This window comes from Phalacrocorax carbo, chromosome 11 (genome assembly GCF_963921805.1).
Source record: "Phalacrocorax carbo chromosome 11, bPhaCar2.1, whole genome shotgun sequence".
Taxonomy (NCBI): Eukaryota; Metazoa; Chordata; class Aves; order Suliformes; family Phalacrocoracidae; genus Phalacrocorax; species Phalacrocorax carbo.
This window is the reverse complement of record NC_087523.1, coordinates 20,804,802-20,948,980: the sequence shown is the minus strand read 5'-3', so window position 1 is coordinate 20,948,980 and position 144,179 is coordinate 20,804,802. Positions and strand designations below refer to the sequence as shown.

The 144,179-nt window shown below is 43.2% G+C and overlaps 2 protein-coding genes across 6 annotated transcripts; one reads left to right on the top strand and one right to left on the bottom strand.

The window, feature by feature from the left end:
* Nucleotides 1–15,862: 15,862 nt before the first annotated feature.
* Nucleotides 15,863–23,772, bottom strand: SERTM2 (serine rich and transmembrane domain containing 2). The gene is made up of 2 exons (XM_064463374.1): nucleotides 23,241–23,772; nucleotides 15,863–19,893 (listed from the first exon to the last, which is right to left on the bottom strand). Exon 2 carries the CDS (start codon nucleotides 19,297–19,299, stop codon nucleotides 19,021–19,023), a length of 279 nt encoding a protein of 92 aa, XP_064319444.1. The 5' UTR covers nucleotides 19,300–19,893; nucleotides 23,241–23,772; the 3' UTR covers nucleotides 15,863–19,020.
* A 15,004-nt stretch (nucleotides 23,773–38,776) lies between these two features.
* On the top strand, nucleotides 38,777–143,850 carry DCX (doublecortin). 5 transcript variants are annotated; one of them, XM_064463369.1, is made up of 8 exons: nucleotides 38,777–40,183; nucleotides 55,918–56,114; nucleotides 57,660–58,050; nucleotides 68,406–68,746; nucleotides 114,786–114,888; nucleotides 119,071–119,208; nucleotides 129,256–129,353; nucleotides 131,914–143,850. In XM_064463369.1, the coding sequence occupies exons 3-8, from the start codon at nucleotides 57,687–57,689 to the stop codon at nucleotides 131,968–131,970; spliced, it is 1,101 nt and encodes a 366-aa protein (XP_064319439.1). In that variant the 5' UTR covers nucleotides 38,777–40,183; nucleotides 55,918–56,114; nucleotides 57,660–57,686; the 3' UTR covers nucleotides 131,971–143,850. The 5 variants fall into 5 exon arrangements, 4 of the variants coding, with proteins under 4 accessions (XP_064319439.1, XP_064319442.1, XP_064319443.1 ...); XR_010374844.1 differs by lacking the exon at nucleotides 38,777–40,183 and having other exon boundaries at nucleotides 55,864–56,114; nucleotides 131,914–136,777; nucleotides 137,459–143,850; XM_064463372.1 differs by lacking the exon at nucleotides 38,777–40,183 and having other exon boundaries at nucleotides 55,864–56,114; nucleotides 119,071–119,193.
* Nucleotides 143,851–144,179: the final 329 nt, after the last annotated feature.

Below are 144,179 nucleotides of genomic sequence, written 5' to 3'. Positions count from 1 at the left end.
GGAGAATAGGAACCAGAGCAGTGGCAGCAATGGGTCCAGCGACCATCAGGCAAATACAAGGTAACAAGTCATTTCCAAGGTCAATCCAGGAAACTCAAAAGCAGTTCAGGAGTAGAACTAGCAGCAAGGACACCTACAATTCACCTCTCTCCTCCCAGCAGGAGAGAGATGTGGACCTGTTGGAGCAGGCCCAGGGATGATGATCAGGGGACTGGAGCACCTCCACTGTGTGGGCAGGCTGGGAGAGTTGGGGTTGTTCAGCCTGGAGAAGAGAAGGTTCCAGGGAGACCCCATTGCAGCCAGGACTTAAAGGGGGCCTACAGGAAAGATGGGGAGGTACTGTTCATCAGGGAGTGTAGTGATAGGACAAGGGGTAATGGTTTTAATCTGGAAGAGGAAGATTTAGATTAGACATCAAGAAATTTCTTACTGTAAGTGTGGTGAGACACCGGAAGAGGTTGCCCAGAGAGGCGGTAGATGCCCCCTCCATGGAAGTGTGCAAGGCCAGGCTCAATGGGGCTTTGAGCAACCTGATCTAGTAAAAGGTGCCCCTGCCCAGGGTAGGGGGCTAGAACTAGATGATCTTTAAAGTCCCTTCCAAACCATTCTATGACTCTACTTAAAGCCTGAGCTTAAAAGAAGTCACCATTAGAGGGTGTGTGTGTAAGCCTCAGCTGAGGCTGCTCAGGGCAATTAAGACCTATTAGTGAAGTTGGGGCCCTGACAACAGATGGATAGGAAGGTGGGCTTTGGGATGAAAGGGAGGATGCCAAATTGTTCAGGTGTGTCAGAGATGAGGGTCAGCACATGTGTAAATCTTTGTAAGAAAAGGTAGGCACAGGATAATTAACTGATTGTATTTTTTTTTGTGATGAGGAGGATAGAATTTAAATATATTGGAATGTTTTCCTGTTTATACAATTATTTTATATTATGTTAATTACAGTTGTTTAGGAAATTACTGTTCATTTGTAACTAAAGCGCTGTAACTTACCACATGCATGCTCTTACTTTGCCAAAATTGAAAAATAAACTCACCATCGTGGTAAGTCCACACATTCATTCTGCAGTTAGAACAAGTTTGCAGTGGTTGCCATTGTACCTCAGCTGTGGCCTTGCTTTCAGCCGTCCACTCATATCTTAGAGTTCCTATAAGGTAAGGCACTCTCAAGAAAACATTCCATGCATGAGCAGCAACTTGCTCACACTCTCACTGTTTGCTCCCTCAAATTTCAGCAGAATAAAATGTGTACTTAGAAAAATTAAGACACTTTGAATAATACTAGTCTTCCTAACCCTCAAGTGAGAGGGGAACTTGAGTACAGTCTGCATAGTACCACGAGTTAAACTCCTGTATCTAGGTTTGCTCCGACTGTTAATGTTTGCATACAGAAAAACTTACTCTTCCAGTCAATGGGTGGCCACCTGGCAGTGTTTTTTAAACTCTGCTTAGTTATTCCTGTCAGTGCTTCAGGGTTAAATTAAATGTTGGGCGTTTTAGGAGAATGACATGTTAGGTAACAATAAACCGATGCAGCTCAAGAGAAAACCAGATTCACTGACCTTTTCTTACTCTTAAGAACTCATTTCTGTGTGATCAAAGGACTGCTCAAAGGGAGGAAAGCATACTACTCTTCTTCCAAAGTGTGAAAGGCCTGACTGCATAAGGGCATGGTACTTCAAGTTTCGAGGACAGCTGACCATGCTCAGCAGTTTGCAAAAACAGACTTAATGTTACTAGCATGTCTTTCAGTTTTCTTAATCAAAAATGTCCAGGAGTGAGTGGGCACCTGTCAACAGGGAGTCCTTAAAATGAATCTCTTTTATCATTCCTTGTGGAAGATGTTATATACAGTCTTGTTTGAAATAAGGGTTAAAACAGCTCTTACTAAATAAAGTATGTTCAGGATCATGGCACATCAGGTTTTGCATTTGATTCTTTTGCTTTATTGTATCAGTGCTGAATTTTACTTCTACAGGACCCTGTTTTGCTCATTTGCTTCCTAGAATGAAGAGAATTCAGTAATTGCTAGAATGATTTTTGTGGTATGGAGCAGGTCTGTGGGATTTCAGTTTGGTATTTTCCATGTGTCACTGAAAGTCAGTTTCCTCTGCAGCTTGTACTCCCAGCATCATGCTGTATAGGGACTAGAAGAACAAAATACTCACAGGTAACATTGCAGTGACTTAAATTTGCATTGGAGTTTTCACTGGAGGATACATTCCACTTGCACATTGAATAAGTCTTGTTAGGGTGATTTCAGACTAAAGAGAAAAGGGAAAGCCATCCATAATAGGACTCAAGCCTATGCTAACTTGTACGGGCTATTTCAATTAGAAGTTGTTTATGGCTTAAGTAGAATTTTGTCCATGAGTGCTTATGCTCTGGTCCTTGAGAACTATAGATCATTTGCAGAATGAGATACTTGGAGCTGATCCCTTGCAGTTTTAAGGCAGTTAAAGATCATGTAATCCAGACTTCGTGCTATGCCTTGTTTTGGGCCATTCACTGCTACCCTTGCTACAGTGCTTCTACAGGTACTCATACAACCACATAGTGATCTGGTTCAGAGAACTGATCTGCCAGGAAAGTGATTTGTTTGCAGTTAGACCTGTTTCTTGAGTTGCACAAGCACCTCTCCTGGCACAAGGAAGGAGACAGAATTGTGGCACCTTGGATTTAGATTGGCTTAAATGCTGGGGAATTGCACCGATGTCTACCTCTTCATTGTGATTAGTAGCTGTGATCACATTCCCTGAGCCATGCAGCTCAGGTGGTTGAGTGCCCATTGCCTTTGGGGCAAACCTTGTGTGAACCTGTCCCTGCTTGGGCCAGAGAGTCTCTTTTTGCAGTGCCAGTTGTTTCTCTCCAAGATATGTGTGTGTGGTATTATCAGGGACGTGCAAGAAATATGGGCTCAGTCTGACATAATGTAGTGTAAGACCACAGAGAGAGGCTAAGAAAGGGCTAAAACGGAAGATACGTTCTTGTGAGAGCTTGCTCCCATCTATGCTGTACGTGGCATAATTTATATTTTGTTATTTTCTTCCCATGACAACATCTGGGCAGGAAACTGAAGATGGCATGAGCACAAGCTGGTTTTTAAAGTCAAATGATGTATGCCTCTTGCCTTCTCCTTAGCCTTTATTTGAAGTGTTTTTTCATGGCTTGGTTTTGAGCACTGTCGTTTTGTATTCAGCTCAGCTTGCCACAGTTTGCCCTGAAAGCTCCATAATTATATTATTCTGAAGTAAGAAAATGCATGAAAATAAACTAGTCGGTTCACATCTTGGTTTCTGAAAACTACACACTGCCCTCAGTTTGCTCTTGAAGTCTAAAGATTAACTCACAATAACTCAGTAAAACTGTGTTTTATTGTTGCAATAAAACCCTGATGATCCCTCAAATGTGTGGGCTGCAGACAATGTATCAAACAATGAAGCAATCATTTAAAAATATATACCAACAGAGAGGCAGGTAAACCTGTAAGCCTACAAAGTCAGATTTTCTTTGAAGAAAAAAAACCCCAATGACTAGCTAGTTAAAATGCTACTCTGTCTTTCCTTGTATTTTGTGCAAATTGATTCCCCATTTGGCTTGTGATAGAATGGTGCAGTGCATGACATGAGGCACAAGAGGGCAATTGGACTTCTCCACTATAAATTTACATTATGTTTCAGTACTTTTTATATGTTTATGAATGTGCTAAATAAGTAAAGGTAGTCTTACTTCTATTTCTAGTTGGCTTTGTATAAATTTGAACTGAGAAAATGTTCACTTCCTTTTCTTCTCTCATTTAGATGTAGTGCTGTACTTATGACGGATGGCATTTCTGTTACCGTAGGGAACTATGAAAATTGGAGAATATTTTGGGGAATGATTCCTTCATATTACTGTGATTCAGAGATGCTTGGTCTGGGAAAATAACAGGAATGTTTGTCAGGCAAATTGAAATAATATACTATGAAATATTTCATGACAGCATTTCTACATCCTTTGAACTGTCTCTTTGTAGGCTTGTTGTTTGGCAGTGGGGCTTGTCAGGTGGCCCACAGATATACAAATGCTGAGACTGACTGCAGACAGGGAAGGGGTTGTTAGATCGCCTCTTCCTCAGCACTGACTAGCAGAAGACAAGCGCTGAAGCAGCACGGAGGAACTACTTCCACTGACTAAATATTTCACACTTCAAGTGGAAGAGGGGGAGGCTGTGGCTTAGCATGAATGAGTATTGTATCAGTCCATGATCTGACAACTCTCATGGATTTTGCTGAATTTTGCAATATTTGATGGTGTGTGTCTTGAAGCCCCAGGTTCCAGACTTACATAATTGTGATTTTTTAAGGCCTTATGCTTCTGAAGAGGAGACAGAAAATGACTCACTGAATCTTACAGCCCTGAAGACTGACACATAAATAATATTTATTACATAACTATGTATCTTTTTATGACTCCTATTTTGTTTTGTATTTAAACAGTGTCATGATTCTTTGAGACCTGATGTCTGGAAGCTCAGAGCTTACTAATTTATGAAAGTAAAGTGCTGCTGGTTTTTGCCCTGCCCATGAAGCAGGAGGTCACCTCTACACTGGGATATAGCACATACTGTTTTCAATCCTTGTTACAAGGAGTGTGGCTCAACTGATTTGTACCAGCTGTTGAACTGGATCTTTATTGATGCTTGATGCCTCTGCTAGATTTCTGTCAGGGGTAAAATGCTTGCATTAAAGAACCAGAAAATGGTCTTCATACCAAATAAAATTTCTCAAAGCTGGTAATTTCCAGTAAGTGTTGGGTATATTAGGGAGATTGTAAAGGAAATAATTTGAAGAATGGTTGCAAAACAGGCTGGTATGCAGGCGTAGGAGGGAGTGTGATCTCTGTTGCAAGGAATGTTATCCTGGCTGTGAAGGCTCCATGTGGTGATGTCTCCTGGCAACTGGTCCCTTCAGCTCCCCAGGGACTCTCTGCCTGTGACAGCCTGGCACTACTCCTTGCGCTCTGTGGAAAACACACGCCACTATTCCTGCCTACTAGCCACCAGCAAACACCTCCACAGCAGTCCACTGTGTGAACGCCCTGCCGTTTCATATTCCTGCATAATCCCTCTGACAACCAAATCTATTAAAAATTCATTTTCATCCAAGCAAATCAGACTCCCTGAAATCAATTGAGCCTTGTTCTCTGAAGGCAGCTTGTGCTGGTGCACATGTAATCAAATCCTGAGGTGGCCTTGCATACATTTTTACAAGCACTGAGATAGACTTCATGTTTCAATTATTCTTTTTGATGTGCATTTTTGAAGAAAATTAGAATATTATGCTCAATTAAACCAACAGTTTTAGATCTTTAGGAAGGAACTCTAAGTGAGCAGAGCTCCTCCCTTTTCCCAGCCAGTCCCGACTATACAAGTGCATACAAATATCTCTCTCTGCCATGCAGCATAAAAATAGGTAAGGAGGTGACCTGTGAACCCAGCCTAAATCCAGCCTTTCTCCATTTGCCTATTGTTTTCCAACAGCTGGCTCTCAGCAGCACTAGTTTATGTTGGCATTTTGAATTGCTCTTCAGAAGTCTACAGGGACACCTAAGTCAGTCCATTAATGAAGTAGAGGGATTTTGGAAGTATGTAGACTAGCTGAATGTACTCTACAGTTCATGAAAAGCTACTCTAATTCTTCCTGAAAAGAAAACAGAAGAGCACAGATGTTGGGCAAACACGATCAGTGGCGTTCATACCAGTAGAGGGCTGCCCGCATACACTGCATCGAGGGGATCAAAAGGCATCAGGCTCTGTTTTGCTCAGTTTTTCAGCACAGTATTAGCATCTTTACATTTATAATGCCTCTTTTTTCTTCTCAAGCTGACTCTCAAAACCAAAGTAAAATAGTGAAAGCACGTGAGATTCACTTCCCAGCTGATCAACAGAGATAGCCAACACAGATCTGCACAAGGCCTAAAAAATCTAATGATGTTTCATGCACGGAGCCTGCCCGTTTCCAGCAAGCCATGTTCAGAGGAACTGTACCCTCTGCATCATTCCCAAGCCTTTGCGACAGCAGCGGGGGTGCTAATAACAGTGACAGAGTCGTGATTTAGTTATCTCTCCTTGTTTGTACTAATAAGATGATAGTCAGTTTATTAATTACAAGCAGTCTAGTTTCCATTAGACATTAGGGATCAAATAGCCATTAGGTACTCGCCAAAACCACTAAGCTCGGCTTGGAGATTCTTTAACAGCTCTGTTTGGGCCACCATTTTTTTTGGCTGCATGTTCATATAGCAGTGAATCAGACCAAGAAGAATCAATACCAGAAACATCTTTGCATGCATTTCCTGTTTATGGCCTTCTTTTTACCACCAGAAATACTAGAAATATTTTATGCAGAGGCAAACCAGAAGCTTAATATTATGCAGTGAATTTCACAACGATGTGAAGATAAAAAATTGTGGGTTTTCTTTTTTAATGTCCTAGTGTCTTAATATCTATGCAGAAAGACATATAAGAGAGATATATAATCATGCTTACAATTGGAAAACTGTTTTGAGTGTGTGTGCCTGTGCACTTTACAAATATATACTCTTATTTAGGTATCAGCATATAATGATGAATCTTCCCTCAGGATTTATTGCATCATAATTCCAGGATAACATTCATCTTTTTAAAATAACTAATCTTACTAGAACATGCTCAGAAATACTAGACCAGATTAATCCCAGGTGTAATTTAACTGCTTAGACCTAAAACAGAGCTCAGTGTTACACTTGGGAGAGCCACTACTGCTGCACGCACTAATGTCAAAACAAGACTGTTTTACATTACTTTGTCCCTAGAGAAAACTTTGCTGAACTCACAATAGTCCTGTTTGCTTCATCCTGTAGCATACTTATGCATGGCTACCTGTACTTTCATCTGCAGTAACACTGCCTTTTCCTTCCCCTGATGAAACTAAGAGACGTTCAGATACTGAATGTGACTGTTCATTTACATAAGGCTTTGTGTACCAATGTTTCCTGTTAGCGGCACACTACCAAGCACTGTTCTTGTCACTGTGCCATATTAAGATGGTGATTCATGGTTAAAGACATCAGTCTGAATGAAGGGCCTTGGTTTTTGTTTGTCTGATTTTTCAGTGTGTCACAGATTGGGCTGACAGCTGAGGGTAGACTGAGGTCTTTAATCCATCCAAAAGCAATGTATAACATACTTGGCAGACGTACAGATGTGTCAGCTTTCCTTTGCCTTGCTTGGGAGGTAGATCTATGAAGGCTGAGAAAATTCTTCATGCTTCACAGCACAGTCCATTTCTAATCCTTTTGGTAATGGCTCTGAGTTTTCGGTGGACATATGGGCAGTTGGCCATTGGAAATTGGACTGAGGACACTTGCAGGCTGCTGAGCAACCACTGTATGGAACAGCATCAGGTTGCTATCAGACAGCGTTGAACTTGACCCAATCCCTTTGCCATGGGGCAAATAATGTTCCTTTTCTGTCCCTTATCAAAAGGATATAATTGGCTGGCAGTGCCCACAGTTGATATGATGACACTTCTGGCATAACTAGTAAAATAAATTAATTTTTCTGAATGTAATGAGATTTGATATTGAAGAAATTATTTATGTTTAAGATCAAAAGGAAATGTCTGCTGAAGCAGACAGTGTCCCATTTCCCTCCAGGGCCTTAGATTTCTGCCATGATAGGCAAAATCATTCCCTTTGGTTTCTCTGAACCTGGAATTTTATTTTTTATTTTGTGAGGCAGTGACTTGGTGAGGATTCAAGTGGATTTTTGTTGATTCTGAGACTGGTATTACACAAGGTACTGCTGGGATATATTCCCGGTCCCTTACTGTTTTCTGTTTATGAACAACCTACCCCAAGGTGCTAATTAGCTAGAAATATTGCATATACACAGAGTACTGTTTTGTTCCTCCATAAAAATACATTTGTGGTTAAGATGAATTTAACTGCTTGGCTTAATTGTGAGCATCCCGGGTTTCTGAAATCAGGAAGGTAATAGCAAAAATTTGTGAGACGGGTATTTTTCCTCTAAAAACTAATTACGCCATTTGATTAGTTCTTAATAACGCCCATCCTCATTAATGATTTGTTAGATGCAATGAACCCATTTAAATGTTTTTATTTATTTTCCACAAAGTCTGGCCACATATTGCTTGTACTCAGTAAGATCTGCCTTTGGTGGTTTGTACATCTGTTCTATGGCTGTAATCAGCTATTTCTTGGCCTACGTACTGTGTAGGCTGGAAGAAATTCTTTGGTGCGCCTTACTTTGACATACAGATATGATTTGTACCGTGCCAAGTGTTTCTTTTCTAACTTGAGTTCAGGGATGCCTGAACAAGAGACATGGGGCGAAGCATGGCTGGCTGTAATCTGTTGCTTCTGAGACTAGGCAATGCAAATGCCACTGATCTTACATTTTCTTTGGGGCATTTTGGTTTTCTCAGAGGAAGAAGGTTCATGTCAGACTTCTTAGATGGATAAAGTCTTGAGGATACTTGTGGGTACTAAAGAATAATGATACATCAGTTTTAAATTGAACACTGTGCTTCAGAAGTGGCTGCAATAGGAGGAATCAGCATGATCTCCATGGGTTTGTGTAACAAAAATGAACACCAATTACAGTGCACTTTTTCTACTGGGACTTAGCCCATCATTTTGTCTAATTATGGTATGAATCCCGCAATGGAGAAAACTCATCTTCTGTAAAGAACTAATTCCCTGTAGAAATGCTAAAATTCTTAAAGAACTCTAATTATCATACATTTCTCAAAAGATAAAGAGAGCCAGAGAGCCTGTGCCAGCCACTTACCACAGAAGAAAAAGCAGAAAAAGATGAAGGACTACTCTGAGAGACAAAGAGGGAATGTGAAGTAGTTTGTATAAACTCCTCTCATCCTTCATCTAGGCACTTACTAAATATAATGACTCACCTATGCCTAAAAGCGTTACTGTCAATAGAGAGTTGATAGATTTACTGATATATCCTCAAGGAATAATGTTGGACGGGAGAGGCTTGGGAAGAAGATGGCTGAAAACAAGTTCTGCTGTAGTCCTAAGAGGTTCTGAAGCACTCCAAACTAGCCTGGGTACCCAGACTACTCAGGCATGCAGTTAGCTTTGTGTATTGTAGTTTCTGTCACGAGGCATGTTATATCATGAAACTGATTGCCCGTGACCGAAAAGGGGAAAAACTGTGATTTCCTCACTCCCAGTCCTATTCTTCGGACCAAGTTCTAACATCGATTTGATTGGATTTCTGCAAACCTGAGATGGTTCATTAAGCTGCAAAGCACTGCTGAGGGGTGTTCAGAAGACTGCTGAATGGCAAAAAAGTCAGCAGAGAGAAGAGCTGCAAGGCTTCTTCAGCACAACAGTGGGTGGTTGTAGATGAGAATGACAAAGAATAGGCTACAGTCGCTTGGGGATGAGAACCACGTAAACACATGTCACTAGGCATTAGTTTATTTTGCCTGATGCTCTATTATGAGTTTTAAACCTGCAGTATTAAATAAAGAGGCAGTGTTTAATGCTGAAATTGCCTAAAACATGCCTTCCCCAGCTGTCTGGTGAAATTGAGTCCAAACTCTTATTTTCATTCAATTGAATGGTCTCGCATACTTTATAACACTGAATGAGCGATCTTTCAGACTCACGCACAAGAATAAACAGCCTTCCCAAGAGGAGGACTGCATGTTGCATTTATTTACAGATTGATCTACTAAAAAGACAAAACCAAATGGTGAGTACTGCTGAAAGATGATACCTTGGGAAGTGAAAACCCGGTATAGCTGGATCTAATCACGAGAGAGATGACAGCTCTCACAGCTTCCTGGCCATGCTGTGTTTGTCTTTCCTTGAAGAAAACAACTGAGAGAATTTATACACCCATAAAACCAAAATCCCCAGAAAACAGCAAAAATCTAGTAACTCACAGGTCTTCCTGCCTCAGTAATGCTGACATCAAACCATGTCATAAGGGTCCAGGGAAAGCTGGTTGGTTTCTCCTCATTCTACCTTTAAATTACATTCAGAGAGAATGTAAATTTAATTATATGAAGATTTTCTTTAGATAATTTCTTGCTCTGAGTTTCCTGTGTTCTTTCTGAAGTGGTTGACACAGTGATATGCAAAGGTAAATGGCAGGAGAAGCACGTGGAACATGCACAGAGACAAAGTGGGTACCATTCAGCTGCATTTGCTGTACCTGACCTCAGTGCAAGGAGCTGCATGTTGAAAGAGACTTTTTCAAAGCAGGTTATGCTTACAAAAACTAGTCTCATAGTCTGTCTGCTTTCCAAAGTCTTTGGCTGGCAGTACAGCATTGACTCTTTAATTTAGTTTGGCTATTGCTGGTTTCTCAGAGACTGTTGCCTGCTGTGAGAGAGGTCATATTGCTCTAAAGTATGAAATGAGAAATGGCTAGCCTCTGCAATCACACCATCCGTTCCCATCTGATCTGAGTCTGTTTTAACCCTGTAGAGGAGACATATGAAGGTTTGTGCTGTTAATTGTGGTTAATATGTCAAGTGTTAAAATCCAAGCACTGGACCAAAAAGATCAGCTCTACCAGTAAGAGAGCAATTGGTTCTGCCAATGTGTATTGGGTTTGTGTGGCAAGGTTTTGGTAGCAGGAGGGTTACTGCTGCCAGAAACTTCCCCATGTGTGACAGAGCCAACGCCGGCCGGCTCCGAGATGGACCCGCCACTGGCCAAGGCCGAGCCCATCAGTGATGGGAGTAGTGCCTCTGGGATAAAATGTTTAAGAATGGCAAAAAACTGCTGCGCAACAGCAGCCCGAGAGAGGAGTGAGAATATGTGAGAGGAACAGCCCTGCAGACACCAAGGTCAGGGAAGAAGGAAGGGGAGAGGTGCTCCAGGCACCGGAGCAGAGATTCCCCTGCAGCCCATGGAGGTTGAGCAGGTGGATGCTTGAAGTAAATTGTGACTCTGTGGGAATCCCATGCTGGAGCAGTTAGAACTGCAGCCCATGGGAAGGACCCATGTTTGAGAACCTCGTGGAGGACTGTCTTCTGTGGGAGGGACCCCACACTGAGGCAGGGGAAGAGTGTGAGGAGGAAGGAGCAGCAGACCCAACAACATGTGATGAACTGACCACAACCCCTATTCCCCTGCACCATTGGGGGGAGGAGGTAGAGAAATCAGGAGTGAAGTTGAGCCTGGGAAGAAGGGAGGGATGGGAGGGGAAGGTGGTTTAAGATTCAGTTCTTATTTTTCATTACCCTCTTCTGATTTGATTGGTAATAAATTATTTTCCCCAAGTCAAGTCTGTTTTGCCATGAGAGTAATTGGTGAGTGATCTCTCTGATTTGGTCCTCCCATAGGGTCTGCTTTTCTTTCCCTTTTTGTCTGATGTGCAACTGGTCTCCAGATTTGTCTTTTTACTTTAGATGAACATCCCTAGCACTTTGCTGTGGTTCATTCCTGTGATTTACTGTGCGACTCTTCTGCCTGTTCTTGGATTCAGAGCTGCATCATGAGTAAGACATACAGTAGGAGAGAGCTACAGTCACACATCTACCCACAACAGACCTTCCTTTGCCTTGCATGCCCGTTGAATGGATTACTCGTCTCTGTGACATGGGTACTTGTGTCCCTGCATAAACTGGACATTTTAACCTAGAGTTTTAACTGTCAGTATCTTACTATGTCCCCTGCTCCTGAGGTGTGAGTAATTCCTGTGATCTCAAGTTTCCTCAGCAGGAAAAAAAAAAGAGGCAATGATGCTGAACTAATCAGTATTCATAAAATGTAAAGGCTTATTCGAGCCTTTAAGTGGCAGGAGTGATAACCAAATTTAAAGGTGTCGTCTACAAGCATTATGTCTAACTGTGACTTGCTCATGGATATGGAAGGCAGCTTTTCAGAGAAAGGCCTTGAAGATGGCATCTGGTCCGTCCTACTACCTCAAAGCATGATAAACTCTTCCTAATCTCTTTTTTATTGCTGTTGTCCAGCGTGGGCACTGAAGCTGCTGAATTTCCACTAAAGCAATATCCATTTGGAGATGTTTTAAGAATTCTAAGCCAGGCAAAATTTATTGGAAAAGTAGAAATAGAACAAAATCTCACCCAGGCTAAGTATATACTCAGTCTGTCAGCATATCTTTCCCAAATTGCTTTGCAGCAATTTTTTATTCGGCCTCATGCCAGCTAAGCTGGTGCTGAGAAGTCTGAGTGTGGAGGTAAGCAGGACAGTGGGGCAATGTATGTCTGGTAGTGAATTGAGGGGTAGTTTCTAGCAAAAGTCAAACAAAGGAAAAGCAGCCTCAGCATTCTCATCCCAGTGGTTTCTTTCTCAGGAAAAAAGATGTGCATATGGAGAATGTTGCCGTGCTGCAGTTATCTGTCAGCTGTCCCTTCCAGTGTGGGTTATGCTCTGTAACAATAAACAGCTTTGCAATTCAGGGTGTAACATAGCACAACGTTAGCCAAAACCAAGTGCATTCAGAACTCTCCTCTTTCCTCTATTTTGTTGGATGCATTCAACAACAGCAAGTCACATTTCTTCCCCGCTAGGTGCCAACATGAAATAAATGCAAACTGGTGCGGCGTTATCACCTGTACTCCACATGCTGAGAGTCAGCGCCAAAAGGGCTGTTCAAAGCTTTTCCAAGCTGTGGAAGCATGAACAGCAGCAAACCCCCGTCGGTTTGATTCTGACGTGACAAGCTGTATGATTTGTCAGTGAGTGTATTGCAGCAGCCCCGCGCTGGCCCAGAGATGAGCTTCCTGGCGTATTATGTGCTAGTCATGCCACGGCTATTTGCACAGGTTCCCAGCAGCCTAAAGATTATGGAGTAACATTATTAAAAATGCTGTACATTAACTGCTATGAACATAAATTAGTTTTAAAATAGGATTGCTAAGGACATTATAAAAAGTGCTGTACATTAACTGCTGTGAACACGAATTAGTTTAAACTAGGATTGCTAAGGCATAAGGAGTGAAGGGGACATCTTCCTTGTAAATTTTGTTTCAGCAGGTGGCATCCAGGTTTGTCTCTTTCAAGGTAATAATACAGGCTTCCATAGCCTGAAAAAATCCACCCTCAGCCACTCTGTGCACCACAGCACTGGAAACACCCACTTGTGGGTTCTGGGCCAAAGGCAGGATTCTGATATTGGAAGATGTTTAAGGGACGTGGGAAGAAGAGTGGGGAGGTACTGGAGGATGCCAAAGCCTGTGATACACTCAAATCCAGCTCGTGGGTTTGTGTTGTTCTGTAACAAGGGCCCCAGTTCAGCACCTGGTTGCCCACAGTTCAATGGGTAGCCCAAGCCCAGTTTGCTTCTGAATCTCCCTTGCATTTTAAGGAAGAGCGTGTCTGCCTGGTGTTTGCTCACATGTGTCGGGTACATAGAAGTACCCCAGGCAGGTGCCACTTGATCCTTCAGTGTTGCTGGTAGGTATGTGTTTTTTCAGAATACTACATGAGTAAACATCAGCCAGTAGCTGGCGTTGTACAAGCGTTTCAGGACTTGAAGAGGAACTAGACAACAGCCCAGATTAAATAAGATAAATTTCTTGCTTGCAGAGAAGAACAGATTTTAAGTGTTAAAGAATGTTGCTGAGCTCTCGTTTCACTTGCAGGTGCCTGTTGTTGTATCTTAATTGATTGCTATAAAATGGGACTGTAGGAGTCGGACTATGACCATGAAGACAGAATTAATGCAGAGAGAGTCAGTTTAGGCAGTCTGTGGCTATTAGCTTGATCAAATTATACTTTGAAAATGGGTTAATAAATCTAGAGGAGAAGGAAGGGAGGAGAAGGTATTCTGAATTATTAATCATTTGCTTCCCAGTTGGCAAGTTTACATAGACATGAAATTCAGGTGGGAGTATAGGGAGAGGGTTATTTATTAATTACGTATGAATTGGGCAGACCTTTCTCTCTTGTATCCAGATCTCCTTTCACAACGTAGCATTGCCTACAGCTAGACAACTTCTTTTTGCCTTCAGTTGAAGACATCCTAGAGTACCTTTGAAAAATCTACTCCATCAAAAGTCAAATTCATTTTAGGATTATTTTTCACGCATAACATCAACTGTCCTAAATGATACTTTAACTGTTCTCTCTTATGAAGCGACTGAGGAGGAAATTTTCTTATACTGCATTCCAGAGAGCTAGTGTGCAAGGAACCAACTTATCATTGTGATTTTTTAGGCTTTGTTTTGATATCTGTGCCCCCAGAATGAACACCAGGAAACTGCTCTTATTTGTGCTGGAACTTCACAACCTTCTGTAAAAGCCTGAGGATGGTGAAGATCTTGGAGGGCTTTATGGGGTTAGGCTTTTTGTAGATGGAATGTATAACATGCAGTTCATTTTGTGAAAAATTGTGAAATCTGTGTCAAGAACAGTAACTGAAAATAATATCTTCCCCAGTCCACAAGGATGTAGTTTTAAATCTTCTCATGTAGCTTTAGCATTTGTTTATACAATTACATATTTGGATGCTTTTTACTTAACATTCTGTGTAGTCTTTTTTAAGCCCGCTGCATCTATCAAGCAGACTTCACCATCTCTAGGTTTATTTTTCCATCGAAATGGCAACAACTAAGTTGACAGCTGATGTACCAAGAAAATACCATTTGGGATTTTTCCCCTTTTCAGATATATTTGCATCTGAATTTTTAGTCATGCATGTCATTGTAAGACTGCACATTTTTTGCAGGACACATGAATAAACAGGACTGTGAACAAACTTTCTGTCCGTACCAGAATTAAGCTGAAGCGTGGGCACACCACAAAGATATATCTGCTTTGAAAAAAAAAATACATTCATCCCACAATCTCACCTACCTTGCTACCTGGTCTGTAGCAAATAAGTTGACTTGTAGCATTTACCGTCAGCAGAAGGTAAACAGCAGGAGTTGTCATCTGCATCTTTCCTGGTCTACTAACCTGCTTTAAAGCTATAGCTGTCTATCTGCACTAGGACCTTACCTCCTAAGTAGTTACCACAATAGTGACTGCAGGGCAAGGACGTATTTCTTTTCCTAGAGAAGGCAAAGCATACACGTAAGTTTTCATTAATGCTGGCAGTTAAGTGGATGTCTGACCTCACATAATATTTGGGTTTCAAACATTTTTTTTCAAGTAAAATCAAAAAAGGTCATTTGGGGAGCTCAAGGTTGATCCTCTGTTGAGTTACACTGTTTGCAAAATTATGTTCTTATCTGCAGCTCTGTGAGGATATGAAACTATATGCTTATGTTGATATATTCTGTAACAGAGGATGAACATATTCTACATATCAACACTTTCTGCTCAATATTTAAGGGTTTGTTAGTGCAGAAAATTCATGGACGTGGATGGAAATCACGTGGATGAGATTGCCCAAGCATAAATCCTGTAGAATATATATGGTTTGGGGAGTTACACCATACTCGGGTCCTGACACCTCCTAGACTAAATACCCTGGGAGATTTGGGAGCGATGGTGGTTTTCTGATGACCGTAGGCTTACTCTGACCTCACAGCCCCACCCGCAAGGAACAGCAATGCATAGTCATTTTGCTGCTCCTTCAGAACAACGGGTGGCTCTCTTCCCCTGCAGGTAGGGAATGGAGGGGGTGACGCATTTACTAAATAGTCATATTTGTTTCCAGTGTGCAAGATGGGAGTAAAGATGGGAGCAAACTGTCCTGGTTCAAGGAATACTTACACAGACTGGTAGGGCATCTTCTTACACAGATGCCCCCTGAAGCCAACAATTAATTTGAAATGAGTGGCACCACCTGAGCCTGTTTCTGTCTATGAGCTGGTCTCTCAGATCCACATGTGGGAACAGTACAGAGCAGTCAATGACTCAGCATTGGCAGTAGTATGTCTCTTTATTTTTGTAAAAAGACGCAATTTTCTGTAGCAGATGGACAAGTGGGAAGGAAACAGACTGCTGGAGGGGAAGGGTATGGATGTGACGCCTGCAGTTCTCCAAGATCCAGCAAATCCATGCAAAAGTTCCAATAACCACTCCTTATAGCCAAAGAATGCCACAGTCCACTAATGCCCACTCAGCAAACACAGGACAACGCATCCCAGCAGTCTCTTTTCTCAGAGACTGGACAGGTCTCAGGTCTTAGACAATACAAATGAGAATGAAAAGGGAGAAAGACATTCTATTTCTCGAGGGGAAAGGCTTTAAAATTTGCTGGCGTTTTACAGACAAATGAGGCACTCTAAGTGCCTCTGGGATTATGGATGTATCAAGTGGGACAGATACTTTGTGTGAAATGAAGCTTTAGAAAGGAAAACTTGTCATTTTTGTGTTAGAAGATAGGGCTGCCTTCATTAGCAGTATTAGATAGAAATACACAGTCCGCTCAAAAATATGATGTGATATAATGTAATGATATATAAAGTGATTGCTCTTTTACTTACAGTATATTTACTGAATAGATTTTAAAGGGTTGTGAGACTTTTCTGAATTAACATTCCTTAATATGAAGGAAAGAAATGGAGTCTTGACACCTACGTCTGGGGGGCTTTTCAGCTGAGAACCAGGGAATCAGAATTTGGGTCCCAACTCAGATTCTGATACTGTCTTTTTCCATTAGTAGGTCTGATATTTTATGTCAGTATCTGAATCTGTCCCACAGCTTCTTGGAAATAAGGCTTTTCCACAGGTAATTGTTCTGGAAGGCTAATGTGGTTTAGTTGCTGATTTAGTATGTTAGAACATTTATTGTCTAATCTGTAGCTTTAAAATGGCACATCGAGAAAATTGGGAGGCTGTAGAGGGCAGGCCAGATGTTGAGCTTGGGCTAGGCTGCCTCGTGATGGCTGAATGAATGACACATACCAAGCCAACTTGATCTGCACAGATTTTTGTTAAATTTAAATGTCATTGACTATCTCAGTAGCCGTCTGTCGTAGTTGGATTAATGTCCAAATCATCACACAGAATATGGGCTCTTGTGCAGTACTGAGAGTTGCACTTCTTGAGGAGCCAATCTTTAGATGGGGTGTAAAGCCACCATCCTACCTGGTGATATCTGTGTGCTGTCCCCACGGCAGAAGGTTTGAGGGCAACCTGCCTCCTGCCTTCTTTTCCAGGTAAACACGGCCAAGCATGGCATAGGGAGATATTGCTGAGAGTGTATCTGCTGTATTCCCTTACACAGTCACTGTGCTGTTTCACAGTTTAAAGCTGCTTACATGGGGGTTAATGGAGTATAAAAGGTTCTATTCAATATAAGCAAGCAATTTTAAAATAGTTTTGTACTAAATACATGAGTGATAAAAACACTAGTCCTGCTCGTGGGCCAACTGCATCCAGTATGGACCTTGCTTGTCATGCTGCTCCCCCCCCCCCACAATCAGCTCTAAAGGCCATATTCCTAGTCCAAACAGCTCACCCATATGCAGACCTTTAAAGGTAAATAAAGAACCTGTTGTACACAAAGCATATGAGAAGCAGTTTCTTGTTACTCTCACAAGTCCATGGAGTCAGTGTCATCTCTAATTTTAGCACTGCTTTTGTATGGGGAATTTACACTTTCCAAGCCCTTGGAGAGAGGAGAACTGGAGTGTATATAAATGTGGAAAGCACCAGGGGTTTTATCACTAAGCTAGAATTAGACTGTAATAAAGAAGATAAGCTGGGTAAAATTCATGCCCTTTAGAGATGTAGCTGGAACAATCTCACTCAGGGTTTTTCTGTAGGAGGCAGTGGCTCTCCCAGAAGTGATGTGCCATATTTCGTTCCACCTTTCCCACCCACAGAAGCAAAGTCTATCTTTGTACATCATTCACAGGTAAGAGGATTAGGTTAGATTGTTGTTTCATTTTTTTTTCCTTGCAGTTCCAAATGATCTGCCAGGATATTTGAATGCAGTCCTATGTTTCAGTGCTCAGTGAGTTTGCTTTCCATCTGCACGTTCCCCACTAGTCTATGTCCAAAGCTGTTCACACTATTCATTATTGCAGTGCCAGGCCCTGGTGTTTCTTCATCTTGCTTTGGAGGAAAACAAATGAAAAAGCTTTGGAAGAACTGGTGTCTTTTGAGAAAGAAAACCCAACATCGATATGACAGGAAATGTTATTGTGAGTCTAAGTCTGTTAGGAGAACAATGTCTGTTTGACTCACAAACTTTACACTGCATTTTAATTACTGAGTGATACTGGGAAGGCTGAAAGGCATGAAGATGTTTGTATTCAGCTCAGTTAATGTAATGGAGACAAAGAAAGAGAGGTAGAGTGTCTCTTAACATTTTTGCTTTCCTGCTGCTCATTCCCTGCTGATGCTTTCTTTTTATTTTAAACCTTTGTTAAATTTTATCGTGACTTTCTTTCCTCTTTTAAAAGTTCTGTCTCTGATATCTGGAATGCAGCTATCCACAGTATGGTTTTTAAGGTCAGAAACCAATAGTTCCAGCAGGTGATGAAATGTTTGTATGCTTCTGAAACTCCATTGGGTAAATCTGCCATTCAAGTGGAAAAAAAGTAGTTTAAGTTTTTCCTTCTTGAATGGGAAAAATGCCTGAGAATTTCCAAACCACTGATAATTTTTGTATGTGCCCCATGGGCTCTTCCAGCTTACGCCACTTAACTTTGTTGACTCAACTCTGTTCACAAGCAAGGAATTTCAGGGTAGAGAGATAGGTCAGCAAATACAGACTCCAGCACACATTCTGGTATGTGTCTCTCTGGATTTTTGGCTGTCATTATTGTGGCTTTTACCATTTTCTGCAAGGGCTTTTAGAGGGATATGAGTCTTTCCTGACAGCAGTAGGTTTCTGTAATGTAAATTTTATTGAGGGTGTTGCATACATGTTGCCTGTAGTGTCAACAGCCAGTGGGTCCCAGCCAGTCAGTCTGAGTTGCGTGACACTCTCCAGATGCTCTGTGCGGCTGTTGATGGTTGTGCAATAAGTTGTAGGGCTCAATAGGCAGGCAGAGATTCTTTCCACCAGCATTTTTGCCGAACACAATGTGTTTCACGAGCACAGAGCACTCTTTGCTTTGGGGTCTCTAAGCAGTAGGAATCCTGCTGTGCATTTCCACATCTGTGAACTGCTGGACATTCTCAGTGCTCTCTGGAGACGTGGTGATTGGGGAAATGACATGCTTCAGGCGCAAGAGCATGGAGAAAAGCAATATGAGAAGGATCGCCAGAAGTGTTAGGAACAATCCCACATACACATAGAGGCTGGAATATTTATCTGCTGTTGTGTCTACTTCTGTAGCCAGAGTTGGCAAGTGGACACGGCCAGTCAGGTTTCCATGGAATTTGAAATAAATCTCAGTCATTGCTTTCTGTCAGCTTTGGTCCATTTTCCCTATTTACCTTCAGATTTCCTGTCTTCCCTCACCAGACTCACAAAAGAGGTCAAAGGAGGAAGCTTAGGACAGGTAGCACAATGGCTTCAGCAAGAAATGCTCCATCCTCTTGGTCTCAAGACTGCTGGTTCACACAGTTAAGCAGACTGCATGAGACAGGCCTTTGCAAATCATTTTGCAAGCTGCTATTTCAATGACAACAAGCATTAGACTTGTGTTTTACACTGCCATCTGGCTTTTACTTTGTCCTGAAAATGCTTTGGTCCTTCTTTTGGTGAGTCACCTCCTTTGGTAGGTAAAAAGCTTTGGTCCTTCTCTCAAACTGAGCTGTAAAGCTTTGCACAGCTTTGGTCTTTGCAAGTGTTTTCCAAACAAACCGAGCCAGCTTTCTGCCAGCTTCTCCCACAGCAGGTGGTTTTATCCCTGTGTGAGCTGGGGAAGGTTGCTTTCTGCTTTGCCAGGCTGCTGGGGGATCTCTTCTTTCCTAATCCAGGGCTATTGATGCTTGCTTAAAGAGTATGGAGTTTTGAATTTCTTATTAGGAACAGTCAAAAAGTCACCTTTCTAAAACAAAAAAAAAAAAAAAAGAAAGAGAGAAAGAGAGAGAAATGAAACCAGGTACCAAAATAGCCTAGCCTATATGTGGTATCTTTAGAACAAATAGATAAAGAAACCCTTGTCATGCTCCTGTGAGACACCCTGAGATCAGAGAAGCACTGAATATTTGACTTTAGAGAAAGACCATGCAAATCCAATTGTTAAGGTCTCCTCCAGTAACACTCACTACTTATGGGTAAGAGAAGGCCCCCGGTCTATGGAATTAGATGCCACAGAGGAAGGGAACATATGAGTCCAGCCGGTGTCTTCCACCTTGTGTCTCATTTATTGTTGACCAGGACCTCTGTTTCTGAGGCAGGATGAACCTGGCAGGCATCCAGAGTCCTACCTGTCCCTCTGGGGCAACTCTGCCGCAGGATATGACACTTTGTTCACCTCCTGGGAGCAGAACTTACTAGAAATGGAGGGAATCTTAATGTTCTAGTATTTTCAATTCTTCCAGTTGGGACCAGAAAACGTAAATGCCAAAATTTCACTGTAAATGGTGCATCCAAAAGCATCATGTTCTGCTTTGATAAGACCAGAATTTTGGTTTTACATGAAGCAAAAATGATAGCACTGAAACAAAGTGATGCAGTCATTTATAATGTTCACTACATATACAACTACATGAGATGTAAATAGAGTAATTTAATATGTTATATATACTATAGTAGTTGGATTAAAATGAAACATTAGGTCAAGATGATAGAAGCTCTGACGCTTTTAGATAAAGGTTTCACCTAAAAGACATACTGCTGCAAAATGTTTTGACTTTCATGAGCCTTTAGCCTGTAAAATGTAGCTGTTTTATTGACAATGTTTGGTATGTTCTCCCCATGCACCAATGGGAACACCACCTTGCTGTTCTTCAGAGAGAGGTGGCTGAAATCTGGAGGCCTGAGTCATCAGGAAGCTGATATTCAGGCTTTCATTACAAGCAAGACAGACCTACTTTGGCTCACATGATGGGGAAACATCTGATGTGCTGAGTTTTTGGGGAAGGGATGCTGGGGATTGTCTACGCCTTCCCTCCTAGCCCCTGGAATACCTTCTTCAGTACCAAAGCATTTGAGACAACAGCGATCCAGTTTAGGGAATATTGGGCCAATTCTTGCTTAGTAATAGGCTGGCTAAGCTGGGCCAAATTGCTGATTGAAAAAATTGCCTGGGGGTTTGACTTCTGCAGTGCCTGTGAGGGTAGTGGATTCTGAGCTGTGCTTCGTGTAGGAGGGTATGGGCAAGCATGGCAGAAAAGGGCTGCTCAGTGTTTTTCCAGGGGCTGACCCAACCCCTTTGGAGCCAGTTATTCTGGCCGCAGGTTTGATGCTGATGCAGAAGCATGGGACATGAAAGTGAGGGTTGTGTTGCAGCCAGGCATGTTTTTCTCTCAATTATAGGGTAATAACTGTGATTTTCACACTTTGAACATATAAACAGAAATTCTTCACCCATGAAGATGTTCATAGGTTACACAGCAGGTGGGAGATAGAGGGTGTGAAGGTTACTGGCCATATTAAACCTCGGTTCTTACAAGATGATTTCTCTGATGATAATGAAATGCAATCAGTCCGGAATCTGATACTTGTGTGAGTCAAAGCACAGAGCAATGTCTTTGCCCATCAATCTGATATCTTACTGAGAGCAAAAGCCAGAGCTAGTTTCTCTCCTTAAGGAGCAGAGAGCCTAATGGCTTTAAATACTTCATAAAATTAGATTGCAGAATACTAACGACATTAGTCTGAAGTTCAATAATTAACTACAAACCAAGACATTGAATTAACAAAGCTCAGCTGGGCATATATTGATAAAAGGAGCAGATTAGTAGTAAAAAATATTGCAATAGGGAGTTGGCACAGCTCTGGTTTTTTTTAGTGTGTGCTGTAGAATTGTCAGGAGCAATCAACTATTCAGACTATTGAAAGCTGTGAAATTAACTATATCTTTTCCAGAAATGAGCCAGAAATAATTCAGTAGCTCCAGGCAACCCCGAAGATTTTTGCTTTTCAATCTTCCACTTATGTCACTGAGCACGTCTTTTTGGATAATAGTAGATGCAGCTTTGCACGCACCCCTTTAAGAAATAGAAGCTTGAAGACTAGTGACCAAGGTCATGTGAAAATAAGTGGTACACAAAGGTTCTGAAAAAAATAAAAGTGTACAAAGCATTTATACAAAATATGTGTAACTTAATTTGACTTGGATTACAGGAGGCAAAACCTCACTGCTTACCCTGAGAAGCCCCCAAGTCCATGGATAGAGATAGTAGGTAGAAGTTTGCTCTAGAGCAGAGCAGCATAACTACAGCCCACATTCCCTGTGCTCTAAGTTGTTGATCAAGGCTTAGTCATTCTTCTCTGGCTGGCCAGTACTCCCATTTCTGAGAGGTGCCAAGCACCATTAATGTTCACAGGTGCTCAGTGGGTACAGAGTGATTCCAAGCAGACACTTCTTTTTTTATCAGTTTGTGGTTGGTTTTAAGCAAAGATTAAAAAAAACCCCAAACCAACATACTTCATTTAATAAAAATAAGTAATGAAAATAGAAGTCTCATACAACCATCAGAAAGGCTTCTTCTCAGAGTGTGTCACTGAGGCAGGAAATTTATGAGCCAAAACTTCATGGGTGCTGAGATGACCACCCTCCCACTGCAGCTATCAGGGTTTGGGGAGCTTCAGTTTTGGGGAGTATTTGTGAAGCCTGCATGGCCCTACTCTGCACCTTCTGTCACAGAGGAGCGGAGAGGAAGCAAGGTTTTCCCCAAAGCAGTGCAGACAGATAGTATAAATTGATCTTGCAAATGCAGTTGCCGTCTTGCCTACTTGCTTCCTGTTACTCCCGTCTTCTGTTTAAGTGCCACTTGCCAGCAAGGCATCTCTGAAAGTGTAAGCAACTTTTCAGAGTTCTCTTTTGCTTTTCCACCTGGTACTCTAACTACGACAAAGAAGTAAGTGGGTCAAAATAGAACAATTACTTGTGTAGCTTCTCCAAGGCTACTAATTAAAACTGCACTGAACTGGCTGGCAAGTCCAGAAAGGTTTGAACACAGACATTACCAGGTGTATTCTGTCTAGGTGACTTCTAGAGGAAAAAATCAGCACTGAAGAAGTGCAAACAAAATGTTAAAGTATCAATTCCCTCCATGGTTTGCATTTTCTCCAGGGAGGATCTGAGGGAGAGGGAAGGGGTGGGAGGGGGATCTCTTCTGTCAGTGGCGGACGGTGGTTTTTGTTCTCATGCTGAAGTGCAAGGTAGTATGTCAGTGTCTCAGCTGTGGTAGTGCATAGGAAGAGAACAGAATAAAGCATAGTTACCTTTCAGAGCAGGCAGGAGTGTTGGGACTAGGCATTAGAGCAGCTGGTTCAGACCATGAGCTTGCTGGTGATATATCTAGGAACATCTCCTCCCAGGTAGTGGGATTTGTGCAGAAAAGATTTGCTGTCTTATTGCTGGAGTCAGGATACTGTCTTTTCAGCAACAGGCATGCCAAGTGCACTTTCTTCTCTGCTCTTGAATTCACATGGTTCGCTGACAGGGATGGCTCTTACTCCCGGTCTTGAGATGTCAACTGACAGTCTAACTGAGCAGCATCACTGCTGATGCCCTTCCTTTGCAGGCAATAGCGGAAGGGGGCAAGGAGCTTTCTCTTCATGAGCTTCACTGCTTGGATGGAAACAGTCAGTCCCCTCCCTCAGCAGCGGTAGGTAACAGTTAGAGCGGAGAGGATCAGTAGTGCTCCGGAGCTGCTGCATCTCAGCAGCGAGAAAGGAGGGAAGGGAGGGAGGCTGTGAGCTCAGCTCGGCAGCAAGCAAGGAGGGAAGGGAGGGAGGCTGTGAGCTCAGCTCGCAGCAAAGTTTGTGCAAGGTTCTTCTTAACCCTTTCGTGCTTGCAAGTGGTAAACAAGACTGAGCTGCCCACTAATTATGGAGTAAGACATGAGCCAGGGGGACAGATTACCAGTTTCTCTCTCATTTTCTGGAAGGTGCAAAGGTTTTTTGCTTTGTGCCTCTTGGGAGGGGTTACCTGGTGAGGGCTGCCAGCTGGGTTCCTGTCCGGAACCATGGACAAGTGTCACTCTTCAGCTGAGACCCTCAGGATAGTCCCCCAGCATTGGTTTTTGGTTTTTTTATTTTGCATTGGAGCTTTTGATGTATTTTTGCCCCTGTGCTTACTGTTTGCTGGTTTGGGAAGGGCTGTGTGGCTGGTTTAGTTTACAGGTCCTCTCTCCTCTGAGTAGTTTGAAACTCTGCATGAATAAGCATAACTTCAACTTTGCGGTATTGTGGGCAAAAATTATTTTCAGCAATTTATCAGTGTGCAAAGAACAAATCTACCTACAAGGTGCCACAGAAATAGGGCAGAAGGAGCCAAGCTGGGGTGAGAATGCAAACTATCCTGATCCCTCTGATTACCACACCTTTTGACCTGCATTTCTTAGCTCCCCCCGGCTGACAAAGTAAGGATGATCTTACTTCCAGTTACAACACAAATGAGGGTAAACCGTATCAATGAATTGCTATAATTTCAGTTGTGTGCGTGTTTCAGAAGGGTGATGGGGAACAAGATTTCCTTTGCTTTACTCAGGGTGGCTCGCTCTGTTGGGGACTGATGCCAGTTTGGGATGCATTGCAGCAAGCCCCAAGGTTTCACCACCAGTGGAGCACAGCTGGAGGTGACCAGGCCAGCACATAGACAGCATAGCTGCAGTTTGCAGCTCTAAGCACTGGGCTGTGTACAGCTGCGTGCAGCTGTATTTTACATGTCCACATCCCTTGTGCCCCAGTGGGCGGGTTGACTGGAGGCACCTCATGGGGTGAACCTGATCCACAGGCCCACACTGGCCACTTGGCTTGTGGTAGTTCCCAGTGCCCGCAGGTTTTCTTTCATGGCCTATGCTTGGGGCACTGGGAGCAAGGTTCCCCTCTGGAAAGTGAGTCCCACACAGAGGTTTGGAAAAGACGAGTACATTCTCCCTCTGCAGCTCTCTGTGTGACAAAATAGAGACATTTAATCTCAAAACTGTCTCCTCAGAATAGCTTTCCCTCTCTGGTCCCCCGTGGCCACAGCCTGAGTGGAGGGGCCAAAGGGTAATGAAACCCAGAGCTGCACAACTCTTTCATCCTCCAGGGGTGGAGGCCTGATTTATAAATCCATCTCTCCAAGGGCTTTGGTCTCTGGAGCTCACAAGCACAGTGTATCATTGCAATGCAGCACTATTTAGATAAATAAAACAGTTCCTGGAAAAAACACAATTCCCCCATGCTTCTGTGGTGGGATGAACCCTCTGAAAACAAAGACTTATCAGGTAGCTTTTACTGCTGATTTTATTTCATATTTCCTTTGTTGTACTATCATGTGCAGTGCCCATTATTGCAGTCTATGCCACGATTCCCTTCTAGATGCATAGTATAATGCTAAACCAGAAGGAAAGCTATGTGTATTTTTCCCTGGAATCTGTACAATTACTGTTTTACCAACAAACTACCTGACAGCACCTCCACACTGGGCACACGTCCTCTTATTTAAGAAGAAACAAGTGAGAGCTCTATTTAACCAGGAATTATGTTGCTGGTTGAGTTATGAGATCCAGAAGAGACAGGCATGTGTTGAGATCCTGCGACCCTGCTTTCTATATCATGCAAATGAGCAGAGCTGAAAAGAAAGGCGCTCTCTCCCTGTCCATGCAATCCAGCTTCTCTGCTCAGCTTTTTTTCCCTTTGTTGGTTTTGCAGTAAATTATCTCTCCCTTTTGTAGGACCAAGCTGCTGTTTGCTGGATGGGTACGCTTAGATTTCTTGTTTCCTTTGTAGCAGGGTATAATAAAGACAGATGAATTTTAGATAATGCCACAATTTATACCAGCTGAGGCTGATGAATGCTTGACTGAATGATTACTGAATTCCTGAATTGTTGAGAAGTATGTAAGGCTTTCTCTCTATGTAAATTTTTTGGCCAATCAATGACAAATTTATGCTACATAAAATGAAGGTATACAAATTCCCTTGGAAATACACAGAGATATGAGCCCAGTTAAAGTAATTTTTGAAGCAGTCATTAAGAATCTGGGGGCTTGTTATGTTCTTTCCTTTGCATTATTTGACCTGCATCTCAAGCTTTGTATCAGGTCATTGTACACCTCTTTCTCATAATGGTCCCACACCAGTCTGGGAGAGAAATCTGGATATAACAAAGAGCAAATAAGATCTCTGAATGATTGTTAGTGAGTATAATCTGTATGTTCCTATAGGGATTCTTCTGTTACCCAAATTCAGGAATCCTAGGAACATAGTAAATGCGTACTTTGGGTCTTTAAAAATTGCTTTCAGTGCAGCTGCAGTGAATGGAGAAAGGGCTGTGCACTCCTCTCTCCCATGTCCCTTTCATAGCAGACACATCCCAGAATGGTTTATTTAAGCCCTCAGCTGTAAAGAGCTTCCATCATTTGGGGCTGTTTGTTTGTGGGAGGGCTAGGACCAAGCAGAGATCTCTTTTGCTAAAGGAGATGTTGTATATTGAACTCAGAAGAGAGCCACAACTTGCTAGGTGCCTTTGCACATGTCAAAGATGACAGAGAAAACAGAAGCAGTGGCTGAGTTTTCAGTATTAAGGGCAGAAATTGTGTTAAATTAGAGCAGACTTTTAACTCAGAGCTGTTAATCTGAAGCATATTCTGTGTTTGGACATATTTTCCACCTGTTGTTTAGAGGTTACAGTTAATACCAACTTACCACCTCTCCATTACCATCCTTCCCTTTCCTCCTGTTAAAACAATTTCTCTCCTTTGCCTACGTGGTTAATCCCTGCCTGGATGAGAGTTTGGCTGACTAAGCTGTTGTGCTGAGCCGAGGCAGCTTGGCTTGCCTGGAGTTTCACTAGCTTTCAAAGGGCTTAGGGGGAGTTTACCCACTTCTCCCGTGAGAGCACTGATAGAAACCTGCACCAGATGGCTTAGAAATCAACTCAGCACTGTGAACTTCTAGTAGTATTCATTACTTATGGCAATAATAATCATACTTCGCACTTCTGTATTTCAAGCACTTCACAGTTACACAGTCCCTCAGTGAGGTACAGGCAGACAGCGTTGGAGAGGAAGAACTGCCAAGCATCCGATTTTTAACAGCTTCTGTGGGTGTTATAGGCTTTGTAGCTGTGCAGTGTAGCTACCCATGGGACACCTCCTTGAAGAGGCGCCCAGCCCCTCTTTAGCCTCTGGACACACTCCTGAGGTGTCCAGCTGATATTGGACATGTTACTTGGGAAAAGACCAGTCCTTTACTTTTCCTGCCTTCCCCACCCTGCCCTGGCCATCCACAGAGGTACTAGAAGGCCTCTTGCTGCCATGAGGAGAATGAGATAACTGGAACTGCCTAAGGTGGTTGCTTGGGGAGTTGTTCTTCCAAAGATCGGGATAGTTCCTAGTTTCTACCTAGAACTGCACAAGCGCTATGAACAAGAGGGTAAATCACTATGGAAGAGATGCTGAAGCAAGTGACAGCACTTAGTACTGTCTGTCTTGGCAGAGTGGAACCGGTTGTAAATATGTTTTTGTCTTAAAATGTTTTGTCTTTATAGCCACAGCACTGAGTGGCAGATGATCTATACCACAAAAAGGCTTGTGGAACACATCAAAAATAATGTTTCAGTAGGTTTTGAATCATGAGTCTCTAATGAGTGTTTGGACTTTCAAATATTTATTGCTCATGCAGATTTGTATTAAATAGGTCTGGTGGCACCAGCTTTAAAGGAGAAATACCAAAGTCCATGAGATGGCAACCCTGAAAGCAAAGAAAGTTGCTTGGAGCTTGTTTCTTGCTTAGGCCACTAAGGGCCCCCAAAAATGTACTGGTTTCTCTCTGTCTCATTTTTTTCGTGAAAAGGGAAAAATTATTAGTACCTTGCTCCCCATAAACATTCTGTCAATACCAACTGCTATGCAAATGCTTGTGGTCATGTGCCCACTGCTCCGGCAGAGCCAAGTGCCTTTCCCTCTGTGCATTCCCACGCAATCTTATTTTGTCCGGTACAGTCTGTCTGAAAATGCTCATGTGTTTGGACTAAAAGAGTTTTGTTGCTTTGAAAGGCTTTGGGCTGTTTTGACAATTTGTCTTTGTTTTGAACTTCCTACATCAAAAATACTGCAATGCTTCAGTTTATTTATAGAAACTTATTTTCCCATAGATAACAAGTAATTCAGCCTAGTCTGATGGTACTGCTAATTTTTAGGAACATTTCTGATCTGATCTACCGTTGTCATTGAAGGGCTACCTTGTCCTGGACAGAATTCTGCCTGAAACAGTCCTAAGCTTCATTTTTATGACTGAGCTTGTAAAGAAGGCATTGCAGATCTCCAAAATAGTGTTAACACCACTCACAGAGGAGAATTCCAGTGTTCTAGGTATATCAATAAGAGCTAGCTCAGGTAGGGCCAGCTGGCAGTGAGCAGGGTCATATGGATAACCCTTGGAGCAAGGGGTATCTAAAAAACAGGTTCCACCTGGATCCAAACTGCAAGTACATGTCAGCCACCCTCTGTCAAGGTCCCACACAGGTCCTTGTGGGCCTTGGCAAAAATTAGTTGAACAATGAGTCAGGGGTAGAACTTAAAACAGATCCTGTGTTCTCCAGCCCATGGTTTGGAATATTATTATTTCCTCTGAAGTAGGACAGTTCTTGCAGCAGTGCCTATTTTTAGGGAGTTCAGCACAATTTCTAGACCCAAGAGCTTCAGGTAAGTCTGGGCAAGCTTTCAGATGTGCTGATCATCTGTTTCTGGCTGGCCAGTTGCTAAGATACAACCTGAGAGGTGCTTGCGTGACAGTGAGCCACTCTGTTTTAGTCACTTAAAATGGGTGCTTGTTTTTTAACACTCACAATCAAGCTTGTCTTGCAGCCCATCTGCACTGCTTACCAGATGATCTTAACATGACTGATGACAATGCACAATAACTACTAACTACTGGGCCTGATTTTAGCAAGAAGATAGCAGAATGGCATCCAGGAGACTGGGTTGTTTCTCTGCGTGATGGACAAATAGCCCACGTGGACAGTGCAACATTTGCTGCGAGTTGGGTCACTCACGGAATTTTCTTCCTCCTGCCTGCACAGCAGGGCTGGTGCCCCAGGGGAGGCTTGGCATGGACCTCAGTATCAAAACCAACACCTGAAGCATGTATAGACATGAAATGTGCATGTTTTATGCTCTATCTGTTTTTTTCTGAAACTCTGGACTTTCTTAATGGAGCCGGAATATCTACCGGTTAATTGTTTTTATTCCCACCTCTTTTCCCCACTGCCTGGCTCCATGCTCTGGCTGTGGACAGCATTGCCTTCAGTGTTACTTAATATTGGTCCATGGGCGAGTGGGTGAGTCACTGGACACACTGTCACCACAAAGCCCATCTCAGCCCACCCAGGGCTGGGCCTCTCTGTGTGCAGAGAGCCCTTTGACTCCTGTGGGCTTCACAGAGATTCCTGCCTACAGGAACAGCTTGTAGGGTTAAGGCTTAGATGTGATTCCCTGAAAAGCACTTTTCACAGCACAGATGATGTGAGGAAGGTCTCAGATACACATGTTAAAACATGTGCCTCTCCTCCTGTTACAGTCAAAGGTACTACCTGAACTTGCCAGGCAGCACTGTGATTACAATGCTGATCAGTAAAGGTTTTTTCTTCAGAGTTCAAATCCTGAACAAAAACATCCTAAAGCTGGAGTTCACTGTTATGCAGGATGGTATTTTGGTGTGAGCCCAGAGCTCACAGACTCAAGTATTCACTAGCTCATTACTGGCAGGTACCCATGAGGCATAACTTCAGGAATCTTTAAAATATGAACAGATATTCCCTGAATTCTAACCAAATCGTCCCAGCCAGACCATTGAAGCTGAATTCACAGTGGGTAAAGTATGGGGAATGCTAGCTGCAAAACAGTTAAACCCCTCTCTGAAGTCTCCGATGTCACATTATTTGCATGATTCACAGTTAACAGATGGGCTCATGCCTATATTGAGGGGGGACCAGTTCTCCAATTGCTATCATTAAATAATAATTATGACAGTTTATACTGAAAGGAAAACAATTTTTGTGATGACCCCATTACATCACTTTTTATTTCTTTGGTTTGTTTGTTTCAATTCCAGTCTTAAAGAAGAAAATCCCTTTTCTCAGTTCTCATTTACAAAATATGCAGCTGAGAAAACTCTGCCCACCCACACACTTAGACATTTCATATATCAGCATTTCCATCCAGGGCTGGATGAACTCTTTCTAAACCCATTTGGAGGAAACATGGTTGAAATCTTTACAGCAGGAGAGTGAAAAACAGTTGTAGATGCAAACATTGCCATCTCTGCTCTGCCACCAGTTTTCACTCCAATTTTGGAAAAAACCTCCGTTTGGATGTATCTGTTCTACACAGGAAAGCACAGCACAGGAATCCTGAGCTGCTGCCAATTGTACTAAAAGAGTTTTCATGGTAAAAAAATCTTCAAGTGATACAAAAGTCCATGCTGCTGTACCTGACTAGCATCACACTGGATTAAATCTTCCAAGGGTTCAGATTATCCCGTAGCCATCTGCTTCAGAGCTTCTGACACCTTCCTCAATACAGCCTTGCTCAAGCAAGGTACTTGATGTACGATGGGTCTGAAAGAGTGTGTTGAATCAGTGCTGCTCTGCCCCATTGTCTTTGGGTGGCCGTCTGTGGTTACCTGTACAACACAGAAAAATCCATCTCACAGCTAAGATGTTCTTGATGGCCTCTGTCTGCGTGGGGATTCTGGTGCAGAGGGACATAGTGCCTCCTGGGACAAATATCAACATCGCAGGTGTGTCTGGGAATAAGCCCTCATTTGTATTTAACCTCTGGGTGGGCATGAGAACCCATTGATGCTTCTCACTGAAATACCAAGGGACATCAGAGTGGGAAAAACAGCTGTGCTTTCTTCCTTTGCATAATAAACCAGCCATTCAGGTATTTCCCTTTAATCCACTTCCCAGGAGTGACCCTTCCCCATAGCAGGGATCGCTCTCTTGCCATGACTCCCTAATCACTGCTCTTGCTTCTGCCCCAAAGCATTTGTGCCTTAACATCTGCCACTTCCTGCCAAAGAGCCCCATAATTCTGTGCTGTGACAGACCCTGTGCCTTGCCCTGGCCCTGTGCAATGGTGTCCCACTTCGTTCTGCCGCAGCGAGGGAGCAGGGGAAGAGTTATGTCACATAAAACCCAATTTTGAAATCGTTTGTGATTCACTAGATGAAAAGATACTACACTATTGTCACTCATCTCAGGTACAATATTTACCAGTGAATTCCAAGGAGAGATGGGTCTTGAGCCCTAGTTCCAAACGTGAATCCCCAATTGGCACTTTTAGAGTGCTGAAGAGGAGGAGAGCAGACAGTATGAAGACAAATGAAGAACAACTGCATAGTGTCTGTGTTTGAGTTCCCGTTCTGTTTCACTGGAGGCTTCTTTATACAACCTTTAGTATTTACTGCTTTCCACCAACAGTGGAGACAGGATGTCAGCCTAGGCAGACTCAGTCTGAGCCGCGACAGCAGTTGCTATACATTTATGGTAAAGCCAGTGGTATTTCCATTTGATGCCTTTGTTTGTCTAATAGCAGTCACAAGTTCCCTCTTCCCCAGCCTCTGGGTCAGTAACAGAACAAGCTGACTGGCCAGTTCCTCTTAATTATTGTTCATTTTTGGTGAAGCAAAGAATAAATGTCACTGTGTGACTGTGCTTAACTAATGTGCCTGATTATTAATAGCCAGTTTTGGTCCCCCTCCCAGCCTATGTGCTACAAAATAAATTTCCCTTCTGTCTTCTGGATCAAGTTGTCTGGGAAGTCACTGTTCTGTGACGAGACTGGACAAAAAGCTTATTGAATATCCCTTTCTTTTTATCAGAAGACTGATCTCTCTTTTTATTTTTAGCATGTCATCAACAAAAGTTGCTTTATTGCTGCACTTTGCATAGATGAAGACATGTTTTCAATGCAGACAAAGAGCTCTACCCAGAAAAATTCACCACATGGTTCTCCTGCATGACACACATGAAGTCCACTGCTTGGTTGCCAGGTCCTTTTTTTCTCAGACCTCAAATGCACATCCCACCCTGCCTTGCTCTGTGCAACCTCGCTTAGTTCTCACTGAAAGCAGGAGGTTTTATCCATGCACCAGATTGACTTTGCCAGCTTCTCCCAGCTTCTTAAACCCCAGACTTCTCTAGTGCCTAGGCTTCAGCTCCAAACACTGACCATTTTGCCACATAGATCTTGTACTGAAATCAGATGATGCTCTTTTGAAGAGAGAGAGGCTTCTTGTCCGGTAAAGCAGTAGGAAGCCTCCTTGCTGGGCAGTAGTGGCCAAATGAGATGTGCATTGCTACAGGAGAGGATACTGAAAGGAGACACCTTACAGATGCCATGCTATTGCTGAAGAGTAGCCTTTTCTCTGGCAGGTCCCTGTTGTTACTTAAACAGCAGTTCCATGTACCCAGATTAAAGGACACAGAAACATTCTGGGCCAGGTCCCCTCTCCATACAGATGTGTGATCCCCACTGGAGATGCAAAGGCATTTGCCCCTTCCCTGGCAATGGCTTTAGGAAATGTTAAATCCGTGTCAGTGTCTGTTCAGTGCTAGTGCTGCTCTCTGTAAAGCTTTCAGATGCTCTATTTCCACTTCTGGAAGAGATAGTAATTTGTAATCTTACCTGCTAATGCCAACAAAATCCCTGTTTCTGTTTCCTAGGATTTTAGTCCCGTGCAATAGGGGGGAGAAGGCACGTTATCTGCTTCTGCACACAGTTTATTGTCAACATTTCTTCCTGCTTCAGTGCTACTTCTAAAGACAGGCTCAAAATAATCAAGAAAAAGAGTAGCAAATATGGGAATAATGCAATGAGCTGCTGGTCTCTTTCTGAAGCTGTAACAGGAACATGTGCAGTGTGTGTGTGATGTTCTGGGACTCTCAGCAGGGGTCGGTCCTGCAAAGATTATCCTGGGAATAAATGTATGCGTTTAAATAGAGTGATAATGAAGAGATTAGACCTCTAAGGCCCACTGCTTTAAAATGAGGAAATCTCGATTTCCATGAGCTTGGAGCAGACCCAAAATCATCGGCTGTAAAATTTTTCACCACTCTGTAGAAATTTCTGTATGTGGACCCCACCAGACTGCAGTGAGTGCTCTGCCTAGTTTAATGCAAACGGTTGAGTTAATCATACAGGTAACTGAAGAGTTCTTTCACATATTGCCCAGATGCAAAGCCTCTGTACTGATGATTGAAGCTTGTGATGGCAATGCTCTGCTGGGCTGCACTACAGTCACTCGTTGGTGGAGCCATGCTTTCCCCAGGCACTTTTCCACCATTTGTGTGCTCACTTCCCAGAGCTGGGCTCCTCGGAGAAGCTGTTTGTGAATGTGATGTTGGCATTCGTCACTGCCGTTGCAGCTGGCTCCATACCAAATCTGTGTACCGAGAGTGCAGTCCTGAGTCCTGAAGCAAACTTTGATGCACAGTAACATCACCAACAGGGGCTATGGCTACCCTTCTTTAGCATCCCCTCCGCAGTTAGGCTGATGTTAAAATAGGGACTAGTTATTTGAGTAATAACTTAGTCACCAATGTTTGATGTGCTCCTGGTCCTTTGGTTGTTTGCAAAAGCTGAATTGCTAAGTTTCTGGAGGCTAAGAGATGGCTTGCAGCACCTGAAGGTGCTATGATCCCTTGGGGCCTGAATTAGCCTCTCAATTAACGTCATGTAAGTGGCAGACCCTCTGGAATTCACCATATCAGTGCCGGATGTTACCACCGCCAAAGCTCTGAGCCTGCAGCCAGGAGTGGGCTGGTGTAACATACTGACAAGTTCTTTTTGCTCAGCACAAAGCAGAGATTGGCCTGTTATGTTTCACAGGACCTGGCTTTGTAGCTTAAAATATAGCAGCTCATGCTTGTAACAGTGGAGAAGCCTTGTTCAAAACCTGCTGGCAGTCAAGATAAATTGTAAAAACATAGAATCATTAAGGTTGGAAAAGACCTTTAAGATCATCAACTCCAACCGTCAAACCAACACCCCCAGGCCTCCTAAGCCATGTCCCCAAGTGCCACATCTACATGTTTTTTGAACACCCCCAGGGATGGTGACTCCCCCACCTCTCTGGGCAGCCTGTTCCAGTGCCTGACCACTCTTGCAGTAAAGACATTTTTCCTAATATCCAATCTAAACCTCCCCTGATGTAGCTTGAAGCAGTTTCCTCTCGTCCTGTCACTGGTGACTTGGGAGCAGAGACCAACCCCCCCCTCACTCCAGCCCCGCTCAGGCAGCTGCAGAGAGCGAGAAGGGCTCCCCTCAGCCTCCTCTTCTCCAGGCTAAACCCTCCCAGATCCCTCAGCTGCTCCCCAGCACACTTGTGCTCCAGACCCTTCACCAGCTTCTTCTCTGGAGGCCAGTGCTCTTACAAGAATGGGGACACCTTTTACAAGGTCTAGAATTTGGTTGGCTCCTCAGGTCTGAGCTACCCCTCACTGTTCTAGCAGTATTTGTTCCTGCAAATACAGTCCCTTGCCCACCCACTTCAATTTCTTTCATATTCCTTATAACTCTTTCTGTACACTGTCCGTTCTTGTCCTTCCCAAGCCATCCTCCCCCACTCCCAGCCCACCTCGGGCTCACACAAAGCTTGTGGGAGCAAAGCCAATTCTTTGCAATGTTCATATTTCAGTGAGTGGGTTGTATTGGACAGGGCTGCAGTGGAAAAGCAGCAGTGGGCAGCTGTTTCCCATTTATTCACATGTAACCTCCAGAGCGCTGTCAGCAGAATATTAAACAAGGTTTTTGCATCTGCTTTTTTGGTTGGTTGGGTATCGGCCAACTGCTCCTGAATTCTGAGATTGACTAAGTGTCTGCATATCTCATTAGCAGGGTTGGCTAACCTTTATCGCTCACTGCCACAGCAAAACCTCAGCAGCTCTTAGCTCCTTTGCAGAACATAATCGTCTGCAAGTGTTCGATTCTGGTGACTTCTATTGCCAAGGCACAGCATGGGCTCTCTTCTGTTTCGTGAGGACTGAAGGAAAGCTCCAGGCTGTACTAGGCTGAAGAAAGCTGGTTACTCTTAGGAAAATAAATGTGCCTTTTCTCTGGGAAAAAGAAAAAGATTTAGCTTGCCTCTCTGCTAGGTTTGAAATCGCAGCACAGAATTGAGGACAGTACAGACATTTACTGACTGATTCACACTTGCCGGCCCAGAGTGACATCCACGTATTCATGGTTGTATTCCAGGCAAAACCCCAAGGATATCCCAAGAGGTCATAATTTGTGGTGGGCTGCAGCTCCTTGAAGCCTCCTCCCACCAGTCAGTTCATTCTCAGCTCTCTCACCTGCTGTATGTTCTGGTGAGCAGAGGCTATTCCATGAGCTTGGCTAGCAGTAAGAAAAAGCACGTGGAAAAAACTAGAAGGGAAAGATGCAGTCTTACAAGTCCCACAATGAGACCGGCTCCTTCTCTCTGCACTTGGTTGTGTGTCCACCCAGCAGCGACTTGGGTGAACATATTCCCTTCTCACCAAAAGCAGAGTTGTGAGGAAAGGAAATAGCTCTTCTCCCTGTCACAGTAAAGGCTTTTCCTGGCAGTACATTTACAAGTACTTCACCCGGTCTACTTTTAAATAATGCACTTGCCACCACTTAAGAGGAAATAGCAAAGGTGAAGTGTGTTTTCTGTGCTGGCAGTGATTTTGCCTTGGAAGCTTTCTCTGATCAGTCTTTCTGTCCGTTTTGGTGATATAGCTTAAATTCCAGTGGGAGTGAGTAAAGTTCAGCCACCAAAGAAGAACATCTGAACACCCTGCAGTGTAATCAACTCTGCTAATTTAAATATAAGTTCTCTGAAGGGAATTTAAATCTCTAAATCTTCCTCAACCAGCTGATCTCCTTTAAAGGAGGAGGAAGATTTATATCACTACTTTTGCTAGCCATAAAATGTCTCTTGCCTTTTCATATTTTGAGATATTGCATTTTCAGTGGCTATAATTCCACAAGCTACCTTCATGTTGTGTAAAATGTACATACAGTTTGCAGTGCGTAACCTGTGATATAGGAGCTGTCTTGTCCCATCAGATATTTCCCGTAGGCAGGAAAATATTTTTTAAAAGAAATGAAGACAATAGAAATTTCTTTCCTGCTCTTTGTCACAGAAAAGCACAATCTCAGACCTAATGGTAAGACAAGGTCCACAAATTAATAACTCTTTTCAAAGGAAACCGTCATTAATGAAACTTGGCACCTCAGTCTCTACATTCACACATTCCTGTGTGCAGAAATCAGGACTGTGACTTTTGAGACACGTCCTGTTCTTTCTGATAGTGGGACATTGAGGTCTTTCTCGGATCTACTGACAGCTGATGATTCTGGTTTTTGCCCCGCTTGTGACTGTCACAGCACATCAGATTCATTGCCAGCTGAGGTAAGACTTGTTTTATGAGTCTGACAAGAAATGTTAAAGTGTCTGAGGTACTTCAGATAATCCATCTGGGAAGGAGGGTAAGTTCCTTGCACAGGAAACAGGCTAGCCTGTCAGAGAGAACTACAGAGAAGCAACTGAAGAGAAAGCACACGTACAGAAGAATTCCAGTGCCACTCCTCCAAGCAGCAAAAGCAGTGTTTCAGTTGCCCCAGCCTGGTCTTGCTGAGGTCTCAATACATTGAAATACCTCCCAAAACTCCTGATGACCTGAGCACCATTTTAATTTCTTGAGGTACTGCCGAAGCTTCCTTGCTTTCTGCTGCAATCCTCAAGTGAACCAGTGCGCCAGAGAGAATGAAGCAGTTAAATTATTATCCCTAGTGACAATGCTTGGCAGTAAGAACAGAAGCCCATTTAAATGCCTTTCTGTTTGTCTGTGTCCAAAGTCACAAGATTTAACTTAGCGGTTACATGGTTTACTCTACCCCTGGCTTGCACCCGCAATGCTTTAGCAGCACAAAGTGGTACAAGGCCAAGCCAAAGCCATTTCAGAGGAAAGGTTTGTCCAAAATGATGCAACAATCCTCAACTCATTTGAGTAAAATAGAGATAAACTGGGATTAAATTTAATTGGTATGCTGATTATTGCCCGCTAAAGCTAATGATGTGGGAGATGTGTGCTCCGTGGTTTGACTGGTACAGGAATCTGAACTGAGCTGATTTAAAATCTGGATACAAGATCTGGAGCTCATTGCATGAGCTGGTAATAGTAAAGGTAATAAACTCAGACATAAGAGCTGAGCTGCTGATGCTAGGGATTTGTAACTCTGTGTTACTAGGTGTCTATGCAGCATAAAAATATGAGGCTTAGAATATCTGGGCATGGGTGAAAGAGAATGCAACTTTCCCAAAAAGCACCATAGAGTTGGTCATTGGGTATCAAAGGTGTGGTTGGTGGTTCATGATCCATTTCCCTATAATGGGATGAAGGAGGCTGGGACATATGCTAAGAGACAAAAGGTAATGTTGGGGTATCCATCATTTTCATCTTTTATCTACTTAGCACTGCTGTTTCTCCCAGAAATCTGTTGGGTGCTGCCAATTTTCATGCAGCTATGGTTTAAAAGGTTTGGATATATTTTTTGATCCCACTGTTTTTGAACTCTGTATTGCTGCTAGGCTGGTGCAGATCATCTTGCCTACAATAGTCTTCAGCACCCTTCATCTTCCCATGCTGATTTAAACTGGAAGTTTGGATGCCTTCTAGGTAATCTTGCCAATATCCTCTAAGGGCATAACATTTTATCCTTAAATGGTTCCTATACTCGGTGGTGTGTTGAAGATGAGGCCCATCTCCCCAGGGAAGTGGCTGACTCGGCCATGTTGGACACCTTTAAGAGTCGTCTGGACAGGGTGCTGGGCCGTCTTGTTTAGACTGTGCTCTTCCCAGAAAGGTTGGACTAGATGATCCCTGAGGTCCCTTCCAACCTGAGATTCTGTGATTCTGTGATTTCTCTCCTAGCACTTAGTTTTCTCTCAGTTAAACACTTGTGAAACTGGCTTAATTCTTTGCTCTCCCATCTTTATGTCTGATGTGGCTTTAATACACATGATGGTGGCTGACTGTCTTTGTTCTGGGGACAAAAGTGGCCTTCAGTGTTCTGTTTTCACTTGAATACTTTGATTTACACATTTATTTCTATATGCCAATATATATGCCATGTCATGGAAAAGCTGGTGCCTGGCAACACAAACCATCACAAATGATCACAACATCTCACCTTTCCTTAATGGCCTTGGCCTAACATCTCCAGGTAAGGGATGCAACTGGCAAGCTGACATTGCCCTCAGGAAATGCTCTGTCCCTCCTCTGGTTCCCCCCTTCTTTCACTTGGAAAATCTTTGATAATTACATCAGTGCAAAGGCAAGTGATCTGTTGTTATAATTCATTTGATAATTCAGCCTAAGCCCCACGTTCCTCTTTGCACAAATGAAATTTGCTCTGTTCACCAAAGATCAGCTCCTCAGCTACCTGCTTACTCACAGAGCCCCTTCCTTCATTAGATGACTGAAACCAGCGAAGCGTGACCTTCTTCCCAGCACAGATGACCTCAGGGAAACAAAAAAGGTGCTTTTCATTAGAGAGGTCCTGGAGATCCTGCCATAAAGAAGAGAGATATATTGATTTCTGGAAGAAGATATAAAGCTATAAGAACTCCTTGGTCACTTACTGGAGGCAGCATCTCCTGTTCTCAGACAGGGGCAGCAGAGAGAGATTCCTCTCTGCTCAGCTGTTACACTGGGGCTCCTTATCCTGGCTTCTTACAGTTTTTCCATCCCTCACCTATGCTTCTTTTTTTTTAGCAGGTTTTGCCTGAAAGAACTGGATGAAATTTTAATAAATATCTTCTTGGACAAGAAATGCATTCAGGTTTGGCCTGGAAACCACATTCTTTTCCCCAGGAGCTGGAAGAGTTGTTCTTTAAGTGCCTATAGACACTTTTTCCCAGAGCAACTGCAGCCAGGGTGCCACCTCAAACAAAACCCATGGACATGATGCTTTCTGCTGTTGACGTCTTTAGATTAAGCTTGGATATTTTCCCATTAGAAATCATAGTGGTGTAATGGCTATTGGCTCTACATCTTTACTGAAGTGTTACACTAAGGATCCAACTAAGGACTTGAGGATCTCACAGTTCCTTTTGGCCCTCGCAACTACCAATCTATTTGAAGATAAATCCTCCATACCCAAGACCTCAGGTCTGTGCTACCAGAGGACTGTGTGCCTTCTTTTGTACCCGGATTGTGATAGGCATTCTCTTGCCTAGCAGGGAGGTGGTGCAGCCTCAAACCACTCCCAATCACTGCAACAGTGCCCAGTGCAGAGCACTGCCGTGAAAGCTGTGCCAGTTGGAGAGTTGAAAGCAGGAGCAGAAAAGGAAAGAGATCATACACGAAATGCTGAAAGAGAAAAGCACCCATACCCTTTGCTTGCTGCAGCAGACATTTCTTTGCCAGGACCCCCTTGGAGGCTACTGGAGAGATCTCTGCTGAGTTGCACTAATGACCTATACAATGGAATAAAACAACTTTCAGGAGATTTTACTCTCCCATCTGTAAGGGCTCCAGCCTCCATCATACTGATGCCCTTCAGTAACATTCCCTGCAAAACAGCTGCCTCTTAGCCACCACTCTCCCTTCCTCAGAGGCAGGTGATGTCAAACTGCATTATGCAGCCATGAATCTCCAAATCTCTCTGGGACTGCAGCAGATAAAAGCAATCATCTCTGTAATTAATATGTTTGATGAGTAATAGATAATAAGTTAAAATCCATGAGATGCAAGTAATGGCAGAACTAGCTGAGGATGACAGTGAGAGAGTGGTGGAGAACAAGAACCAAGCAGGGAACTCGGCTGGGGTAGCAACTGCTGTAGCTGTTTTAGTGCAGATTCACTGAGACTCTTCAGCAGAAAGTGCAACTTAAATAACTTAAACTTAAAACCAAGGCCCCAAAAAACTGGTAGCTGACATAAAAGGGACCTGATGCAGCACCGGCAACTACCAAGAAGTTATTAGGACAGCAGGATGAGAGAAATGGCTAGAAATGTGCTTTGTCTTGGCCAGTCCTGAAATGCTATCTCCAGTTGAGTTCGTAATTCCTCTGAGGGCTTTGCTTGTTTCTGTTATCTACTTTTTCCTTTGAGAGTGGACTGATCCTCAAATTTATCACCTGTAGTCATGCTTTCTCCAGGGGATGAAGAGCCAAAGTAGGAAGGACGTGCAAAGGTGCAATAAGAATTACAACGCAAAGCCATCATCTTGCCCTTTTTCCTTTGAAACACTCCTGATCCTCATTTTTATCTGCCTCTGAACTCAAAGTGCATTTGGATTCATAATAGCTGTGAGTTTTCACTGAAGGTTTCCTTTTGCTGTATCCAGAAGCTCCCCAGCTTCCTCAACCACATGATCAGGTTCATGAGCGAGACATTTGAATGCCAAGGCTCTTTTTTCCTTGCCACCCATCTTTTTGTCCAAGTTAGTTGCTGGGGTGCAGAGAGTAGAACAACATTCTATTTCCATTTACATCTGTGAAATCCCTGCAGTGATAAAAGGTTTGTTCAGGTCTCACTGAGCATACGATCTGGCTGATATTTAATCCACAGCAATAATAATTTCATTACATTTGAGATTTCTGTCACTGAAAAAGAATAGATTGGTGTGCTAGAAGCCCAAAATATCAACCACATCTTCACTGCATATCCCATTATGTTGTTTTATTTGGTGTCGATATTAATTTTTAAAGAGCAATAGCCATCAATAGGCAGTAATAAACAGGAGTATCCAGTGACAACCACTTTGTATAGTGGATGCTAGTTGAAAGTTTCTAAATAACCTCTACAAGTCATTGTTTCTGGATACTGTCAAGGATCTCAGGGCTCCAGAACATTTAGCAAGCTATTTAGACAATAAATACTACACAAGAAGTATTTATGAATTTATAAAAGAGTAAAATAGTTTTTTGTAGCTGACAGTGCAGATTCACTGAGACTCTTCAGCAGAAAGTGGAACTAAAAACCAAGACCCTGAAAGCTGGTAGCTGACATAAAAGGGGCCTGATGCAGCATCAGCAACTGCCAAAACTTTACAGCGTGGAGCAACCACCAGCCCTCTGGGGCTGACAAACAGCCTGGGGGTAGGTTATTGCCCAAGTGTTACTGCTCAGGTTTTACAGCAGCTTCAGAAGCAGCTGTCTCGCTGGGTCTGTGATGCACAAAACCAGACAAACCCTGATCTGGCCTAGCTTCCTAGTTTGTGGCTGGCTAAATCAGTGGTAGCTGGTGGCCTCCTGATTAGCTGGTGAAATAATATTTTCTCCCTAGAATCAGCCCAAACCAGCACATTTTAATTTGGGGGGGAAAGGGCAAAACTCTTTGTCATGTTTCACCTTAAAAACAGCTTGCCTATCCTTTACAGGGAAAGCTTTGTTCTCCCCTGCTTCCAGAGAAAGGGATCCCCGCTCTGCAGCACAGCAATATCACATTAGGTCTCCACGGGCATGACTCTCACATGCAGTTTCCTAAACAGTAGAACACTTTTCTTTAAGGAGCCTGAGGGAACAAGGAAGAAAAAAATGGAGGAGGCAGAGTAGTGGGAGATGCTCGCTAGGGACCTTGACTTTTCAAGAGGAGAGTGCCACAGGGTGATTGATGTCTTCACATCAACAAAAGACAAACACAGCTGCCCTGACTTGTATATTCAGATTTTGACTGTAACCCCTTGCAGTACAGAAAGCTCAAACTTTGAGAGCCCACAATAGTGGAATAGAGAAAAAGGCTTCTTGTATTGTGGGCTATTACAAATCTCATATACTGTTGAAGTGTTACAATTTCTCTACCGTAGCCTTACCAAACCACTATCAGAAATACTAGGGGAAGGAAATCATCCTACCCAATTTCCTTTAAGTACTCTGAATGGCCACACCTGGGTTTTGCTTTGAACAAATCCTTGCCAGCAAGCCTCTATTTAAAAGGTATGTAAAGTCTTACTGGAGGGCAGGTTATTTAGTAAGTTCTGGTAGCTATTTTTTTTCTCTGTTAAATTTGCTAGGCCTGGGTAATTTGAGGCTTTGTTCTGTATGTGGTAGGTAGTGTTTCTTTTATGTTGGAGCTAGGGGGAGGACAAAAAAAATGGGGAGATTGGGGTTTTTTTTCTACCTTTGTTTCTAGAAAGTGTCTGTGGTTAGAGAGCAAGTGTTTCTATGCTGATAAGCTAGTTGTAGTACTGGCTTTTAATCTGAAAAAGAAAAAAGCTTTAGGCTATGAAAATATCTGGTTTCACCTGAGTGCTTTTTGTACTGTAGTAGCAGAGTAAGGTAAGGAAAGCCTTTGTGATGGCTTGTGCTGAAGACACCAAGCAGAGGCTTCAGGAAGCCTGTGTGCTGAGCATTGCACACTCTGGGCTCCCTTAACAGGGGAGACAAGCTTTCTGTCTGCAAGTATGACAGAACTGTGTTGTGATGCTCCTGTTGTGGTTTTGGTGTTCAGGTCATGGCATTGTCTCTGTTCAGGGCCTTCCTGCCTCAGTGCAGGGGGTTAAGCACTTTCCTGGATCCCTTTCTCTAACCTTGCTCTCTAGTTCGCTCACCTTTTCCCTTATTTCTAGTCTGCTTGCTAGCACGAAGATAATCTTGTTTCCAGCATCTGCTTGCTCTTAGTTAGACCTCAATTGCAGGTTCTTTAAGAGTAGTTCTCACTTGTGTTTTTCTTATATCTTCCTTTCCTTGCTCTCCCTTCTGCCTATGCTGTACATGTGCTCATTGCTTTAACTCACCTCTTTCACAGCATCAGAGCTATGCTGGCAATGGGCCATCTAGTGCTCCAGATGGCTGGCACTTGCTGCCTCTGTCACAGGCTGAGGTAATGAGCTAGTTATTCCAGAAACAAATCCAATGCTATTTACTTCAGGGAATAGTTATACTAGAATGAGTTCTTGCCTGCTTCATTTCTGAAGGATGTGTTTCCTGCTACTTAAAACATCTTCCTCTAACATCACTCTGAATCTGCTCCAGGGCTTCCTGACTGAGGTATGGAGCAGACCGTTCTCTAATGAAGGTGTAGTAGCACCTCTCCACCTTGGTGTTGTTAGTCTGATGATGACTGTCACTTTAGGCTGGCTCACCCCTAGTTTTATCTACTCCATGGCTGTTTTTTCCAGTGGATGTGCAGAACATAAGTGAACCAAAAGCTCTTTTGCCAGCCTGTATGATACAGCCTCTCCTAACTGTGAGTAACTTACTGGTGGTTGTTTGGAATGGTATTACTTGACTCATATTATGCTCTTTGTTTCAGTGCTCTAGAAATCTTATCCCCTTAGATCCAGGGCCTTAAGTCCTCTATGTCATTATTTGGCTCATGGATCCCATTGTATATACTCTGGACACTTTGCAAACACCAGGGTCTTTACAATAGGGCAGCCAAACCAACAAATACTTTGCTTCTGCTGTGGCTAAAACTTGTTTGGGCCAGCTGTAGGGAAAAGTTTGCTTACCCTGGAACCAGTTATTATTGATGGGAAAATGAGTGGAAGCATGTGGCAAGCTCAGTGTATGAGGGGAGTCTAGAAAATTGTGCCACTTCTGGGATGTCTATATTCAGCTGGATTGTGGCTAAACTGGAGAGCAGAGTTTTGGTAGGGAGTAGCAAAGTTGAAACTGTGATGGGTAATTGCTTTGTATTAACAAGTACAGTCTGGGTTAGAGCTATCTACATCCCTTTGGGGCAAAGAGATATAAAGGTATTTGGGAAACAAGACTGAGAGAAGAGTTATTATGCGAATAAGAATCTCAGAAGTAATTTTGCTGTGAGAGCCCCTAAAGAAGCATAAGAAAAAGCTAACCTGTCCTCTCTGTTGAGGAGCAGTAACTTGAAGTTAGGATGGGAAGCTCAAGAGATTGAGGAAAGGACTGTTGCTTGTGGCAGCTGCTTATAAGCTATCGTGTGCTTGTCCTGGGACTCGTCCAGCTCCTATCACTCTAGCAGAAACACAGATATGCCACCTTCCATGCCATGCAGCTAGTGAGCTAGCATCCACCCCTGCCACAGCACAGGCTTGCTCCTGTCTGAGACTCACATGACCTAACATAACCCCTGCTTTGTAATAAATCCAATGTGCGTAGAGACATACTGACATCCACAATGCACTAAATCCTACAGTGGATTAGAAATATATTTATAGGAGCAAGCTGAATATTAATAAGCAGTCCCTCTCTGAAATTTAAATGTCTCCTAAAATTACTAGTTCTTCAGCCAACATAAATTAACATAAAACTGCTGCTAATCTCTGTCCTGGGTGAAGGGATGGAAAGCAGCCCTCCAACACAGCAACTCCAGATCCTAATTAAAAGCACCAGCTCTGTCAGTAGTTCAATGAATGGGACCTCCTATCTCCTACCCTACTAATCAGCTAGATGTTGCTGTAATCTTCTCCCTTGCTAGGCAGCTCACTTTTATCCCCTTTAATGACTCCAAAATGGTCACTTCAAGTAGTCCTTCCATATGCATTTGTCCTGCTAGTTATCACCCTGTGTAGGGATATTTTTCAATTTTATCCTTTCTCAAGAAAACTCATGTTGGTGAAGCATGTGCCTGGGTTTATTAGGGGTTTGTTCAAGAGCTGGGAAGACTGAGCAGTCTCCATGGATTCAGATCTAAACTCTCCCCTTTATAACTGCAGCAGCACAGGCTGAAGAATAGACTGGGCTCTCATCTTGAACAGCCATTCCTCATGTGCTCTGTGTAGGCCAGGCTGGTAAGGTGTAGTCAGCAAGCATCTTGAGCTGGCCCCTCTCAGTACGGAGCTGAGCTATTGAATGAAACATGGATGAACAGCATGTGGGTTATGGCTTGTCTGAATTTGTGCTCTAGCTTCAGTCCTTGGGGTGCTGATGTCCCTGGGTGCCCTGGGGTTGTGGGCAAGCATTGCTCCCTCAAAAGAGGCAGTATGTGAACTCTGCAGGGAACATCTGATCTGCTGCCTAACAGCCTCTGAAGATCCAGGAAGACTCTGAATGCTTAAAGCAATACTGAAAATGTGGTATTAGGTGTTTAAGGGTTGCATGCAGAAAATGAGCTGTTGAAGGGAGAGGGAAATGTGCCTGAACAGGAATTCACAGCATAAAGTAGTTGTCCTGGAGCTAGCCAAAAGGAAATCCTGGGCATGGGGACTTGTAGAAAATGGGCTGTGTGCATGTGGTTGTATGCTGCCTGAAATGCCAATGTGTGTGTATTCAAAGCTGTGCTTTGGACAGCGCTGCTCAAAGGAAACCACTTGCATAAAATCTTCATCAAGGGTGTGGAAGTAAAAAGGGAGACTCTGGCAGTGCTAAGGCACAGCAGTCGGTGACCACATGCATGTGGTGTGAACTTCCTATGTGCTAGTGTTGAGAAGCTAGTAAGAATTTTATGGAATGAGTTAAAGGCAATGGAATGGGTTGTTCAGGGAATACCATGGAGGTCTGTTCTGCAGAGTGGTTGGCTGGAGTCTAAAACACCCATGATATTCTCTTTAGGCTCTGAGCTCCTTCAAAGATTTGATTGCAGTGACATGGAATGTCTTCTCTGACCCTTTTGCTGCTTTGAGGCAAGAAAGCAGATGCTTTTGGCTGTGCATGCTGCTGGCCTGCATGGCTCAGTGTTACAGAGAGAAACTCTTATTGGGTTGCCATCTGCTGGCACTGTATTTAACTGCTTCCTACTGGGGGTAGCAAAGAGAAGGACATCTACAAAAGGGGGTCAAGTAAGCCTGAAGTGAAAGTGCCTGGCAACTTCTTCTCTTCACGTGCTTTACAAGTCCTTCAACCAATTGTCTGTACTGGCTTAGTAGACCTTCCATTAAAGGGAAGAAAGCTGTGTTGTCGTGTAGGAAGCCTAGTGTCTGTTCTAACTTGAAATGGTTTCTTACTGTCATCACCCAATGGGCCACAAGAAAAAAAACAATTGTGCTTAGTCTGTTGTGGTGGGTTGACCCTGGCTGGATGCCAGCTGCCCACCAGGCTGCTCTACCACTCTCTTCCTCAGCTGGGTAGGGGGAGAAAAATACAACTAAAGGCTTGTGGGTTGAGATAAGGACAGGGGGAGATCACTCACCAATTACTGTCATGGGCAAAATAGACTTGACTTGGGGAAAGTAATCTATTACCAATCAAATCAGAAGAGGGTAATGAAAAATAAAACCTGAATCTTAAACCACCTTCCCCCCCACCCCTCCCTTCTTCCCAGGCTCAACTTTACTCCTGATTTCTCTACCTCCTTCCCCCCAGTGGTGCAGGGGAATGGGGTTTGCGGTTAGTTCATCACATGTTGTCTCTGATGCTCCTTCCTCCTCACACTCTTCCCCTGCTCTAGCTTGGGGTCCCTCCACAAGCTTCTCAAATGTGGGCCTTACCACAGGGTGCAGTCTTTCAGGAGCAGACTGCTCCTGTGTTGGTCCCCCACAGGGTCACAAGTCCTGCCAGCAAACCTCTTCCAGTGTTGGCTTTCCACTGGGTTCCAGCCTGCTTTGGGCATCCACCTCGTCCAGTGTGGGGTCCTCCATGGGCTGCAGGTGGATCTCTGCTCCACCATTAACCTCCATGGGCTGCAGGGGCACAGCCTGCCTCACCATGGTCTTCCCCGTGGGCTGCAGGGGAATCTCTGCTCTGGCACCTGGAGCACCTCCTCCCTCTCCTCCTTCCCTGGCCTTGGTGTCTGCAGGGCTGTTTCTCTCACGTATTCTCACTCCTCTCTCTTAGCTGCTGTTGCGCAGCAGTTTTCCCCCCTTCTTAAACATGTTATCCAGAGTTGCTGATGGGCTCAGCCTTGGCCAGCGGTGGGTCCATCTTGGAGCCAGCCAGCGTTGGCTCTGTTGGATGTGGGGGAGCTCCTGGCAGCTTCTCACAGAAGGCATCTCTGCAGCCCCCCACTACCAAACCTTGCCACGCCAACCCAATACATCTAAGCTGAAACTTGTAGGAAGAATAACCAAATTATAGGAGTTGGGTTGATAAGAGGAAGTTGAAACACAAGACTATGAGCTACCAGTTTGTTTGAATTAAATCCATTATCATTAAATACTAAATGTTTAGCTCAGTTTTACCTGAATTTCTGATCACAAGTGATCATTTCTGGCAGGATGCAGTGTGATGCTGAACAGACACTGCATATTATGTTGATGAATAGCCATTACGCAGTTGTCAGTTCTGTAGCTGGGTAAGGGCAAGGCTTATGCTGCTGCTCACTGGGTTGGAGGCAGTGGGCATGCTTCAGAGCTTGCGGTGTCCTCGCACATCACCAAGCCAAAAAAGCCAGGATCTTTCCTAGCTTCCTGCTGCCATGCCCAGGAGGTGGAAGGAGAGGTGATTCATTTCTTTCTTGCCATAGCAGTTCCTACAAATGATGGACTAGCTGTTGTTCCTGCAAGTCCTTGCTGAGATTGAATGGCCCACAGCTCAGCAGCGCTGCCACTAGAGCACAGTGACTGCAGCCTTCCTCTCCTTTCTAGGGACCCAACAGCACGGCTGTGAGCAGCGAACTCCAAACCGAGCAGCACCCGGACAGGAATCAGTTTCCACTCCTGATGCTCAGTTTTACCACAGGGTGGCATCGTTGTTGCCTTCCAGACACCTATGGCACCGGGAAGCGGCACCCTGCGGATGAGGGTTGGAGGGAGGTCCTCACACAGCGATTGCTCGAGTGGGCGCTCTGCAGGTCTGTGCTGCTTTGCAAGGCGCAGTGGACGTCCCCTTTTGTGCACTGAACTTGCGCATCTTCTGTGCCTCGGATTTCCTGGTACATCTGCCAACCTCGCGGGGAGCCGATGTGTATGGGTGTTACTACATCTATGAGAGCGGTGTGTGTGCGATGTGGATTGTGATTAGTGCTGCGGGAAGTACTATAGACCTCACTCTACAGGTCCCCCTTTCACACATCTGTGGACAAGGCACGGAAGGAGGCCTAAAGTGGATATCCCAAAGTGAAGCGAGCGTGCTATAAAGAAGAGAGTGAGAGAATCTCTGGTGTGACCAGCCTGGAGATGACTGGGCTAGTGTGGGCTAAAAGTCAGACAGGCACTGCCTTTCATAATTCTCTTTCAGGGTTATGTCTCCAGGCTTAGCCCACAAACTGGCGATTTGGGCCAGTCAGCAGTGCAGAGGGCTGGATCGTTGCAGGGTGACCACAATGAAACAAGTCATGACTCTGCCCAGGAGACGTGCAAAGGCTATTCGAGTTGTGGTGTGGGCCTTGAATTAATCTTGAGTAAGAGGTATTTGAGCAGAGTGTTCCATGTGCTTTCAGGGTTAATAACTGTAAGGATCAAACTGAAAATACTTTTTGGGTTGCTTAGTGAGTGGAAGTCACCTAATTCAAAAAGAGTTTGGATTTCTAATTTGAAACAGAATAAAACTTTAACTCAGAGCAGTAGAGTGCTTCATGGGTACAAAGAACAAAATAATGGCCTGTTAGTATTTACGGCTGTACCCTGTATCCATAGTGGGGCTGCAGTCTGCTCATCTGCCTTTCTCTGGTGGTTAGAATAAAGCAGGAGATGGATAAAAGTAGTGGCAGTAGCAATTATATAGTAATATAGCATTATCCCATGGCATGAAGGTGGGATGGTAATGTTCTGCTGGGACTTAACAGGGTACACACAGCTCCGGGGGCATAAGACTATCGCGGCAGGAGGGCCTTTGCCTTTGTAGTTTAGCTGATGCTAATGGAGAAAAGGACTGGGGTTATAGCTCACAGGGCCCTTGGTAAAGCCATTCTGCTACTGATATTCTTTTTATTCAGCTAGGCAGGACTGGACCTGATTTTTTTTTTTTGACTACCACAGCATTCCATTAATTGATTTTTCTGACTTGAGCCATGTGCCCCCATGCATCCCATGTAAAGACCACCCTCAAATTCAGAATGCAGGGAGAGCAGGGTCCCATTACACACTCAACAGTAAGTGGCTCTAGGGCTTGTTTCTCTGGAGTTTGAGGTCCCAGAAACATACTTATTCCCTTGTGGCTTGCAAGTAGCTGCTTTTTGGTTCTAGCTCTGTGGTTACCAATAACTGCTTAGAACTGAGTTTAAAATGGAAACCTGCTTTATCTGATGCCTGAGCTCCTATTCTTGCTCAATTTGTGTGTTTATGTAGCTGGTATTGGTAGCCCTTATGAGAGCTCATTGAGTCAGAAGTGTAGTTGACAGCACCTTCACATGACACCAGGAGTTTCTTCTGAACTGGTTCATGATCCAGACTTTGGAATACTAGTCCTGATGTTCTGGTATGGTTCTTATTCTCCTGTTCAATTGTACTGTGGTTCACAAAGTTTTCCAGGCTGGGAATTTCATCTAATGAGGAAGAACAAATAATCTATAAGCAGCGTGTAATAATATTTTATCTTACATTGGGGGGGCTTCCTAATGAACAGAGCCTGTGTAATCTGATGATAAAATATCATCAGAATCGGCACTGGATTTTCTGGTGTCGGCTTCTAGCCCAATAGCTCCCAAATCATCTAGTGCTGCCCTGCGATGTTAAACAATGGCCTAGTTTTCAGTGTGCTGCAGATGTTCAAAAGAAAAGGGAACTACTTTTTTTCCTAAAAAGGTCAGCACCAAAGCACTGATAGTCATTGTCTCCCTGCTGGATGAGATGCTTCCCTCCAGTGAAGTCTGTTCAGGGACTTTAATGGAGCAGGAGGATGCCCCGTGCTTGTCTCTTGATGGTCATGCTGTAGACAAGGAGGAGAACTTCTTCCTGAAGCCATCTCTCACTTGTCAGCACAGCTCTGGTATGCACGGAGGGAACAGGGAAAGAGCAGCAGAAGTTCAGATCAGAGTTTCAGTACTTGAAATAGAGCTATTTAGAAGGTAGAGTGTCTCAGTGTTTCATCCTGTAGTCTTTGCTCTAAAGATAAAACATACACGTAGCTCTGTGTAGGTTCTCAGGAGGTATCTAAAATCCCTGGATGCATCAATAGCTGCTAGGGACAGGGCTTTGCATGCCAGAATGTGTTTGGAACCTGCTTCCTTCCTGTGCTCCCAGTGCTCAAGGGTGCCTTGTACTAGAAACAGGGTGTTGCTGCCTGCTACATACAAGACCCAGCTTTTCAAAGCCTGGTAGTAATTTTGGGAGAAGAAGAATCAGATTTGGTTTAGTGTATGATAGTTTTCAGTGTGGGGTCTGGTTGCTGGAGAAAGGGGACTGAAGAGGTCAGAGCTGACCTTGTTATAGCATGTTTTATTGTCTTTCCATTCTGCCCGACTGAGATGAGCCTGTGTCTTTCTAGCATGTGAGACTGCAGCTATGCAAGCAAGAAATCTCAGTTCATTCATGTTTAAACAATGGTCTTTCAGTGTGCTTGTGTATTGTAATTTGCATGAGTCTTTGAGCAGATAAGTTTTTCTTTTAATCTAGGTAAATGAGTTTTTAAATTGCTGTATCTACCTTTAAATTTCAATACAGATGCAAAGCAATGATTATCAGTGTTAATTATAGATAAATATGTGTGCCTGAAGAACAGTAGCAAAATAGCTGAGCGGTAGCTGCAGCCATGAAAAAAAGAAATCACCATTTATTATTGTTCTCTGTGAATTTTTAGGATAAAACTGATTTGAACCATCCCCTAAAAACAATAACACCAGCATAAAAGCAATATTTCCCCACTCTATCTTCTTTCCTGGAGAGTGTAAAAAATTCTTTGAGCTGCCTCTCTCAGCTGTTACTGCTGGTAGAAAGAGGTGAGCAAGCTGAATGACAATTATTCCTACTATGTAGCTGAGAGCTCAAAGCTTCTACTCAACAGCTGAGCTCAGCCAGAATCCACGCTCTAAATACTGATTACTCATCTCCTGCCAAGAGACAGGTTTCCTTAGAGCCTTATAGCTACCCTGGAAGTTTTCCAGCACCCGTGCCGTACTGCCAGAGGCCAGATGTGTTGGCACAAACACAGGCTGTGCCAGGGTGTGAGCCTTCTACCAGTAAGGTGGGATGTGCTCCAGAGATAGTGTGGACCTGTTTGAGTCTACCTATGGGCAATGTGTTGGGGTGCATGGACCTCTCAGATGCTTGTAACATTGAGGTTCATAATGAAACCGATAGTCTGAGAGCTCCAGGTTGGGGCAATTTGCCACCTTGTGACCTCTAGTTTTTGTCCTAAGGCCACTGAAGGCATCTTTTTTTGTCTTCTATTTAAAATGCTGATTTTGTAGGTCATATGCATTCACTATGTGATAATGAGAAGGTATTTGCCTAGGACACTCGTGGCAAATCCTGCTGCCTCTGCTGGGCTTGGTCTGGGATGGCATTGACTGAGTGTACTGAGTGGAAGTCTCATATGAAAACAACTTCTGGTCTATTGTTGTGATCTGTAAGCTTGTAAGATGGGCTGTCTGGAGATCCTTTGCAAATAGTCCTCCAGTGGCACCTGACTTCACAGTCACTGCCTTCAGAGTGACAGAAAGGATCTATGTTTGAAAGGAAACATCTTGCATTTTCAACTTGAATGTGATGTGATTCCCTGTGATGGCTTTGATGGGATTTTCCTTTCCATTGTTTAATATTTGGAAGTCCTTCAAACCAATGTTACATTCAGCAGGCATTTTGAGAAAGGCTGGCAGTCATGTATTCAGTTAGAATTACTGTATAAAATGAAATTACCAATAAATTATTAACTACTTGGTTATGGTCTCCTAACTACTACGATGCAGCACATGGACAACCTTAGAGAAAGGAAACATCTGGATTTTCTTGTGGTTCTGTTTGTCATGACCTTGGCTGGGACTTGCAGACTGTGAATCATATGTAATTTGGTCAGCAAAAATGTACTAACAACCTCTGTGAGGGTTCTGCATGTTCTCCAGGGTACAGGCAGATGTTTCCATGGCTTTCTGCAAGCTTTGCGAATTGCTGTTAAGTGAAAATGCTGCCACAGAACTGCCACCAGAATTTGGCTTGTGGAACTCACTGAGTCTGGCAGGATTTACCCAAGATATCATGGGGTGTGCACGGGGGTGGGGGTGCTTCATTTTCTGCTATCAGGGAATTTGTTTTCAGCCGGGAAGGATTTAGTGATTGTAGTGATTTGCTTGTAGGAGGGGCTGAGCCAGAAGAAACCTAGTGCAAAAGGTATTTTTCTCTTGGATGACTGTTGTGCATTATAATGCTTTCTCATATCTGGATGTGTTGGGAATGTCTTGAGTGAGTTCATTGAATAACTCATTATGAGCTGCATTGTTTCCAGATGCTTACAAGAGGCTTATTAGCACAGGAAATGGCCTTTTCACTTGCAGCCTGCTTCCTGTTGATCCACCAGAGGATGTAAAGGCCTTTTTCTCCCAAATTTCAGCAGGGCTTATCTGAAGCCAAAGTCATCTGTTGAGATTGAGGGGATCTGCTAAGGGTGCACAAATGCACTGACTCACCCAGCCTCTGGGGTCTGGAGGCTGGCTCTGGAGGAATGACAGGTCTCACCCAAGAAATGCTGGTGCTGTGGAGCACAGGTGAGGAGCCCCACATTGGCTGGCTGCTAGAGGTGGCCTTGGAGCCCAGTCTCTGCTTCCACCCTCTCCTTCTCCAGACTGAAGACTTTGTCCTTGCTGCTCCCTGGGGTTTTGAGTGATTCAGGCTGTACAAGGGTCCAGCCCTCTGACTTCAGGGTCTGAACAGCCTCTGCAGATGGTTACAAGGCTTGGAGTAGTGAAACTATGCTCTGGAGGTATTCCTCCACCCTTCTCTCCCCAGCAGCTGAGCTGACTTTGGCTTACTAGCATTGGTATTTAAAAGACTTTCAGATGTGTGTGGTCCCTGTAAAAATAAATCTCCAAAGGAAACAAATGTTATGTGGTGAAAGTCTGCCAAGTCCCCGTTGCTTATTAGCTCATAGTATTATGTAGAGACTTAACTCTATAGCCTGATATAGATAATTCTTCGACGAACTGTCAGCTCTTTTGAAGATTCAGGTTTAAAGCCTGTTGCTCTGTAGGGTCAAGACTGAGCCATTGGCTTTGTGGCTTTCAGTTTCGAGTGCCTTGACACATTTGGCAGAGCCCTGAAATAGTGATTTGTCATTTCAGAGGGTTTTGGTGTGTAAGTTCACATCAAGCGAAGCTTTCAAAGCAGCGATCAGGGATGACATTTTCAAACCAGACCAGAACAACAGAGGTTAAAATAAGAAATGTAATTAAACATGTGCATCTAAATAGACGGACTTGAAAATGTTGATCCAAGACTTCTTTCAAAAGCAGTGATCACTTGATTTAATTTTTTCCAGAATTGCCATCTGTGGTGCAGCCAGATTCAGCTACTTATCACCCTGACTTATATCCTGATGGGGGAACATGCTGTACTATCAGATGCAATTTTTTATAGAAGTTAGGATGATGTATAGCAAAGCAACTGGGCGTTGACATAGAGAGTACTTAAGACTGCAAATCCTAATGATGCTAGAAACTGGATTTTCTAGGTATTTGTGAAAAAGTTAGCACAAAGCAGCCACAAAATCCCTTTTACCTCCAGTCTGTCCCTTTCCAAAGTATCACAGTTGCTCAGCAATGTCAACAAACATGTCTTTATACAGATTTAGTTACACAGGCAAAAGTCTAAATGTTAGCTTCCTGGAGGAAAGATGATTCACCTGATTTAAATCAGATAATTTAATCTGAAGAGCTAAATTTATCTTTCCTTTATAGCTAAATGAAATTATTGATGGGAAGGGTAACTTTTTTCCACTTCTCAATCACTCATGCTGCCTAAAATGGTTTAGGTTATGGTGTCTCAGAGGGTGAGTCTCTCCTGATGTAAATAGCTTTTGACTAGCATTAACTCAAGGCTGGTGAAGAAGCTTCTGTGCCAGACCAACAGAAATGAAGTCAGGAGCAGGACCTTGCATTCCTCAAGAAAGCTGTTTGTTTTCTATGCCTTATTGCATAGCCCAGCCAATGTCTGTAGCACGAGCTGATCCTGTTCTTGTTTGTAGAGAAGCAAATATGGTGTGTTTCCACTGAGGACATGTGAAATTGTTCTGGCTCCAGGGCTCTTCACCTCTGATGCTCTGGCTGCTGAGATCCTTTTTGCCTTGTGGCAGGATTAGAGGAGCACAACTGTACTGAAGGTGATTTGGGCACATTTTAGGAACAACTTGAGGTTTACCCAAGATGAACATTACCATCATCGTCTATAGAAACCTTATCCTTCAGTCAGGAACAAATACCAGGTCTCTTGCTGGAGTAATTCTGCTTTTAAAAGGAAGTGCCCATGCTCCAAAAAGCTTCTGGCAGTGTCCCAAGCAGGTATGTCCATATAGACATGCTTCACCTTCTCACTAGCAGGTATGGTCTCAGATGTAGAAAGAATTTAAAAGCCATCTGTTTGTTAATGCTGCTTGAGACCCTTTGCTGTCCTCAGAATGCTCCATACAAGTCAAACTGGGGAGGTAAGTTGTACAATCCTACTGACCTCATGGGTTTGCATCACCCTGCCAGGTTACGCTGGGGAGGCATCCGCATCCTTAGACAGCATCCCCAGCAGTCTGCCTCTTCTCTGTCAAAGCTCTGTGCACCACTGAAGACTGAATTTGGTTTCTGTTTCTCTATTCTTTCTGTTACTGTACTTAGCACATGCATTATTTATCTTTGGTACATTTTAAGGTATAAATAAAGTTATATTACAGCAATATTGTGGTATAGGGAAGAATTGTTAATGATGGACAGATGAAGCACACAGTGATGAATAGCTGGGTTTTATCTAATTTGGAATAGGATCTAATGGGATGAGAAGGCCTAAAGTCCCACCTACCCCTTGCATCTGCATACAGAGACTTACTGAAATATGCCTGGAGAGCACAGACCCTGCTCTTTCCTGTGGTCCTCTCAAGTGCTAATTCTTGAGGAAGGAAGAGATCTATGGTCTCCTCCGTAGTGATCCCACCAAGCACATAAGGGAGCAGGGAACAGCTTTAGTGGAGGATGCATGGAAGCCTTTGAATAAAAGGATGGTTTCAGGGAATACGAAACTTTTTACAGATGTCATGTATGAAAGTTGCTGGCAAAAATGAGCTTTCAGTGGGTTTGGTCAGCATTGCCTGGATTAATATGTACAGGGCAGACAAAGCTGGAATAAATACAAAGCTCGAATAAAGACTAACTTTTTCTGTGTAAATGTGATACTGCTGTGATGTGCCAAAATGACAAAATTTGATGTTTTCATTCAAAACAGACACAGTGTTGTTAGGAAAGATTCCCTTTTACGGATGGGAAGACCCTCCCATTTCCAAATCCTGTTCTTTTCTAAAATAAAGATGGAACCAGCACCAGTGGAGTTAGTGGTGCTGCTTTTCTAAGTGCAGGACAGAAATCTCCATCCTGAAAGCAGGTGAAAGATTTTGCTGTCAAAGTGAAAGAGCCCAGTACAATTTTGTAACAGCTGAGTCCTCCTGCAATGGAATTGGAAAATAAACTTCTCATAGTTTGGGATATGAGCCAGGCTGAATCTGTTGGGTTAAGCTTGTGTCGAATGACTCCATCCTGAACCCCTTGGGGATTTGAATGAACTGGGATTCAGAGCTCTGGCTTATGTCCAATGTTAATGGAGAAAAATTATTCAGGGACGCTGCATGCTGAACCACCAAATGAATTCTCCCTTTCTGCTTGCCAGTGTAAACCATGAATGCTGTGTAAAACCAGTATAGGAGCAGGACTGTGCCCAGTTCCACTGGTCAACTTTTTTCTTAGTTGCTTTTCTAGTGCGGAGTCGTGCCAGTATTGTAGTGCTCTGTGGGACTGTAGCCATGACCTCCCTGTAATGTTGGTACATCAGTCCGATTATGCTCTTTTATTTGGTGGGGCCAGATGCTTCCTTGGTGAAGCTAGAGCCAAGGGGAAATTTGCAGCCTTCAGAACATCACCCCAAAACTTGCCCCTGTAAACTTTTTGTTTACCCAGCTGTTAACCTATTCCAGCCCTGGATGAACACACCCTTTTTTCCCTCAAACACAGAAGAATACGAGACGGCAATTGATGAGATTAAAAACCACTGAGGCAAAGTTACCGTGAAGGGATCGAACAAGGCACTAGGACCTAGGAGGCGTCTCATCCACCCTGGCAGGAATTTCTTGCTTGGAGCTCAGACAACAAAGGCAGAGTGAGCCTGGTTTTCTTTCTCTCAGCATCTCCACCCTGCGTGCTGAAAACCGGTGAGTAGAGCTTTTCTGAGTGACTTGCATGCAGAAAAGTAACAGATGTTGGATAGAAAGGAGGAATCTTTCTCTTGGTACCTTACAGCATCTGCAGTTCATTTTAAAATCAGAACCCCTTGCATCCTCTGATTCATTCCCGAAGTTGCTTGGATGTTTCATTGTTCACTGCGTGACACCAGACTGAATTTACCCCAGCTGGCATCGTGGTGAAAATGTTTCCAACTTGGGGCTTCTGTGCAGATTGTCTGCATTGTTACCTTCTGCATTATTGCAGTCTGCGGACAATGATTTTTCTTGCACAGGTCACGTTGACATTGTAAAATACAGGGAAGGAGCTTCGTTCTGGCAAATGTAAGGGGTGGGGAAGAGATAGCAACAGCTTTTCCTGGATTTATACCTGGCTGCCAAGTGCTGGTGTAAATCCCCTTTCTGCCCTGTGTTAACATGCAAGCAACATATGTGAGTTGCATGTTCCTGGTTGTGCTGGGGGAGTGGAAGGGTCTTTCTGTTGCGGGGTTGGGGGTTCCTCCTCCTTTTGTGTTGGGGTTTGGTGCAGGAGGAAGGTTGTTCTTGAGCATAAACTAGAGACTGTGTAGCGATCACTGCTTGCTGGGTGTCAGCTCGAGTCTCAGTTTTCTGTGCCAGTGGCTTGCGCTGGGAGCCCCCCGCTCTCAGAACAATGAAAGGTGAGCTAGCAGGGGCGGCGTGTCCCTCGGGCAGGGGCACTTCCAGCAATTACATCACTTAAGGCTGGAAGGGGTGGTGGTGGAAATATCCCCTTTATTTTCTCCTCCTCATTAAACGGGAGCAGAAATGCAATTCAGAGGAGACTCAGGCTGAAAAGAGCTTATCGAAGCCTTGTTTCAATGACAGGTTTTTCTTTCCAGTCATTTCTTCTTAGAGATGTAGGCTGGTCCTGGGAATTGATTGATGGGCTAGGAGGGGGCTGCGGATAGGGGGAAGGGTGGGCTGGATCTCATTGCTAACCCTTATTGAACAGGCTGTCACAAAGAAACTGCTTATTCCCCTGTGACCATTCTTTCATAAATGCCAGTTTATTCTAATGTTAAACATTCAGATGCTCTGGTTCCTTCCGTGATTCGACAGATTGAAGGGCTGACTTACTGGGATCTCCTTGTTTTCTGTTGTCAAAGGAAACCTCACAAGGCTCAGAGGTTTAATTCGTTGCCAACTGGTGTTTGGATGAGTTTTGGGGGGCTGAGTTGCGATTGCCATGTATCCCTTTGGCCCCAAGTCCCAATTTACTGCACTTTGAAAACTCCCAGGTGCAGGAGCAGACAGCTCTCTAGAAACGTGTTCCCTGCCCCCAGTAGTTGGATCCTTTTCAAAATGCGAGGACCACTCCTACCCTCAGTCCCCAGAATCGATACAAATCTGGGTCGGCGCTTCCCAAATACATCTGTCCGTCTCCAGACACAGCTCTTGCATTAGTGTCGTTTTTTTTCCTCTCTGGATTGTGGCTCCGCTTGGCTCTAACCTGTCCCTTTGCACTCCTTCTCTCCCCATCTCCTTCCTGCTCAGCTTCAGATCTTTAGGGTTCACCAAACTATGGAACTTGATTTTGGACACTTTGACGAAAGAGACAAGGCGTCCAGAAACATGCGAGGCTCACGTATGAATGGGTTGCCCAGCCCCACTCACAGTGCTCACTGTAGCTTCTACAGAACCAGGACCTTACAGGCACTGAGTAACGAGAAGAAAGCCAAGAAGGTGCGTTTCTATCGCAACGGGGACCGCTACTTCAAGGGGATTGTATACGCCGTGTCCTCTGACCGCTTCCGAAGTTTTGATGCTCTCCTGGCTGACCTGACCCGGTCCCTGTCCGACAACATTAATCTGCCTCAGGGAGTCCGTTACATTTACACCATCGATGGGTCGCGGAAGATTGGGAGCATGGATGAGCTGGAGGAAGGTAACTAGCATTGCTGTCTGGTGCAGAGGAGGCGGGGTAGGAAGGGGGCTGCACCACTTGGGTCTGCCGTTAAGGTCACATTTCCTCGGGCGTGCGGGGGGGATACTTCTGCCCCTCTGTGCTGAACCTGCCTGTTTGCCTTCCCCTCTGGAGAGGCATGGGAGAGGGTGGCAGCGCAGGGGCTGGCAGCCCCCGGGGTGTCCCCCAGCTCGCTCGGGTGCAGATGCACCAGAGGGGTGTGTCTTACTCTTGGCTAGACGTGGCTGTGTCCATCACTTGGGGGGGCTATCTGAGGGTGTCCCCATGTCTGTCCGGGCTGGGGGGGGGGGGCGGTCCCAAATGGGTGCAGGGGGTGGCTGAGGAGTGATGTGGGTTTCCCACTGGGGTGAATGGGTATGAATGGAAAAACAAGGGGTGCTGGGGGATTCATGTAGTGTGCGTAATGGGGGTGGGAGGGATTTATGCACTCTGTGTATGGGGGTGTTTTGAGGGGTTTGTGCACAATGTGTGCGTACAGGGGTGTGGTCAGGGCTGTGCAGGGACTTGAGTGTGTGGCGTGGGGTGTTGGGGAGGGATGCAGTGTGTGTATGGTGGATGTGTGGAAGGTGGGGGTTTAGGCATTTTTACAGTGTTTGGGGAGTCTGTGGAGGGTGTGTTGAGCTCACACTGTGTTTAGAGGGGGAAGTTAATGAACAAGGTGTGTGTATGGAGAAGGGTGTTTGAGGGGGTTGCACCAGGTGAAATTTGGGGTTTTATACATGTGTGTGGAAGAAGGTGTAAGGAGGGTTAATTGCAGAAGAGGTGTTGGGATTCCTTGAGGGGTCTCATGCAGAGGATGTGTGTTGGGGTTCATGCTTGGGGGGGTGGAGGTGTGTGTGTAAAGGGGTGTGCTGGGGGGGTTCTTGCATAGTGCTGTGTGTAGAGGGGGTGTTGGGAGTTAATGTGCTGTGTGTAAATATGGTTCACACAGGGTCTGTATGGAAGGGAGGTGTATCGAGATATTCAGATGGGGGGTGTGTGTGTAAGGGGGATTGTTTCTGGGGAGTGTTTCTGCAGGGCCTGTGTGGTGTGGGTGGGTTGCTGTGTTAGGTCTGCGGGGGAGTTTGGGGAGTCATCCCCTGTGTGGCAGGTCTGAGCGTGCAGGGCATGCTCAGGGCAGGTCGGAGTATATCCCTGTATCTAGAGAGGGTGTTGGTGTGCCTGTTCCTCTGAGTGTCACTTAGGCTGTGGGATGAAGGATGAGTCAAAAATCAGCCCTTCCGTCTGGAAGGGGTGATCTGGGGGCAGGCTTATTCCTGTGGAGCTCAACTGCCAGCCTTGTCTGTGCCTGGGGAGCTCCCTCTGCAGCAGTGGGTTGCTGCCATGGGTGCTGCCTTTCTCAGGGAGTGTCAGGAGGCCCCCCAGGATGCAATTGCTACATGGCCAGTCCTGCCTCCTTGCCCAAGGCATGGCCATGGGCAAGCTCTGCTGGTGGCAAAGCCTAAGTGGGGCGCACAGAGGACACCCACAGCCACCCGGCTTTTCTCTTCCCTGAGCAATTCAGATATTCTTTGTTTGGGACCTGGTATATCCCAAATACTCTGTTGCAAGAGGGGAGTTGCTCTTCCGTGTTCCTTGACGTTTTCCTCCAAGCAGATGACCTAGCTGATTTGGTGACTTCAGAAAATCCACAAGGCTTTTACTTTTAATAAAAGACAATGGATGTGAGTGTGCGAGCCACTGAACTGCAGGGGCAGCCTCAGAAGTGAGTCATTGTGTGACCTTGACTAAAGCATCTCTCCCCAGAATTTCCTTATCTGTCAAGTGGGATACTCATTTCCCCAAAATACTTAGTGGGGACGAGCACACAGAATAAATATGGTTTCCATAGAGGAGTTTTACTGGGAAGAAATTGCTGCCTTTCAGAGATGATGCAGTCCTAGTGGAGTTATTCTCAGCCCAGTTACAGCTGTCAAATGGAGGTGTGGTCTCCCTTAATTTTAGAGATTCTGCCATGTTTCATTCTGATCTCTTAATATGGCCACAGCCTTTCTCTAATGGCAGCTCTATTCTGCTTGTCCTAGGTTTTATGTAAAGCTTCAGGAATAACTCCACAGGAGAAAATGTGGTTCTTTATTCTTCGTTTACACTCTTCCTGCTTTTTGTCTGTGAAGTTAAGAAATCTTTAGTTGTTATACCTGCTTTACACTGGGTTTTGCTGCAGGTTAGAAGGTACCTAGTTCTTGAAAATATTTTTTACTGGTTAAGGTACAGGCAGGAGATGCTGTCATTCGGGTTCTGTCTTTGCTCTGCCAAAGTGATATCTGGAAACAGCACTGAAGAAGGGGCACTAAAACAAAAATAGGATTGTCTGCATGGCTTTGTCCTCAGCAGAGCATCAGCTAGGAAAATGCAATGTGAGCAGAGGGGAAACAAAGAAATCCAGTTATTGAAAATGCAGAAGTAGATCTGCATGCGGTTGTTGACAGTTGAATGGTAATATTTCCTTATTTCTAGGCATGACCTATGCATCTGCTGTACAAAAGCAATCTGGGAAAGATGTTACTTTTGATTTATAATACCACAGTTGTAACCAACCTTGTGGTAAACTATGCTATTATTTTGGGTGTTTGTATAACTGTGTATTAGGTAGGTGCGTGGAAAAACAGAACTTCAGGGTAATTATGCTGTGACATAGAAGAACAGTACATGCGCAAACAGTGTATGTTTGCCATATAAATTAGCTTTCTGGTTGGAGACTGAGGGTGACTAAACCAGTTCCAGTTGCTATAATGTGATTAATTTATTATTGTAATTTCCAATAAACAAGTAGAACCGAGGAAAATAAGTCATCAGAGAGGCTCATCTCAGTTTGATTGCAGAAGGTGGTGAATTACTGGTAATATTTCACATCATGTTCTATGTACTTGATCACTTTCTGCATCACTTAAAAATGTGCTTCTTTGGTGTAGCCTGAAGGTATTTCTGGAGGGTAGAGGATGATATTGCACAATACCGATAGCCTTGAGGCAGACATTTCAGGTGAAAGAAATCCACTTGGTGTGCTGCTGATTAAACAGGACTTGGAAATAACCCTTTTGGTCTCCAGACCCAGACCTCGTCTCTTTACTTCACTGGCATTCAGGGTTGTTCTCATAAGGTTCTGGATGGATGTTTTACTTCCTAGTCTGTCCAAGATGGAACAAGTGAAGCCTTTCTTACTCTTTGATCACATCCCTCCTAGCTGCCAGTTGAGATGTCTTTTGGTCCTTTCCTGCGCTAAACCCTAATGCCTCACATTTTGGAAGCCCACCAGGGTTCTGGCTCAGAGGTGCTTTTTGCTGCCTGCCAAGTTCTTCGTCTCCTGCCACTGCCTGCTTTTTCCATACTGTCTCCTGTACCCGAGTTCTCTATGTCAATGTCTCCCAAGACCTTCTCTCAAAATCTGCCTGACTGATCATTTTTTCTCCCTCCCGTCACTCATTGTGGCTATCTTCCATCACTGTAGTCATTGTCTTAATCTTGACTCCCGATTTTCAGCATTCGGTTTTAATGTATTTGTAAATAATGCACATGCTGCCATTGATTAGGACTTATTCCTCAATATAATGTTGGTTTAATGCAGTGCAGCATCCTATTAGTGCACTGTTACAGCTGATCCTGACTACAGGTAAATTGCTGACAGCATCTCCCACTTGTGTACTCTTGGCTGAGTCAGGAGTGGATATTGGGCCCAAGTGCTTCTATCATGGTGGTTTTAGTCAATAAGTGAATCCTTTGGAACAGAGCACCTGGTGATCTTTATTCCTTTTCATATTATAATTGGTTCTAGTGACCAAAGCTGCCTTTATAGATTACTGGTGAGCCACTCTTGTAACAGTCAATCCTGTGCCTTGTGCTGTGAGAACTTGAATACGAAAGATACTAAAAAAATCATGTGCCCTCTTTTCCGGCTCTGCTAAGCGGTTAGTAGAGCGGCTCACATTGTCATCCAAGTTTCTACTAAAATCTAGTTGCCTGTGACATCTGGACAAGGTGGCTTGTTCCTTGGTTCATTTTGAGCCTCTGGGTTCTTGTAGACCCAGTGTGATGAGATGGCAATTTGTCCCCGCCTCAACTCTGCCCTTTCCTTGAATGGAGGGCTGGATAAAGCTGGAAGCTGATGTTACACATTGACTTCAGCAGCAAAGATGGCTTAAGAAAAACTGTTCTTGGCCACATGTTCCAAACTCAGGTTGCAACTTGCTGTCCCCATTGTCCTACAAATGAGTTCTTTGTGGGACAAAAGATCTTAGTCCACTCCATAATTTTGCTGCTTTCCTATGTGGCTCCACTAGTAGTTTCTTGACAAAGTGAAAGGGACAGTGAGGTGCGACTCGAGTAAGGGAAAGGCACAAGGCAGACTCCTGGCTGCTGAAGCCACTGCAGCTCTGGGTTAACCTCAGCACTGGTGGAGACTGGTTTGTTTCCTGTGGAGGGGGAACTGACATTTCCCCAAAAGCCGAATTCTCCACTTGTAAAGATTAGACGTTTGTCACAATGTATCTCGACGTGCTGACCAAATGGGGCATCCTCTTGTGCAAGGCACTGTTTAATGTGTGAGAAGAGAGAGCTTCTGCCCAGGGAGATTATGGTCTGAACATGTGGAAGTGGAAGAAGGTGTTACTACTGATGAGGAACTGAGATGCAGAAAAGCAGTCTGACTAGTCTGTCCAAAGTCCATAGATGAGACAAAGATGGAAGTCAGAGCTCTGAGCTTTCTTGTTCAAGTGCTGTCATTTCTTTACTGAGCTGTTTTTCAGGGTCTGGTCAGTGGTTTGGAGGTACTTGCTTCTTTCAGTTTTTATTTTAAGTGGCCTGTGGGCCTTCTCTAGTCAGTGGCTGATTTCGTGTGAATTAAGCATCCTTTGCTGTGTATGGTCAGGGTCAGAAATACATATGAAAATATACCCATGAAATGCAAATATAGCATGGGTTAGACATGGTCAGTAAAGGAAGAAATGCAGACGTAGATTATAACTAAAAGTCGAGACTCAGCACTTAGTTGAAGCTGTAGAGGTCTTCCCTTCCGAGCTCCTGGTATGCTCAGGCTGTTTGGCACGGCACAGCCCTCCTTGCATTGTGGTCAGAGGGCCCATCTGAGGGAGGATTTTTTTGCCCTTGTCCTGTGCTGGGCTACTTCTCTGAAATTTGTTCTTGCCTCAGATTAAGCACTAGAAAAAGCTGAATAGGATTTTGTTTTGCTCTGTGGGGTTTCATTGCAAATGTTCTTGGGCTGTGTGAGATATTCCAGAAAGTGTTTCCAAGCTTTTTGTATCCAGTCATGCCCTGGGGAATCTTTTCCAAAATCTTGTCCAGGAGTATTTAAAGTAATCATAGGAGGGGCTCCACCCTGGAGCTGTACGGGGCCTGGAGTGTGCTGGGACTGAGGGGTTTATAACAAGTATATTGAAGTCTCCACCCAATGTGTGCGTGTTCCAGTTTGTCTGGAAAACTGAAATTCATGTAGTCCAATACTGAAGTCTTGGTAACCTGTGGCATTCTTTTCCATGGCTGTTGTACTGACAGCTTGGCTACTTACATCCTATGTAACAAAACTGATCCTTGTGGTTCTGTTTTATTTGCTTGCTCATCCTGGCTGTCACACTAGGACTGGTGTGCTCCCATAAATTCTTTATGGGCATTGTGTGGTTTTAAAGACGATGGTAATCATGCATTTCTTCACTTTTCCAACAGAACAAGAGGTGCTTCTCTCTCATGGGAGAGCTCACTGTGGAAGATCCAAAGGAAGGAAGCTCTTCCAGAGTTCATTTTGCCATGGTGGGCTAGGTCTTGAGGCAGAAGATGATTCTTTTTAATGCATAAAGTAGCAGTTCATGCATCTGAAACTTAAGGCCTACTTTAGTGACATGTAGTGAACTCTGCAAGGTGTTAAGTCCACTTAATTCCTATTGAAGTCATAGTAAATCCCACGAAACATGGAAGCTGGGCACAGTAGCACAATCTCAACTTTAAGACAGTGGAGCTAACAAACAAAATAATTGACTGCAGCCCACAGAGACTGTTTTTGGAATAACTGTTAGCAGTTACACTTTAAAAATGGCCTTAATCCAGCTTTCCTGATTTTTCTTGCAAGACTTCCGCCTGCAGTTCATTATACTTGAAAACTTGCTGGTGCGTGCTGAGGAAGGATAACTTTTTCTGAAAGTGCAGCCTGACATTTTTAGTGCTGTCACAAGGAGCTGCTCTAAGAGGCTTGAAGGATTAGCGCTCATCTTGAGCTTAGAGGTTCTCTAAGAAACCTTCTCGAAGGCAAATCTTATCTTTGCTGAGATCATCCCTTCTTTAGGAGCTGAATAATCAGCTTGTGCTTCTATCAAATTGGTAGCACAATAATGTGTAATGCACTTGTAGCCAGAGTAATGTGGTGTGATACAAGCCATAGCTTCAAATGGCAAATATGCTCATCGTGACTTCAGGTCAAAGGTCTACAGGCAGTCCATCTCTTGCTAAGGGCAGGATAAAAGGAATAAACAAATACCTTGGCTGGTTTGGTGGCACAACAGAAATTGTGGCACATCTGCAGCCTACTGGCATGATGAGAAGTGCACATCATTCTGCAGGGCTTTGGCTTTGCAGTGCAGGAAGGGCATCTTGCACTGACCCTGCACTGTACTGAAAAAATGCTGTCCTCAGCACCATTGGTGTCATGCCCATAGTGTGATGTTCAGCAGCAGGTTGGATCTTGTCAGGATGATGCTTCCCACCCCCGATGCAGAAGTGTGTCTCTTCGGGGCTGCCACTTGGGGTTTTGTTTGTTTGAAAAAATTACATGGCTGTTCATCATTCTTCTCATGGCTTATAGCTGGATTTCTGCACGTGTACGCAGCTGCGTGCTGTCTAAAGACGTGTTCCTGAAAATATTTGTGCACAGATTCTTATGCTTAGTGCTGGGGAGCAATATACTTCTTGGAGTTGTTTCTTTTGCTTTTGACAAAGTCTTGTATCCTCTTCCTTTCCTTGTTTTGCTGTGCGTGTCTTCTGCAACCGTGCAGTGATTATCAGTTATTTCTTTGATGGGCACAGTTGATACCTTGACCTCTCATTATAGGCTTAGCAGAGAAACCAAGAAGTCACTCCTTTTTCTATGGCAGCACTATTTGCCATAAGATTTCTCTCTTTTGTGATCTTCTGGCCACAGTATGCATGTTCAAAGCTGGAAAGTTCACAGGTCTTCAGCCCGCACTTGCCTGATCCTGCTACTTCCTCATGATAAGCTTTGGGTAAAATTCGGCTGTGGAAAGTGAAATAGCATGTGTTCCTGGCTGGCAAATAAGAGATGTGCTTCACTGAAGAACTTGAATGCTAATTTTGCTATTATTTGAAGGCCACGAACTGAGTTTGGAAATATGTCAGTTGAAGTAATTTTTAAATAAAGTTAAAGCTTCAGGTTACATCTTGAGGTCAGAGAAGGAGGAAAGAAAATCTCCTCTTCCCTGGAGTTACACTGCTATAACTGTAGGAATGATGATGATAAGAGCTGCTGTTCTGAAGTGTCACTCCAAGTGAATTTCTGTCCAGTTTTAGAATTCAATAAAATATTTGCCAGGGTTGGGTTAAATGAAACTGAGTGAGAAAGGGCAGATTACATCTTCCGCTTGTGACTGTGAGCATAATTTGAAAGGCCAGTCTATACATAGGCACAGGTACCCAACGCCACACATGTGGAAACAAAGCCTAGGAGAAGAGTATTGCCTTTGTGCCACTATTGCCTTCAGTGCATGCTGTTGTAAATACACTAGACAGCTATTGTGTGCAGTGAGGAATTTCAAATGATTCAGCTGGAACTAAGTAGTAGTACTCGACCAAACAGACCAATGATCTCTTCTGCTTACTTTAAAACATTGAACTTATTGATGGAAAATATGCTGCAAGACCTCACGTGTTTACAGAGCACAGTGCAAACATACACTTTATTTCAATGTGGCATCTTCTATCCCAAAGCATTACATAAACACAGCTGAAAGTCAAGCCTTGTACCACTTTAGTGGCAGGTATTACTACTTCTGTTTTTCAGGTAGGGAAGCAGAGGTGCAGGTGAGGTCAGGAGCTTCCACAGGGAGGCCTGGGGCAGAGGAGAGAATAGTATTCAAATCACTTATTCCTAGTATTGTATTTAAACATACAATCCCTTTTCTCAAAGGATAATGCTATAGTTCTGTGGAGCCCGCTGACAAAGGCTCTGCTGCCCAGGGATTATGGGCTTGGGAGGGCTCAGGTTCTGAGGAGGGCTAATTCCCCATGAGCATTTCAAACTCCCCTTGCTGCACTTCGCACTCAGTTGGGAAACTGGAGAGGAGCGTGGGCCCTCTCTGCACCAGGTTCTGCTTGGCTGAAGCAGATGAATAAACCACAGCTTATCACTTATTAATAAGAAAGATTTGAAGTATTCAATGCTTCTGGAAAACAATAAATATCTCCAATGGGAATTCTTTATAATGAATCTTGTTCTGTGGGGTATCTTTATGCTTCTGTTGAGTCAGATTGAAGAAATGTAAGAAATTGAGGAGTTTCAGCTATGGGTACTACCTGGTCAGTTATTTAGAGGTTTTGCTGACAGCATACGTGCCTCAAATATAGATTTGTAGTGTTTGTTCAAGCCAACAGAACCTCCTGGTGGGATTATTGTGTTAGTTTGGGGTACAGTAGTTGATAAAATGCCCGACTGATGGTGTTTGTGAACCTTGTTAGTGCTCTTCTGCAGTTAGTGCTATCTGCAGTTGGTGATGTTAGCACCACGAGTACACATTGATTTCTGGTAAACTGGGGTTAAAACAAGTTAGTTTTCTGCATCTTTTCTATGGCTGCTTGTGAAATCAAACACTTAGCAGTGGTCCTACCATGTGTTCTATGAAATGATCATTGCAGTACCACCATCAAAAATGTTATCATTCTGCTGACTGAATTGCTATATGAACACTATACTAGGTACGTTGCATGCCTGGACCATAAAATTCTGTGGAAATCAATGGGCTGTTTGGAAATCCATATTTACACCTTTGCAAATTGGATGTCAAATCCTGCCCTAGAGATCCTGTAACAGAAAGCCAGATGTCAGATAGGCTTCTCAAAGTTGTCCAGGCAATGGAATTTGCAGGAGGGAACAGATAAGGAAATGCAGCCAGTCTGTTTATAAGAAGAAGGATTTTTTTGTTATTCAAAATAGTTAAATCTATAGTTTGATTTCAAACCTGTCATGATTGAAGAACTTCTTTCTGTAAGATCAGCCCAATAAAACACTGAAAGAAACTCCATATGATCCTACAGGTACCCATGTTACGCCTTCAGTTCCTATTAAAATTTTATCTAATGGTAAGACAAAAGCTTTTTCCTCTAGCAATGACTGACTTTTCAGTGCGTCCTCAGCAGCCTGAGTCATTTCAGACTAGACAGCTACATTCCTTTAGGGATACTGTTTTACAGTCTCATTCTAGTAATAACTCTTCTAGCATCCATCAGATTTGCAGGCACAAAAGAAGATCCTATAAATCCTTCAAGGTGCTCTTAAAACCTCAGATAGGATTCTGCAAATTACAGATGAAACTTGAAACTAATTTTGGATGGGATAGGGAAGGGCTCTTTTGTGAATTACTAACAAGGCTGTGTAGCCCTTCTCCTCCAGGTCTAAATTTGGATTTAATATATTTTTGGTTGATTCCAGGCATATAAAAGCAAGCAGTGGTATTTGGTGTAGTGTTTTGTCTCAGCTGCCTCTAGGTCTGTCCTCTAATAAACAACTGACACTATAACGAAGCCTATTTGTTGTGCCTGCTAGATTTATCAAAGCCGCTTTTGGTAGACACTATTCAGTACTAGAGTTTGATTGTTTTTCAGGCATGACACGAAAGGTACTTTGTGGATGAATGTTGATATTCTTTTAGCAGGGGACGACAGTAGCTAGGTCTGTAAAGATGGAGAGGAAGCTGGCAAATTCACAAAATGAGTTAAGTTCTTACATGAATTTGGTGTTTAGGGGCTTTTAGACAGCTTAGATACACCTTCAGGTACCTAAATACCTTTATAACTCGCAATCTTTTTTAACCCCTGGTTCATGTGACTGAGTGGTGTAGTATGCGTTTGATGCAAGCTATGACTGACTAACTTGCTTTGGGAAAGTACTAGCCGTATTTTAAATAAGCCTAACTATAAAATTAAGATAAGATAAAATGTTTTAATAACAAGCTGTCATGGAAGTGCTAATGAAAACAATGATCAATGATTTATGTGATTAACAGGGGAAAATGCATAGTGTCTGCTTTTCAGCAGTCTTGTGGTAATAACTGTAGAATTAGACTGGTGTTCATTTCTTTCAAAAGGGGAGAGTTACGTCTGCTCATCTGACAACTTCTTCAAGAAGGTGGAATACACCAAGAACGTCAATCCCAACTGGTCTGTCAATGTGAAGACATCTGCCAACCAGAAAGCACCTCAGTCTCTGGCCAGCAGCAACAGCGCCCAGGCAAAGGAGAACAAAGATTTTGTGCGTCCCAAGCTGGTAACCATCATCCGCAGCGGGGTGAAGCCCCGGAAGGCAGTCCGTGTGCTCTTGAACAAGAAGACTGCCCATTCATTTGAGCAGGTTCTCACTGATATCACTGAAGCTATAAAACTGGAGACAGGAGTGGTCAAAAAGCTATATACCTTGGATGGGAAGCAGGTAGGAGATTTTACAGATGTTTTGACTTTTTCTTTCTCTTATCTTGAGGCTTTGCTGACTCAGAACAAATTTTGAAGCCTAAAATTAACCTGAGATGATCACTGCCATCTGTTCTCTTAGAAGTCAGACTTCTCATACCAGTGGTTAAGTTACTAAGTTTTCACTGATATTAATATCAAGTAAAGAATGTAGCCAACCGTCTGAGTGAAACAGATGCTCCGTCCTGCACGCCAGCGTGCAGTGCGTGTCTTCTGGACTAGCTAAATAAATAACATAGGGAGTTCGGCTCACAGCCACCAGTTGATTTGGCTCTGAAGTAATTGCAAGAACTCTCAGGCTTTGGATTCACTAAGTGAAAATGTGTTGCTTGACTTTCCTTGCCCTCAGATGAAGGCTTGCTAAGATAAAGTAATTGATCCAAGCATGCTCTTCTTGTCTAGCTCAGTAATTAGCAGGAAAAGCATGGAATTGTTTTGTATTTTCTTGACTAAATGTATGAAGTGATAACATGCAGAAAGGGATTTGGGCCAAAAATACTTAGTGGGTCATCATAATGTGCTTTATGTCTACATTTTCCTGGAACTGAAGGAAACATCTGTCTCTCGTTAGCAGCTACACAGTAATAAGCTATTCTATATTGCTGTATCTATGAAAACCCTTAAAGGAATGTGGAGGATAACTTTGGTAACTGGGAAGAGCTAAGTTCTTAAAGGAAAATTCTAAGCTTGATTTAACAGTTCTGTGGCATCTATAACTGAGGGGTGATCTTATTTTTGTCGCTGTTTTTCTTGCTCCAGATTCTGGAGTGAGACAGCACAGCTCTTGAGTGGGGGTTGGATGCTGGCTATTCTAGGGACCGATGCTATTGTTTTGCTCTCCTTTCTATCTCTGGGGAAAAGTATTCAAATACTGGCTTTTGAAATACCATGCTAACTCTAGGCAATGTGTCCAACTAACATGCAGGCTTTACATAGGAAAATGTTCATCTTTCCATCCCCAAATACAGGCTCATATTGTCCTGCACAGTCCAGGTGCTGTGTCTGAGAGCTGAAAGTAGCATGTCACTCTAATCTGGCTCATATTCTTGTTTTGTCCCAACCTCTGTATCCTGCACATTAGTTAGTGGCTGCTCCTAGCTTCAGATATACAAAAATCTCATCTGTCTGTCAAAGCTTTTCACTTGTCTCAATTCAGCACTTTTTCTTCATAAGATGTATAGTTTATATCTGAGTGACTTTCCAGTTAGACTGTCCATAGATATAGTAGCATGCTGTAAATAAGCAGTGATATAGGGAGTGATGTACTGGAAACCTTGGAAGTGGCTGAGGGAAGAGGACGGAGAGAATCAAATGATCTGTCATCACTGAGGATATCATACATGGGCACAGTACCATGCATTTTGAATCACAGCAGCTTTACAAAGGGCTTAATAGATGGATCTGGCCTGAAAGCAGTTGCCTACTCATGCTGACACAGAGTCCTGTTGCTCTCAGTTGTGAATGAGGGTCTTAATCTGAACCTGTAAAACGCCTCAGTTCTTTGAGAACAGCCAGCATTGTGGAGGCGAGGTGTTGCTTTGGATGGTGTGCAGAAATAGGGATGCCCCATGAGCTTCCATCAAACTATTCTGTTCTCCACCTTTAAGCTAGTTACAGGAGTAAGTAGTGCTTCCCCTTCCACCTCTGACGGTGGAGCCAGACCAAATCAGCCCATAAACTGAGCTGAGCTTGTGGCCTGGTGACTGGACCAGCCTGTGAAATTGTGTTAATTCCTAAGTGGGGATTTAGGAAATGCTGTTTGCTTTTAAGTTACAGATTGTCTAGAGTAGGGCTGCTGTGGGGTAGGCGGCAATCTGTTGTTGGAGTGGCTGCCTGGCATGGGGCTACAGCCAAGCAAGAGGCAGAGAGATCTATGTAATTTAGCAATTCCTACTGCAAACTGTCCATAGCAGACACCGCACCTGACTCCTCTCGGATCAAAGAATAAAAGGCAACCACCTTGCCCTCATGTCAGGCTCTGATAGCTGTACAGTGACAGGTGCCTTAACTCTGTGCTGTTGACTGGGGCAACCTGACAACTTCACTATCAGTTTTTCTTGCAGAAATGTGATTTCAGTAAAGTCTGAGTAAAGATACTGCATTTAACTTGTTTTGCTGGCTTTATAATTCACAATTTTGAGACATGATATTTCGTCGTGTGTTAGCCACACCACTGGGCGTTTCACTGTATGCAAATGAACATTGCAGTTTTCGAAGAGTGAGATTTTGTGATTTGACAATAATGGAATGTTTGATATTTGTTTGTGGCATCAATTACTGTTGAAGCTTTCTGAAGAGCAAACCTGGTTCACAAAGACTTTGTTTTTATTGGCAGGTTTCCTTCTAATGTTTGCTTTTTTTAAGCTAATTTTTATTTGAAATTGTCTACCGATGTGCGTTCTTAATGTGAAAGCCAGAGCTAGAAGCTTCTGCTGTGGGTGTAGTGTTTGCTGTTAGGGTTTCCATGACATACTGCTCCACAAAATCTGACCTTCTGACATGATATTAGAGGGTTTTGCGTGTCTGATTCTGACATTAGAAAGAGATTCTTGAATGCCTAATTCTCACAAAGAGTACTTTATTTTCAGGAGAAAATATTCATGCAAAAACGCAAGCTGCTCAAAGCTGAAATACTGACAAGAATCCTGACAGTCTGTCTCTTTGAGTGTCATCAGAGGCACGTTACTCCCTCTGTTGTGAAATGATAAAATTTACAAAAGGAATGTACAAAGGAAAATCATCCTTCCTCAGTTCATGAGCTGTAACTTAATGAGGGGAGATGATTATTTTATTTATAGGCATTTCCATGGTGCTCATCAGTAGAGTAATCAAGATGCTTTAGAACTACAGACAGTGGTGGCAATAATGGAGTGGTATGTAAATAATTACATTTCTATGTGCTGCAGACCTGCTGCATTTGGAGTGAGAAAGCAGTTAATTGAAAGCTGGATGGGGTGTGTTTGAATGAACATAATGCTCAGAACAACAGTGAGGTTATGGGTTTTTTTAAGGAAAATTTGTTTCTTTTTATGTCTTGGATTGTCTCTAGAAAAAATGGCCCTTTTGAAACTGCTAAATTAGCATCTAGTGTTTAAGTAGCTTATTTAACTTGGTCTTGCACATATTTCTAATGCCTTGTGCCTTGTCTGTCTGTACTCAAGCTCCTTCCCTCTTTGGAGCATGTCACCACCTCTTGATGGACACCCCAGAACTCAAAAGGGGTTTAACATTGTTGACTAAAAATGAGTTGTGAAAAAATCATAACGCAGATTTAACTGTTGAACTTTCATGGCCGCATACGTCAAAGAATTTGGTACATTAAACAAATCCTACAGTAGATCAAATTCAGCACTTAGTTTCATGACTACACATCTCAACACATCAGCAGTTGTAATATGTATAATTAATATATACATATGCAGGAATGAATTTGTCTGATCTGTGGATCATGTTGGAAAACAGTTGTTTTGGTAGATTCTTTCTCCTTTTTTTTTTAAACTATTAGTTATATCCAGTGTCCCAAATAAGCCTGGATTCCTGGGAGCACTGGCTACTTTATAAACACATGATAACAGTTTCTGCCTCATGTGGTTAATAAACCAAATTAGAAAACAGAATATGAGACTGTGGATGAAGTTGCATTCAGATATTTTGAATGCAATAGTCTGAGCTAGACTTTGCAAATGTTGTATAGAATAACTGCCCTGTTTGTGCTTAAGCTTCTTTCTCACCATGATGTGCAATAAGTAGGTGGTTTTTTCTGGAAAGGAGGCTATTTTATCACTGACACCCAGTGCCCATCTTCTGATTTCTGCACCTTGCTTTGCAAGTGGTGTCTGTCTGCGTTCATTCCTGCTTTTAAGTAGTGATCTGTAAAAGCTAATGTCTTCTGTACATACTGAAGTTCTCTTCCTGTGCTGTCTTGTGTTCCAAAGTCTGTGAGTTGTTCAGCAAGTACATGAAGAGATGTAGTAACAAAAATCAGTCCCTTTTTTTGTGATTGGCTGAGTGGGTCATACTCTGGAGTGACCAGAAATTCATCAGGCATGTTCAGTTGTGCTTTGGTGTTGATATATTTTCTGTGGTACTCTGGTATGGAATTCCTTTTGCTTCTTCTCCAGCTCATGTATTGCTATGCCTTAATTAACTAAATACCCCATTCTGTGACCCATCAGTTAATATCACCAAATAAGCAGAATAACAGCAGCTCAGAGAGGGGAGAGCTTGTATGCTTCAGTTCCACATAAATATAGATATTCTGGTCAACAAGCAGGGAACTGAAAGTGTGTTTAGTGATAGAAACATACAATGATCTCTTCTGGACTTTGAAATCTTCAAGGATGGGGAGAAGCCACACATGTGCTATTCATTGGCTTTTACCTAGCCCAGACAAAGCGCTTCTGTTCCATCTGAGCGTTAGCTGTCTCATCAGATGAAATTACATACATTTTCATATGTCAGGGCATTTGTGACTGCTCCCGAAAGAATTTCTAGCCTTAATAAAATGGTCCCCTCTAGCAGTCTTTTGCTTTGATAAGGATTTCATGTGGCAGGTGATGAGTGAGGTTCATCTTTCTGTTTGCAAAGCTGATGTGAATGCCTAGGAGGCCAGCCTGCCTCTTCTGTCTAGAGAAGAAGTTGCCATTTCATTTTTGATGACTTGCACAGAGGAAGGGCAGCAGCCGCAGAGGGAGAAGCAGGATGACTAAACTCAAAACAAGGTAAAGGTTGGGACTTTGGGATCAAAGCCAACAAAGTAGTTGATAAAGCAGCTCCTAGTTTATCAGCAGTGCAGTACTATCTTAGATGCATCTGTACAAGTTGCACTGGGGACACCAACCAAACTTTGGAGCTGCTGCAGTGATTTTAAGCTGGTATTTGGAAACAAACCAGTAAAAATGTCATTGCTCAAGTATCAATGCTAGCAGTGGACCAAACTCTGCTAGGATAGCCTAGCTCTATTGATTATATTAATGAAATTGTTGCAGTGTGACATAGAACAAGGTTTGTACCGAAGTATAGAAATGCCTCCACGGCTGTAATCTGTAATTGGTGCTCAAGAAGAAGGTGAATACCTCCATGATGTACCTAGTAACATGTGCATTGCTGAAAGATCAGAGGGAAAATATTCCCTCTTGAGCCCTGGAGATAGTTAACTTACACCCTGAGGCATGAGTTCAAGGTTACAAAGCAAACAAATTGGTTTGCGTTATTACACGTGTCAAGGGGTAGGATGTCGGAAACTCCTTGTCCTTCTGAGACCTCATAATTGACTGCCCTTTTGGATACTGAAAACTGCATTGAGGTAACCCCGGAACAAAGCGGTTTCCTACACTTGTGTAAAGCTGGGATCTAGCCCCAAAGCAAATGGGAGGGAAGAGCAGGAGATGGGTGCAAGTGTTTTGTATCCTGCCTCCTGCAAAACGCTCTGCAGCAGCCAGTGCTAATAGGGGAGAGGCGAGTCCCATCTTCCCTCCCCGCTGCATAAAGCTGTAACAATAAAACCATATCTGTTTTGCATCTTTCTCGGTCCTTTCCTCTCAGTGATTCTTGTTAACTGCTGAGGTTTGGCAGGCCTTGCATAAATCTCCCATTTTGATATCAAGAGAGCAGGTTGGGATCGCAAGCACTAGCAGAGGAATTGTGCAGGCAGGATCTTTGCCCATAGCCGCCTCCCCTGACAGAGTGCTCGGGGTGAGGATTAGCTCCCAGCTTCCCTCCTTCTCATTGCTCTTGCAGACTACTCTGACTTAGGGTGTTTGCATGAGCTTATTCCTCTCTAGCAAATGTGTGTCGTACAAGGAAGGGTAGTAATAATGTATGGGCTGAAGAACTTCTGAACCCAAGTCACTTATGCTGCCAGACAACACAGCCTAGTTCTCTATCTTTAGGGAGCTCTTAGTCTAAGCTGGAAATTCAGCATTGCCTGATTCATGCAATGACTAGACACTAACACAGACAAAACCAATTAGTCCGCAGGTATCCCTTAAGGATTTTATCATTCGCTAGAATGAATAAGCCAAGCTTCCATGAATGTGTGTCTAAGTACTAATGATAAAATATTCAGAAGACTTTCTGAGATGTTATTCAGAAACCTTATGCATATTAATTCCTGTTTACTTCAGTCTGTGGGCCACAGAATCTGGGTGAAAAGAAGTCTGTCTGGAATGCTGTGAATCCTAATTCCTGTACTTACTGAAGCAGAAGCAGTCTGATCTCAGCAGCTAAAGCCTTGATCAAATCTGTTCTCCTGTGAGCAGTGAGACTGACCTGGTTCCTGTCAGTCCGGTCTCCAATCAGGTCCCCAAGGCACATGCACAGCAAGGGAAGACAGTGGAGGAGAGAGTTGTCTTGCAAACTTTGGGTGTTTTGCCATTGCTTTGCCTCAGCCTCAGGTTCTGGAGGAGATGTCCTGCTCGGGCCTGCCATCTAGCCGGGCTTTGGTGCGTTGGCATTTTGGTGTTACACAAATACTGGCTAAAGCTGTGGTGAATCTATTGTCCTCTTCAGGCAGTGAGGCTCCAAGTCCAGAAGCAGGCTCCAGAGTTGCACTGCTGCTTGCTGAAAATCGTTGACTTTCTAGAAACACAAGCCTTGCTAGTAGACGTGTACTGACCAAGATCCACATGAACACCTGCTACTTGTGTCACAGATGGCAGGCTGTCAAAATTATTGGAAGATGGAGTCAGATCTGACCTGGTGACCTAGAAGTACACGGCCCCTATTACTGAATCCTGGTGCTATTCACACCCCGAAAGAGACGTATGCTAAAAATTCAATCCTTACTTGCATCTTTATTTTGGCAGTTCTTTCTGTCATACAGAGTGACATGTTCCTTTTTCAGTCTGAATCCCAGGAGAGAAGAGGATTATTCACTGTAGTGCCAGAGGGTTTATCTAGGAATAAATGGGCTGAAAATGAGCAAGGGAAATTAGGCTGAATATCAGGAGCTGACAGACCAAGAAAGCCTTGTAGTTTTTTTTCATTACTAGTTCATATTGTCAAAGGAAACTAAGTTTCTGGTTCCTTTTTGGTGCTCAAGTAGAAATCCCACCAGTGGGAGTGGGAGTCCCTCCTGCTCTGAGAGGGAGCAGGTTATGCTGAATGTATTCTAAGCAAGCATCTACCTCAATGAGTGGACCTAGTAAACATCTTATTTCTTTTGATCACATAGAATAATCAAATACGTGTATTTTCCCTGTTTGTAATGGAGAAATGCCTTGCTTTTTCTGGTGTGCCTGTGTCCTTAGCTTAGGCTGAGAGTAGCATCATGTATAGTATCTTTGCTCACATCTCACTACCTGCAGCTCACAGAGCATGAATATTCTCCTGAGTTCACCCAGTGCAAGATACCTTGAGAATGTGATGGTGGTTGGTGCCATACTCCAAATCTTGTTGCGAGTTCCACCTCTTGTCTGCCTGAAACTGCTTTTTCCCTTCCCTTCTCATCCCTTACTGGCCTTTGATCAAAAGGCAGTTTTGACAGAGCTCATACTTATGCTTTTCTTTAGGAAGAGCCTGCATTAGGCTTGGGTAAAGGCATACAGCCTAATGACAGAGGCTGGTAAGAAATAGTGCAGTAGAGCTATCATCCAGCACAGCAGTGCTTCTTTGTTGTCCCTGAAACTGCCCATGGAACTGAAGCAGTGATTATTCTTTTTTTGTGGGTAGCATGTGCATCTTGTTGGAGCTTAAGAATTAAGGAAATTAATCCATATTGCAAAGGGCCCAGACTGAGTGTGAGAGGTTGTCAAAAGCCTTCTCATCTTGTCCTGGGAGCGTGATGCCAGTGGCATGCAAAGGTCTCTGTATGGGACAGTAACTCAAGGAGTGATATCTTTGCTCATGTGCAGAGGATAACAGCTTCCATCCACCCTTAGGTCTGCCAGAAATGACAAAAGATACTGGCAGAGAGATGTGTGTAATAAAAGTATGTCTAAAGGAGTTGAGGAGAAAAAAAGTTGGATCCAATCCATCCATATTTTCAGAATTGGCTCCAGTAGGCCTGCATATGTGGGGAAGTGCAGAGACAAGCCATGAAAGCTGAGGGCTATTCCAGCTTGTGTTCAGGGCTTCTCCGGCTGTAGCAAATTGATTAGCATACAGAGCTGGAATTGCAGGCCAGCTTCTGGAGACTTGCTTAGCTCTGAATTCAAACCGAGTAGGGAAAAATAAGCAAGGCTAATAACCAGAGCACTCACTGCTCCAAGCCATAAGACACATACTCTCCCCTGTGAATATACAGCCAGTCCTTTCTGAATGAATAGATATAGTTCTAGGGTCCTGGTTAACAACAGCAAGCAGGGTGTGCATGAGTATATGCATGCGTATCTATCCATATAAATAAATTTTACTAAGTGCTACAGAACACAACTCTGCAGCTCGTTGCTGTCTAAGCAATCTAAAGTCTCCTTTTAGTTAAAGGATCCCAGGGACTATTGTGGTCTGAAAGTGATATCCTCGACTTGATATTGGTTTTTCTTCCCTTACTCTAATAAATTAAAGGCATTTTACTGGAGTCTTTAACTGCACTTTGAAAGTGTTTGCTTACTTTTAAATTTTTATTTGAAATGCAAATCTCATCATTGCAGTTTTTAGATTATCCATGTAATCTAAAACCAATAGGAGGTTTCTACATGTTGACTCATGATGCTTTTTCTCTCATGTTCTATCTTGAAAAATACTTCAGATCAAGGACTTTTTCTTCACTAGAGTGGGTATAAGATACAGCCTGCTCTTTTACTAATTCTTCCCCCCCCCCCAAATGGAGGACTTAGTTTTGAACAAAATGGGCAAAAACCAGACATGGGCAGATGAGATAATACGCACCATTCGTTAGAGGGATTTTTTCCATGGGATTTTACTTCAGTCAGAATTGGCATGAGAGGTCAGTTCTTCCAGTCCTCCAGGTCTGAGCTCTGTTATCTGAAGGACAATGAACACAACGAGCTTTATTGGCTCCGCAGGAATAATCAGGCAGACAGTGAGCCTGCAGGGGAGAGGAGAACTCCGGGCTCCTTCCTTGCGCTCCCCTGCCCTCACCATCTGCTCTGTGCTGCTGATCTGGTACTTGGTCCCCTGCAGCTGCCAGGGCCCACAGCTCTGGTTCTGCCGCTGCCGCGCTGTAGACATCGCTCCCTGGTTGTGAGGGACCGGGTCAAGCCACCACATGAAACACCTAGGCATGCTAACTGTGCTACTGGGGGAACAACTTATGGCTACAGGTGTCTGTCTTTTATTCAGGTTCTCTGAACAGGAAAAAAGAATTGGTTTAGGAAAGCATCTTGTGGTACGTGCATGCTTCTGTGAAAGAAGCATTTATTCAAGCCATTGCTGTACCCCTGTGCTCTTGACATAATGTCTTGTGCCCTTTCTCACTCCCTCATGCCCATAATAATGCTGAAAGAGGAACAGAGAGGCCAGGAATGGTGACTAATGGGTGTACCTGTTCTCCAGTGTCTGGTGGTAAAAGTACACTAGGAAACTCAGCTTCTGTACTAGAAAAATCAACTGAAATGAAAGTTAAAATTGTGAAATACACAACATGGCATAACAAGGTATGAATAGGCAAACTTCTGCAAGAAAAGCTTTCCCCTTGATGGTCTATTAGTACAGAATAATAGAAAAAAAATCATGGATAGGGGAGAGCCAGTGGAAATTTGGACTTCAAAAAAATCACAAGAAAAGGCTCCTTCAAAAACCTATTAAGGAACCTGAAGTAGTGATAAGAAGGGAAAGTACTATCATGGATAGGAAACAAATTTAGAAGAAGAAACCAGGATAGAAATAAGTTTTTATCAGAGTAAAAATTAAGTATCAAGAAATAAGTGGTGTTTACCATTGTCTTCAGTCATCTGGAGGTGGAAGTACTTGGTGATAGACGACAAAAGAATTATAGTAATGAAGAAAGTTGGGAGACAAGTGAGATACACAGATGAAAAGGCAGTGTAATGGATGATCGTAAGTGCAAAGCAGCACACTGGTAGAAATTACTCATATGTTTTAAATTAAAAATAACTTCTGCAAAGAGGATTGGTTTTGATGAGACAGGCCAATAAAGAATATCTTAGCACAGAATCAAAGCAACATGCTAAGGCATATGGTATGCATTCAAAATTCAGACAGAAAGGAACAGCTTTTTAAAATATTGCTGTATTCCATTTAGCCTTCCACTTCACCTCTCCACAGTCACAAATGTGTCTCAGAATATGGAAATAAATAAGAAGCTTCTTCCGTGACTGTGCTGCACTGCAGCCCTCTGCAACTCTCCCATCTTCTCTTGAAGCAGCTAGAAGGGGTGGGGTAGCTCAGGCGGGTGCTTGGTATCTCTTTTGTTAATGCAGTATGATATAACTGGGACTTTGGTGAAACACAAAGTGGGTTACAAGTGGTCAGTGTGTATACTATGGAGTGTTTCGTGCTAAATCACCCAAGCATATGTGGCTCTCCATGGCTGCTAAGTCTTGGTATGGTTTTATGCCCTCAGGTATGAAACTGGGAGTTTGCCTGTGGCTGGGGGTCACCCCAATGGGATGACCTGGCACCCAGTGAGTTAACTTCCTTTGGAGGTCCAAGGTGTCTACTTATGCAAAGACGTTGAGAGAAGCTATAGCTGCATCTCTACAGATGGGGAATACCCTAACTTCCTACAGACAGGTGTCACATGTCGTCCCACTGCATGGTGGAATGTTTCAAATGGGTTTGTCAAAGCTGCATGGAGTGATCCTACTCTCCACATTAGGGGCACAAGACTTGTAAAAGTCTTGCTCTTAATGTGTGCATACTTGTCCATTCTTCCATCAGGTGTGTTACACAGCCATTGACTCAGGATTTGTAACTTCTGTCAACCACTTCTCTGGTATGTCTAACTTTTGCACCATCTTTATATCTACAAAGTAGTGTCATTGGACTGGAGAGAAAAATTACGCTCCTCCCCCTTTTTCTGTACCACCTAGCATTTACAAGAGCTTGTGAAGTATTTTCATAATGGAAACAAGCAAAAATGCAGTGCAGCCATTTCAGCTTTGTCAGGAATTTTAAACCTGGCAGATAAATTATTTGAGGACAAATGCTGAGAAGCATTTGAAGAGAAGGAAAAAATCTGTTTGAAACCTTAAAATTGAGCAACTTCCCATCATGGAGCTCAGCTCTCCGGAAAGGCAGTAAGAGGACTAAACTTCTTTCTTAAATGTGCACATATCAGGAACCTTATCAACTGCTGGCAGGCTGCAGGATTACATGTAAATTAAGTGTATCAAAGAGTTGAGTTAGATATTCTTAGCTCCTGATGTTGGCTATTACTCTTGCCTACTTGAAAGCCCTTCATAATGGATTAGAAACAAGAACTTACATCTCTTAATACCAGCTGAAAATTGAGGCATCTGTTTGCTTCTAGTGAACTTTAATACTTTGAGAGTAAATGGTACTGGGGATTTCCTTCATTTTAGACAACTCTAGTCACAGAAGGTTGCAAAATGACGTTTACGTTTCACAGTCAAAATGAAAGCCATAAGGCTGGCTCAATTTTGTACAAGAGTCTCGATAGGGTTGTTGGCGAATGTTATTTTTAGCACTGCAAAGCAACAGAGATCTTTATAATCTTGGCATTTTTTGCAGTTTTAAAATGGAGAACAGTTTTTGAAATGTCCGCTTTTCTTTGAATTTTTATCTATATCATGAGCTTCTTCATAAAGTGTTTGCGCTGTTCTTGGCAGCAGGTAGTGATTTAGTGCCAAACAGTGCAGAACTGCTCCATTTTACATTGTTGCTGCAGATTGCTTTTTCTCCAGAAAACAGATGCTGGAAAAAATGCCATCTGATCCTGACATTCGTTGTTTGGGCTGCTTCCAGTTGCATGTGTGAAGTGTTCAATTTAGTGTAAAATGGACAGTAATCAAGGAAAAATAAAGTTGGGCCGAAAGTGGATACACTAAGCAGTAATTTACAGATCTTGTAATATTTAATACCAGTGAAAACCAGCTTGGTTTTTTCTTATAAGCATAGCTCACCAAAGGCTTGCTTTCTCTCAAAACCAGAGGAGGTAGTTGCTGCAGGAAATATCTTATGCCACAGATGAGAGGCAGTGTGCTGCAGGCGTTCAAGCAGCAAGAGTGGGTCTCAGGGCTCCTGGCATCAATCCTAGATTCAGCTGCAGTGTGTGACCTAGGTTAAGGCAATTAATTTGGTCTTTTCAGACAGGTGTGCCTTGACACACTTAAACTCACAGGGAGGCTGAAATGAGTTTGTCAATTTGTCTTTAATGTTCAAGTTTGAAAAGGTTTCATGCATCTTTGTCTTTATTTTTTGGTAAAACAGGAGATGACTCACTTGCAAGACTTACTCGTACTGCAGAGCGCTGGAGGGATGACATATCCTGGATGATATTGGTCTCTCACACACACCCCCTTTTTTTTTTTTTCCCCAAAGGACCACCTAGATTCTGTAGGATGAATGTCTATTACCCATTGCTAACAGTTTTCTAACAGCTAGCGTTGCTATACCAATCAGTAAAACACAGAGCACAGTTTTAATTTTAATTTCTCTCTCTACTTTTTCCCTCCCATTTTCTTCATTCCCTGCTTGCGTGCACGGGGATTTGCCTCTATGCTTTGCTTTCCTTGACATATTGTTTCAATTATCAGACAGTCTTTTTTCACCTCCACTTGACTTACGTGGGTTTGCCTTACAACTGGGACAACAGAGTCGTCCTGGCAGCTGTATTGCGGACCACCTTCTGCTGCTTTTTGGACCACCAGCTAAGACTGATGAAGAATAGTAGGTCTCAATATCATCATAATAGACTCAACCTTTTTCTTTTCATTGCATCCAGATATCGCACACAGGATACCTGGGTTCAGTATTCCAAGGGTCTGGCTTCTAAAACAACATAAGTGTCCGGGTTCTGCCCCCTCAGCGGGTGAGATCCATTGAGGGTGATCTCTTCTTGTATCTGGTGCCATATTTAGGCAGGAGACAAAGCGGAGATTGATTCAGTCCCAACCTTTATCCCCTTCACATGTGCTTCCTTTCCATAAGTCATGCTTTCGCTTCTTTTTTGTAGTCTGGCAGCTGCAAGGGCTGGTTGCTTGGTGACGCTCTCAAGCAGCACAAAGAGCTCTCAGCTGGGAGGCCAGGTCTGTCAGCCACAAACAGCTGGGATAATTTTATTTGTCTTTCTCTTGTTCCTGTTAATTGTAGGGAGCTGAATCAAAGTCAGTGTAATAGAAAAGGAAGCACCAGTAGATACTATTTATGGCTTCTTTAACATCCACCTTTTTCTCCCTGAGTCAGGGAAGCGACAGCTTACACCAGAAGTGGCCTGTTATTTCAGAAATGCAGGAATAAAATTAAAAGGCATGGATTTCAGTTCTGGTTCAGGCAGGCTCTTACCAGGCGCTATATAAAAGCAACATGTGAGACTGGGTTTTAGATTTATGAATCATTGTTCCTTAATCCAGTGAGCGACTGCCTGCCTGTTCATTCCATGTAATAATCATACGCTGTGCAGGTCACATCTATGAAATAGCTGTTAATGACTTTACCTCAGAAGGACATACTGTGGCTCAGATTTTGTGAGATTAAAACAACAAATAACTTCCAGAGGTGAAAGCGTTGTGATTTAATGATCTGGGCACAGGCCTTGGCTTTACGAACTCCTGGTTTCTCATTTCTGCTCCTATGTAGGCCACATCATCTGAAGTTATTTGATGTTTCAGCTAATTTCTACTTAAGGTCAGACTGGCTGGACCTTGGAGTAGCAGGAGCTCTCAAGCCAGTGCCAGCATCAGCCGCGTGTTGGATCTCAGTGCTACCAAGTGCTGAGCGTGCCAACTCAGATGCATTGAAGCATTTAAGCATGTGAATAGCTCCTTGCAAGTTAGCTGGTGTGGAGGTGCTTTGCAGGGTTTGAGGAGCCATATTAAGCACTAACAGAGGAAAGGCAAGGAAACCGGCCATGCCTGAGGCTGGTCTCTTCTCATTAATACTATTAGATTTAATAGTGACCAGTGGCTATATTCTTAAATTAATGAAGCTGTAAGCTCTGCTTTTGCAGGACTTTTTTTCTTATTTCAGGTATAAATCATAATATATCCATTCTAGTCAGTTGCTAATTTTATACTTTGGGGTAGTTTAATTATGCAAGGTGCTATGCAGTAACCAAAAATCGTAAACCCTAACACTGAATATTTACAGTTCACTGATGAAATGCACACTAACATGGATAAACTGGTATTTATATATACTAAAGGATCTGCTGTTAAACCCAAGACCAGAAAGTATTATTGGTTGATGCATTTTCTTCCCTGATTAAAAGCCCTGAGGTACCAAGAAACAAAACTACCTTTTGAGAGTTTGGGCCACTCTGTCCCTAGGGCTAAAATAAAGGAAGATTGAGGAACGCGAGCTGAAGTGGAAATGTACGGCTTAACCCACTATGACTCTAGCATGCAGAGCTGCTGAGGGAACAGACTAAGTCGGTGTGATCTTCTGGTCTGACTGTGAAAATGAAGGCTCTGGATTTTAGTGCCTCACATTCATAAGCTCTAATAGTAGGTGTTAGAGGAGACACTCTGGGGTATGGGACCTTTGTTTTTTATGCCCAAATGCCTGCACAAGGCCTTATTACATGAAACTCTCCAGTGAAGAGACAGCAACTCGGGTGGTATTTCTTTGTTAAAAAACACATGCTTGAGCTCTTTTTTGATCTGAAAAGATTTTGCCACTCTAATCCAGGTACTTGTGGTGTAGTTTTCACCCCTGAGCTGGTGCTTCCCAGATATTTTTGTGTGTGTAGATTTTGTTGATTCCAAATCTAACAGTTTTTCTCATCAATTACTTTCTAGTTTACTACTTCAGGTGTAAATGTATGAAGACAATAATCAGGGTAATCCTGTAGCTCATGCTTTGGGATTTAGAGTGATCATTGAAGGGATCAGGAAGGAATTCACCTCTCCAAGCAGCATCGTGCAAGAAGACCTAAGTGTGTTTGTGAAGGAGAAGCTGCTTCTCTCTCCTGAAACACTAGCTATTAGCCCCTCGCAGAGGCTGTGCATCAGCCTGCGCACACTGACCGATGAACTGATCCTCTGTGTCAAATCCCTATGTAAATGCAACAGCCTAATCCCCTTGCCCTAATAGGAATTTCACACCTTAATCCTTACTATGTTCAGGGGCAAAGCCATTCCTACTAGGCAGTTTGACGAATGCATCCTATTTTGAGAAAAATCACTGTATATAAGTTGGAGACTACGGTTTCCCTATTACCACCAATTTGTATGGAAGACTGAAGCTTGTCACTAAAAAAAGTGAAGAGATTATGTCCTAAATTGTCAGTGGATTTCAGAGGATTTGCCACACCAAAGGAGACCATCAGTCTACCCAGTCCCTCGTTTTGCCCCTGGCCTAGCTGGCTCTTTTTGCTTTAGCTGGAAACGCTCCCTGGGTGATACAGTTGAGTCTAGAGGAGCGGGAGGAAAAGGATTCCCGTGTGCCCCCTGCAGCAATCCAGGTTATGCCTTGCAGCTTGGCACTGCTCATCGTGTGCTGGGTATCCACTGCTCGAGTTGGAGGAAGTGTCAATCAGTGCATGTGGTGTCATTCTGAATAAACCTGTAATTTATGTTATTATGTAACCTCGAAGGAGCATTAGAAAGGCTGGAGGATGGTGCACAGGGTGACCTGGGCAGTGCCCTGAACTCCTCCTTTTCCATATTGACGTGTACTAATCTCTCCATCATGGATACTTACTTCTTATCCAGCAGCAGAGCCTCATCCAAAGCTCACTGAAGTCTATGGAAGACTTCCACAGGCTGCGACCTCAGTCTGATGGTCCAATGTATTCAGGGCCTTCCAGGACAAAGGGGAAGACCAGCACTGTTCCTTAATTGCCACCTCTGAAAAGAAGGATGCACCAGGGTGTTTCACATCACAGCTGAGAAGTAATTGCACACACCGAGGCTCCTTTTCTCAGTCTCAGAAGGACCACGTTCGTCTCTCTTGTGCTCCTGGTTGTGAAGATAATTGTGGGTGCAAATCCTGCAACTAACACTGCCCCCAGTGTGTTTGCTGGTTGACTCTTCATGCGTGCATAGGCAGGGTGGATCTTAATCAGCTGCGGATTAACCACTAACACAGAACACAATGTGTGCGCAGTTTTACAAGCAACAGTGGTTAGCTGGCCATTTGGAAGAAATCTGTGTACATGTGTCCTGTTATTTCCACTGCCAAAGCTTTTCCAAACCAGCCTTTTGTTTTAGTTTATTTCTCACTGCAGAAGCTTGTTATTCCATGCCCTGCTCTCTTGTTGCAGCTCCAGTCCCTCTTGGCTGCTCTTTGTTTGCTCCGTTGTTACTAGATGCTTCAGTTTGGACTTGCTTCTCACCGGTGCACGAATGAGGCTCTTCAACAGTCAGGCCTTTATATCTATTCTCTGTAGAGTCCATTCTACTAGTGCCACCCTTTGAGCATTTGCATCCAAAATGCCAACGCACTGAGTCAAATCTGCTGCTACACAAGAGAGTCTGCACAAACTAAGCCTTGATTTTTTTTCCCCAGGCCAGCTGGCTGTGGAAGGTTTCATTCTTTGTAACTCTAAATACTTGTGTTGTTTTAATCAAATTTGACTGTAGCTCACGTAAGCGTTTGTGGCTTTTCCATAGAAATGATAGCACTGTCCCAGCTAGCTCCTGTGGAGTGAGGACTGGAAAATCTACTTTATGACAGACTATAATTTAAGAGTCAGCAATGTCTGATGTAGCAAGAAATGCAGTTTTGGAGGGGAAACTGTTACCCAGTTATTTAAATGCTTCTGTCATTTAGAATAAATCCATCTGTAATAGCAAAGGTCGCAGTATCTCCAAGAGCTACTTCCCCCCCCCCAACTAGCATGGAGTTAGTAACCTGCGTCCATTTGGTCCCACAGAAGGGCTGTCCCCTCACACAGCTGTCCTTGTCCTAGCTGGGTTCAGTTTGTGACACTGAGGAACCCCTGAGACATCTAGAGGAAGCTGTGGCAATAGTCAAGTCTCCCTGCAAATGCAGGCTTTTCTGGTTTTTTCTGATGGTTTTCATAATTGCATGTCATTTTTGTAGCCTGATATTTCCTGGGTTTGATGCCCTGTATCAGCATTTTCTTGTACTAAAGGTGCATAAGCAAGCTGTGTTTACCTCCACACTCAACACTTTTTACCACATTCCTAAGCCAAGAGTTTGAAATAATTTATCAGTAAAATTTTAAGGAAGGAAAAAGTATCTCATTGCAGTTCAGGCAGAAATGACAAAACCCAGATGGTTCTTCCATCCTCTTCCAGCCTCTCTGGATTGTGTGTTGAACAGAGCTTCAGTTTTTGTCCAACCATCAGCCACCACATGGAGGGAGCAGGAGCAGAGCAACGTTCGCTCTTCTGCCTTTCCGTCACTGATTCCCCACTGAGCACTTCACCAGTGTTGTTCTGTGTTGCTCTGTGCCATCTCAGTGCCTTCTACTTGTTCTCACATAAAAATGGTGTATCTTGTTGATTGCAGAGAAGTATACAGCTGTTGTTTCTTCCCTATGTCATTGGACCAGATTTTAAATGGTATCTGCAAGAGAGAAAACATCCTATAGGGCCTGTAAGCTTAGGGAGAGACTAAGCTCTGTGGCACTCTGCAAACTGAGACCTTGGCCCCAGACTGGGAACATGGCTGTTGCTGCAGTTGTAGCAGCTACTCAGTTCACAAGCGTAGCATCTTAATTCAGGCGCTGGCCAGGCTTTCTTAACTCACATAACGAACAGCTGGACCCTGCTGCAGCCAGGCTAAGCTTCCTACCTTGCCTGTCAAATGGGAAGTTATCCCAGTTACAAGTGCAGATGAATATAAAGGAGATTGCAGGTGATGCATGACTGAGCGTGTGTGCTTGTGGGCATACTAGCATAGATCAAATTGTAGCAGCTTCTCACTATTGCCTTGCATTGCTTCTCTGGACAGAAATGTGGAAAATGAACACAATAAACATAAACAGCCTCAAGGTTTTTATTGTTTCCATCAGGCTACGCTGCAGTAGTAAGAATAAAGGGGGGGCGGGGGTGGTGAGCCAGATTCTCAGCACGTGCCCATTGGCCTTGCTTTCAGCATATAGCAGTTTCAGGCACCATCCTGACTGGGAGGTCGGGAGTGGTGTGTGCACTGACAGCAGCTCCCAGGGGTGTTATGCCCAAGGTAAGTGCCATGCCTCTGGGATCACTGGGGCAGCAGATATTCAAATAGCCACCGCTGCACCATTCTGTGGGACCCAGAACGCATCTCTTCTCATGCCTGCCAGACGGTGCAGAGTGGGTCTTCACCTTGCCCTCACCATACTCTCATCTGCTTCAGCTGGCTCCTACTGACCAGGGGGTGCTGGATTCCCCTGGTCTTTGTACATCAGTAATCCTGATGTCAGGTGACATTGGCTCTGACTGGTGTCATTTGGGCACCATGCCTCAATATCTGAACTCCTTCCTGAGAAGGCAAGCTATTTCTGTGCTGCTGACAGGGCTGGACTTTGTGTGATACACAGGAGGCTGCATCCTCAGCTACCATCAATTACCAGTTAAGTGGATTTGCAACAACTAGACATGATACTCTAGGTTTTTATCCCCTTTCCTCCCTTTAGCTGAATAGTTGGGAAGGAAGATGCTGAACTCTCTGTGGAGAGTTGTAAAAGAATTACTTGTGGGTAGCACCCATGTAATTCTCCCTGAGCTGGCACAGTTGCAGAGATGCAATTTCTGACAGGACTCAGAACAAACATGTTCCCAAAGCACAATGCACACAGGTCCTGAACTTGCGGAAATCCATTAACAGGGCTGGTAGGGGAGTTGCCTGGCTGGCACATTTTGGGTTATGTCTGCAATAAAACTGTTAGATAAATAGATCCTTCTTGACAATAGAATATCCCCAAAGCAAGATTTTGAGATGCTGTAAATGGGAAGGTCTGAGGTGCTATTTGCAGAGTAAGAACTGATATAAGGCTGGAAAGGTCTATTAAAAACTGTGCAGATTTTTTGATTTACACTAGCTGATAATCTGTTCCTAAAGCTGCTTTTAAAATGCAAGTAATGTAGTTCTTATTGCTTGCCCTTGTCCTTCCTGTCAGTGTTACTTCTGTCCCTTGCTTAAGTGCTGACAGTTTAAAAATGTATTTGGAAAGGGCGTTCAGAGGATTTTGAACATGATGCTGTTAAAAGGAGCATTGTTCTAGCAGTCCCAGCAATTACCCGATTTCCTCTTAGGGCAAATCTGCCATTTGATCCACTTAAGCACCAGATGACCACCTTGTGGAACAATCTTTACTATTTTCTCCCTGCCAAATAACACCCAGTATCTGCGGTAGGTCCAGGCAGGAGTTTTGGTGTTTGTCCTCTTCATTGCTGCAGAGGAAAAGAAAAAAATACGCAGAGAAAAATCCCTTCTAATTTATCTGACCTGAGCAGGTCGGAATAATTTCTAAGCGACTGCATCCTTGTAGCCCACTTCCCTCAGCAGAAGGGGAGCTTAGCGCAGTCAGCCTGCCTGGTACTGACCATTCGGCGTCTCTGTTGATATGTAAATCACGCATCCTCCCCAGCAGCCTGCCAGAGGCAGCAGCAATGATGTAACCGAGCTCCCCGCAAATCCTTTGTTTAGGCAGTTGCTGCAGCTCAGCGGAAAAGCTGAGCCGCTTGGGCTGTGGGAAATGAGCTGCGTTTAACGGGAACGAAAGGACCTCCAAGAAATAACTTCTCCTGTGCGCCTTAGGAGGGGAATATTCCTCAGAGGTCCTTGCCTAATTATCTTGGGTTTATTCTGCTTGTGTTGCTTGCACATGTCAGAGCCGGACTGTTAGCCACCCGGGCTCCTGCTGTTCAAAGCTTCCCCTAGCCCAGGATACAGCCCCTTTTCCTCTGCTACATCAGCAGGGGGTAAGGGGAATAGCTTTAAAGATTCTACTTTGGCTCAGTAATTTACAGGGTGTTTACAGACATGTAGTAAACAGACAGGCTGGACCGGTGAGGCGGTACCGCGCCGTCCAAATTTCATCAGAGATTCTGGTAAGCAGGGCTGGACTTTTTGAGTCCAACCGTTCGCCTGTTTACGCTGCAGAAGGCAAAACAGACTTCTCATTCCAGGTTTCCTCCATTCCTATGGAGGTAATTTACACACTTTTTCTTTTACTTACTGAGAAGACATCTGCTCTGTGTTGCACCTGGCTTGTCCACTGCACAGAGGCCATTAGCAAGCACATGTCATCAGCGTGGCAGCAAGCGACAGGCAAATTGAACGTGATCAGAGAGGGGTGAGGTAGAAATCCACTTAATGTGCTGAAAGGAAAACAGGAAAATGGTTGGTTGACTAGAGAGGATGAGGGTGAACTTCCAAATGTGAATATGCGTGTACCAAAAGGCTCGGTGTGCTTACCCCAGAGCTAGCCGTCACCAGTAGCATCAAGCGCTGCAAATTGAGGGCTTGGCCTCAATCTGATTATTTGTAAATTTGACACACTTGTAATCTAACAAGAGATTTAATCCTATTAACTTGTTTATTGCTCAGCTGGCCATAAAGACCCTGATTTTATGTCTTCCTTTGCCGTCTGCGCTCACTTTATGTTGGTGTAAATGACTGACCAGAGCCTGGGACTGCAGCCAACATGGTCTAAGAAGAGCTCTGATGGTGTGGGTTCCCCAGAGCTACAGCAAATCAGAAGTGAAGTGAATACAGGGCTCTTCTGCCTTGCTATGGTAGCATTGCTCTGGAGACAGCCTTGGTTCGCACAGGCCATTGCCAAGATGTTTCACCAGTTCCTGTTCGCATAGTTGGCTGATAGGTGATGTACAACGGCTTCCACATGTGGCTGTGGAGCGAGACTGGTAAGGAAGGATACATTTTTGCATATCCCAATGGGCAGGGAAGTCAGTCTCTTAAAAGTAAAGCGTATATCAGCACAGGTGAATGAAAGGGTGCCTGGGGGATATGTTGCTTCTTTCTTGTAAACTTAAATGCTTATGAGACATTGTGTTTAATAGGTATCAATGCTCAGAAACATGTCCACTGAGGACAAAGAGGTTGTAGAAGGCCAGAAGGTTGTAGAAGGCCAGATCCTCAGGTGGTCTAAATCCAGTGTGGGCAGTGCATGTGTGCTAAACTAGAAAAGTTTATCTTACTATTTTGCACAGGTGGGGCATCAGTAAGGTTCAAAAGTGCATTTGCTTGGTTGTAAGAGGTATCTGGTTTGATTATTTCAGCCTTATCAAATAGGTCTCCTGCATTTGCTTGCTACAGTTGATCTCAAGTCTGAAGGGACTTACATGAAGTACCCTGCACTTGCTCTGCCAGGGGTTTGCTCACTATGGAGTAAGGAAAGTGCCTTTTTGCTTGACATCTGTGTCTATGGATCTGTGCTGCTCTAAGAATTATCACAGGATGAATCGTAACAAAGATACCAGATCTTGGAAGTTACAAAAAAAATCTGTAGGAGGCAAATACCCAGTGCCTTATTCATTTAGTTTAGTGTATTTGGCCAGATTATCCTTCTCCTTACTCCAGCATTTATATAAAACAGGTGGACTGAAAAGTAAGCTCAAACAGAATTTGGCCCTTGAACACCAGTAATGTAATTGTTATATAAGACAACCAACATTTGCCTCATGGGGAGATGTTATAACAACTCCTCTTGCTTTCTATCGCTCCCTTTCTCCCCTAGAATAAGAAAGGATATGGAGATGTAAGTATGCAAGTTACCAGTGCTTGAGGTTTGGACTTTTTTTTTTTGGTATCTGCCCAGAAGAAAGACAGGGTGTGGTGGGGTTGTAAGTAATATACTAACTTAATGCAAACTGGTCTTGTTTATTTGCCTCATGTAATGGAATAAAAAGAAAGCAGTGGAGAAGGAGCCAAGTCATTTTCTTGTAGTCCGCAGGAGGGAAGTTTGGTGCATCTGGAAGGCAGTAGTGCAGAGAAAGACTATTTGTAATCGAACTGGCATATAGCAAAAGAAGTGTGATGGCAAATCTGCGTCAAAATAAGGGTGGTGTCAAACTGGGCTCAAATTCAGTAATCACAGGTGCCAAATGGATGAATTTAAAGTTCGATGTTGGATTTAAATTCAAAGTTTAGAATTGTCATGATTACTGTGGTTGTTCTGGGTCCCTTTTTCAGATTGTCCCAGCAGGCAGCATAAAAGATTGAAAATTTTAATGTAAGGACACCGACAGAGAAAGACAGGCTCTCTGCTGCAGGGATTTAGAGTGGGAAGTTCAGGAAATGTTGACGAAATGGAGAAGTACTTGCAATTCAGTCCAATATAGGACACTCTTAAGTTTTTCAGCCCTCAAAAGCTGGGTGGTAATTTGCATAAGTGGATTTACGCCTCAGTGAAATAGGATTACTTTGGCTAAGCGTACCTTTTAATTTGGGGGGAAAAAGAGCACCTTCTAAAACAATGAATTAGTCAAGCGTAAGAATACTTTAGGCACCTCATGCTTGGTTAAGTTATTCAAGGGTGAGTAAGACCAAAATCCAAGGAAAGCAAGTACATTTGGAGAATAGCATCAAAGAGATCTTGGTGTTGGATGCGGGAGATAACGCTGCATCCTCAGAAAGCATGTTACCAGTGCAGCTCGGATACATTACAAAAGCAGTAGTTGTTGCTGTCCTCATTTTACAGATAGAAAATGCTCACACTGATCCTCAAAGTGGCCAAGTGCCCTTCCCTCATTGATCTGCCTTTGCCTTATGCCCTGCCTGGCTTGTCCAGGTCACCCAGCAGGTATGACAGCTAAGCATTCCCCTTCCCACCCCTCCCCAGTGGAGTGATCCTTCCCCACATCTTTCTTACTACCCCCACTGACGTAGCCTTGTTCCCCACAGTACTTGGAAGGTTTATTTCTATTTTTCCCTGTCAATTAAACTAAACTCCCAACTGCATTGTGCTTAACTGCTACATTATGTGAGCTCCATACATGTTCAAAATTGCCCTTCCTGGACAAAGCATGCAGGCAAACATCATTTATCAAAGTAAGGACTTTGGGGAGAGCTCAATTAATCTTCACTTATCCCTGGAGAACTGTGAGGTGGAAATGGGTCTGTAGGTGTGAACAGCTGAAATAACTTGATTTTTTTTCACAGCCCCAAAATGAACAAAGAATTCCTTGTGGGAGAGGTGTGTATGGAGAGTAATACAAGAGGAAAGAAGAGGGCAGCAAACAGGCTGGTGACCTAAGGCTTGGGGTCATTACTTGCCCCAAGCATGGCTAGGTGGGAAAGCCTCTTTCCTGTATCATTAGTCTGTCACAGGTAACATAACAATTTGAAAGAACAGGAAAGGGGAATTAGCTAAAATTGAGTCAGTAGTGCTTGGTTGGCATCCTTTGCAAACATTGATGCTTACTATTTATTATAGAAGAGTTCTAGAAGATGCTTTTCAAGCTTTTGGGCTGATTAAATAAACAGCCATACCTATTACTGGGAGCACCTGGATGCACAGGGAATATCCTGGCCCTCCTGGTCAAGTCTGCTGGCAGCGGGAATGGCTGGATGTCTGCACTCCACCTGCCCCAGGCTGCTACTCGCTGAGCGCTCTCTGCTCACCTGCAAGGGGTGGTCAGGGGATACCGCTGCTCAGTGTCTTCATCCTTGCCTACTGCTGCTCAGTGTCTTCATCCTTGCATTTTCATGCTAGATCTCTGGAACTTTGTGGCAGCCCTCCTTAGCGCTGTGTAGATTAGGATGTAGCAGTGGATGGTGGGGAACAAGCTGGGTTATGTTACCCTCAGTGAGAGAGTGAAATGCTTTATTTTAGCTAAATTCAGTCAGTTTAGTATCTGCCCTTTGCTGGCCAAATTGTAAACTGGCGTGTCCAGACAAGATCCTGGCCTGCAGTAGGGTTGTGGAAGGGACCTTGACTTGTTCTTGGTGTGCACTTGTCACAGCAAGGGCTTTGTTCCTTGCTTTGCCCAAGAGGTTCGTGTCTGTGATACGCAGCCCCAAGGGCCTCCTGTGGCCATCTGCTTCTGGTGAACTGGGTCTCAGTATGCTAATCCATCCCTTTAGCTTGTGAGTTTGGTCTTTGTTGTCTTGTGTTCTGCTTAGGGAACATCAAGAGTGGGGGGGGGAAGTGCAAGGGCATCACTTGCTATTCCACCTTTTGCTTTTTTAGTTTCCTTCCTTTCTTCTTCCCCCGCCACTACACCTGGAGTGCAAATTCGGGGTATTGACTTGGATTTGCAAAACTGCAGATAGTTTGGGGCGTGAGCTCCTAAGAGGGCTCCTTTCGCCCTGAGTGCTGAGGCACCAGGTAGGATCAGCCAGGTGCCGTGAATGCTTCCGAGATCTCATACCTCAGCGATAACTTTACATTTGGAAGCTGCCTTCCCCAGTGGCCCAGTCACACCTGAGTCACTCAACATTGAAGAAATGTCAGTAGTGCTGTTCTCTCTTGTGTTTCCCTGGGCATGGTTCAATGACCACAAAGACGGTAACTCTTCCCCTTACGTAGAAGCACATTTTTTTGTTTTATATATATCTGTATGTATGTGTGTGTACGTGTATGGATTATTAATTAGTTTGTGCGCTGGGAAGAGGATGCATTTTGTACTGCTAAAAATAAATACATATGAAATTTGTATATTAGATTTCTCTTAGGGAAACAGGCTAAAATTCATGTGTCAAATCTGAGCACAAAAAAGATAAATGGAATTTGATTGAAAAAACATAACTCTGCAAGTATACTGTTTTTAATGATTTTTATACTCTCATGGAGCTTTTTTCAAATGCTTTAAATCCTAACATGAGTCACTAAAGCCACTAGTGATTTCTGTAGGCAATGAAGCACTTCCTTATAGGAATTAATTTGACAGCGTAGCAACTGAAATAGCTGCCTTAATCTCTCACCCTTGAAGATCTGATGGTGAAACCATTTCATCATTTCCTGTGTAATATTGTAAAACATTATATTGTATGTTCTTTCAAGATCTGAAATTATCTTTGTGTACATGTACATAAGCGTCTAAACCTACATACACATGTACAGCTCTGCAGACATGCGCTTTTATGTAGTTTCAGATAGCTCTTTATAGGATTAGCTTGGACTGCGGAATGAGACAGCTGAATCATCAGACTATGCTATATATTCTTCTTGCAGAGCTCTCAAAAGCTAGGAGATTTCTTTGGTGGGTCAAATAACATGTTGGAAATAATGTACTTCACAAATGTTCATGGTTTCCATTGCCTAATTTTATAGAGTATGGTGCACTTCTAGCAACAGCCAGCCTGTGAGCTGGCTTCTTATGTCAGAAGTGGCAGCTCAGAAAAAGGTTGTTGGTGAGCTTTGGTTTATCTTCTGTGTAAAAATGCATTTTTCTTAATATTTTACCAAATAATAATCTGCATTTCTATGAATAAAACTTATTCCAACCAGGAGGACTGTGGGTGAAAGTAGAAGTTACAAGACCTGGTTTATATGGGTTGAGTGGCCATAGATATCACATCTAAAAAAGCTGAATGGTGTAAGTTTGTAGGAATGGCTTGAGTGGAGCTGGGGAGGCATGGTATGGAGTCACTCTTGTTACAACAGAGAACATGTGGGCTGAGAAACCCAAGAAAAGAAAACTAAGCTGGAAGTAGTACATAGCAAGAATAGGAGTCTGGAAAGATCAGTCCGTCCTATGGACGGGAGGGAATCGCACAAGTCACAAACATGCACACAGGGCTATTTGCAACAACGGGTTATTAGGCACCATTGCAAAAGCAAAATGCTGGAGGAATTGGTACAAAAAGTGCAATAAAATATGTATTAACATGATGAAATATGTATTGGAATAAGTGGGATAAGCATGACTTCAACTGAAACAAATCTGGCAGGCTATAACTTTGGGTTATGGAGAAGCCCCGTTGCATGTTACCCCGGTACAGATGTCAGAGAGCTTCCACGCTGTGTCGTATTGCACAAAACACTCCTTCTCTATGTGGAGACTATGCTTTAAATGGTAATTTAGCACCTTCTGATTTCCCCTTCAAAAGGAGGGCAGGCAGGAAGCTGTCATGGCTTCCTGGGGAAGGACAAAGTGCTGATGCAGGCTTCAAGGCACAGGGATGTCCAGCCTGGGAGTGAAGTATGTGGCATGCGTGCATGCAGCGAGTGTCTTTTCTATGGCAGTCTCTTACAGAAAGAAGAGAGGAGAGATTAAATATTTTCTGTAACTCATTCCCAGTCTGACACACCAAGAGAACACTGCAGAAAGAATGAGGCAAACCCCAAAAGGAGAAGCCGTGGGCCCAGTTCTACCCTGACTTATGTCATCTTCAGTGTTACCAAAGGCATTAGAGTTCACATGGCATAGCGGAGGCAGTAACTTGGGATCCTGCAAGACACTGCAATTCTGGGAGTGCAATGCAACTCCAGTGCTAAGGTCTCTTATTACCAACTCTTCAGTGTGATGTTAAGGCTTGCGAAGGTCTCTAGTGCAGTGGACATAGTGACTTAGGGGACACAGAGCTCTGAATACATCTCCACCAAACAAGATCTCTTTGGGAATGAATCTGTAAGGCTCCTGTGGTCATGTTTCTTAGTAGCTGTTTATGGTTTTGGCCATAGTCCTATTGTAACTATTACTATTAATCATATTACTATCAAATTCCTGCAAAGCATAAGGGAAGGTTTTCCAGACAGATTAATCACTAATGAATTTGTAATTTGGCTTTGATCACTCATTCCTTTTGAATGCTGGTAGGTGGAGTTTACATGCCAAGATTTTCTGAATAATGAAGATGCTGCCTCTAAGGGTCCTTTGGAATTAATTTTTCAAATTTGGATCTAATATGTATGCTGGGCTCCCACAGTTGTTTCTCTCCTGATTTAACATTGAGAAGAAGGGACTTTGGCAAATTGTACAGATATGAGGCCTCCACCTGCTCCTACCGAAATAAAAAGCAACATTCTCTCTGCTTTTGGAGAAAGCTGGAGCAGACAGGTAGAAACACTTGCAATCATGAAGGCAGATGGAGAGTTATGAGAAGAGTTTGAGGAGATGGCTCTTGAAAGCGACTGACAAAGGTTCAATCTCTAATCCTTCCTCACTGTGGTTTACAGCACTGAAAGCTTTTGCGATGTCAGCAGCATCTGACATCAAATATCCAGCAAATAATTATGGTCAGCTTTGACACAGCAAGTATAAATCTAATTTCTGGTGAGGCGTAGCTGTCAGAATACTGTCTGCACAATAGCCGAAGGCTGTGTAAATTTGAATTAAAAGCATTTAATTTAAGTTAATCTTCATTAGAAACATAATTACGTCCACACAAAAATTGTTTCAATGTAATTGACACAGGTGTAAATAACTAGTTATATTAACCAGCTTTTCTTTAGGATAAACTGTCTAAGAGATTGTCATCTGGTTTAGAGCAAAAGCAGAGGGTGTCTGTTGGTGTATCTGTGCCACACGTGTGGAATTAGACCAAACTCGCCACCCTTGCCCCTTCAGGTGCTGCAGAGTGGTACCAGCTCACGCATCCCCCATGGCCCCAGATAAGCTGTTGTGCAGAGATGAGAGGATACCGCCTTGGAAGCTCAGTAATTTATTAGGACTTTGTGGTAGAGAAGCAGAGCAAAAGGTCCTCCCCTCCAAAATGAATCAAACCTGATTTTCCAAGGGGTGTTTTAGTCTACAAAGGCACTGGCTTCAGCCTTGTCCCTGTCTTGTAGGCATGAGAGTATATGGGAAAAGTCCACCTTCCATAAAGTTGTCATTTTCTAATCAGATTATCAATGAAATGTATATTTGGACTTAGTTGTCCTGATGCCCACGGGAGAACTGCATGCTGCAGAAGCCTGGAGATATATGCTGTTAGCAGTGTGTCTCTGGTGGAGACAGGCCAAAGTCTTCCACTGGTCAAGTGACATCTACCAACAGATTACTGTAATTCTTTCCTTCAGGTCTCTTGATTGCTGTGGGGATTTAGGGCCAACACGTGTTGAAGTCAATGGGGAATTTTCCCACTGAGCACTGTGTGATCAGAATCACACCTGCTGTAAAGGACTGAAAATGTAACAGAGGTTGGATTCTGCTGAGAGCAACCTGACCTGAATCCAAAGAGTTTGAGAGTAGCTACTGCAAGACTTAGCTTAGAAAAGGAATATTTACTTCTCCACTGCCTCAAGAAACAATGCCATGAATGCATGTAAGAAATTAAATAGCACTTGGGAGATGAGTAAAAATAGTCTTATAAGTGGATGTGAATGCTTGAAATGGGTGTCCTAAGAACATAGTTTAAAAGTAGAAGGAGCTTTTAACTGTTGTCAGTGCTCTTCCCAAATAATCTGCACTGTTTCTGTTAATTGGCATAAATCTTCCTTATAACACCCATAGCAGAGATTTGCACTGAATCCATTGTTAATCCTATAAACTGGTGAGTTTGAGAAAGTGGCTTGCTCTGGGCATTGCTAATTCTATTTTCATGCTTCCACTTGCTATCATTCATTAACCCCCAAATGGCAAGCTGGTCTGTGTACACAAACAAGGGAGCAATAGTCATCTTATTAGTGGCTATAACTGTGAGTGGGAGATGACAATAAAATGAATACAGATACAATTTAAATAGGATGCCTTTTCTTCTGTGTTGGTATGATGCTACTTGCTAAAAAAAGGTCCAGGTTCTCATCAGCACATGCAAAATTAAATCCAGAGCAAAGAATTTCTATACTGAATGGCGTTATTTTTCACATGGCTTACTACTATACCCCAGACGCCACAATATGTTCACTACTGCTCTTTGTATCTCATTGTCTTATTAATTTAAAAGTACGTATGTCACATTGTTTAAATTCTGCACTGCATAGAGTTATTAGAACAGCTATCAAGCATCGATAGCATATCTAGGGCTCAAACCTGCCCATGTGTCGCACTGGGTGTGGTACTAACCAGGTTCAAAGACCAAATTCTGGAGTTACAGTGGATGAGACATCCCGCATCAGTATTAGAGGCAATGTGAAGCACTGAATAAGCACCCCTAGCGTCTCTTCAGACACGCCTGTTTAAGGCAGAATCTGAATGTACCACTGGGGCACAGTGTAAAGGCTTACAATTTGATGCTTTCTTTTTAATTCAATATAGGTGGCCTGGAGCACCTTAAAGGGATTACAAAAACAAAGGCTCAGGCCATAAGATAAGACTTCCCAGATTTCCATTTACCTCCTGAAGGAAGAAAAATCTGTTCAGGAAAAGACTGGAAACTTCACCTGCCAACCACTGCCCTAAATTTTATATCTAGTACCCAGAATAATGTAAAAATCCACTTCTTCTTGTGAGTCAGTCTCTTATTGTGATATAGTGCTTAGTTATATGAACACCTGGTAGTCTTTAAATAATTGTATACTGATACAGTCTGGGTTTGCTTCCAGTGAAGGAAGTCTGGATGCAAAAAAGCATCTCACTAAACTAGTAGTAACCAGAAGAGTTTGGTTTGCGTACAACTACCAGGAAGCTCTGCACTGGAAAGCTGCCCGCTGCGTTCCCAGTAAGCCATGGCTCCCGAGCAGCATGGTCCTGCGCTCGGCAAGAGCCCCATGCAGAACACCTTGTGTGTGCCAAAACAGTGATTTCCATGGTCACAACTCAACCAAATAAAAACAGTGACTTAATGCAACGTACTAGAGGGACAGTGACTGGGTCTACAGAACCAGATCAGGTAACTGGGGAAAACGGACAGCAGATTCTCAGTAAAACTTCTTACATAAAAGTCAGCTTGTATAAGAGAATTTAATAGTTCCCTAGGTATTGCATTCTCCCACAACATTCTCCGGGAGAAGCTGGCTGCTCATGGCTCGGACAAGTGCACTCTGCACTGGGTTTAAAAACTGGCTGGATGGCCAAGCCCAGAGAGTGGTGGTGAATGGAGTCAAATCCAGCTGGTGGCCAGTCACGAGTGGTGTTCCCCAGGGCTCAGTGTTGGGGCCGGTTCTGTTCAATATCTTCATTGATGATCTGGATGAGGGGGTTGAGTGCACCCTCAGTGAGTTTGCAGATGACACCAAGCTGGGCGGAAGTGTCAATCTGCTGGAGGGCAGGAAGGCTCTGCAGAGGGACCTGGACAGGTTGGATCGATGGGCCGGGGCCAACAGTATGGGGTTCAACAAGGCCAAGTGCCAGGTCCTGCCCTTGGGTCACAACAACCCCAGGCAACGCTACAGACTTGGGGAGGAGTGGCTGGAGAGCTGCCTGGAGCAACACCTGGGGGTGTTGGTTGACAGCCGGCTGGGCATGAGCCAGCAGTGCCCAGGTGGTGGCCAAGGAGGCCAACAGCACCCGGGCTTGTGTCAGCACTGGTGTGGCCAGCAGGAGCCGGGCAGGGATGGGGCCCCTGTGCTCGGCACTGGTGAGGCCCCACCTCGAATGCTGGGCTCAGGTTTGGGCCCCTCGGGACAAGCAGGACCTTGAGGTGCTGGAGCGTGTCCAGAGAAGGGCAGCGGGGCTGGGGCAGGGTCTGGAGCACAAGTGTGCTGGGGGGCGCCTGAGGGGGCTGGGGGGGTTTAGCCTGGAGAAGGGGGGGCTGAGGGGAGACCTTATCGCTGTCTACAACTACCTGAAAGGAGGTTGTAGCAAGACGTGGGTCGGTCTCTTCTCCCTAGTAACAAGCGATAGGACGAGAGGAAATGGCCTCAAGCTGCACCAGGGGAGGTTTAGGTTCGACATTAGAAAAAACATCTTCACCGAAAGGGTTGTCAACCATTGGAACAGGCTGCCCAGGGAGGTGGTGGAGTCTCCAGCCCTGGAGGTATTTAAAAGGATAGACGTGGTCCTTGAGGATATGGTTTTGTGGTGGACTTGGCAGTGACAGGTTAGTGGTTGGACTCGATGATCTTAAGGGTCTTTTCCAACCTTAACAATTCTATGATTCTATGATTGCAAAGAAGTGAAAAGCAGTTGCAGAGAAAAATACACCGTTCATTATCTAAGGGTAATTTTCTTCTAGGCAGCCAGAGCTAGTTTGTTTTTTTTTTTCCCAAGAAAGCTGCCCTGGGACAAAAACAATCCAATGGTGTGGATTATGTATTCTCTTGAGGAAGGAAGCAAAATATTTAGCCTGGACTGTGAAGGAAAAACAGTGTCAAGTTTTTTAATTACTTCGGCATGTTTGAGTTCAAGACAGCACAGCAAAAGCAAAACGCGTGTTAAATCGTTCTGGTGTGCAAGTATCATGGTAGATTTGATGTCCCAAGAATTGACAGTTAGCATGCTGGTGTGGTCAGGATATGTTTTTTTAAAAAAAAATTTTTAAAGGTTGTTTATGTGTTGCCTTATTTGGTCACAGATGCTTTACTGCCTCTTGGTACAGCGGAAAAAATGAGGGAAAGAAAAAGGTCATTTGGTTTACTACAGTGAATTCTAGCACCACATTCCCCATGGAAATACATATTCTGGACTGAACAGTATTTCTTCAGAGACACCAATGAAAATATAGCACTGGTCTTGTTACAATTACCTCTCTCCACTTCCTCCTCTATCCCGTGCTTCAGAGATGCCGTGTTTCTGTAGCTCTTATTGAACCCAACTGCAATTGCAGCTATTCAATGTTTCTTAAAAAAGCTCAGCCCGCACTGTCTGCACTAGATGTTTATTAGAGTGCTGGAGCAAATTGAAAGCATACCGCTGTGGGTACAGAGAAGATCTTCACAGGAGAGGTTGATATTGCTGGATTACCTGTCAAAAATGATCTGAGATGAAAGGGGAAGGGAGCAAAGGGAAGCTATAAAACATTTGAGGAGAAAAAAATAAAACCAGAAAGTTTTGGAAGTGCTGTCAGTGTAATCAGGGAGTGAAGTCAGATTGATGCTTTGTATAATTCTTTTAACTTTTATACCAAGACGCCTGTGTGTCAATACAGATTCGGCCATTTTGTTTACATTTCTTTTCATAACTGTATATCCAGTCTTTATGCAGTGTCTACACATGAGTTTATGTATGAGCAGCATTTCCACCATGAACAGACAGCAAAGCCTTGTTACTTTCTTTGCATCCACAACAAAATTAAAAAAAACCTCACCCTACAACAATAACACAAACAAACAGAACACCTCCATCTTTTAACTGCTATTAAGGTATCAGCTTTGCTGAACCTAACCAAAGGCTACTTAACATTCTTTTGTTTTAACTGTAGTTGCAAAGTTACTGATCTCCACAGTCAGGTCTCAGAATTGGTGCTTTGACCCAGCGTTGTTGGGTGCACAAATGAGATCAGAAGCTGCCTCAAAATCTGCAAGGAACAAGAAATGCTTTCTTTTCTGCAGAGGTGAGGATCATCAGGAAAGGTTGAGAATGGAAGGAATCTACAATATCTACCCCTGGAAAGGCGAAGACTAGTGCAGGGTGCTATCAGTGCTCATTATTGCCTCACACCAGGGTGCCGTTGAGAATGAACAGCGCAGCCCGGCTCCTGTTAGTGTCAGTGGCAGCGGAGAGAAGCCCTGTGTGGGCAGATGCCAGGCTCGTGTTCTTCACACCAGCAGAGAGGATCTATTTATCCTGGAAACAACACAGTCAGTCTAGAGGGGTGAGGGCTGGGGGAGAGATGGAGAGTGAAGGATGGGTGAAGAGCTGATGAACTCATGCAGCAATGGAGAACAGAGGAAGAAATCCAGATGTGTTATTTCTGTGGTTCAAATAAGAAAAGCAGTACCCAAGAATCGCGGAGACAGTGCACGAAGGGAATGTAAATGTGTCCAACCATCTGCAGCTGGCTGATCTGTGAGCTCACATAGTCACCTCTGCGCCTGTGGAAGTGGAATTTGCTGTTTCGTAGAGATTGGGAAAGAAACAGATACAGTTCTGCTTGTAAGGCTCTGGCCATCTCCAGTTTCTCTTATCATGTATCTCTTGGGGGAATCTCATAGCAATTAGCTTCTAATTGCTTCAGTAGTCTACAACTCATTTTATGAGAAATGCCATCCAAATATAACGGTTCTTGCAGGTTTGGCAGAAGCAGAAATTAATTGCATCATAATTTGTAAAACTCCTTTCTTTTCCCCCTTCTTCCATCACATAATACTTTATATTTAAAAAAAAAAAGGTAAAATGTTAAAAAGGATTTTTTTTTGTTTGTTTTAAAATCAGGTACTCTTCTGCCACTGCTCAATGGCAAAGATTCACCCTGATGTACTATACATTTATAATGATGTAACTTGACTGATCCTCCAAAATGAGTGTGGACCCTTTAATACCTCTCCCAGGTGCTGTCTGGTTGGGACAAGAAGCCTTTAACCTTCTGCCTTTCGGAATCCCCCTAGTAAATCAACTGCATCTTGGGATCATCTCCAAATGAGATTTGCTTGCTACACAGCAGCAAGGAGACGTGATGGGATTATAAAACAGGACTATTTTTCACTGCAGAGATGCTTGAACTCACTCCAGACAATTATGCAGCCTGCCATTTTACACATCATCTATTTCGGTATTCCTGCATCAATTATTCCGTTAACATTACTGCATACTAAGCTAGAACTTGGCATTGGTCCTTAGACATGGAAGGGATGGGATATATTTCAAATTTAAAAAAAAAAAAAAAAAAGAAAAAGAAGAAAAAAAGGAAAAAAAGGTATTTCCATGCGAGAGGCTTTGGGAGATTCATTTCAGCAGCCTCGCTGCATGTTCTGTACAAAGTATTTTTATCTCTCCACCTGCTTAACATTGTTAATTTCCCCCCTAATATGGTTTAGCTCAGGACATAATGCTGAATTTTCCATTACTCTGTTAGCTGTCAGCTGATTGAAAAGACCTGTTAATTAGAAAAAAATTAATAGCTTTATTCAAAGATTAACAGAAATTAGGGTGAAAACAAAATTGTTCCGATAGGGAGGGCATTTGCGTTTGCTGTAAATTCAGGAAATCTCCCAAAACACAAAGAACATGCTCAGAATTGTAATGAAGGAAGAAACTCTAACTCCCTGAAAGAACAGCTTGATGGCAATTGTTACTTTCGTTTAGATTTAATGTAGCATCTGTTACGATTTAATTTTTAAAGGACACCATTTTTAATTCCCATTAATCTCCAGAATTAACAGTGTAATAAAGATCCCTGCAAACATTGCAATTTAACTAGACAAAATGCCTTTAGGAGCCTTTACAGAATATTTTAGCAACTGAGCAAGAGCTTTGATGCTATGAGTGGGGTGAAACGCAATGCCAGCGTTAATTAGATACAGAACTGGTTGCATATTCCCATCTTCTTCAAGAATTAGGCTGACTTGGATCCATAGGCTGGAAATGAAGTTATGCTGTTGGAGGCAGGACGGTTTGTTCATTGTCAGGTTTGCAGTTGTGTATCAGGAAGGATGACTTGAAGGTTGAATACTTCATACTTGTGTCTTTTTCCCGTTAAAGTTGATAGCATGAAGTAAAAATATTAGCTTTTTGACATCTCCTCTAATGAGAAAGTGTTTTGGATTTTGCAGATGCTGAACAAAACAGAGGGGAACCTGAAAATATGAGCTCAGTGACACATCCAGGAATTAATTAATAGAAGAAGTATCTTTAGGTATTGTAAAAATAGCAGAGATGTTTGAAAGGATGTGTACTTGGAGACCTAGACCCTGAATAACATCAGTGCAGGCTGAGATACAACTATGTGCATAAACTGAATTGACAGAATAGTCTTGTCTGGCCAGAAAAGGTTTTTAATTACAACTGAGTTAGAGTGCATCTTCCCCAGGAAAAATGGTGATGATACATTGCCATAATCCTAATTAACATATGCTGTCAAACGCCCAGGAAGACAAGGTTATCTGTAGTGAAGCGTGTTCGTGTGCTGCTGTGCTAGGGGAGACACAGCCAGTTCAGTTCGAAACGTGCTGCCTTTGAAGTCAGTGCTGATGCCTGACTTAAACTGAAGTGTCTTCAAGCTCTCCTGATGCACTAATAGTAACGGCAAGTCTGACACTGATTTTTCCCTAGCGCTTATTTTGGAAGGAAGTTACTGATGTCGGCAGGACTCACGACAATGTCGAATAACTACATTTCTTAAGGAGAGGCTGCCTCAGCAAGTAAAATAGATCCACTTGTTACATGGAAACCCAATCTGCTCATATTTAATATAATTTCCTTTGTCACTCTGGGTGATTATCGAAGACAGAATTTCCTCTCCTATGTCTCTTTACACCACGTCACAAAGAGGCTGTAGGAACAAATCCTGCTATTTCGTACAACTGTGCAATCCTCTTCATTTTGCCAGAACTTTATTCTGCCCGAGAGCACTGTGCAGGCATGCCCCCCTCCGCTTCCGTGCCTACACGCTGGGCGGTAGTTAGGCGGAATGGGTGGGTTGCAAGACAGTGGACTTACCCCTGGAAAATGGAAATACATGAATAAATCAGTTTTGTCCCCCTGTGAGGGTTCCTCTTCGGCCACTGCCACTGCTGTACTGGGCTGAAGTCCATAATTGTACCCAGGTGGGTGAAAGTACAAAGGGAGCTCTTTGGTAGCTGCCCAGTGTGCTGTCCTTTGAAATGTCTGGGCTGAGAATTAACTTCTTGATGATCTGACCATGAAGTAATTAACTGGAGGAATTATTTTGACATAATGCTGACTGATAAGAGAAAAGAAAGAGCAGGAGCCAGGAACACTTATACGATGTTGAGGAGGGAAAGACTCTCCCAGGGTTCCCTTCTGTGGGGTAAGGAAAGCAGGTACATCATCTCAGTCTTTTTAGGAGATAACACACACGGCATGTGGGGATGGGTGTACTTCTCACAGCTACAGTTTTACTTTCTCTCTTCGCCACCATCTTCCCCAGCCAAAAGTCAGCAGGCTTTTGCCGCAGGGTGGCTGTGGGGGCGCTGGTTCTGTCCTCCTCATGCACCACATAGGTGCAGTGGCGCAGGGTACAGAGGTAAGGGCTCCTTGGGGGAAGCGGGGACCAGCTGTGAGACAAAGTCAGTGTGTGGCTATTGGGCTCCTCCAGCCCCTTGGAGCTTCCTTACAAGAGTAAATGCTTGGCATAGCTTTTCACCCTTCTGGCTCTGTTGGGCAGCTAGTGGTAATATTCTTTCTGTGCTGCCTGAAGATGGAAGGGGTTGCTTGCAGGCATGCACCAAACCATTCAATCCTGGTACAGGTTCTTTTGTTTGGTTTTTTGTGTTTTAACCAGGTGAGGATCTATTTACCAATGCTTCTCCATCGCCATCAGTACCGTTGTTATGGTTAAAGAAAAACTCGCACAAAGCTGAACAAGAGCCTTTCTCTTTCGGGAAGATATGGACAATAGGATCAGCAACAGCTATAAGCTTTAGGAGTTTGTTCCTGGAAATCCCATTAACTGGAAATTCCAGCCCACTGGTTCTTCAGCCTGACCTTGAGTAGGCTGATAGGCTCCCTGTGCTCCTACTTTCAAGGCTCCCGTTTCAAGGAGTGTTGCTTGACCTTGGCCATATAGTCATGCTACTTCCAAAGTCTCTCATGCTCTTCTGTAGTCCAGAACTACTGTTTCCTCTCGAGAGTGATGCGAGGGGACAATTAGGAAGACTGGTTTGACAGTTCTCTGAATTCTTAAGTGCACTGGAAATCTTTCTTTTCATAGCCTTAATCTGTCACCTAGAATTTCTGGGTTTATGGTTTTCTGACTGGAGAAAGGGTAGTCTTTTATATATTGGTGTCAATGGCCATTCTCCTTATGCTTCCAAACTGCACAGCACATTTATCCTCACCCTAATACCCTCATGAATGCAAGAGCAAGCCTTTCTTCTACGTAAAAAGAATCAACAGCCTGAATATCTGTTTCATAGTCTCTCCATATGCATAGAGAATGGGGATAACAAACTAACCTTTCTTCCAGAGGTTAATTGGATTTCACACAGTTTGGAAGCACCACTAATTCACCAGATATATTAAATTCAGCCTAACATTCCTACTGGGTAGCTTGGTTATTGACCTTCCTCCCCCTTGTTTTTTATTCTATTTTACTTCAAACCTGTCCATTTCCTATACTTAAATAACCAGGCACCTTGTGCTGCAGCCTTGTGAGAGCAGAGTTTCTTCATGCATGAAGTCTTACAAGCTGCTGTGCACATACATGCATGAATATTTCTTATTGTACTTAATTAAGTATCACAACTGCTTATTATAGAAATAATGCATATTGGTCAGAAGCTGGTGTCCCTAGTATGGTTTAGTTGCATTATAACAAAATAGTCCAAGTGCATGTAAAGCGTTTATAATCAACCTACTGTAATTATACAGCCTAATTAAGAGGATCTGCATTTTTCATCAATAAAAAGGTGTAAAAATTCCTTCTTGCATCAAATAAAACATTTGATCATGCTGAGTTGCCCAGAATTTTCTCTTCTGAATGTGAGAAATGAAGCAAATAACTCTACAGAAGAGTAGAATTTGATTGTTTCAAACTATGTAGGCTTAAATGTAGCCACATCTTTCCATGAATACGAAAGCTGAGATCTCTGAATAATGTTTTAAAGAATGGAAATCTCACGGCACGTTTCTATTGAGAGCTCAAATGATGGGCCCTGAAACCTAGATGGTAAAGATGATTTTTTTCCTACCCTTCATGATGGCTCACTGCAAACACAATAGTGAGGGGACAGCATGACCGTGGTCTTGCCAGGTTTCCACGGGGATGTTTGGTGGCACAGGTGAGCAGAGATGGAGGAGCAGGGTAGCTCAGAGAGGGGCTCCCAAATTGTAATTGCACATACTTCTATGGCATGGGCTGGGCATGCAGGACTGCTCCTGATCCATTTTTGAATGTCAACCTCTGTGCTTTTTCTACTCATCTTTCCATTGCTTATCCATTTTAAGCAGTATTTTTTTTTTCATAAAATCAGATAAGTAATTCTCTTTCTGTGAATGCAAATGTGGAATCTATTGAGTGGGTGTGTGCCTACTTTAAAGAAATAATTGAATCCAAACATCTCTTCTTTTTAAATGCAGGAAACCAGAATCTAATAAAATGTAAATCAATTCAGTGTCTGCTTTGGGCTTGCAGTCTTCAGACTGTTAAAAAAAATTTATTAAGTGCTGTGCATTCCAATATCAACATCTTTATTTTCCATCATATCCCCTTAACCCCTTAAGTCTTCTAAAATCTTTTTCTTTCTGGACATGTAGTGAAGAGCTTGTCAGAGAAGAGAAAGCAGTTAATTTAAAGTCTACTCCGCCTGTTCATTAATTCCCGATATTCACCCTGGCGCGTGACCTTGCTGACTCTTCCTGTGGACAAGTCTGCATGTGTTTGGTTTCTGTACCATGCTTTATTGATTGCAAATACCCAACTGATTAATCCTAAAGCACAGTTGCCTTTGTGATTTAGGACTTTGGCTTCTCAGACCTGAAATAAACTTACCACTGCCGGTTTGACTTGGGGTACAGGTGTTGGAGTATAAATAAGTCCATCAGATTTTAGTTACGTTCTCAGCTCAGCTATCTCTCAGTGCCTGTCTAGCTGCTAGTCTGGCTTCCTTAGCTCCATCTAGCATCTAGTGCTGAAAGCGAAAGGACACGATCAGGCATCTAAAATACACTAATTGTCTTTAGCTAACACATGGTTGGATGTGTTCAATTTTATAGCATTTATCAAAGCAACTTAGAAAAGAAGAGTTAATTCAGTTCTGTTCTTGACAGGCTTTATATGTGTATGGCATGCAAATTGTCTCCTATGGTCTTTTTGGCCTTAAAGGAAGCCGTTTCTGAGGACAGTTTTTCCCATTCTGAACTTCAGAAGCCTCCAAGCTGAAGAGGTATGATGATTTAAAGAAAGCAAATGGACATCTCTGGGTTTGTTTTTTTTTTTTGAGCATAACCATTAGATCTGCAGAAACTCAGGGAACGGTTTGAAGCTATCTACGTACTGGTATCGCTTTCTGTTCTGCTGTCTAAATTCTTAAAGAGGAGGGATGTTACAGAGAGAACAGAGTCATTATGACTCAGGGAGAGGAGCAGAGGAAGAAGCCTTGCACTGGCCCTCACTTACCCTTCACTTGTGCAGAATCAAGCAGTTGGTTAAAGATTACAGTCCCCAAGATGGAAGATGTTCAGCCCCCAGGTCAAACCTGTGGTGGTGTTATTCCAAATCTCCTTTGCCAGACCTCTGCCAGCCATTTAGGCAGGGGTCTTTCCTCATTCCATGACATAAGGAAGAGATGGAAAGTCTGGAAGCCGGACTACGTACATAAATCACTGTTCTGAATGATCACTAGGTACAGTGTCTGATCATTCATCATTCAGCCTCACCTGGCTCCATCAGCTAAAAATAGAACCTCTGATAAAGACATTTCTCAGAAAGGTGAAGGCGGCAGTTCAGTTAACCCTCCTGGTGATGTATTCCTCTTCAGAGATGTGCTCTGTCATCTTGGCAAACAGTGACGGCCAGTCCAGGCTACCGGAGGCCTCCTGCAAAAGTGGCAGCCACAGGAGCTGCAGATCTCGATCCAGCAGTGAAAGCAACCGAAATGTGGCTGGCGCCTCTGCTACTGCTGTGACGCTGCTCATACTGGTCGGGAGTGACAGTGAGGGCAACCCGTTAGCCGTGCAGACACAGCAAACCGTCAGTCTGCAGATTATGAAAGGGAACAAAAGGAGCTGGTTAATCATAACACCCTCTTAAAGCACAGGAGGTTCTGCACGGGTAGGTGATTCAGACTAAGGCTTAAGACCTCAGGCTTTTGATTTCTAGTTCTTTTTAATTATTTTGTGTATTAATGAATCACAATTTTTAAATACTCCTGCTGCCTCCTGGAGGATGGTGGGAAAAGCCAGTTATTCACGGCTGGGCAGGTATATACCCGGCAGATTTACTGCTCCTTTTCCAGGTGAACTCAGAATCTCTGTAGCATCACAGATATTTCAGCAAACTGCAAGCTCCTATCCAGAGAGATGCGTGAGGCAAGCTCCATTTTGTCAAAATCCTGAAAAATGCTTAGTTCTACAACTACTGTATTAAAATGAACAAGAAGGCTCAGCATATCTCAGAAGGCCGTATTTTTCCTTTCTGCAATTAAAATTGCTGCAGCAGACACTAATGGACTGTCACTGCAGAAATCCCCTCCTGGAAATCCTCGCTATATTGTCCTCTCAGGGAAGGTTTTTCTAATATAAGCAGAGAAGGATTTCATTTAATGAGAAAAGAAACCACGCTTAATAAAAACCTAAGGAATTGCAAATAGTTTTGTACTCTCTAAAATCTCTGTTAATCTCTACCAACTTCTATTTCTTCCATAATACATATTACAAAGGTTTTAAAAGAATCAAACCTTGACACAAAGAAAAATGTTACCATCAAATCTATTAGAAACAATTACTTTGTAAGAAATAAATTTGTGCCTCATCAACTGCAGTGTGAAGATATAACTTCCTTCATTGGAACGGCTTAAGATACAGGAATCGGAGAGGAAACATTTCATGCAGTATGGTCCTTTTCAAGTCAACATTGCCTTTTTAATCCTGAATTTCAAATTAAATATTATCCTCCTTTAAAGAAAGGTATGCACATATATCTTGGAAATCGATGTTATTTATCCTGTCTACTGTAATTATACACACAAGTTTAATTCTTGTTATAAAAAAAAAGTTTGTTGACTTAAAAATGGAAAAAGACAAAATCTTATGAACCGGGTGGTTTCCAGCGCCACTGCTAAGGGTGCATGATAACAGTCACCAACAGATCACCGTTTTCAGGTAGCAGCGTAGCTCCTTGCACTAGCGGGCTGCTATCGGGTTTTGTCTTGTACTTCAATAAATTCATAGCTAAGAGCAAAATGCAGCATTTAAACCCAATGATTTTCAGGTTATCAGCTGGGGTAAATTTTTGTTGATGTGAACTTTCTTTCAGGGTTTTCATGGTGTTCCAGACTAATTATTGGATATAATTGGAACAGTAGATTAGGGTAAGCTAAAGCAGAACACACTTTCCAAACAGTCCGGACTGTGTGGGGGGAGACTGGTACTATTCTTTTTCTTTTTTTTTTTCCTGAGAAAACATGAGAAAAACACTTTAGAAGAATGGAGATGAGAAGACTTATAAGGTTATTCTGGAGTCACTAAATTAAAAAATTAATGCAGGGTAGAGGTTTGGCCTTGCTTGTCAAGAACAACCCTGAAATGTTCCACACCGACTCATCAGGCCTCGAACCAGCTACCCCAGCACTGCAGCCCATGGTCCTGCTTCCCAGCTTGCGTCCTCTTCAGCTCCTTGTCCTTAAGGGATGAGCATATCTAGGGCTTTCTGCTGGTCTTTTTCTTTTTCTATGCACTGCTTAGGCAAGCTGGCTCTGGTGCTGTAAGATCCGGTACTTGAGTCGCATGTTTTCACAAAGAAAGTTTACTCCTGCGACTTTATGTAGACAGCAATATGTATGGGGCATGTTTCAGGGACATACAGTAATGATCAAGGGTTTAAGTTTAATAAACAAAAGGTAAACAGAAAATACCACACACGTGGTGACCATAAGCAATGTAGCAACTGCATGATATGTGACACCTGTTATTTTCTGAATTTTCCAATGTTTTGCACTATTTAATGAGAGTGGCATTGGGTTTTAGCTGTCTTTTCTACCATGTTGTGGTGAGTTCTTAATAGTGGGATTTACAGCAGGAAACAAAAGGGAACAAATAAAGCAAATTCAGAAGTTATTGTTTCCTGAATATTAGGAGCTCAACAAGTATATTATCTAATTTCTTTACCAGCCTCCAGTACTCATCCAGCCAGCTGCTCATAATTATAAAATACACATAATAACCTATTATCTGAAGGGACGAGAATGCAGCAAAGTGAATTGCAAGTATCTCTGCTTGACATGTAATCAGGTTTCTATCCTTGTGCATGCTGGTATTTTTCCATCGCGTTTGGACCCGTAATCTGAAGGCTTTCTTGGTTGCCTGGACTTTCTTTTTGCTTGTGGTGGTTGTGCGGAGTTCAAGGACAAGATAAACACTTCAGCTTATGACCTGGAGACAATAAAAGCACATCTGGGCTCTTTCTGATCTCATCTAAAAGGCTGGGAAATTTCTGAACCCTTATGTTGTGATCTAGCTTTGCACTGCATTTAACTGCACAGTGGTTTCTGTACTGAAGGGTGAGCTAAGGAACCCATAAGTCTTTTCCATGGCCTAAGTACAGTACTTAGTATTCAAGTGGGAACTGGTGTATTGAGCCAAACCCAATTATTTGCAAATGAATCAGTGCCATGCATCCTCAGGGGGAGGGCTGTAATACCAAGTGCTGGTTTGAAATGTCACCTTTTCTGTGGGATAATTCTCTATAGGTAACATGTTAACTATTCGCAACCTCATTTTAGGCAAAGAGAAATCGGAGTTCACTGAAGTTTGCAAAGAAAATTCTACCTTCGACCAAAGCCGTAGCAGATTTCAGCTTGCTCCATTTTGAACGTCATGCCGATGTGAAAAGCAAGCTTTTCACTAATATTTGGCACCTTAACCAGAGCTGGCACTCTTAGGCTGTGCTTTAATTATACATTATATTAACCAGTGTGGAATACTGAGCCTTATTAAGATAGCCAAAAGCCTCCTTTACGGTTGATTTGTTAGAGCTTGAAATTAACTTTTTACAGTTCAGCTCAAACGGAGCAGTAGATATGGAAATTCAGCTCTGTCTACAGTAAGTTTCCCCACAGTTATCTCCAGTGCTCTCTCCAGTCCCTTGCAATGCACGTACCCTCTGTAAAGACCCCAGTGCCTGGACATGCCAAAACACTGGGCATCAGCTGTCAGCCTACCTCTGTTATAAACATCAGTGCCAATCTTGCAGTCACTTGGAATGGTCTCCTGAAAAAGTGGAACTTGAAAAAAGCCGTGTTTACCCTGGGCTCAGATGTGTGGCTGGTGGGCTGCACCAGGCTGGCTGACGCTGGAGATGTTCCACTCTGGTGTGTTCGCAGGCAAGCTTTTTTTTCCTGCTGAAACAGTACTTAGTACATGGCTGGGATGTCAGGAGCTCAGGCTGAAGTTCTAGGCACAGTTGCATAGGCATACCTTGTTGTCCTCCCAGCCCTTGGAGGCAGGTGCTGTGCTGAACGCTTGCCTCTTGAATAGCTACACAAAGGCGTTGAAGGTGGGCCTTCCAATGTTTTCTCTGTAGTGTTTTTCTCCTCTTCAAAGTAACAGTGTTACTTTCCACTTCATATGAGTTTTCAAAGCATTTTCTGAAGATGGAAGATCTTTCTTTGCCTCAGAAGAGCCCCTATCAGCTTGCCAGGAGCCTGAATAAAATGCAGTTTTCTACAAGATACTGCTGACAAGCCTGGGTGTTTATGAAACTCTCCAAAGAGCAATGATGTGCACAATTTTCCACTAGTTGTTGCTCTGAGATGCTTCGGGTTAACTTTAGGTACATGGAGACAACACAATCGCATTATCATGAGTTACTGCGTGATTACCACTGGTTCCAGTGGAGTTGCCATTGGCACATAATCTTGCTTTTGCTGTGTAACTGAAACAGTTATTTCACCAGTAACTGTGTAAATTACCGCAACTGTAACTGTGTAAAGATCTAATTATTCACACCGCAACACCTAGAAAAGTGGATGCCGAACGGACACCAGCAATACTGTCCTGGCTGGTACAAAAGATGCACAGCAGTGCTCCCAGCTTTGCTGGCCAGCCCCCTGCGCAAGCGGTAGAGGGGAAGGCAAGCAGTACTAAGGTCTTCTGCCCCTAACTACCTGCAGGTGCAAAGGTGTTACCTGCTTGAAGTGCTAATGGCGTTAAGTGGAGGCACCTTTGTTGCTTTTCAGCCCTTCTTGATAGTCCCACTAAAATGAACAAAGCCATAACTGGCCGCAGCAGACATTGGAAGTCTGCTGGACTTGGTGTCTTACTGTGTCCCACACCCTTGTGGGCTGGGTTCTGCATAGGCAAGGTCTAATGAGGCTGCAGCCACAGTCTTTCTTCAGTCAGAGCAAAACCTGTATATTCTTTCTTTGGTCAATATTTAATGGCAGATGGCAGAAGACAGGAATGAGAGGCTGTACCTCCTGCAGCATGCTCCAGCTGAAAGGGAGCTGCAGCAGAGCCAGGCCCATTACTTTAGAAAGGCAGCACAGAACCAGAGGTCTTAACATGAACCAGAATATCTTCACAGGACTTCAGTTCTCATTATGATGGCGACATTGGACAGGATGCTGTGGCCCATTTCCTTGCAGTAGCATGCAAGTATGAAGTAGGTGTCTGTAGCCAAGAAGGCCTAGAGAACGTCCATTCCATGTGCTTGCACACTCCACAAGAACATTTCCTAACATGACATAAGAAATCTGAGTCCTATTTTAAACAAATCAAAATATAAAAAGCCAGGAGCAATGCCTTCAAGTACACTATATTGCAGAAAAAGAGTAGTAGCCAACCACGGGCATCGCTATTGTGCCACATCACTCAGACATCCCCATGGAGTTTGTAATGTCCCACACTATGGGAAAATATTAAATAGGACCCTCTAGCTGTACAGAGAGCTGAGTTGTCCACCAGTCAGTGAGATGATATTCCTCAGCCAGCTGGGAGGACAGTGGCAGATGGTAATTTCATCCTATCCTTCATCTCCCAGATAATTACAGAGAAGTAGGAGGACAGGCAACAAAGACACAAGCCTGATGTGCCCTTGTGTCCCAGTCAGACCACCCTTTGAATAAGATTTATCACTAGGACGTGCTTTTCAAAGTCTTTAGAACTTCCTCCATTTCCCTTGTTCCTATACCTAATCAGGTATTTTGCTTGTGTTTCGTGATGAATATTGCTGATTCACCTCTTGATTTTGTTAAAAATATTGTTAAAACAAGTAGTCCATCATCTGTAGAGTAGTAGGGAGAGTTACAGATCTCTGCCAGTTGAATATGGGGACTAGCTCCCAGCACAATGGCATTTTAAACTTCTCTCCTGATAGCATGCTTCCAGCGACCTGCCATGCATTTTCAGATTTCCAGACGCTCAGATAACAGGTCTCTGATGAAATCAGTGGATCTGGAGCTCCCACACCTTGCACTTTGCTTTCATTCAATGCCGCAAGGGAAGGCATGGGTCTGGAGCTCTAGGTACTGCAAGATATAACTTCCCCCTTTTTAGGATGGCAAAAAAGAGAAGCAAGGTATCCAGAGACATTAGCCAGCATGACCCATGTCTTCTGTTTATCTCAAACAGCTTTCTACATCCTGCTTTTGTGGTGTCCCCAGACAGGGGTCTTAGTTTTAGGTGACTGAAAGCTATTGCTTTTCCCCCAGAGCTGTCCTAGGGCAGAGCTCCCACGCTCCCAGCTGCCGCACACCTCCCCTCCCCGGGCTTGTGCCTTCCTTCCCCACCACCCAGCCTTCTGTGGGATGGGCAGCTCTGCAGTGAGGAATGGTACTTTACCATCCCCTGTCTGGGTGGCAAAAGCAGGGACAAGAAGACACAACATCTGGAGTAAATCTGTGGATTTAAATGATGCTTGGGTGGAAAGGGCACCCAAAGATACTTTGGGCCTCTCTCTCATTGGCGCAGATAAACCTTTTGGTTTTGAAACCTATCAGCAGGATTGCCTGCTCAGGAGGAGTCACATCTCTGCTCCTGTGCTGTGCCCAGCAGCTCTTTGCCTTCTTAGTCGTTCTTTGAGTTTTTAGGCTCTGTTGGTACTAAGACACTCATCACCGTGGGCAGTGGTGTCTCAGCCTTGCCTACCAGCGTGGCATGGGGCCAACCCTCCTCCTTATTTTAGAAGTAGCTCAGGAATGCCTGTGTCATTCATGAGGGTGACTAATGTATTCTGTCACTGCTGAATGGATTGGAAATGCCGTACCTCATAGAATTTGCAAGGTAGTTGGGATTTTTTCTCTCTTTTTAATTACATTTTTACGCTTGACTTGCCCAGAGAAGTTGTGTGGTGTGCACCAGGCTTACGGAAGCAGGACTGAATTAGCATGGGACAGGGGGGACAGCGGAGGGGCAGCTCCCTCCCGTTTAAATTAAAACTAAGCCACAGCAGAATGTTGCCAATTAAAAATAAAATGAATGACTTTGCTCTCTCTGTAGGTGACCTGTCTCCACGATTTCTTTGGGGATGATGATGTGTTTATCGCCTGTGGTCCAGAAAAATTCCGCTATGCACAGGATGACTTTTCTCTGGATGAAAGCGGTAACATCAAACACAGACTGCTCTCCAGTCTGCATTTTTATTTCATTTCCATTCAGTTGCTTGTATCAGATAATAATGCTGCATGCTTTTGTTTTGTTTTTTAAGACGTAGTACATGAAATTTAAAATCATTTTGTGATACTTGTACAGTCAGTGGATATTATAATAGGGCAAATACTGACTGATGTAGCCCAAGTCAGAATAGATGGACTCCTACACCATTTGACATTTACTGCAAAATATATCCTTTCAATTTCATCCAGTTGCAGTCACACAGACACTTTTTTCTTGAGAATTAAGCAGTAGAAGGACTCTTGTCCTTACGTACACATGTGAATATTAAAAAATGGGAACAAGCACAGTTAAAAGGAAATTCACTCCCTCCGCTACTTTCTTCTGCTGATTCACAAAGCAGGGCAATAATTCCCTTTTTCTGGGAGGGGAACAACGCTGGGACAGCACCATTATTTATTCCTGTTACAGCTGCAAGCACAGATCTATAATAATGTGAGTCTCTGATCAATTAAGCCATGAAATCTTTGATTTCACAGAATATTCAGAGCTTGCTTGTAGGAGTTACGACCTACCCCACCTGGCAACTGTATACACCAACAGCGCAGGCTGTCTGCTGGTGACAGTGAGTGCAACAAGGGTAAATTAATGTCGCTTTGACCATTTAAACTAGAAGAAAATGTGGTCTTCAAACATTCAGGCTCATTTCCCAAAGCTCTCGGTATCCTGTATAAGGAACAGGATCCCCGTGCTGTCTTACATGCTACAAACTGGCTCAGCATCGAAGACTAAAGAGGATTTTTGCTGTGTACCAGGAAGCCTCTAATCTTCAAGCACTGTATTTTTATGACTCCTTTGCAAGCCTGATTTTATTTGATGCTGGTACTTCTGACCTGTGTACTCCAGATGAACCCATTTGATGGTCTGGGGTAATTCAAAGAAAGTTTCCAAGGTTCAGCTGAAACTTTGCAGGCAGAGAATAAAGCCTGCGTAAGTCTGGGGAAGCAATCTGTAACCTGAACTTCCTATTTTTTTTAACACTCGGCAGTTGAGTCAGCTCCATGGGGAGTTCCACACTGTAAAAGCAGTTTGGATGCAATCCTAGCAGAACAACTTGATGGGAAGCCCAGCTCTCTGCCTACACTCCTGATTACTACTGATTTTTCCAGCTTGGATTTCTCTAACAAAAATAAGCCAAGCCTGCTGTTGGAAGGCACCGAGTAACTGCAGCTCTCAGTGGTATTTTCAGGGGGGTAGGGGTGCCCTGCACCTCTCAAGAGGCAGATGAGGAGCTACTAACCAGCAGCATTTTCCCATTATACACCCATCATCCTTCCTTGTTATGAGTCAGATGCTGCAAGGAGATCTGTGAGTCCTGAGGTCCTGCAGATGAATGTCACTTATTAAAATCTCCTCTGTCGCGGGGCACTTTTTCTTGCCTGTTTGGATGACATGCACTTGGATTGCTGGTTATTATGTTCACTCTGGCAGGACATCAGGAAACAAAATGAGAAATAGCGTAAGAGAGGATTATGTCATCTTTTTCCTCCTGACTGCCCACCGCAGCTTCCGCCCCACAATCCCTGTTGCTGAGCGCCTTCCAGATGACGATGCTCTGCCTCACTCGCACCAGCTGGTTTCAGCATCAGCCCACAGAAATGTCACGCCCCCTGTGATGTTGAGATCCCTGTTTACACCAACTTCAGCACAGTCAGGTTTCCACCTCTAGAACCTGGTTTCAAGATGCGCAACTGCTCAGTGATTGCCTTTGGCGTACTGACACTTGCCAATGGCTGAGCTGGAGGAATTCCTCAGAGTCAGCCTTTCTGTGCTGGAAAACACAAAGCTGAGTTTCTTTCCAAGGAATTACTCCCCTGGGAAGAAAATAAATTTGAACGCTCTTGAAAAGACACATCATGAAGTATTTTCACTTTTTAGGTTTATTTTTTCAGGGAGTAATTCAGGTGACTAAACATAGATGTCTGACACCCTCGGAGACCCCCTTGGTTTCTGAGGTACCCACGTGATATATGACTGACAGATATCACACAGGGGCTCCAGGAGACCCACTCTGCTCTGGGGAGGCTGTACTCTAGTGTATCTTACATAGTATTTGGTGCTTATGGCTGGACAAATAAGTCCTGCTCTAAGATTGAAATGTGGCAATAGTTTTGGTGAACAGCTATATGTGAGAGCCTTGAAAGATATTACATTGAGGACAGTCACCATTGGAATAATCTCCCCAGGGAAGTGGTTGACTTGGCCACGTTGGACACCTTTGAGAGTCATCTGGACAGTCTGCTGGGCCATCTTGTTTGGACTGTGCTCTTCCCAGAAAGGTTGGACTAGATGATCCCTGAGGTCCCTTCCAACCTGGGATTCTGGGTTTCTGTGATACTTCTGCAGTGACTGAAAATTATTTTTCCCCATGTTTTGGCTTGGCTGATTAACAGCAGGAGCAGTTATTTGCACACTCTCCCTAGTGGCTATTTCACAGTATCTCATCAAACACTATATTCTTTTAGTATCAAGGATAGTCTACCTTCTACCACCCCCACCACCCCCCAGTCATTACTGCTCTTTGGGTATAAAAAAATGCGGCTACGTTGGTGCTGTAGCCCTACAAACATTTCTGTGGCATCTGTGAGAAGTCAAGTACTGTTGAAGAAAAAACCACAGAACTTTTTCTATCCCTGATTTACAGTTTCCAAAATTCATTTAGCAGGAGAGAGAATAAACTCATTGTAGGTTTAATTATTGCCATGTAGTATCCCTGGAGCACAGGGCATCCTCTCTTCATATCCTTGTACTGCATGACCCAACAACAAACTCTGTCGCAAACCATCTGGAAGAAGAAAAGACTGGCTCTTGACTGTCTGAGAACAGGGAAAGCCTGGGGAAAAATTTAAGGCAATTACATTTTCATAGATATACTGATATATAAATAAATAACACATACATTTATGTCAGACAACTTGTTTTTGGTTGACCAATTATTTAACCGCTATGTGCTGCTTTAGTTGATTCCCATTAGGGAATGCAGTCAAGGGAGTCCTCAGTCCAGCCCATGCATGCTGAGCTGAACTTTTCCATAAAAACTGTCTGTATGTGGAACATCTAATTCATGTCTGTAAAAAAGACCTGTTTTCCACATCTTGGTGAGGACAATGTGTTGTAGGAGATGAGGTGAGACCAGTTAGTGTTTGACAAAAAGGAAATCCCCTTTTTATTGCCGCCTTCTTAACTGGGTTGAGTTAATAACTTGAGGGGTAGAAAGGGCTTTCGCTGTTAGCTCTCAATGTAAATAAATGGTTTTGAAGATCTGGCATGTCTGAAATCCTGGGACACACAGAGGTTTGTTAGCATTTCAGCTCCCTTCTGCAGGACACCGTGGATCACGTTTACATTTTCCACTCTTCCTGGCCTATTTATTTTTTAAGAAAACACAGTTGGGGTTCTCATCTGCTCAAGTCTTTAAGTACATAAATCTACTGGACTTGTTTATACAAACATTTCTGAAAGGGATGGCCGGGACAGGGGACACGTTTTGTTAATCCATTTTTATGTCTTTACTTTCTGCATCTGAAAAGTTGCAGCTTGTTGAAGCCACAGAAGAGGTTGATGCAGGCTGGCTGAAAGCCTCCTGGGGCAGGCGTCCCATCTGCCTCTTAGAGACCTTTCCATTATGCCATGAGCTGTTTGCTGCCGTTCTGCACCTGCATAAACTGCACTCATCATTCCTACTACTAGGTCTTCGTGGAAGGGTTACAGCAAATTAACTGTTTTTTTCGCCTGATTCTTCCCTCAGTCAGTGTTGACCGTTTTCATTGTGCTCACTGGTTGGTGAGAACCAAGGCAAGGGGAAAGGCAGAAAATCTTTGGTAGCACACAGGTGCGGAGAGGGCCCCTGCTAGGGAGCCAGCCTGATCTTGACAGAACTGTCTCAGCACATCCTCTAGAGGCGCAAAGCTGTACTTTTTGATCTTCCTCTAAAAAGTCTCCTTTCTGCTCTGGAGAAAATGTGGAGTTATCAGCTTTTCCCTTCCTGTTGACGTTTTCTACAGCTCTTTGGAGACAAAGCACTAAGCTGCCCCTGGGTGTTTCGTACCTGGTGTCCATAGGCAGTGAGAGTAGGTAGGGAGGTAACCACAGTTGCTGTTTGTTTCCTTAGAGTGCCGGGTGATGAAAGGGAGCCCTGCGGCTGCCACGGGCAGTAAGTCATCTCCCACCCCTCAGAAGAGCTCAGCAAAGAGTCCAGCCCCCATGCGCCGGAGCAAGTCTCCAGCCGATTCAGGTAACCATCAAGATGGTGAGTGATTGTTTTCTGGTGTCTGAATATCAACTGTGTTCAAGAGAAAAGCATGTATTGTCTGTCTTTGGATACACTGACCTTGGTTGTTTGCATATGAAACTTTGGCTTTTTTTTAAAAACAAGAAGCTGGTGCTAGTCCACAGGGGCACTTAAAAAATTTTGGAGAGGAATTCTCTGGTCCGTTAAGTGAAGTTGTGAGTTTGGGTCGTGCCACCCACAGTCTCACAGCCTCCTGCCCTAACAACATTTTAAAAGAAGTTTCCATTTCACAGGCAGGAAATCAAGGCCCACAGTACTCCCATATATTCCCTATAGATAAAGACTGATTTAGAATAACCTCCTGTGCAATGCAAATGTTCATTATTGTACAGGTCAGAAGTGTCCCCTTCTAATCATTATTTAAAGAAGAACAGTGACCTTGCAATTGGAGAACTGGTGATGGGTTTATTGATGTGATACCGAGGCATTTGTTCAGTAATAGAAGAGAAGGAAAATCAGAATCCTGATTTGCTGCAGCAGCTTGCACCATTGGAAGCGCCTCCCTCCCTCTTCAGTAGCAAGTGGACTGGCAGTCTTGCACACCTGGAGAGCTGCAGAGCCTAAAAATTAAAGGCTGGGCTGAATATCGCACTTCCGGTAACTGGTAGTTTTTAGAGTCATGATGGAGAGGGTGGATCTCCAGGTGTGTCATCTGTCTGCCTGGTTTCTTCCAAAAGAGAACCAGACATGGCCTTTCACTAAAATGGCCAAATCGCCAGATAAGCACTTCAGGATTCCAGGAGAGCTTCATAGCTTCAATTCCGGTGACCCACAGTATTAACACAGGCAATATAAAACAGAAATTGCTTTTACCTTCATAGAAATACATTGCATATTGCATGTGAACGCCACACAACAGTTGACCATCAGCAGATATTGGATTACTAGATACAAAATTCTCCCGACAATATTCAGAAAGGTTTTCCCCAGGAAGCAGTTAATTTTTTTAGGGTCTCTTGATGTTCTTCAGCTACTTAAAGAGACAATGTGAAATTAATTGGCACATGCCAAGACTCTGATTTTAAAAAAATCTAACTTTAAAAAAGTTATTTCTCTGTAAGGTGACTCCACATTCATAGAGTTTTTTTCAAAATTCCAGTATTGGCTGTTCTTAAACTCAGGCTTGCTATAATCTAAAAAGCTCTTACAATCCCAAATGGATGGTAAAGTTGCGTAGGGACATTGAAGGCATGATGGAAAATATGTTGTTGATTTAAAAAAAAAAAACCCCCAAAGAACTCCCATTCAATGATCTGGGAGTCACCTCATGCATGAGTTGTGAAATAGCATTTAAACCTTCTCCACAAGCATCAGGTGCTAATTACCATCAGAACTGGACTTCATTGCATGAACCTACATGCAATGGCAACTATTGTGTTCCTGATTTTAACTGATTGAATGACTCACAGAAACAAAATGGTGAGTCATCTGATGAAGTTTAATGAACACAGTTAGTAGAGCCTTTCAGAAGGAGATTAAAATAACCAGAAATGCTGAACAATAGCCAGTGCCTGGAGTTAAGGCCAGTAATGAATGACAAATGAGGTTTCTTTAATCCATATAGACAAGGGTCTTTCGTACTTCCCTGTGATTTCAATACAGAAAAAAATGGCAGCCTGTCCTGCTTAATGAGAATAAAAAAAGACTGAACTCTCTCAGCACTGGAAAGGTAATCAAAGAGAGTTGTTTTCTCAGGACAGAAACAAAAAAAGAATACCATCTTGTGTTCTTGTCCCCTGAATTTGTAATAAATAAAGTGGGTCTACACACACTTAAGAGTCAATGTTTACATAAGCAATCAACAGGCTTAGCTGGATTCTGAAGTTATCCCAATAAAAAGGCAAGAAATGCTGATTGAAGCCTGATTAGTAAAAGCTGATCTGACCCATTTTTTTCAGCATTCTCACTCATTAAATTTGTGAAAGAATTTAAAAGGAGTTTTATTTAAAGTATATGAAATATATTTCCTATGTGATCTTCTACCCATTGGTACCTTCTGTCCTTGCTGTCTTTCGCTCTGCTATGGTTGTCATACCAGAACTTGGAGTTTCCTTGATACTCTGTGTTAGTTTCTGTTCTTTTCAGTTCTTTTTCATGCAGGTTTCTGTATCATTTTTCCACCATGGTCTCTAAGGCCATTGTGACATATCTGGGCACTGATGTAAATGCAGATTCTGAGGTAAATCACCACAGTGCTTGCGTGAAAGAAGTCTGAACCCTCCTCACTACAAGCACACCACAGTTACAGAAAAGGGTATTATTTTCTTCTGCTTTTCCATCCTAATTGTTCCATTTCCCTGTTAAAGCATATGGGAAATGGTACATTATTTATCAGCAGCAAAAATGAGAATGCAGTGGATGTACATGTGGATAGGGGTCCGCATGCGTTGTCCACAGAGGCGTCTAAGGCTTAAAACAGACTGTGCACGCACAGCTGTGCCTCACTCCTTGGCAAGAGCTTCGATGCTGCAAGCAGTGAGTGGACAAAAGTAATAAGTCAGTGTACAACTGCTTCAGCAGAGCTTGCTAGTGCTAATTCTGAGGATATAATGTTGACAGCATGCAAACATCGCATCCGCTTCCTCTACCATCTGCTGTAGGAACGCTTCTGATCTTTATGTGTCAACATAAATAAAACACGTCTCATTCAAAAGTGTGGAAATACTTTGTGCCCAAGCAGCAGCTATCCTCCACACAGGCTGGGGTATTCAGGGGCTTGTGTTTTATTCCAGTCTCCTCCACTGGCTTGCTCTGTGGCTTTGAGTGTATCATTTAAGCTCTTCATGCCTTCTTTCCCAATGGATCATCCAAGACACTGATAACCAACCTGTACACAGAGCTCTGAAATCTACCCATGGAATCATGCACAGGAAATTGCTTTGAGGCTCTTTATTTGGGGCTTTTTGTGTGTTCTGAAAGGGTTTGGAGGAGAATATTGCTAAAACCAAAGCTATTATCTCACAGATTGCCAGAGACAAAAGACCCCTCCAGCCCAGAGTAGCTGCAGCATGTGCCCCTGACCTTCCAACAGAGGCCAGCCTCACTCTAGCAAGGCTATCTACACTACCAGTGGATCAGAGACTGCTCCAGCAACCTGCACACTCTCTAACACATTCAATCCTGCTGCAATAAACTCTCAGGTTATGCAGGTGAATGAATACAACTGTGTGGCTTAATGCTGTGTTAGCCATCATCATAGTCTGTGTAAATCCCCATCTAAGTGGATTTGTCCGCCTGGAAGCTTTCTGTGTAGGGATCTGCCTTCTGTGCCAGGCGATCTCCAGTAATCTTTGATATCCTTTGCTCCTTGGCTATGGATTTAGTGATCTACTTCTCAATGAGAAATGTAGATCCAGGTGTAACTAGCTTTCTGGGAGAGCCACAGAAAGAGTGTACTGCTGGCTGCAGACTGGTTTCCCCTGATGGCACCCAAAGCTTTGCTCCTGACTGTGGTCTCTGGAGCCGCCTCTGAGGCAGAACAACAGCAGAATACAGAAGGAAATATATGTAGCAAGTCTGTAAATCTAGCACTGAAAAGGAAGCAGCTTGTAAGTCATTTAAATGCTTCTATCACCAGCTACATGGGAACTGTAATGTATTCTTTGACTGTCTTGTTACAGCAGTCCTGGTAGTGAGCCACCTAAGTAAGTGGTCAGCTCCCATTCCAAAATAGCAAGGATTAACACGGAGCAACGAAGAACACATACACAAAATATTTTGTTAAAAAATGTCAGGACAAAAGGCTGTGCACAGCAGCCAGAGTGCCAGCTCCCAGCCGCAGCGATCCCAGTTCACTGGTTGAATTGCTACCTTCTGCCGGAGGTAATTTGCCTCCTGCCTAGATGTGTCATGGCCTCACTGTGAAAAGCTCAATTCCCCCTAGGCAGCCAGAGCCCTTCAGCTCCAAGGATATTAAAAAAATGAGGTAGCTAATCCACAGTGTTTTCTTGGCACAGTACTTTTTTTCTCTTTATTTACCATATAGTCATTTAAATGAATGAATGAAAATGAAATGAATGAATGAAAATTAAATGAATGAATGAAGAATGCAGAAGTGTCTTGCTATAAGCAGATGGCAACAGACCACAGTCTTTGTATTCCCAAGGGGAATCCTTTCTTCCTTCTCTCATTAACCCCCAACCCATATATATACCTTCTCAGCAATGGCACTGTAGTTCTGTTTTGATCCAGCTATTCCTCCAGACCCTGTGCTGATCATTCCAGCATGGGGCAGTTTTCACCTCTTGGTTCAGTTTCACTGGAAGGCCCTGGCTGCTTTCCCAGCAGTTCCCACTGGGCTTCCCATATATCCTTTCGTTTCCCATCTCTCTGGTGCTGGAGCTGCGATGCAGTTGTTTGTCTGTATCCTCCACCTGACTCCCCCACCGTGTTGCTTCCAGCAGGGTGCACTTAGCAAAATACAGGGGGATTTTACTTCTCCCTCTACAAGAATGTATCCAAGTGCCTTTCTCTTCTCTGTCTCCCAAATGTTAGCTAGGAGAGCTGAACTAGTTTCTCATATATCAGGTGTGAATTGAGACTGGAAGGGATTGGTGTCTCTATCTGGCCTTAGCTGAGCTTGGGTTGTTGTGTTTTAGTATGGACTGAACATGCTAAGACAGACATGAGCAAACTAGTGAAAATCCAGAAGAAACTTCCCAGGGTTCAGAAACTGCTTTGGGAGGAAAGGTTGAAGGAAATGGACTGATTCAGCTTAGAAAAAAAGGAAGATTGAGATGGGACAATTAAACACTCTTCAAACACATTTGAAGCATTAAAAAGAGGATAAGGATCAGTTTTCCTGTGTACCTGTCAGAGACGGGACAGGACGTTGGCTTAATCTTTAGAAGGGATATATAGATCAGATATTAGGAACACTTTTCAACTGTAAGCATCTTGACCACTGAAGAAGGTCTTCTAGGGAGCCTGTGAGTCCCTGTCAGACTTGTCCTTTAAAAAAATAAGATCTCTATTGGGGATGACCCAAATATCTCTGATCCCAATTTAGAGCACAGAATTGGAGTTACAAAGGCTCTATGGTTGTTTCTAGCCTCTATTTTTCTTTCTATGAAGCCAGCTTTGCTAAATGACATAGCTTAGAGCAATAAAATCCAGACTGAACTACACCTGCAGTATACCATCCAGTTCCTTCTCCTAACATGACAGAGGAAAAGTGGGCGTAAGGAGATAAGTCTCTGTGCTGCTGCTATGGTCCACGAGATTTAAATGGAGTAGGGTCAGCATGAAGTTTGGCAAAATTTCTTTAACAGACCACTTCAACAAGAAGTCAAACCAAACAAAGACCGAGCTAAATCTCAGGGGAGAAATACAGGGAAGAAAATAATGTCATTTGCCATTACTTCTTTGTTATAAAAATATGAATTTATCTTACAGTAACTCATGTAACAAACAAGGGTTCAGTTGTATAAATACATGTGCAGTGGTAGGAGAGTTTATGATTTTTAAAACCAGCATGATCTTAGTCCTTTGCAGGACAGAGCCACAGGTACCTGAGCTGAAATTTGAACATGTCTTTCCCCAGCTTTGCCTTGATTTGGCTCAGGGAGCCAAGTCTTGCTCCAAGATTTTTTTTTTTGTTTGCCAAAATTTTGCAAAGAATTGCTGAATCTTGGCACCAAGATCCCATGAACAGGCCTCTAAGGCACTGTTGCAGGACTTCAATTTCTCAGTCTCTAATGGAAGGGATTGGATAGAGGGACAAAAGCATATTCACAAGGCAGCAGCAATTAGCGAAACAGTTACAGAACGTCAGTCTGTCCTGACTGCAGATCTGGCTCCCCAGGGTCATTATATATGAATGCGTTAAAAAGACAGCAGATGTCTTTTAGATTGCACACAAGATAGAGCAGCTTGTTATCCCACTTGCCGTTACTTACGTTCTGCTATCTGACAATCCGCAGTACGCATCCAGCGGAGAGATCACCCTCACAAACCGTGATGGGAAAAGGGTGCCAACACCACAGAGCTGAGTGCTTGGAAGTTACTTAGGAGGTGCCTGAGCAAAGGATGCCTGTGCAATCTGAACTCTTCCACTCCTGAATAAACACTACAGTGGAGTCTTTATTTTTCCCACAGCATCCTCTGTCCTGGAGGGCAGGATGGCTTGTGCTCACTAAATCAGCTGCTATTCCTACATTTGCTTTATGCTGCCCTTGTTCTGGTTGTTGCCTCTCTGTATGTTCTTGGTGATGCTTCAAACACTGACCTGGAGACAAAACTATCCACATATTTCATGGTTCTTTCTCTCGCTCTTGTGATGTAGGAGCATGTGCTCCTCAAACTAGGAACTCATCTGCAGAGCCCTGGAAAGCCCAGTGGAGAAAGCAGTATTAACCTCATTTTACAAACGGATAGAAAAAGAGCACGCATTTAGAGCACTCACTGTGATCCTTGGGCCCCGCCTTTTCCAGTTCTGTTCATTGATAGAAATATGAGTTCAAAAGATGTGCCTCTCTAACCTCATTTACAGGTCTTAGTACTTATGACTGCTGGAAATTCAGATCCAGAGTCCCAGTCATCCAAGCAAACCTGAGCAACACTCAAGGAAAAATTGCATATGAGAAGTTTGGCTAAAATATCTGCGGAAGAAGCAGGCAGAGAATTCAGGTTACCTGGAATCTCTCATAGCCGTCTCAAACAGAACATTGTGCTCTATTCTCCATCCTCCCTCTCATTTGCTGGGGAAGCCTGATTTATCTCCCGAGTACTAATTGTCTTGTGCACCGAAGGAGGTAAGGATCCTATGAAACAAGGTAGTGCACATGTTCATGCAATTAAAGGACGTGTCATATGCACAAAGGGGCTTTAAGGTAAATTGAGGCTGCAAAGCAAATACAATGACATAAATAAGGCATAACACACAAACAATAATGCAGTGGAAAAAAACCCAAATGAATTAAAATGGAAGCTGGTTATAAAGAATGGTTTCCAATAGCCGAGCTTATGTGAGATCCTTAGCTACCATAAGTCATCAGCAGATTTTAGTGGAGCAGCAGCGTTATACACCACCTGGGATCTGCTCTTTACCTCTTGTTATTTTTTTGCATCTGAGTTCAAAAGAAATGCATGCAAGTTTGATTATGAACACTATTCTTCATTATCAGATACAAAGAAAATTAAACTGGCATTCTTAATTGTTCCTGCTGCAAAACTCTCTGTGAGTATTTGTGATGATACACATCCGTCTCGCTGGATTTCTGATTTGGATGTCACATCTGTTTTTTCACTGGTGCTCATAAAATATTAACATCCCGACTGTAGCACTTAAAAGTCACATTGTATTAGGGAATTTATGTCCTTCCCTGCAGCAATTACATCTATTTGCTGCACACTGACTGTTAGCCGTTCTTCCAGTCTTCCTGTTTGTGGAAGGGAAATTTGGGTTCTTTGCAGAATTGTTAAGCAGCATTCTTCGTCTTAGGAAGGATTAATTCCTGCCTCAGGATCAGTGACCATTGGAAATAAATAAAGAGGCATTTTAGAAGTTAGAGGTGAATTCTTGCTAATACGGATTGTATTAGTACTATTGTACGCCCCATTTTCTTTAATAGAAAACGCAAAGTCAATTGGTAAAAAAAAAACCCAAAACATAAAAACATAAAAGAGATCCAAGTTCTTTTTTCCTGAAGTGCCTTCATTATGTGGCATATAGTTAGTGAACTCTACTTTTCTCCCCACCGACCTCGAGGGCAGATCACTTCGTAGAACTGGAGCAAAGCGAAAAGCGGCATGTCGCAGTGCAGGGACCGGTGTGTAACAGTTTCTGGGTTCCTATAACTAGTTTTCTCCCCCCGCCAATAAAGAACGGTCTGAGTGGAATGGGGAGGTGAAGGGTCACTCTGTTCCCCAATTATCTAGAAATCGTTATTTCTACCACCTTTTAAGAAACGTATTTTCCCTCAGTGAGGTTCATTTGTAATGGGAAGAAAGCTATCTGTGATGAAGAGCCTCCTCTTCCCAATAGCGCCTTCTGCACAGAAACGATGGATACGAAGACAGAGGGCCCACATCACCGTGAATCTGTTGAGCCTGAGCTGATTTAACATGCTGGCAGCTCCTCCTTTGTCCTGTGTCTTAGAGCACGTTTCTTTACCCTTACTTGAAGCCACACGTACGACCTTGACATTTGGGCCAGTGATACTATGAACCTTAAGTGCCCCCCTCTTTCTCACCAGAAGATAACAAAAAGGAGGAATGAGACTTAGGCATTAAAGCAAGAGTTATGCTGGTTTTTCTCTTAAAAATACAGCATTCGCACACCTTCTTCTTACTGTATGATGCTTTATACACTTCTTAGGTCTCCTCCAGACACTCAACTACTTTCTTAATTTTAAGTAACTGATTTACATATTCAGCTATTACAGTGGAAAGTGTAAGTCCCATATGGTGAAATCATCCTTCTTCCTGTGCGGATGCTTTTATAGTTACAGTAATGGTACAGAGAGATATTGGGCACTTAGAGAGCAGGACAACGAGCCTGGATCATTATATGCTTGTCTTTATGTGTGAAACATCAATGCAACTGAAAATGCTTTCTTTAAAAGGGGTAGGGATTTGTATAGTTATCTGGAGGGCTGGCAACACTATTGCCATTTGAGGAAATGACAATCAAAATATTTTGGGTTTAGTTTTGTGGCTTGTGCTGAATATGTTAACATCTGGAGTAGGTTTTGGAAATGTCACTTTCTGTAGACTTGACTGGGATGTGTAGTTTAATGCTCATAAGGCCTCCAGCTTGCTGCTGCTTGGATTGCAAAAAGAAAAGGCAAGTAAAGGCCAGAAAAGATAATACACTTGGACACAGCCAGCATGACTTTGAATTTCCTTCCCTCGAGTCATGCTGCTTGTGCAGATGAAGCGATGTGTTTACAATCCCTGGTAACAAGAGGGTCCATATCGCTCGAGTCGATACGCAACCTATGAATGACCAAGTTCACTACATGTAAGTATGTCCTTAAGAAATACGTATCGTGACACCTGGCAATTGTCAGAGACATAAGCTGACTTCGAAGTACATCAGTGGTAGGAAAAAATTAATTTATCCTTATTCCATTTTGTTTCTCTTTTTTTCTGCATACTATGCTGTTTACTTTGATTCCTTTTTAGTCCAATAAATGCATAATAGCTTGCCCTGACATAGACCTGGGGCCCTTCACTTTAACTAAAAGCCAGGTGTCTGAAGGCCTCAACAAACAACCCTTCCAAAAGCCATTTGGTTTAAATGAATCATATTTTATTAAATGGAGAATAACTGTGTTTTCTTCAAAGCAACATGAGCAAACAAAGCAACCCAAAAGGCCAGATTTTGATCTTTGCAAGAGGATTGTCGCTTGAGGTGATTCTCCTGTTCCTCCCCCTGATGGACTATGTTCACTTCTCTGGTGCAGGCAGTGGAGGAGCAGCAGAGCCAGCTCTGGCCTCTCCCCAGAGAGGTGAACAGGGACACGCCACCCTGTGCTTACACCAGGGCTTCAGAAGGTCTCTTTTGGTCATTTAAGCCCAGACACAGCTAGCTACATCCAGGGCATTCCAGGCAGCTGTTTATCTAATTTGTAATGCGTATCTTTGACATCTAACATTTCTTGTGTAGGATCCAGGGTATCTGCAGCCTCTGGTTTCCACTCATGCCCCTGAATGCCATGTGGTTTCAATTGTGTTAAGCTGTTTGAGAACATAGAAATTGTCTTTTCTGTTTTTCTGGTGGTGTGTATCTTGGATCAATTTGGTGAATATTTGTAGTGTAAAATATTGCTCCTTCACTATATTTTGTGTTTCATTGTATTTTACAGTCTGTTATCCTGAACAGCTGAAAGCCTTGAGTTGGGTGAATAGCCATGCTGTTCACATGGGGTTTTTTTCCTGCCTAACATGAATAAACTATAGCATTTCTGTGTTGAATGTTTGGATACCTTCCATCTCCCCAGAAGAGAAAGAAGATCTTCCTCTTGCTTGTCTGACTGCTAGCCCTGTCTTGTTTTCTGACAGCAAATGGGACCTCAAGCAGTCAGCTATCTACACCCAAATCAAAGCAGTCCCCGATCTCCACACCTACCAGCCCAGGAAGCCTCCGTAAGCACAAGGTATTACGTTTCTTATACCTTACTACATCTGTTTCTTCCTTAGTCTACTCAGATTTGTACGACATTTAAGTCACGGCCATATTCTCTGGAAGTACAACTCTTTATGTTGATACAGTGGAGAATTTGGCCCATGACCTAAGAGGGTTGTCACTTTGGGCTCTAGCAAGATGGTGAACAACAAATCATTGGCCTGTTTCTTCCACTGGAGTTATTAATGGTTGCCAGAGATCATCCATATGGATCCATCAGTGTGGATACAACCCTGAGCTTGTATCACTATTTGAAAAAGTTCACAAGTTATTGATGAATATGATCTTCATGTAAATCCTCCTCTCTTGAAAAGCCTTAAGTGTTAGCAAATCTGGTCCATTAAACAGCAGAAGAAATGGAAATGTTACCAAAGCTCTAAGACATCACTTTAACGATGCTTCTCAAGGATTTTGTTTTTTTTTTTTAAAATTATTTAAGGCCATGCTCTGTTTTACAGGAAACACGTGACTTTTATGGCCGGTATAGTAACTGTGTTCTGGTACAGTAGCTGGTTTTCCTGGTAACAAACAGGGTGTCTGACAGGTAGCACGGCATCCGAGTAGAGATCAGTAAACCTGTACTGGCTCATAAATAATTCATGTATTGATTTATTTAAAAGTTATAGCAGCAGTCACAGCTTTTTATGTTCCTGTTACTCAGTGCCATTCTGTGCTGAGTGCAGACTGTCATTTCCGTGGGCTTTCTCGTTTCTGGAGTAGCCACAGTGTTGCTTCCAACAGTATTGATACAGAAATTGGAAGTTGGATGTAAATATAAGTGTGCAAGGAGGTTCAGTGGGATTTCCCTTTAGTAATCAGAATGTACCTCTCAGCCTGAGTATGGCTTTGAAAGCATTGCCTTCAAATTCTGGAAGAGTAATTAAAAAATTCTGATAGTGGTGAGGTTTTGCAGTCAGCCAGCCACGTGTGGTCCACTGTGGTCTAGATTGCACAGGTTGAACTCATTTTGTTTGAGGATTATGTTTTTTCTGAAGGTGAGGAGTGGTAGCAGCAGCTGGACTAAAGTTGTTACGATGGTGAAACAAAGCACAGAGAAGTCAATGGGAAGGGTTACACCGCTAATATGTAAGATTTTGGATCACAGACCTTTGGATGTGTTGCTGAATGGTACTGGGGGAGCCTGTGGTGGACTTCTGGCTTCTCAAAAATACAGATCTTTAAAATAGTCCCACCATATGGAAAGGCTGTAGTTACTCAGCCTCATTTGACTTTCTTTAACAAAGGCATAGCTGAACCCAAATGAAATCTATGTTTTCCTCAGGACTTCATCCTGATCTCAGCTGCTCAGCCGAAGTCTGAGGAAATGCACCAGTTTTAAAACAATGGGTCCAGAGTTATTAATAATTTATAATTGAGAGCAGGATCTAGCCCATAGTCTGAATTCAACAATTGCTTATGTGGATTTCAGCAAAAGTAATGCTGCAAAATGCATCCTTTGCTTCAGCCATCAAGGACCTAAAATACTTTCCAAACACTATCTCATTTAGGACTTTGGAGATGAGTATTTGCTTCCCGGTAAAGACAAGTAAAACTCACCTTCTTTAACATTTTATATAAGTTTTCATCTGGCTGGTTTACGACCTTTCCAGTGAAGGCCCTAGATCGTCTGTAATAGATGGTGACTGCTGAGGGCAAAGCCAATCCATCTATGAGCTCCTCCACTAACTTCAGCCAATAAGCGAACACGAATGTAGCATTTTAGGTTACCAGAATATTCATGCATCATTGTCTTCCTCCCAGGAGCAATTTCCTGCTTAAGATGAAATCACTTTTCGTTCTTCCCCCTAAAGCTCAAATGATACATGCTTAGGTTGAGCTCGCCATGAAGTCATATTTTACCTCTTCTTACATGAAGATTGTTGTGAATTTCCTTTCTGTGTATTTGGGCTTTTCTTCATTTTGCTCACAGTTATTACCTGTGTGTGGGTCAGAGTTCAAAAAGGTCCAAGGAGAGCTTTAGCCCTTGAGCAGGTTTGTGTATGTAGTTCGATGCAGAACTTTAAGGACGTGGAATAATATGGTTACCCCAGAAAAGGACCCTGAAAAAGCTTTACATTCAGCATTTGATCCAAATAATAAACTTGGGATTATTTTCTTAACCCTTTGAATCAGTCAGAAATTACTTAAAGAATAAATCATGGAACATGTGGTTTTCCTAGAGATTTGTCCTGAGGGTAGCTGTCAAATCGAGGTAAGACTTTATTGTGGACTTGGGTTCAAAGAGACCTATTTAAGGAAAGGTCCTGCTCTTTCATGCATAATGGATACATTGATACAGAAGCGATTAAAAAAATACTTCTCAAACTTATCACTGAACAGTTTTGTTTCTTCTTGCTTCACTGTGGAAGTAACCTGCCTTGGCTTTAGCCTTGAACTACCCGGACAGCTGGTCAGCCCGTCCAGTAACCAGTGCACAAGTGTTGCACCCTCTGGACCATTCAGCTGCTTCCTTACGCATGACCAAAGGTGGAAACTGAGTGTGTGAGTTAACATTTGCTTCCTTCTTCCTACAGGACTTGTATCTGCCTCTGTCTTTGGACGACTCTGATTCCCTTGGAGATTCCATGTAAAGCGACACGAAGCTAAATGTCCATATTGCAAGCTATGTTTAAGATACAGTAGAATACTTCTGCCAAAATAAGCAGATAGGTGACTGGTGCTTTCAAATCAGACAAAGGACACACGGTTATATGTCATTTTTTTTCTGTGATTTATCCTCCGTGCCACAAATCAACACCTACCAGTCTATAGAGATAGAGGGATACCATTCTTCCAAGTTATAGGGGTGCAAAATGGACATTGCAAGCAATTTGGGGCCAATATGCCAATGATCCTGTGCATTTCCCACTTTCTTCTATTATTTCTTCTTCTGCTGCGACTGTGTAATTTTCCTAGTGATAGCAAAGTAGCTCCCCCTGGAAGTGTGCAAACGGATCGCTTGCTGACCAGTTTGCAAGCTCAAGTAGAGCAAATTATATTCTCCACCTGTCCAAACTGCCAACGCTTGCCAGCTCACCTGCTCCTCCTTTGCAGCCCTGATTCTAGCACCTGCATATTAACTAGTATTGTTTTTATTGTTGGAGGGCAGGAGAGGAAATGACTTACTAGTTTGACGCTTAATACGCCAGCAGCAGCTTGGATGACACTAGGCATGACTGCATAAGAGGCTAAGTGAGGTTAGTACAGTAGTGATTCAAATATTGGGATTTTTCTTTTTTAATGACTAAGCAAAAAAATGTAAGTCAGCTGAGTTATCTGGAGCAGAACACCTTTCGCATATGATCCAAAGATACTGCTAGCTGGTAACAAATTTTTATATCTACCCTATGGTATCTCTCTATCTCTGTTGGTAACAGTAATGCCTTGTGAACAGCCAACACTGAAAACACTGTGAAAATTTGTTTTCAGGTTTGACACCCTATAGGTCACTTTTTATAGCAAAAAAATCAATACACTTTTTATAAAGGAAAACCTTGTATCTGTGTTTTGGGAGTAAGGATTCAAGCTCCTTCTTTTTTATAAAAGCTGGTAATTTTCTTTTGTTTAAAAAACACGTTCAGAAAAAATGTACAAAAAAACCAACCAACAACTGCAGAACAGTAATAACAACAACTCAGTGTAGGAATCTTGTCATCACTGCCAAAACAGACACACATGGGGGAAAAAAAAAGGTCAATTCAAAATATTGAATGTTTTGATAGTTTTTGTAATGTTTAAGACTACATATTTGGTTTTTTACAGTTCAGTATTCCTAACTATGGCCAGATTCTCTACTTAAATAACAAATGGAATTTTGTGGTGTTCGAAAACCCATATTTTAAGAAACTCTTCTGACAAAAACAAACTTATTGTATTTAGAGAAACCTTTTGCTTTTCTTAATCAGCGATGACTCCTACAGAATGCAAAGTTCATCTATTTACGCAGGGCTGGCGATTTTTACTACGCCAAAGCTTTGTCATAGGCTAGCTGGCATTGCCTCCCTTTCTCATGGAATAAGCTTTTGATGAAACTGATTATTACAGAACTTTACCTAAATGAAATCTGTGCGATCCAATCTTTCTTTGTTGCTCTATTTGCCTTTTTTTTATCATACACACCTATTCCCTATTGCCTCGCAACCCCTTGTGATTAGATTGAATTATAACGTTGTGATGTTTGATGCTATGTGAATGCTGGGTTGTTCTCAAAGCCACTCCACATTTTGTTTGCTTGCATTGCTGGTACGAAACAATCTGTGCAGGCTGCATCTTTAGAGGTTCATGTGATGATACATATAATGCAACTTTAAAAAGAGATTTATCTGAGAGAGGCCAGGATTGGGAATTATCAAGGGGTCAGAGTTATCATGTGCCAAATTTGCACCCAGTAGTCTTAGTGCATGATCATTTACACCCGGAATTTTGCACAAGAAATCATTTGTTCCCACAAATAATGTCATTTAATTGAATAACTCTCTGACTGCATGACTGCTAAATGATCGTTTCACCTATTGTATATAGAATCCTGGCGTTAGTTCAAAGGCTAAGGGCTCATGTTGAAGGTTCGTGGGGGAAAGGATGGTAGTGTGGGCAAAGCATAAGGTGCAGCAGTCAGGACACCTTCATTCAGCCCTTGGCATTGCTAAATTTAGTGTCTGAATGGGAGCAGGTCTCTTAGTAACCCTGTGCCTCAATCTGTCTATCTGTCCCTACAGGGACAATACTGAACTACCTCACTGGGGGTTGTGAGGCCAAATGTTGGTTAACAATTGTAAAGTGCTTTCAGATCCTCTAACAGAAGGTGCTGAAGTGTCCTGGGTGCAGATGTGGTTATGGGTGCTAATTTTTGGCTGTTTAATCCTGTGGATGCTACTGTAGACACTGGTCATGAGAAAATATGACTTTTCAAGCTTAAGGATGTCAAAGGCCATGGTTATGCTAACAATATTATTAATCAGAGCTTTTGTCTTAGTAGAAGCTTTAGTGGGACAGATAATTTGACATGCTTTTACCCTCTCTTCAGTTTTGTTGGTGGAAATCTCAGAGTCCTTCCCCAAGTGTCTGCCTTTCCAGGGACCCTGACTAGTAGTCATGACCCTGCCTGTTAGAGATGAGGGACTTGGACTCCAGTCAAAGGTGTCATCACTTCAGTGACACAGGCTGTTCCTGTCAGAGTCAGGGTTAGCATGTCCTGCCACCCTTCCTCTGAGTCTCTGCTAAACCAAGAGACCAGCCATGAAATCACGTCTAGGTTCTCTTGCTATTCAGTACGGACACCCATCATAGATCCACCAGGAAAACATAAATCTTTGATATCCATAAGCAGCTGAACTGCTAGAGCTGATGGCGGTAGGAAAGAAGCCTGAGATGTGCTTTCATCCAGTATCCATGAGTTCAGTTTGTGTAAGATAAAGCAGGATCCCAAGGGGTGAATGAACCTTTGGTTGTTGAGGTGGCTGTTGAGTAGTGGTTCCTTTCCTTCCCGCCGCAAATAGTGTTTGGTTGTTTGAAGATGCTCTTCCTGGTGGAGCGCGCTAAGGAATCTCTGAGGCCTTCTTCCTGAGCTGCACCTAGTGATACATCTAAGACCTGATCCTGCAAGTGCTCCCTTGGGAGTGGAGTTTTGTTTGCATGAGGATCATCCTGGGGTGGGGCTGAGCCCAACAATTCCTTCAGGGAATTAGGGGGACCTGGAAAAGGCCTAAAAGAAGAAAAAAAAAAAGTTCAGTGGGAAAAATAGCCATTCAAACCAGTAGAAGCCACAAAGAAAACAGGGTATGAGGTCAAACTCCCAAGTTTTAAAAGCAATTTTCTAGGTGGAAATGCCTGGGCAGTAGAAGTCAGTGAGCATTTCAGCTGTAACATATAGTTGTCTGTATTAATGCCAATATTGCATGAGTTCTTGTACAGAAATGCATGTGGAACGTTACCTACATTCAAAACTAGTTATGTTCGGCTTTGTAGGATCCCTAACATAGATTTGAATGCAAAGAGGACCAATGCACAGGCATCGTACCTCAGTTAAATATAGGACAGCCCTGATTCAGGAAGGAACTTAAAGACATGCTTAATTTTAGCACGTGCTTTACTCCTGTTGATTTTTCACGAGATATAAGCTTGGGTTTGGTCAGAAAGCTTTCCTGAACTGGAATGAATCAGTAATTACTTTCAGTATAGTATAATAATTTCAGACCCTCTGAGATCCTGGAGCAGATGATGGTAATTCCACTATATACTCCAGAGTTAACCTTTTTTATTTTTTAAAAATTTTTTTTCCCTACCTTTACAAGCACATAAAACTCCACAGGATATGAGGATTTGCCATATTAATTCTGCTATTAAAACCCTGTCTAATTTCCCTCATGAGGCTGCCTTCAGTGATTTCAGAGACTAATTGAATCACTAAGACTATATTGTTTTAAAACAATACAGTATTTAAAAACAAATTGGAGTGAATCTTAAAGCAGTAGGGCTTTGGTTTTCTGGAATCTGCCTTTATTCACTATCCAGTATATTTTATCAAATTTGCATATACAGTGAAAATACCTGTTTCAGATGCACAGTCATTAGGAAGGAATTAGAGCAACCCTCCAAGCATGGACTGATGCATTTAGCATTCATACATTCCAGCGGTGGTCTTGACTGTAGAAGATCAGGGCAATGCAGCAAAATCTTCAGCCTTAGGATTTTTGTCACTTGTAAAGCATTTATAATCCTGAGGTTTTTGGATTAAAGCCTCATCTGTTATAAGATTTGAAGCTAGTTCAGTTCCACCAGCTAAACGGCCAACCAAGACTCTACAACTTGAAGTAATTTTGAAAGAGTTTCATAATGGGATTTTACCTTGGTCTACTCGGCAGTGGGAGATGGAAATAGCTTTTGCCTACCATTGTGTTTCCTATATCAGCACATTATTTACAAACTTCTCGGGAGCTAGAAACACCGACTGTGTTATTTTCATAGACAACAGAAATAATTCGGCTTAGAAAACAACTTTCACATCTCATATTTAGCTAACACACGTATGCATGCCAAAAATGGGACATACAGTCTAGCTGTTATTTCTCTCTCATTTGCTTGAACAGTACTTTTGAAGGGAAAAAAGGGAGGTAGGACCAAAAAATTGTGGCAAACAGCAAAACAATGTCACACCCAGGCATTTTTAATAGGAAAGAATGGCATAAAAGTGTTAGTTTCTCCTTATCCGTATGGGTACTGATGACATTTTCTAAGATGCCTTGTGTTTGCTTTTTCACACCTTTGAGGTCAGTGCTGGTCATCTTGCTACTTCACAGAACACCTGGTGAAATTGCTCTGTAACGCCGTGCTGAATCCCTGCAGAGACGCTGTTCCAGCGACAGCCATCCCTGGAAGTTGCATCCTCTCTGCAGGGGCACGGTATGGACTCTACAGTATGAGTCGTCTTTACTGCAGCGAGAGCACATAAGTGTGTTTTGTCATTGACTTCAGGGGTACCCCACATCCACTCAAGGCAATTGGAGAGTTGTCTTTTACTATAGTAGCGGCAGAGTCAATTTTAGAGACAGGAAGAAAATATAGCCAAGTACAGTAGGTATAGAAAGTGTCTCCTCAAGCTAAGACAATCCACAACCAGAGAAAAGCTATACAGAGGTGCGTTCACCACACACGAGGTGCTGATCGTGAACAAAACAGAACAAAACAGCTTCTTTTTTCTAGTGGTGATTTAGGCTCAAAGTTATTTTTCTGGTTGCTGATGGAAGCAGGCTGGAACAGTGTTTGGGAATGGTGAGGTTCTTTGTAGAAGCAAATGGATGGCACATGATGAAGATCATCTATCTAGATAAAAAGTGAGGTCAGTCCATGCAACAGGATTATTGCTTTACACAAGATACCTAAAAGAGATCCAGCTGAAACACCACCTTGGTGTAATGAGACCAAGAAGGTTAAGACTTTAAGTGCCTTCCAACATGCTTTGGGCTTCAGAAGCGAGACTATACATGTGGCCAAGAAGGCCTAGGTAAAAATGGCCTTGACAAACGGGGATGGGACAGACTTTGATTCTTGAGATATTTATCCCATCTCACATTTGTTCTACAGGTTCTTGAAAAATTACGGCCTCCAGAATTTAAGATTTCTTCTGGCTGATGTCTCTCTCCCGTCTGTATGAATCTGAGGAGGCCTCTTCATGGTATCTCAGGAAATGTTAAAGCTGAGTCTTGTGTCTCACAGTATAGCCACTCCTCACTGATTGTGGAGTGAACTGGGCTGAGTTCTGCTGCATTAGTCATCAATTCTGTCTTTCAGATATTCTTCACCCCCTTCTTTGCTCCTGGCTTGGGATCTGGCATCTCCCATTCCAGGTGCCTCCAGGTGAAAGGCTGGGACCAGCCATGTGTACAGACCCCTTGTTTTGTTTTGTTTTGTTTCCTCTGGAGCAGTTCTAGTCATTTGATGTTTGTCTGAAGGTCTGGGGTAAGACTAACAAAACCCCATATTTTAATAGGGAGAGGGGAGTGGGTGTATGGAAAGGCTTTTTTTCAGCAATGCCGTTGCACAGCTGCTCTGATGGAATCCCAGTTGCAGGGTAGGGTTGTGAGTACTACGTCTGCAGGTGAAAATGCGGAGCTTTGGGGTCACACACCGTCCCTCAGGACACTGTTTAGAGAAGCTTAAAACCACTAACACCAATTTTCAGCCAATAGATGAGCTTCTGAGCAAATGAGAATCAAACCTAGTGGATTCAGCAGTAGAATTTCAGAGCCATTGGGATTTCAGAGCTCTTGGACTTTGGCAGAACTGTGGACAGATCAGTTCTCCTTGTGCCATGGTGTCCCAATGCATAAAGAGCTGATCACAATACTTACCTCCATCTGTAAGGTGCTTTGAGATAAGGTGATACAAGGAGCTATGGAAGAGCTTGCCCTTAAGATTTATTCACTAGTTAGTGAAGTCTGAAAACCTTACAGAAGCAAACTATGGTCCACTGTCTTTGGCAAGTGTTTTCAGGAACTCTGGCTCTCTTAAAACCATGTTGTAAAAATGCTTCATTATTTTACTAATGGTGAAAGACAGACACATCATTTTTTGTTCCCCCAAAGCCCACGGAGGAGCCAGCAACACCCCTGAGAGCAAGGCCGTATCCACACCCAGCAACCCAGTTCTCTCATCTGGAGTTGCCACCTCTGGCTGGAATACAGACCCCTGCTGCCCCTTTTTGTTCCATGGTAATTCGTGTTAGCGTTCAAAATGCGGGCCTTGTATTTGTAAATGATGAATAAGTCTAATGATTTCAGTGGCCTTCTACCAAGAAAACAGTGGGCCTGTTGTTGAAAGCTTTCTTGTTTAGAAAGTGTTCATGGCCAGATGGCTTCATGGGAAAGGGCTGCCTTTCAGTTTCAGTGCTTAATGCACTTAGTTGAACTAACCTATTCTGGCTCGTGCTCTATATCTCAATGAAGTGTAACTCAGGACTCTTGAGCCAGTTTGGAGCTTCCCTAGGTCTGACAGTTTATCACTCAAACAACTGAAGAAGGAAGATGCCCAAAGGGAATTAACAAGTCTTTGCAGTAATTAAGAGTCTGTCAGCTGAAAAAAGAAGCTTGGCATCATTAGAGAAAGACGCCACGATGGCCAGTGTCACAGGAAACAGAGAAAAAAGACTTGTTTCTAAGAGGAATGGTAGGGGGCGTTTGTTAGGAGATATTTACTACGCAATGAAATGAGCTTGAACTTCACAGAAGATCAAATGGAAGGGAGAGCATTAGGCAGAGCACTGGAAATATCAGTGCCATTGATGTGTGGGAATAAACAATGAGAGGGAGAAACAAAAGGGGAGGCTGGGGCTAGCTGAGGATCCACGGCTTGGTTCCGGACAGAAAAGCAGCAGGGGTTCCTGGCTGCATGTTGAGAGAGTTATTGCCCCTGCAGGTATCTAAGCCTGGATGCAGGCTGTCTGCCACAACAGAGTGTGTCCCACTCCCGATGGCAGAAATAAGGTCACGCTTGGCCACAGGCAGGAGAACTTGGTTTGAAGTTCCTCCCCTGCTCCTGTTTTACTCTCCTGCCAGCATGTGTCATCCCTGAAAGGGGGAAGGGAAGATCCAGGCCTCTGCTGAATGACAGCACCAACCTGTGGTTTGGTTTTATTTTTATTCCTCCCTATCAGATCAGAAATAGAAATTCATCAGCATGCCCTGGCTTGGAGAAGGACAGGCCTGGCACACTGGGGAATTGCAAGACGTGTGCAAGAGAATAATGAGGGCACCTCTGATCGTCCCATCCCTTCCCATGGCGCCCAGCAAGCTCTGGAAAAAAGTAGCAACCCAATTGCACCAGGGTGAAAAGCCAAGACAGGCTCCCGGGGGAGGTTACCTTGATTTGCTGCGCAGGCAGAGGGGCTGACGATGATCTTGTCCATGAAATGCCTACCCACGTACGCGAGAGCTGCTGCATTCAATAAATCAGTGGGAAGTGGGTGCTGAACAAGGGGATCCATGTTTAACACCGGGTTTCTCATGAGGTTTTTTTTGCTAAATTCAGTTGAGTTACAGTGCTTGTGCATTTAATCCTAAAAGGCAAAACAACTGACTTCTCTAAACGCTTTTGTTTTTGCTGTTTAGTCTCAGATTTTTTATTTTTTGCATAAAAATTGCACCTCTTTGGGTAGATTCTCAGGCACTCAATATAACACAAGTGAAACCCAATAAACCTAATTCTCTGCTGCTTTAAAGAGGCAGAGGCTCCTCTGTAATTAAGGGAGCTGAAACCATTTGGTCCAAGGTTGGCCTCCTATTTCAAAGATTGATTACTGTCAATAATTCTCGTGTGATTGATTACTTAAGTGCGGATTCAGTTTCCTGGGTGACAGCTGCAGACTTTGCAGAGAAAACCTCATTGACCCCAGCTATAAGGTGATCTCTTGTACGAACCTCTAATAGCAAGTTATATATGGGAGATATTTTGTATAGTTTTATTACAATGATAAAGCTGAAATAGTTTGTCAAAATATCTTAAAACTTTTAGATTTGAAAATTAAACAAGGAACCTTAGCAAGTCAGGGTCTCCTCTATATTTTCTGGTTCTAAAGAGTGTTGGCTTTATCTGACTTTACTCTCACTTCAGTCTACTGGTAGACATGGCCTGATCCCAGCAGGTTTATGGAACTAGAAATAGCATTTCTATTTCTTCCAGTATTTTTCTACTCTAGTCCCAGCTAGTACCAAGCAGAATAGAGATTTATGGTTGGCTTGATTTTTAGAGAAAAATATTACCAAATGTCTCTGAACATCAAAAGGAAGGTTCAGTTCATTTTAGGTGACTCATCTAAACTCAAAGCTGCTTTTGATTTTTACCCAAGCTGATTCTTCCATCTCTATTTGCAAGTTATATATAGGAAATTGAGATTAATTTGAGTCACATTTGAACTGTGGGGTTGTTGCAGAGCAAAGTGGTTCGCTGGCACGTGCAGTCAGAGTGGAACACGTTGGTGGCACTTGGTCAGGGCGGCCCTGAACCAAACCCTGGTTCTGAACCCCCGCGTTTCTGAGAAACCCACGTGCGGAGTCAAGCTTAGGAAGTGTCTGTAATGGACCAAATGGACCCCGAGCTGGGGGTCCAGGCCCAGTTCTTGAAATGACAAATTTTACCTTCAGAGAATCCCTGTGAAACATTTAGTGTGGGGTTTTTTTGTTGTTTGGTTTTTGGTTGGTTTGGGTTTTACTTTTTTAAATTCCAGCATGGCTGCTTTTCTCCGTCTGCTTCCAACCACTGCACAGCTGATATGGATGGGTTTTAATTCACTTCCCTTTGCAGGTGGCAGCTGAAATGTAGCGATGTTCTGTCCCCCTCTCGCACTGACCACATGGTTGCTGAGGGGTTGCAGAACACACACCTTTTTTTCCCTTTTTTTGTTCCCCTCTTTACAACAGAAGAGTTTTTTCCAGACTTAGTGTGATGTCTAATGATGCATCTCCTTAAAAAGAAGAATGTCTAGGGCATTAATTGCACTGCTAATTGGTGTTTATAGATAAGGTGAAGCAGAAGTATTGAATGTAAGAACAAGAAAGCCTGTGAGTTATAATTACATGCTGAATTCTGACACGTAAAATTGTTGTTAGTTTGCTTCTTATTTAAATGATGTGTGATCCAAGCAGCTTTATCACCGTGGCAGTACTAGTACAGCTGCGATTATCAATTTAGAAGACACCCAGGGTCTTTTAGAAAGAGGAAACCTGTCTAGCCAAATCTCCTTCTGTTCTCTGAAATGACGACACGTTCCCCTCCGTGATACTCTGTATTTTATGACACTGTCTAGCCTAGAAGCACAGCAAAGGAGTATCAGCTTACTGACTTTGCTGCTGCTATCCTTTGCCTATCTTCTTAATCACAAATGTAATCACAAGCTAGGGTTAGCGGCTCTCACCGCATAAGCCTGAGTTCTTCACGCCACTCTTCTCTGAAGAGCCTGAACTGCCTTCGCTCACGGCCCTGCACTCTGCGGCTCGCTCTGAGCTGCAGATCTGCCGACAAGTTGTGTTGAGGGAGGGAGATACGCAGCTGAACTGGAACCTGATCATGGATTACTGTCTTAGGTCATTCATTGAGTTTGTATGATTTCATCATTAATAACAAAGCTGCAATATAATATAACTGAGAGGCCACGATGTATTTTCTATTGTCGTTCAGTGGGTGGGGGTTGGAGGGGCAGCCGGGTTTAAAGTTTAGCTGGTATACTTTAAACTCTGTGTACATACCCTTGGAGGACACGGTTGGGTGGTGAGGGTTCAGGCGTTATTTTGTCGGGATTGGTAAACTTCAGTTTGTTTTTGTTTAAATAATAAGGTATTTAATTAATGACATTGTACAAAGAGCTATTAATTTAAATGGTGCTTTTGTTCTCCTCAAACAGATCTATCTAACCTTTCTTTTTGGCAAGCCTGCAGCAATGCTACTCATGTTGACTTTTGTACCTTGGGGGAGTGCGTGGAAGGGGAGGGGAAACGCTTTTCTCTTCAGACAAATAATGTTGCCAATAGTTAACTTTCTGCTTGGGTATATACCTGGAATTCCCTTTACGCTGAATTTTTATGCGAAGTTCTCTTAAAGGGACAGAACAAGCAGCAGTTATTCCAAAAGATCTCAACTGTATCATCTTGTAATATATTGCAGCTTTATGCCAATGATTCCTTGCTTACCTGTACACAGTCCATGCATGTTTTGAACTAATTTTGCATTCTCCATTTGTGGTGAGTTATTTAGCATTTTAACCACCTTTTGTGCCATTCAACTTGTACAGAGAACATTTTTATTGACGTTTTAAAGGGAGGGGGAAGAAAAAAATAACCCCTTCTACTCCCTAGTTGTAGGTAGAACTCAGTTACTTAGCAAACAGATGTAGATGAGTGGTTGTAGTGTTAGAAATGTTAGCTTGCTCGTGAACAAGCTTTTGAGAGTAAATGCATGGTCCTGTACCTCTCTTTTCTTAATTAGCTCTTCCTTTCCTCCTGGAAAGATTCTCTCTCTCTCCCTCTCTCTTATTCTGTCTTTGTCTCTCTCGTGGTTGTAAAGTACAGATTTGGGCATAAATAAAATGATAACGAGATTTGAAAAGCAGTTCTCAACAGGTTCTCTTGTGGAACTTATTTCTCACAGCGCCTTGCCTTGGCACTTTGATTAGACTCTAACTTTCGAGGTAAAACAGATGGAGATCGGTCACCTGTTGCCTCTGCTTGAAGTGGGGAACCAGTTAAATCTTTGGAAGTTTGCATCACCGGTAAACGATGAGATCTTGCTGATCCATTGCAGCTGAGGCATGTGGCACGTGGTGTATTGGCCGTGGCTTCCACACCTGGTTGTTCTTCAGGGGACTAGTCCCACGGCCCCTGATTTGCGGAGTTTGCACACACATTTTGATTTTCCTGGTTACACAGCGGAAGGGGGTGGGGGATGGTATATAGGAATTATGTTGTTAGGGGTTCTGTAGGCAACTCCTTCTCCACGCTCCCAAGCTCCGAGTTGAGTACACAGGGCTTACTGTTTAATAGCTGTGGTTCTGTTGGCAATGGAGGACAGAAAACAAAGTCTTGGAAAAGAGGGGTCACTCACAAAGATGGATTTTGTAACAAATGGACTTTAAAAAAAAAAACACAAAACCCTGCCACAAAACCACAAAATGTACCTAGATCCACACACCTATCCCCTGTGCCTCTTCTCCCTTAGCAGAATTTCCTTTTGTTAGAAGATTTGACTTTCTAGGAAGAAAATTCCCTTTTTGTGAGGTGTTGTGAACTGTTTTTACTACTTGTAATAACCATCCCAGGTCTGAGTATCCTTGTAACGCAATGCCATGCAGCAGAGAACCTGTCCACTTTATAGCTTTGCTCTCAATATTTGTTATTCATTGTTTTCTCATCTAAATGTACATTTGCAAGATGTGTGTAATGTCATTTTCAAAAAATAAAATTTGGTTTCAATATTTAGGCCGATAAAAACCTTTCCAATGCTTTTTTTTTTTTGGCAAGTGTGTGTTGACTATGACTTGTGAATTACAGCGGTGCTCGTTCATTTTGATTCATCAACTTTCCCAAATCAGTCCCACTAGTACAAATGCAGAAGACAGACTGGGGAGGACATTTAATGACCCTGAATTAATTACGACCCACATCTGCCTGACTGAAACAGCCCAACCTGTATAAGACCCACCCTTTTGACTAAAGGGACGAGCTCAGTGTGGGTCCCACTGCAGGAGATGATACGCTGCAGGTAAAGGCAGCTCTTTCCCTGCATGCAGCTCTTCAGTCAAAACCGTGGACTCACAACA

Bases quoted from the DNA above. Each gene is read 5' to 3' on its own strand.
- SERTM2 (XM_064463374.1), bottom strand. From the start codon at position 19,299: ATGACTGAGATTTATTTCAAATTCCATGGAAACCTGACTGGCCGTGTC.
- DCX (XM_064463369.1), top strand. From the start codon at position 57,687: ATGGAACTTGATTTTGGACACTTTGACGAAAGAGACAAGGCGTCCAGA. The intron at 68,747-114,785 runs GTAGGAGATTTT...CTCTCTCTGTAG, and splicing joins ATACCTTGGATGGGAAGCAG to GTGACCTGTCTCCACGATTT. The intron at 114,889-119,070 runs GTAACATCAAAC...TTGTTTCCTTAG, and splicing joins CTTTTCTCTGGATGAAAGCG to AGTGCCGGGTGATGAAAGGG.